Genomic DNA, 144,179 nt, shown 5'->3' with positions numbered 1-144,179 from the left:
TCATAGAGATTTGTACATGAGAAACTAGGCTTTCAAAGCACACCCCAGATTCCATGGAGCATGGTGTTCCTATCTCTACCTGAATTACAGGAACCAGGTCATAGAGAAATCCTATGATTTTGTAACTCCTGTTTTTGGTTTGCATATTTGGATTATGAAGTTGATGGTTCTGTTTTTGGTTGATTATTTTTTTCTTTCTGAGTTTCATAATCTGGAGGTTTTCTGACAGATAAAACTTGAAGAGACAACAATAAAGTAAAGATCATTTGCACAAGATGAAATCTGTATCCTTCTTCTGCGGGGAGAGAACAGAATGGTGACGTGATTGCTTCCAGGCTGGCTCAAGACCAAGAAGCAAGATGCAGAGCCTACTCTCTTGGACCAGCCTGGGCCACTCTCCAGCCAGAAGGCACATCCAGCTCCAAAATTCTCTTCTTCCCACACCTTCCCATTCAATATAGTCTTTTCCAAAGGAAAGAGAGTTCATGGCCCCAAAGATTCTCTGCACTCCATGTATCGATTATTTCCACTTCTCTCCCCTCTGGGAGTGAGTTGAGAAGGGATGTAGGGTGGAGAGGAGGAGAAAGGGGCAAGTGTGTCTTTTCTCCTTCCTGCAGGAGACAGGAGAGTCAGCATGACTACAACACCCTTGTCCTCCTCATTCACGTTTCCTATGGCACTAAATGTAAGTGCACCTTCAAATCACCCCTATTTACAGAAGACAAACTGAGGTTCGATGGTGAGAAATGACTTGTCCAAGGTCACAAAACTAATAAGAGGGACATAATTAAGGATGGACCTAGAGAATATACTAGCAGATGGGCAGAGGGAAGTAGAAGTAAAAATACATGGCTTTTCTCTTGATTTCCTCAATAAAGTAGGAACACAAGAGGAAATAACTGTTGTCATGAGGTTTGGGTTGATGAGGCAGCCAGCTTGTGTAAAATGCCAGACACCCGAGAGTGTCCTTGTCAGGTGTGTGTGCAAGTAATGTAGAGTGCAGGTGCTGAAGCAGACACTTCAGGACATTCAGGGCAATAGAACTTCTGTCCCTAGTTTGAAAGAGACAGGCAGAAGGAAATCATTTAAACCAGTTGTGTGACAAAGCCATCAGTTGATTGTCTGATATTTTTCACTTTTCCAGTGATTCTCTTGGCACTGGTGTAGACAGCCTGAGGTCAGGCCCCCGGGTCTGTAATTACACAGGCCACAAAGTCAGTGCTTTCCTTAATTACACAGGAAATGAAGGATAGGCGGGTTATTTATTTTTTCAACCTGAATTATACAGTGTGAACTGCCCAAATTTGCAAGACAATGGCAGTCCTCTGGACTTGGCAGCCTGGATTTGTGTGTGTGAGTTGCAGCGCCTTGATCACCTCCCGCACTGAGCCTACCTGGGAATTATTGCCTCCCCTTCCCCTGCTAGCCAGTTTGTAATGTGAAATATTTTATTACTTAGATGCTTTTTGAGGGCAAATACATTACTTCCCTGTGTTGAAAATGCAATTGATCTGCTGCTCAACATCAGCCATAACATTTAACTGCCCTGGAATCCTGATTCAAAGAAAGCCTAGTAATTTGCCTTAAAAGGTGATTATGGCATCTCAACTGAGTTTTGCATCCTCTTCCCTCTATACAAATTACATTGCCATTGAGTAGGCATTTAAAGGGAAGTTGAAAATGTCCCTCTATGCAGAAACAATTTCTCATCTTAGGAAGGAAGAGCTATTAGGTAGCCAGATTGTCTCATGGGCCCCAAACACTGAAGGGCCTAAATGTGACAGCCCGTCAGAGCCAACTAGATGAGTTTCTCACCTTGCTGCTGGGCCTTAGCCAATGAGGATCTTAATGACCACCATGGTGATCAAAAGAGTAGAAGTCCTTCCTAAGTTCACTGAATTGAGTAAGCCATGGTGTTCTTTTCAGGTTCATTGGTAGTGAGGCGGATCTCCTAAGAAAATCAACACCAACAAAAATGATGGAGCTCTGTGAAAGGCAGAATAATGGCCCTCAAAGTTATCTATGTCCTAAATCCAAGACCTGTGAATATGTTACCTTACATGACTGAAGGGAATTTGCAAATATGAGTAAGGTTAAAGACCTTGAGATGGGGAGATGATCCTGGACCGGCTTGACTCCAATCGCGAGTCCTTAAAAACAGAGAATCTTTCCTGACTGTAGTCAGCAAGAAATGTCACAATGGGAGAAGGGTCAGAGAGATGCAATATTGTTGACTTTGAAGACTGAGGAAGGGGCCATAAGCCAAGGAGTGCAGACAGTCTCTAGAAGCTAAAAAGAGCAAGGAAACATATGCTCCTCCAGAGCCTCTGGAGAGGAGCACAGCCCTGCTAATACCTCTATCTTAGCTCAGTGAGACCCATGTGAGACTTCTGGCCCCTACAAGTGGAGGATAATAAATTTCTGTTGGTTTAAGCCACTAAGCTTCTGCTAATTTGTTCCAGCAGTCATACAAACCAGTACAAGCTCAGATATTGATCAACAAAGACCTGGTCAGGAAGCTTATTCTCCCTAGTAGAGGACAACAATGATGCCTCAAGGGATATAGTCTGTGCCTTTCTAACCTGTAGAAATGAGTTCTAGAATGAGTAAAGCGGAGTTCAAGCCAACCATCAGGATTTTGTAAAACAGATATATATCCAGTCGGTTGTTTAGACATTGGACCATCTGAGCCTGCACAACTTTCCAAAGTTCACTGGTCCCTTGGCCAGGCAGTTTCTAAGGCAGATACACCCCCAATAACAGGAAAGGAAAACTAATATCAGGAGAGGGAGAGGAGGCAAAAGAAAGAGGTGCTGCCAAATGTTTCTGGCTCAATTCAGGCTATTTGAGCTTGAACCCCCCTTTAAATATACATTTTGAGTTTTAATGGCTTAATCTAAAAGTGTAGTCTCATAATATGCATCTTTTATTCTCCCTGATCATGTTATCTAATACCTGCATTTCAAACTTCCCTAAGTGATTGACATGCATACATATGTACATACACACACACAATCACACACACACACACACACACACACACACACACAATCACTCACATATGCCAATATGCCAAACTGGGTAAAAGCAATCTTGAGCTTCATTCTGTGAAGAACAGAACACGAATGTAAGCAGTCACCCAGAGCATGGGTTTAACGGACACTGTCATTTTCTCCAATTTTGCCCAAATGAGGTTTTCTTTTTTACAAAAATATCATGTTAGAAGCTCTTTCTTAAGATGTTTGTATGTGCGGTTGGATTATTCATTCTCTATTCACAGAGCCATCCTAATCTAATGTGTAACAAGAGTCTAAAAGCTAATCAATAATGGAACACAGCTCTGCCTATGGAAGTACCCGTGGCTCCTCCGAGAGGAAGCTACACCAGAGAGTCAGCCTCCGAGGGCAGTTCCAACTTTATGTTTATTTTATGATGACTCAACTCCATGTGTAATTCTTTGTATTGTCACTTCCAATTATTTTTGGAACAAAAACACCAGGGAAATGAGTTACTCATTTCAAAAAGTGCATTCATATTTGATAAATAGCTTACAGATTAGAGAGAAGATGTTTACTGAAACCAGGATTCAAAGAGCTTTTCCTGGGGATCAGGCTGACTCGCTAGATGAAGGATGACAAAGCTGCATCACCCAGATCATCTGAAGCTATTATCTCAGGACTGTGATGACTTTCTCGTGAAGGCAGTTCCCTGGGAAATAGCATTATGACAACAAGGCGTTCAGGGGGGTTCTAGCCAGAAGCAAGACCCTGGGAGGCCTGCAGCCATCCCCCAACTTCCTGTTCAGTCTCTCTGGTGATAGAGGGGTCAAGGCCTCTTCTGGTTTGAGGAATGAGAGCCAACTTCCACCTTTATTGTCTCATCCTGCAGTGCCTGGCTGTCCCTAGCATCATGTACCTCTGCTCCTGAGTCCTCAGTTCCTCTCCCATTTCCAATTCAAGCCACAGCAGAGATTTGGGAACCAAGGCATTATTTCTTTGTGCCCTATAAAGGTAGAAACGAAAACCCTCTTCTTACTTACACACTTCTATTGGTATATTTAGCTATTGGATTGTCTCAGCCTGTTCAGGCTGCTATAACCAAATACCACAGATTGGGTGCTTTAAAATAGCAGAACGTTATTGCTCAGGGTTCTGGAAACAGGGTGTCCAAGATCAGTGTGCCACACGGTCATGTTCTGGTGAGAGCCTTCTTCTGAGTTACAGACATTGGACCTGCTTTTCCTCATGTGAAGGAAGGGGTGAGGGATCTCTGCTCAGCTTCTTTTATAAGGGCACTAATCTTATTAAAGGGCTCCACCCTCATGATATAATCACTTCCCAAGGGTCCCACCTCTTAATAACATTACCTTAGTGGGTAGGATTTCAACATATGAACTTGGGGAAGACATAAGCATTGGGACCATAGTGTGAATTATTTACTATAAAACTTTGCTGAAAAAAATAGCATGCTTCATTCGTTCATTCACTTGTGCACCTAGCCTACATATACTTTCTCAGTGTTACATCCTATGCTGGGATATAGACCAGATACTGGGGCTCCACCTCATTTACATAACTCATTTCCCCCAAAATAATGCTTCTCCTGTTTTGTTTTGTTTTTTGTTTTTTTTGTTTTTTTTTTGTTTTTTTTTTTTTTTTTTTACCTTAATCTCTGCTGACCTCAGTTCACAAGCAGAGGGCAGTTTGTCTGGACTGGGAAGATGACTTAGCACCATCATCTACATCAGGGTTTTTTTGCTGATTGAGAAACTGAGCAGCTACAGGAACCTCATTCCAGCTGCGATCTAGAGAAGGATTGCTGGAAGACTTGACCTCTTTGAACATCTACTTCATAGGGCTGTTCATGAGCATTAAGTGAGTAAATGCACATGAAGTACTTAGAATTATGCCTGACTTGGACCAAATGCTTTGGGAATGAAAGATGCTATTTAAAATTTTGAAAACTTGGGACTTCCCTGGTGGTCTAGTGGTTAAGACTCCATGCTTCCACTACAGGGGCCCTGGGTTTGATCTCTGGTCAGGGAAATTAAGATTCTACATGCTGAAATAAATAATTAAGACCTGGTCTATTCCAAGTGCAGCCTGGAGTCAAACAGCTGCCCAACTGGTCTGAGGAACCCTAGTAATTCTTTGAGGAGGGACTAAGCTCCAGCAGGTGAGGAAGGCCTTCTGTCTATGGTGGTCTGGCCCCTCAAGGCTGATCTAGAAACACCTGCATTGGCTCTAGGATGGAGACCTTGGCTTTTAGATCTTTCTATTGCTGACACCAAGCCCTGCAGCTTGGCAAATGCTGTGGCAATGTTGAGGAGTCATGTTGGTTGGCTCAGCTCAGTTCAGTCACTTAGTCGTGTCCAACTCTTTCTGACCCCATGGACTACAGCACGTCAGGCTTCCCTGTCCATCACCAACTCCTGGAGCTTGCTCAAACTCATGTCCATCAAGTTGGTGTTGCCATCTAACCATCTCATCCTCTGTCATCCCCTTCTCCTTCTGCCTTCAATCTTTACCAGCATCAGGGTCTGTTTTAATGGGTCAGTTCTTCACATCAGGTGACCAAAGTATTGGAGTTTCAGCATCAGTCCTTCCAATGAATATTCAGGACTGGTTTCCTTCAGGATTGACTGGTTGGATCTCCTTGTAGTCCAAGGGACAGAGGAACCTGGAGGCCTGCAGTCTATGTAATTGCAAAAGAGTTGCAGATGACTGAGCAATTTGAGCACATACACACAAAATATATTAAGGATGTAATGGTACTATGCTAAGTGCTTCACATGTGCAATCCATCAGTCTTCACAAAAACTCTGTGAGCCTGGTCCTCTTATTCATATTTTACTGATAAGGAAATTGAAACTCAGAGGAAAATTATTTTTCTAATAACATGCTACTATTAGGTAGAAAGGGTTGAAATTTCAATCTGGAGTTTTTGGACTCCAGAAGCCATCCCATCACTATCTTTCCCAATGAGACTACATCCTTACTGAGAGCAGGAGCTCAATCAGAGATTTTCCCAAGACCCCCGCCTCACTCAAGTGAGTCCGAGGCGACTGACAGCCTGGTCAGCCAGAAACCTTCCAACACTCCGTTCACCCCCAAGACCTCTTGGCTGGATGCAGGTAGGGATCAAGCTGGAGTCAAGTGCTGGGAGATCCCAGTCTTCACTCCATGGGGTGGTTTTTTGCCTTTTTAATGGCTTTGATTGTTTAACATGCAGCACAGATTGTAGGTACCTCTTTCCAATTTAAATGGGAAGATGATTCGTTCCATGTCTGAGGCCTGTTACAAGACTGGTGATCTTTATCTCATCCAGAATAAATATCATTATGGTTATTGAACCCATCGATCATTAAGGTGTAGCTGAGTCTTCTTGACTGAACAGGTGGCATGTTATGTTGCTAATAACGTGTTAATATGGGGGGGAAAAAAACTTTTGGCTACAAAAGAAGGGCAAAGTGGGAGTCACTTGTGGATTCCAGGTGCATTTGGCTGCCATTTCATGCTAAGCTTAGAAATCAAGGTAGCATCAGTGTGAACACAGGTCCCTTAGCAATCAGCAATACTGTAGACATCACTTCACAGTGGTTTTGTATTCGATCAGAATTGCAGCACAGTTGCCATGGTTTATAGTGTACTTTTAAAAAATTGTAAGAAACACATTAACATAAAATTTACCATCTTAACCATGTGAAAGTAGGCAGTTCAGTAATGTCACATATATTCACATTATCTAAAGCAATCTCCAGAACTTTTGCAAATTGCAAAGCTGAGACTATTCCAGTGCTGTAGTCACTCCGCATTCCCCCCACCCCCAGCCATTGGCAACCACCATGCTTCTGTCTCCATGAATTTGACTACTCCAACTACTTCAAATTAGCAGAATCATACAGTCTTTGTCTGTGACTGCCTTATTTCACTGAGCATAGTGTCCTCAAGTTTCATCCTTTTTGTACCATGTGACAGAATTTTCTGCTTTTTTGAGGCTGAATCATAATATACTGTGCATATACACTGCATTTTGTGTGTCTGTTGGTCCTCTGATGCACACGTGTCACTTCCACCTCTTGTGTATTGTAAATAATTCTCCTATGAACACAGATGTGCAAATATCTTTTTAAGATATTGCTTTCAATCCTTTTGGATATATACCTAGAGGTGGACTTGCTGGATGATAGGGAAATTCTCTGGTTAATTTTTTGAGGAACTGCTGTAGCATTTTCCATAGCATTGACACTACTTTATATTCTCCCCCTTAGGGGTTACATTTTCTCCATATCCGCACTAACACATGTTATTTCCTATTTTTTCATAGTAGCTCTCTTAATGGATATAAGGATATTTATGCATTTTAAATTTCTGTGTTTTTTCTGCAATAATTTCTTAACATATGAAATGTGGCCTACTTTACAGAATTTCATCAAAATACTGAGGGAAAATTTACTCTGTGTGTGTGTCGGCAATGGCTCTGGGAGACTTGGTCTGCTTACTCTGGAGGAAAGCCCCAGTAGTTGTTGTTTTAAGTTATTTTAAGCTTTACATCTGATGCAAAAGTCTCCTTCTCTTTTTTTTTAAAATATTTTTTTATTGGAGTATAGTTGATTTACAATGTTGTGTTAATTTCATGTGTACAGCAAAGTGATTTAGATATATATATATATTCCATTATGGTTTATCACAGGATATTGAATATACTTCCCTTTGCTGTAAAGTAGGATGTTATTGTTTATGCACTTTATATCTAATAGTTTATGTCTTTTAATCCAAAACTCTTCATTTATCCTTTCCCTGTTTCCCCTTTGGTAACCGTAAGCTTGTTTTCTAAGTCAATGAGTCTGTTTCTGTCTTGTAAATAAGTTCATTTGCATCATTTTCTAGATTCCACATATAAGCAATATAATATAATATTTGTCTTTGACTTACTTCACTTAGTATAATAATCTATAGGTCCATCCATGTTGCTGTAAGTGGCATTATTATTTTTTGTGTGTGTGGCTAAGGAATATCCCATTGTATATATAGACTACATCTTTGTCCATTCTTCTATCTATGGGCATAGAAGTCTCCTCTTTGATGCTCTCTGTAAACACTGCAAGGCTCCTGGGCTACGTGGCATCATACTGCTCTTAGTTGCCCACATGTCTGTCTCTCTTCTCTAGCTGCTGAGCAGTGCGAGGTAAGGTGGCTCTTTTTCTAACACCTACTAGATCTGAGCCCTGTGCTCTAATTCACCTCAGGGCCTGCTTAGTTCTGCATTGTTTCTGGGTGTGTGTCCACACAGTGTAGCAGTTATACATGTGGGCTCTGGAGCCAGACCCCCTGGGCTTGAGTCCCAGCTCTATTATGATTTGCTTTGTGACCTTGGACAAGCTACTACCACTCTCTGGGCCTCAATTTTCTCATATGTTAAATGAGGATAATAGTATTAATCCCATAACCTTGTTATGAGAAATACATTAGCTGCCATGTGTAACATGCTTAGAACAATGCCAGGACATCACAGACACTCACATTTGTCAGCTCTTATTGTAACTGTAAGGAGCCATCACTGTTTTCCATTCCAATCCAGGGTCTGAGTCCTGGTAGCTGTGGTCTGAATCCTGGTAGCTGTGGTCTGAGTCCTGGTAGCTGTGTTCTGCCCTGATTCTCTGGGTCTATTCTTAGAAAAGGTGGATTCTTAGATGATAAGTAGGTAGTGACCTTTTGGAGGGCAGCAAAGGGTAAGGGGACATGAGTTCTCTTTAAACTGGCATTTCTGAGTCTCCTGGTTAGAGTTGTCTCTCTGAGCTACTACTTCTGGGTACTTGCCGAGATTGCTTTTGTGGAGATTGTAGGTGGGCTGGGAACTAAGATGGGACAGGGCCAATATACTCTCCAGAGAATAAAACAAAAGTTGCAAGATAAATGTCTAGATTCCTAGCCTAGTTTTGTTAATTTCCCCATTGCTATTCTTAAGTCCTTAATGCTGCTGCTAAGTCTCTTCAGTCGTGTCTGACTCGGTGGGACCCCATAGACGGCAGCCCACCAGGCTCCCCCATCCCTGGGATTCTCCAGGCAAGAATACTGGAGTGGGTTGCCATTTCCTTCTCCAGTGCATGAAAGTGAAAAGTCAAAGTGAAGTCGCTCAGTCGTGTCCAACTCTTAGCAACCCCATGGACTGCAGCCTACCAGGCTCCTCTGTCCATGGGATTTTCCAGGCAAGAGTACTGGAGTGGGGTGCCATTGCCTTCTCCATCCTATAAAGTCTTATGTAAATGCGCCAGCCATGTCTCTGTTGTGGGGAAAGTCCCATGTCTACACTCGAACCAGAATGATGGATAACAGGACAGGCCCACTGCCACCACCATGCCCACTCTCAACCTCCAACAAAGCCAATGTATGAGCCACATCAGGAATCAGTGAGAAGGTCAGATGATTAATGGGGCTTTTGGGTTTCAGTTCAGGGTAAGGTATAGCTTGGAGAGTCAATGTTCTCACTTGAAGGGTCTCCCTCTGGTATGAGGCTTGTCTTAGTCAGTTCAGGCTGCTTTGAGAAAAATATCATACAATGGGTGGGCTCAAACAACCCAATTATATTTTTCATAGTTCTGGAAGCTGGAAATCCAAGATCTGGGTGCCATGATCCAGTGCGGGCCCTCTTCTTGTTTATAGATGGCTGTCTTCTTTTTGTATCTTCACAGGGAAAAGACAGGGGCTGGTTGTCTCCTCAGTGTCTCTCCTTGTAAGGACTCTAATCCCATCCTGAAGGCTCCACCCTCATGACAGTGGTATTGGCCCCACCTCCAATACCATTATGTTGGTGATTAGGGCTTCAGCATATGAATTTGGGAGGAATACAGTCAGCTCATAACAGGGATTACCAGCCTGGAAGGATGTAAATTTTATATTGTTAAAGAAAGTAGCAATTTCCTTAAAGAAGTCAGAACCATCAGTACAAGTTTATGAATATAATTTCATTTATAAATATTTAATCTTATGGTGGCAAGACTGATCTTTAAGACTGGCTGGTCTGCCCCTCATTTGCTAGTCAGAGAAATGAAGGCTCAAAGAACAGAAGCTTTACTCCCAGGCCCAAAGCTAGAGACAGTAGAGCTGGGAGGAGGACCCAGGCTATTACGTACTTTCTACTCTACCTAGATCTGTCCCAGGCTCCCCAAAGAAGTCACAGCAGGAAAGTCAATTGACGTCATCCTGGCCAGGTATTCCTAGCTGGGGACACATGCAGTTCAGGGGCTGAAGCTCGCAGAATTTTTGTGAAGACGCTACTCCTTCTCATGGACATTTATCTTTGAGTGTAGATTAAATAATAAAGACATTTAAAATGTTTAAAATTCTTGTTTTTTAATTAAAGTATCCTTATTTTTTTGCTGACTCTGTTGCCCTGAAGGCATCCTATTTCCCCACATCCAGATTCACTAATTTGAGCAGTGATTTTGGCATTAGGGGAAGAGGCAGAGACGGTCTACATCTGCACAAAACATATCACATTATACCTGGAACAGTATGCTAATAACAGGGAACATTTCTTGAGGCCTTCTGATGTGGCAGGCACATAGGATTTTACCTGGATGAATTCATTTCTCATGACAACTCTCTATGTGGGAAGTGAGTCAGGTTTCCACCTTTTGTAGATGAGGAAACTGAGACACAGAGAACGTAAGTAACTTGCCCTAAATTCACACAAGTGCTGACAGTGCATATCATAAATTCTTAATAACATGCTCTATGATTATTATGATTATTACTGTTGCTGAAAGTTTTGAAGTAAGATGTTGAATCTGAAGGATTGTTTAGATACTGCATCCAGGCCCTCACTTTCCTGATGGAGAAACAGACCAGGAAAGGGAATGGGGTGAGGGCATGGAAGTGGGGCTCATGACTCTAAGATGGCACCATGAGCTTTCCCACCCATGACTGCCTCAGGTCGAAGGACACAATTCAACATGAGGCATTTCAAAGTCACTTTAACTACCTCCTCTCTTGCTCGTCAAGGGCAGCCTCTGAGGACTGAGGTTGGGTGAAAATGTGCTTTTCAAAACTACCCCACAAGACTGCTGGAATGACTGTGTCAGGAAACTCTTGGAAATGAGAGTGGAAAAGATGTTTTTGTTCACTCTTCCATGAGTAAGAGAAACAGTGACCATAACTCAGATCATACCAGGAAGATTTAGTATCACATTCTTTTTTTTCAGAGTCCTTTCATTTTTTAAATCTCTTTAATTTCAAGACCTTTTCCCCACTGGCCCCTGCCCATCAGCTCTGTGATTTGAATGGAGTCCACTCTGAGGCCTGTCACCCTCAGGGAAGAGCAGCTCCTCTTTGCAAATGTGGATCATTGCACAGAATGCAAAGCAGTTGAAGATTAAGAAAATTTAGTGGGAGTCTTGAGAGCTTTCTGAACTTTTGAGGATTTATCCAATGTGAACTTTTACTCTTTTTTCCAGTTCATCCTCAGCTAATAGAAAGAAACCAGTGAGTGAAAGTCTCTCAGTCATGTCTGACTCTTTGCGCCCTTATGGACTATACAATCCATGGAATTCTCCAGGCCAGAATACTGGAGTGGGTAGCCTTTCCCTTCTCCAGGGGATCTTCCCAACCCAGGAATCGAACCCGGGTCTCCTGCATTGCAGGCAGATTCTTTACCAGCTGAGCCACAAGGGAAGCCCATATTCTCTGTAGACAATACCTTTCTGGCAAGCTGACCTTCCTCCCTCGATGCATGCAAACACACTGCATTTTCAGGCTGCAGAAAGTGCTCTCATTTTAGAGATGAGGAAAAAGCAATGTGCTTTGGGGGACAGCATGAAGGTTGGATTCTAAACTCTGGGTCAGCCTTAGACAAAGGATACACCTCACCTTGGGACACACTTCCCTAGGCCAAGGTTGCACCAGGATGGGAAGAGCCCTGTGCTTTCTCCAAACAGTCCATAAGAACAAGATGATGCTGCCCAAGTATGAAGGCCTGGTTTCCCATCTCAGATACATCACTTTCTAGCTGAGTCACTTAACTTCTAAGAGTCCCTGTTTTGTATAAAACAATTTTTACACTACTAATAAGATGACCACTAATAATAAAAGCCCAGTAGTGAATATTAGTTGAGTGCTTATTCTGAGTTGAGGATTTTTATTTTTCTCAAAACTTTTCCTGGGCTGTACCATTGAATATTCCCTGCAATTCAATGAGCAAGGTAATGTTAAGTTGAATCATGCAAAATTACCATTATGTGACCATTTCTGACCTACAAATTACAATTTCATAGAGTTAATCTAATACATCCCATTTTACAGATGAAAAAACTGAGGCATATAAAAGCTAAGTAACTTGGACCCCAAATTCAAGAGTTATAAAGGTAGTAAGAAGTGATATCTACCTCTCAAGCTTGTCTGAAGGATTAGGTGAGATGATGCATGTAAATCACCTAGCACAATGCCTAACCAGGGTAATTGCTCAATAAATAATAGCTACTATTATTGATCAATCTCTGCTGAGGCCAGGGCCAGCTATCTAACTTGCAATACCCACAGCAATTTAAAACTTGAGGCCCCTTGTTCAAAAGTCAGGTTAAGGTGCCATTAAAGTAACAAAAATATAAAACTTACTTCCTTTCTCCCACCATCTCTCTGGACCTACACTGGTGATCTTTATTTATTCTTTAATGTCACATTCACCTGATACTTGTGAGGCAAGTATAGACCCTTGAAGGTGCCGTGAGGGCACACAATGCCCAGCTGCCAGATTCCTTCTCCCACCCAGCTGGCAGATGTCCACACAGGGCCCTGGCTTGAGGGCAGGAAGTCAAGCTTGGCATTTCTCTTTGCCACCCAATCACCACTCCACCCTCATGGCATACAGGAGACTTCCACTCCAGGACAGACTTAATCCCTGGCTCAAGGCAGATACAGGCTCACCTCTGCCTACTTGCTGAATATATGGTGATGCTGCCAGCCTGGAGCAGGGACTGTAGCTGCCACATCCCACCCTGGCACTACATAGTACATGCATGCATAGTTCTGCCCTTCCCCATGCCTACCCCCAGCTCCAGCTGGGGATAAAAGGCAGGAGTGGTTTTTGGGAGGGGCATGGAGGGAGAGGCCAGGTGGTGCTCAGGAGGACCAGGGCCCCAGAAGCAGGGAGGTGAATAAGGGATGGGAGGTGAGGTGAGGCTCCCAGGTTTACTAGCCCACCAGAGTTCAATTACAAAATGTAAAGCCAGAGATGAACTGATTTAGAATTTCAAGACAGTGGCCAGAGAACATTAAGCCAAGCCCAGAGCCCTTCTCAACTCAGAGGCGTGGGCAGCTACCCAGCCTGCATGCCCACGAAGCTGACTCCTAATCAGACTCAGGCTGTGAACAAGCTGCTGGAGAGATCACAGTGGAATCCAAGCCCACCCAGAGCAGAGGAGGCACCCTTGAGCTGTGAGGAGCACTGTGTGGGCCTCAGATGGGAAGGGACCCACTGCAGAAGGGGTGCAGAGAGGCATACCTGTCAGAAGGAGAGTGGGCATTGGGCATTGGTCCCCCTCCCTGGCTGAGTCCCAGGCCATGGGTCTGGATTCCAGGCCAAACTCCCTCCCCCATCACCTCCTCCTGGCTAATCCAGGCTTCTAACATGTCCTCAAGCATAGACCAAAATGATGCTGTGAATTCTGGTGAGATGTAAACTCTTCTTTCTTCTGTCATTCCTGTGACAAATAGTAAAACCCTCTACTTTGCATTTCCAAACCATAGGAAAGAGTGTCACTCCTTTCTCTAAGAATGACTCCTGGGACCCTTCAGAAGGCCTCATTCTAGCTCCCTATTGGAAAGATGAGCAATGCACAGGCTCACAGAAGAGGCACTGTGGAGTTTCGCTGGTTAAAATAGTTGAAGCACTTTGAAGATCTAATGTGCTACGTTAATTCTACATTCCATTATTACTAATAAATGCTCAACATTCGCACATCGGAATATCTGGAAAGGGACATTTGATTCACGATGAGTCAAGAGTGATTTAAAATGTTGACCCTAGCTCTAAGCATAGCCAGAGTTTTATGTGCATCATATAATGCAATAATTGCTATGGTAACTGCTCATTTATATTAATTAGAGGAGTAAATAGAGTTCCGTAATATATATTCCAGACTAATGCCGAGAGCATAAGTAAGATCTCCCCATTGAAAGGTTTAATTGATGCACTTGCCTTGTAGGAAAATTTGCTTTTTTTTTTTCCTTCATAGGTATATTTAGCCCATTTAAAGCAATTTTCTTTTATTCTCCATCTCCCTTCTGCCTTGCACTGCCTCTGGGATTCCAAGGCAATTAGCCATTTATGTGGAGAAAAAGAAGGCTTAATGTGCAGCAATCCTGAGATTTTTTTGCTCTGTGAGCACTGGAGACATTTTATGAGTAAATAACAGGAACTGAGCCTTCTGAAGCCTTGGCCATTGGAGCAAATCTTCTAAGCATGAAGCGCTTAAAAATTTACACCTAAGTCATCAGGTGATCTTAAGCCTGAAATTTGAAAGACGATAGGTGAGGCCTATTCTCTGCTCCAGTTCATTTGATTCTCAAATTTATCAGGAGAAAAATGAGAAACTTGAGCTACAATAGGACATCGCCTGCACACATTTCTCAAGAGGATCTCTGTATGGCTGTGATGCACAGAGCTCCCCAGTCTGAGTAGTGCAATATAACACAGGTCTGGGTTTTGCTCCTACTGTGTGTTCACCAGGGGTCAGCAGAGTTCCTATACTGGTCACAGCCTTTCTGAGGCTCAGGACAATGAAAGTCTTACCTCAGCGTGAGATCTCATCATAACCTCAGCAAGAGGAAGACAATTCAGCAAATTTCACCCAGAAGTGGCAAGTTAACTGGCACTCATATCTCATGGGCCAATAAAGTCACATAACCAAACCTAGCTTCAAAGGAGGGCTTCCCTGGTGGCTCAGCTGGTAAAGAATCTGCCTGCAATGCGAGAGACCTGAGTTTGATCCCTGGGTTGGGAAGATCCCCTGGAGAAGGGAAAGGTTACCCACAGTATTCTGGCTTGGAGAATTCCATGGACTGTATGGTCCATGGGGTCACAAAGAGTAGGATATGACTGAGCTTCAAAAGAGGGTAGGGAAGTGTTGGGGGAGGATAAAAAGAGATCATACTGTATTCAACAACTCTATCCCTTGGGATTCTAGAAAGATAAAGGTAGTTTTTAAATTTTGCTTTTCTTTCATTTTTGAAGAAATATCTTTATTGTTATTATTAAAAACATATCATAATGCTCAAAACTTACGAAAACACATAAAAAGAAAGAAAACAAAAATCACCAATAATCACATGACAAGCACTTGCAGACATTTGAAAATCTCTCTTCACCCTCTTTGTCTTGTTTTGTTTTGCTCTGTTTTTTTTCTTTTCCTGAGTCTAAAACAACATGAAATTCACGGAGCATTCTCATGTCTCTACTTTTTGGTCTTAGTTTTGTTTCTCCTTTGGCCTCTCCATAGGCCTCTCTCACTCAGATCATGTTGATTTCTTCCTGTTTTTCCTCTTGATCGACCTGGAAGGAAAGCCCTCGGTGAAATATCTATAAATAAGCAAAACTTTAGCTGATATTCACCAATGTTTATGGAATAATTCTCTGAGATTTTACATCAAAGGCCTCCAACTCTTTCTTATGACTTCCCAAAGCCCTTCCAGGAAGGAAGTGTGGGAGGGAGAAACTCTGCCATGAGTGTTGGTGGAAGACTCTCTTATTTCTTATATGAAAAAAAGCAGGTTTTTATCTTACCTTTAGACTTGAATGCTATACCAGTTTATCTTGATATGAACTCTTGATATACTGAATGATTTTACTTACTCCCAGGCTATAAACTTTTAAAACATATTAACTTCTCATTGACTTTTAAAAAATTAATTTACTTGAAATATAGTTGCTTTACAATGTTGCATTAGTTTTTGCTGTACTGCAAAATCAATCAGCCATATATAGACATGTATCCCCTCCTTTTTGAACTTTCTTCCCATTCAGGTCACCACAGAGCACTGAGTAGAGTTCCCGGTGCTATACAGTAGGTTATTATTAATTATCTATTTTATACATAGTAGTATATTTATGTAAATTATAGTCTCCTGGTTCCTCCCACCCCCTTTCCCCCTTTGCATCCACACATTTGTTCTCTACATCTGTGTCTCTCTTTTTGCTTTATAAATAAGATCATGTATACCATTTTTCTAGATTCCATATATATGTGTTAATATACGATATTTGTTTTTCTCTTTCTGACTTACTCCACTCCGTATGACACTCCATAGCCCACCAGGCTCCTCTGTCCATGGGATTCTCCAGGCAAGAATACTGGAGTGGGTTGCCATTTCCTACTCCAAAGTATCCTCCTGACCCAGGGATCAAACCCACTCTGTGGCTCCTGCATTGGCAGGTGGATTCTTTTCCACTAGCACCACCTATACTTGGCTTATTCAAATCAGAATCCAAATACATTATAAATTTATACTAATATTTGCAATTCAAACTCAAGATTGTAGGTTTTATACTTTTTTAAAAAAGTATGTTTCTATTACTGCTGTCTTGTACAGAAAATCCCAATTGCTAATGACATTGACATAACTCCTTACATGCTTTATAACCTATTGCTAGATAAATGTACAATAGATTCAGAAGAATAATACCAAATTTTTTTTAAAAATTATTCATTTATTTTTGGCTCCCTTGGGTCTTAGTTGCAGCATGTGGGCTTCTCTCTAGTTGCGATGTGCAACATTTAAGATCTTACTTCCCTGACCAGAGATTGAATCCATGTTCCTTGCATTGCAAGATGGATTTTTTAATATAAATTTATTTTTAATTGGAGGTTAATTACTTTACAATATTGTATTGGTTTTGCTATACATCAGACACAGATGTATAGAACAGTCTTTGGACTCTGTGGGAGAGGGAGAAGGTGGGATGATTTGCAAGGTGGATTTTTAACTACTAGACTACCAAGGAACTCTTCAATGAAATCAATTTGTCAATTACCAATATGATAACTGAAGACAGTACAGAGGTTTTTGTTTGTTTGTTTGTTTGTTTGCTGTTTTGCTGTTCTGGGGGTTTGGGGTTTGGTTGTGTGTTTTTTCGTTGTTCTTGTTTGGTTAGGTCTTTTTTTTTTTTTTTGGTCCTAGAGTATATCCCACTAGGGATGAACAGTGAAATTACTGCCACTTGGAACAATTCCATTCTGTGTGTTTCTGCCACCGACTCAATAACACAGTTCATTTGTTCAAGTTCATTTTCAGTTTCATTTAATTTTGCATTATAATTAAATTTAAATTATAAATTTTCAAAAATGTATATCAATCCAAAGTTCAATATGCAATCTGAATTTATAACTCCAAGAGGTATGACTTTTCTCTCTTTACTCTCATCCTGTGTCCCCTCTTTCCCTATAAGTGGCCATTTGAAAAACGTTATGGTTATTTTTTGGGAGGTATAGTTGATGTACAATGTTATATAAATTATAGGTATACAATATAGTGATTCACAATTTTTGAAAGTTATACATCATTTATAGTTATTATAAAATACTGGCTGTCTTATACAAATACATCCTTGTAGCTTATGTATTTTATACATTTGTTGTTGTTTTTCAGTCGCTCATTCATGTCTGACTTTTTGCGACCCCATGGACTGCATGCAGCATACCAGGCTTCCCTGTCCTTCACTATCTCCTGGAATTTGCTCAAATTCATGTCCATTGAGTCAGTGATGCCATCCAACTGTCTATCTTCTATCATCCCCTTCTCCTCCTGCCTTCAATATTTCCCAGCATCAGGGTCTTTTGCAATGAATCAACTCTTCACATCAGGTGGCCAAACGATTGGAGCTTCAGCTCCAGCATCAGCCCTTCTAATGAATATTTGGTGTTGATTTCCTTTAGGATTGACTGGTTTGATCTCCTTTGCTGTCCAAGGGACTCTCAAGAGTCTTCTCCAACACCACAGTTCAAAAGCATCAATTCTTAAGCACTCAGCCTTCCTTATGGCCCAGCTCTTACATCTGTATATGACTACTGGAAAAACCATAGGTTTGACGATATGGGCCTTTGTTGGCAAAGTGATGTCTCTGCTTTTTAATACCCTGTCTAGTTTTGTCATAGCTTTTCTTTCAAGGAGCAAACATCTTTTAATTTCATGACTGCAGTCACCATCTGCAGTGATTTTGGAGCCCAAGAAAATAAAGTCTGTCACTATTTCCATTTTTCCCCCATTTATTTGCCATGAGGTGATGGGCCAGATGCCATGATCTTAGTACAATTTTATACACAATACATTGTATCTCTTAACCCCTTACCCGTATATTTCCCCTACCTACTTCCCTCTCCCCACTGGTATACACTAGTTTGTTCTCTATATTCATGAGTCTGTTTCTTTCTGTTGTATTCATTAGTTTGTTTTATTTTATAGATTCTACATATAAGTATCATACAATATTTATCTTTCTCTGCCTCACTTATTTCACTTAGCATAATACCCTCCAATTCCATCCATGTTGTTGCAAATGACAAATTTTCATTTTTTTAAAATCTCTGTTTTTCTGTGCTGACTTTTAGACGGGTTCTTCAGTGTTATCCTCCAGTTTACTCATTTGCTGTTTGACTCTTATCTCTTTCCCATCTATTGAGTTTTATTTTAGTTTCCATATAAGTGCCTCTCTGTCTCTGTCTCTTTCTGTCTTTGTATCTGTCTCTCTTTCTATATGTATTTTCTATATATATTCATATATCATTTCTATTTCTAATGTATAATTATTTTATTTATCCATATATCTTTTTCATAATTTATTGTTCATTTTATTAGTTACTCTTCCCTTTCTCTTTTTGTTCTTGTTGTTTAGTCACTAAGTCATGTCCAACTCTTTGCGACCCCATGGTCTGTAGCCCGCCAGGCTCCTCAGTCCTTGGGATTTCCCAGGCCAGAATCCTGGAGTGGGTTACCATCCCTTCCTCCAGGGGATCTTCCTGACCCAGGGATTGAATTCCTATCTCTTGCATTGCAGGCAGATTCTTTACCACTGACCACCAGGGAAGCCTTTTCTCTCTTAGAGGAGTATAAACATACTTATTTGAAAGTCCCCATCTCATGATTTTGCTCTTGCCTCCATCCAGGCTCCCAGGCCCAGAGTCTAGCATAGAGCTCCCCTCTCGTCTGAGATACTGGGACTATTGCATGTCCAACCATAAGACCATGAGAATCCTGGCCCAAGACTTGGATGAATAGTTTGTTCTGCTTCTCTGCCTGGATGTTTGGTGCAGCTTTATATAAGCGGTAGCTGCAGGTACAGTGAATCATTGGTTTCAACCTCTTTTCTCAAGCAGAAAGCCTTAATCCTTTTTCTATATTGTGTGCTGTATTCATGTACTCATGACCCATCAGGTAGTGAACTCCTAGACACTTCTGGTTGCTTTCAAAACAAGTGCCCTGTGGACCCTTCTGGACACTTCATCCCTGCTCACTACTTTTTCTATACCATTTTAAGTCCAGAGATGTTATTTTGTTTTGGAGTGTGGCTATATTTTCTTTCACATTTTCTTTCTATGTCATCTCACATTGGTGTGTGTGGAGAATGGGACAGGAAAGGATGATGTGGCCAGACAAAGCTCAAAGTATGAACTTACAATGGCATCTTGAGTAGAAGTCTCCAAATTTTTCTTGGCAAAAATTCTCTTGCATTATCATTTTTTTGTATAATGGTGAATCAATGCTTTCTTTTTTTATAATCTGCTATATATTGAACATTTCCATGTGCCATTAAATATTCTACAATAGCACACTTCTGTTCATGCTGCTCAAACTGGATTGTCCTTATCTGCCTGTATGTCCCCTGCTAGACTATGATACCTGAGGCTTGGATGAGGCTTTGTTCATCTCTTTCTGTATCCCCAGGGCCTATCACGGAGCAGGCCTCAGGGAATAGGTATTGAATGAATGAATGAGTCAATGAATGTGAACTTTAACTCCTTTAACTCAATGTGTGCACCTCAAGTTAGACTTTTGTGCAATTGCTTACAGGGAGGTTCAAGCATGGATAGCTGAGACTATTCGAGGCCCAGGGGGCTAGCGATATATTTAGAAGATGAAAACTCAGTTGGTGATGAAGATGTTGCTTTTCATGCTGTCTCTCCTTGTCTTGCTCATATAATTCCATCATTTAGCTCTGTGGTGTTTCTTGGACTCTAATAGCTGTTGTTGTTTGGTTGCTGTTCTGTCACTAAGTCGTGTCTGACTCTTTGGGACTCCATGGACTGGAGCACTTCAGGCTTCCCTGTCCTTCACTATCACCTAGAGTTTGCACAAACTCATGTGCATTGAGTCAGTGATGCCATCCAACCATCTTATCCTCTGTTGCCTCCTTCTTCTCTTTCAATCTTTTCCAGCATCTTGGTAATACTTCCTAAAGCCCACTTGAATTCACACTTCAGGATGTCTGGCTCTTGGTAAATGACCACACCATCATGGTTATCTGGATCATTAAGACTTTTTTGGATAGTTATTCTGCGTATTCCTGCCACCTCTTCTTAATATCTTCTGTTTCTGTTAGGTCCTTGCCATTTCTGTCCTTTAATGTGCCCATCTTTGCATAAAATGTTCCCTTGGTGTCTCCAATTTTCTTGAAGAGATCTCTGGTCTTTCCCATTGTATTGTTTTCCTCTATTTCTTTGCATTGTTCATTTAAAGAAGGCTTTAAAAAAATCTCTCCTTGCTATTCTCTGGAACTTTACATTCAGTTGGGTATATCTTTTCCCTTCTCCTTTGCTTTTTGCTTCTCTTCTTTTTTCAGATATCTGTATGGCCTCCTCACACAACACTTTGCCTTCTTTCATTTCTTTTTCTTTGGGATGGTTTGGTCACCACCTCTTGTACAATGTTACGAACCTCTGTTCACAGTTCTTCAGATGTTCTGTCTACTAGATCTAATTCCTTGAATCTATTTGTCACATCTACTGTATAATCATAATGGGTTTGATTTAGGTAATATCGATTGGCATACTAGTGGCATACTACTGGTTTTCACTACTTTCTTCTATTTCAGCCTGAATTTTGCAATAAGGAGCTGATGATATGAGCCACCGGTAGCTCCATGTCTTGCTTTTGCTGACTGTATAGAGTCCGTCTCTGTACAGAGTCCAAGTTCTCCATCTTTGGCTACAAAGAATATAATCAATATGATTTTTATATTGACCATCTTGTGATGTCCATGTGTAGAATTGTCTCTTGTATTGTTGGAAAAGAGTGTTTGTTATGACCAGTGTGTTCTCTTGACAAAACTCTGTTAGCCTTTGCCCTGCTTCATTTTGTACTCCAAGGCCAAACTTGCCTGTTATTCCAGGTATGTTTTGACTTCCTACTTTTGCATTCTAATCTCCTGTGATGAAAAGTACATCTTTTTTGGTGTTAGCTCTAGAAAGCCTTGTAGGTCTTCATAGAATCAGTCAACTTCAACTTCTTCAGCATCAGTGGTTGGACCACAGACTTGGACCACTGTGATGTTGAATGGTTTACCTTGGAAATTAACTGAGATCATTCTGTTATTTTTGAGATTGCACCCAAGTACTGCATTTTGGACTCTTTTGTTGACAATGAAGGTTATGCCATTTCATCTAAGGGATTCTTGTCCATAAGTCCGTTCAGTCGCTCAGTCATGTCAGACTCTTTGTGACCCCATGAACTGCAGCACATCAGGCCTCCCTGTCCATCATCAACTCTCGGAGCTTACTCAAATTCATGTCCATTGAGTCAGTGATGCCATCCAACCATCTCATCCTCTGTCGTTCCCTTCTCCTCCCACTTTCAATCTTTCCCACCATCAGGGTCTTTTCTAGTGAGTTGGTTCTTTGCATCAGATGGCCAAAGTATTGGAGTTTTAGCTTCAACATCAATCCTTTTAATGAATATTCAGGACTGGTATCCTTTAGTATGGACTGGTTGGATTTCCTTGCAGTCCAAGGGATTCTCAAGAGTCTTCTCCAGCACCACAGTTCAAAAGCATCAATTCTTCAGCACTCACCTTTCTTTATAATCCAACTCTCACATCCATACATGACTACTGGAAAAACCTTTGCTTTGACTAGACAGATCTTTGTTGGCAAAGCAACGGCTCTGTGTTTTAATGTGTTATCTAGGTTGATCATAGCTTTCCTTCCAAGGAACAAGCGTCTTTTAATTTCATGGTTGTAGTCACTATCTGCAGTGATTTTGGAACCCCCCCAAAATAAAGTCTCTCACTGTTTCCATTGTTTCCCTATCTATTTGCCATGAAGTGATGGGACTGAATGCCATGATGTTAGTTTTCTGAATATTGAGTTTTAAGCCAACTTTTTCACTCTCCTCTTTCACTTTCATCAAGAGGCTCTTTAGTTCTTCTTCACTTTCTGCCATAAAGGTAGTACCCTTTGCATATCTGAGGTTATTGACATTTCTCCAAGCAATCTTGATTTCAGCTTGTGCTTCATCCAGGCTGGAATTTTGCATGATGTACTCTGCATATACGTTAAATAAACAGGGTGACAATATGCAGCCTTGACATACTTCTTTCCCGATTTGGAACCAGTCTGTTGTTCCATGTCCAGTTCTAACTGTTGCTTCTTGACCTGCATACAGATTTCTCAGGAGGTAGGTCAGGTGGTGTGGTATTCCCATCTCTTTCAGAATTTTCCACAGTTTGTTGTGATCCACAGAGTTTGTTGTGATCCAAGTCAGGCTTCAACAGTACATGAACTGTGAAATTCCAGATGGTCAAGCTGGATTTAGAAAAGGCAGAGGAACCAGCGATCAAACTGCCAACATCTGTTGGACCATCAAAAAAAGCAAGAGAGTTCCAGAAAAATATCTACTTCTCCTTTATTGACTATACCAAAGCCTTTGACTGTGTGGATCACAACAAACTATGGAAAAATTCTTGCCCATAGTAGTAGATATAATGGCCATCTGAATTAAATTCACCTATTCTGGTTCATTTTAGTTCACTGATTCCTAAAATGTCAGTGTTCACTCTTGCCATCTCCTGTTTGACCATGTCCAATTTACCTTGATTCCTGAACTTACCCTTCCAGGTCATGATGCAATATTGCTCTTTACAGCATCAGACTTTACTTTGACCACCAGACATAGCCAGTGTTGTTTCTGCTTTGACCCAGCCTCTTTATTCTTTCTGCAGCTATTAGTAATTGTCCTCTGCTCTTCCACAGTGGCATATTGGACACCTGCAGACCTAAGGGGCTCTTCTTCCAGTATCACATTGTTTTTGTTTGTTTGTTGGTTGGTTTTTTTGCCTTTTCATACTATTCATGGGGTTTTTGATGCAAGAATACTGGAGTGGTTTGCCATTCTCTTCTCCAGTGGACCACATTTTGTCAGAACTCTCCACCATGACCTATCTATCTTGAGTAAGGCATGGCTCATAGTTTCATTAAGTTACACAAGGCTGTGATCTATATGATCATTTCAGTTAGCTTTCTGTGATTGTGGTTTTTGTTCTGGAGGCTGTGGTATCATAGTTCTTGGGTCTTCTGTCTGCCCTCTGATGGGTAAGGATAAGAGGCTTGTGAAAGCTTCCTGATGGGGGGTACTGGCTGTGGGGAAAATGGGTCTTGCTCTAGTGGGCAGGGCCATGCTCAGTAAATCTTTATTCCAATTGTCTGCTGACGGATGGGCCTGTGCTCCCTCCCTGTTGTTTGGCCTGAGATGACCCAGTCCTGGAGTCTACAGATTCTATGGTATGGCTAGTGGTGACCTCCAAGAGAACTTATGCCAACATGTGCTCCCAGGCCTGTTTTTGTCAGTGTTCCTATCCTCACAGCAGGCCACTGCTGACCTCCTCCTCTGCAGGAGACCCTCAAACAGTCATGGGTAGGTCTGGATCAGTCTCTTGTGAGGTCACTCCTCTCACCTGGGTCTTAGTGTGCACAAAGTTGCATCCTCCAAGAGTGTCTGTTTCCCACAGTCCTGTGGAAATTCTGTAATTAAATCCCACTGTCCTTCAAATTCAGATTCCCTGGGGATTCCCAGTCCCTTTGCCAGATCCCCAAGTTGGGAAGTCTGATGTGGGACCCTAGAAGCTTCGCAACAGTGTAATAATTTCTTTGTTATTATTGTCCTCCAGTTTGTGGGTCCCCACTCGGTGGGTATGGGATTTGATTTTAATATGATTGTGGCTTCTCCTTCGTCCTTGGATGAGGGGTATCTTTTTTTGGTGGGTCTTAACGTCCTCTTGTCAATGATTGTTTAACAGCTAGTTGTGATTTTGATGGTTTTGCAGGAGAAGATGAGCACATGTCCTTCTACTCTGCCATCTTAGTAGTCCTCTGATAGCTGGGTAACCACAAAAGTAGTAATAACACATGCTGGAGATACCCAAGGTTGGAGTAAAGCCAGGACATTTCCTTTTGGGATGAGTTCTTGTGTTAAAACAGCTAACAATGAATTGTCCTTTCTTGTTTTCTAAGGCAATCATTCTATGGCTGGAAATCCCATAGTTCATACCTGGGGCCCTCTTGACAGCTACTTTCTGACTAAGACTTTAAAGTTCTTAAAGATTCCCAATTTAATTTTAGATTCTTAATGATCTTCATGGTCTTTTCCCCCATTACAAGCGTGTATCCTTGTAAATCTGGAAGCTGCTCAGCATGGATGCCGTCAACCACTAAAAATGTCAATATGTTTCAAATAAGTATTGTAGCATCTCAGAAAAGTCTGTTCTTCATGAAAATCCCCCATTAAATCAATATTATCCATTATTAAAATCTACCTGCTGTATTTCACAGACAAATGGCAATATGAAGGGCCAAGAAATCATGTAGTCAATCAAAGATTTGCCTAAGAAAATCAGGGAATGCAAATCAACCTCAGTACCTCTCTCCATCTGTTTTTTTGGCCTCAGAGTTAACCGCTCATTGTTCTAGTTCCTCCATTTCTGAAATGGTTCCTGAACTTTGGGGGAATTTTGTGGAGAACTGAGACTCTGCTGTCTGAACATAGAGGAGCAAAGTTAGTTTCACACTGTACAGCTAGAGATGCAAACAAGCTAAAAGACAGACCTACCACTCCTGCTAATCCTTCTTCCCTGATCTGTGACATCCAGGGATTTGGTATCTTCACCTACCTCAGTGCTGTTGCATCTCAAGCTGCAGCAGGCTTAATGAGGTCGCTAGTTATCGCGATGCTAGAAGACACATTTAGAGAACTTTAACACTGTATCATGCCCATTGTAAAGGTAAGTGAGTGAGTGAAGTCGCTCAGTCGTGTCTGACTCTTTGCGACCCCGTGGACTGTAGCCTACCAGGCTTCTCCATCCATGGGATTCTCCAGGCAAGAATACTGGAGTGGGTTACCATTTCCTTCTCCAGGGGATCTTCCCGACCCAGGGATAGAACCCGGGTCTCCCACATTGGAGGCAGAGCTTTAACCTCTGAGCCACCAGGGTAAGCTCATATAAATTTGGGCTGTACGTTTTGGATAACAGTTGGTTCTCTAACAAACAAACCCCTCCAATGTCAACAGTTTAACACAATCAATGTTTCTCATTCCAGTAACAGTGCACCATGCACATTGCTAACTGGCAGCCTTTCCTCCACTTGTGCTCAGTTGCTTCCAGCTCTTTGCAACTGTATAGACTATAGCCCCACCAGGCTCCTCTGTCCATGGAATTTCCCAGGGAAAAATACTGGAGTGGGTTGCCATGCCCTCCTTCAGGGGATCTGCATCTCTTACGTCTCCTGCATTGGCAAGTGGGTTCTTTACAACTAGTGCTACCTGGGAACCCAGAACCTTTCTATCTTGTGGCTATGCTACAGCTAAGACCTCAGACAACTCTCCTTCCAGCTGACAGAATTGGAAATCAAAGCTTCACAAGTCCTACCTGCTCTTTACCTGGCTTGGTCTGGAAACAACTGACTTCCATTCCATTCATTCCATTGATGGGAACTGGTCTTCTAACCCCACCTAGATGTAAGGAGAGCTTTAAATCCAGTCTTGTGTTGTAATCCCTCCCTCAGACATGAATGAGCATGTCATCTGTGCCAGTTTCCATCCTTCAGGAGATCATCTAACTAGGAGCACTTTCTGACACTTTCTAAGATCCCCTTCCTGTGTGCGGGACTAGCCAGGGCCAGCAGTGCCCCCTAAGCATGGTATCCCAGGCATGGGATAGGTCCTTGGTGGTTCTGGTCACTGCAAACGCCTCCCTTCAAATGTCTTAGTCCCCTTCCAGGAACCAGTCAAATGGGCAGTGCCATCTGAGGAAGGCACTGTGATTCTGGACGGAGAGCCAGGCCAGTCCCAGTCCTCATTTCTTATTTCTGTGCACCATTCAATGATTTCACTATAGTACCCTCACTCTGGATTGTGGGGGCAACCAGATGCCCCAAGAAGCTCCTGGACTCATATCTATGGATCGTGTTGTGTGGCATTTCTTTCACAGCATTGTGCAAGATTGGATTGTGATAATTGTGTGACATTCTGGCTTAATGTGACTCTCATTTGTGACTGACACAAGATGAGTCCAGGGCTCTGGGCTCCTGTCCATCCACCACCAACCGTTGGGCTTGAGTTGAATGTGTGAGTCTGTTTATGGGCCCTTGATCATCTCCAGTCTACTGCAGCTGGGTGGGAGGTAGTGGCAGGAGTGCTGTTGTGTCCTCCTGCCACCAGGATACCATCCCTTCTGTGAGTCTGTGACATTTGTGAAGAACTCATATGGAGGTGATGGCTGCCTCATTTCTCCATGGGCCCTTCTGATAAATGTTCTCTTTCACTTTCAATCATTTGATGATGTCACGTTCATTCCTTACATAAATGGGACCACTCTTCTTGCTCTAAAGATAGTATCCTCAGCTGTCCTCTCTTCTGGTGGCAGTATGTGGAATGCGGGGTGTGGTCAATATGCAGAAAGTTCCCATTCTAGGAATGCAGTGATTACATCCTGGGGAGCTCAAGATAGGACATAGTTCGAAGATGTGCTGTTCTCCATTTACACTACAAAATTCAAAGAAAAAATTGACCAGAAAATGACTTATCATTTACACTTTCCTACATAGTCTGGGGAAGGCTTGTGTCTGTGGTCATCATCCACGAATCATAGTCATCATGTCTGAGAGTCAGTTCAGAGCTGGTGTCCACAGGTGGCCCGATGGATTTTGGCAGCATCACCATGAATGGTGTAGCCAGCATTGAGCTGATGACATCAGGGACCTGCAGAGCCATTGCATGTGAGTAACAACAGCAATACTTCCTCTTCTTCTCAATGGGAGATGTTGAATTATCCATGCACCTATGCCCTGGACAATAAGGAACACGAAGAGGTGGTTCCTGGACATGAACAGGAAGACATGAAGCCTGAACCCTACATGGACCCCACACGTACTGACAGGACAACAAACACACAGGGAACTCCCTCCTCTCTCCCCATTGTCCTAAATCTTAAGCACCAATTCACTATACTTTGAACAGTGATTCAAAGGCCCATGAAGTTTGTTGTACATGTTGTTCATCACACTGCTTGTGTAGAGAGGAGTCCAGCATTGGCCAGGCTGGGGAGAAGGTCTCCCACATCAGATATGACCCCCATATTCCCCAACAGCCATATTGGCTGTGCCAGCCTACATGAAGCTCAGAACAGGGGGAAACCTCCTACCAGGTTGCCATGCCTCCTGCCCATGGTTCCTGCTTCTTGTGCGACCTCTGTGATCTCCCTTTGAGACATGGAATTTGTTCTCATGGTGGCTGTCCTGTCTGAGGCTCTCTGGAGAGAGGCTCCTTGTGGATCCTTCCAACCCACCCTTCAGGTGCAGCCTTCTCTGCCTAAGGGGCTTCCCTTGCCTTCTCTTCTGTCACTCAGACCTCATTAGGCCAGCATCACCAGTAAGAGCACATGAAAGGAATGACCTTGGCAAGAAAAAGAGTGGAGTTTTCATTTTCCCAACCAAGTTCCCATTTAGTGAGCGCTTTTAGGACCACTGCTAGCCGCTGAGCGTGAATCAAGCCAATGGCCCTAAAATGTACTAAGAGTGTTTATATTCTTCACTGTGTACTTGCAGTTAGTGAAAAAAAAAAAGCAGTTTCACTTAAGAATGTCCTTGATAAAGTAGAAAAACAATTACTAATCTTATGAAAGCCCAAACGTTGAGTCTGTGTCTGGCAGGAACTCTGTGTAAAGCCATCGTTATGTGGCGTGGTACCATTGTTGACTCAAAGTAAAGTACTTGTGCTATTGAGCTGTGAGCTAAACAGGCTGGTTTTCATTTTTTCATGGAACTCTATTTTTTTTTTTCTTTACAGAATGAGGGACAAACCATTGTTATATAGAGTTGGGCATTTAGTAGATATCTTCCTGAAAATGAACAAAGCGAGCCTGTCACTTTAAGGAAAACAACTTGTACTCTCATTTTTCCAATGATAATATCTGAGATTTCCAGCAAAAATCAGAAGTTTGGAAAACTTGGATTCACCACTGTGAGCTTGATGGTTTCCAGGACTTAGACTCTCCCCATCAGATTGGCAGTGCTATTAACAAAAGTGACATGTAGGTATCGCATGGCGGAAGTGGTCACCATTTGGAAGATGGGTATAAGTCAGGGCACCAGTGTTTTCCAAGTGCCCCATGTGCAACATTACAACATCATGATGGCTCAAAAGACCTATTCAAAGTGAAAGAGAGACCAGTGGATTTTAACATGGCAGAGTGCAATTTTTTTCATCACTGTGGTTTCAGATCTTTATTGTTACTAACTTTTCCAAAACTCTTCCCGTTGTTGACATTTTCATGTTGTAGCAGAGAAGAATATCCATGATTATCTGAAAATCTATTTAAATAGCTCTTACTTTTCCAAATGCATATCTGTGTGTATTTTCCTCTTAGACTTCAACTAAAACAACATATTGTAGCAGATTCAGTGCAGAAGGAGCATATTAAAAGTTTGCAAGACTGTAAAATAATATAACTCTTCTTTTGTCACCAAGTTGTTTTTATTTTGGAAAATAGAGTTATTCTTCTTAAAAAAGATGTCATTTATGTTACCAGGTATGGAGTTTCTTTTATTTTAAAATGAATTAACACATTAATATTTTTTAATCTCAGCTTTAATATTTCTAATATGATAGATGATGCTGGACGTAACACACATAATTCACATACAAAATACAAACTCTTTGGGGGGTCCTCAATAATTTTGAAGAATATGAAAAGGTCTCATGTTAAGAAAAAGCTTGAGATCTACTGTTGGAGAGGAAGGAGTGAGCCGTTAAAACCCACAGATCACTTAGCACAGGTGGTGTGGGAACCTCTTGTCTGCCTCTGCTTGAGGAGGGCAGCCTGTTGCATTCAATTCTGTATCTTCCACATCTGGCATGGTGCCTAGCACATAGAGGGAATCCTGTAACTGTTGAGGTCATGGGGAAATAAGTGGAGAAAACACTGGAGAGCTTCAGAGAAGATGGGGGCTGAGAAGTCTGGCAGATCATGAAGTCAGGCCTGCATAGGACTCACCAATGAGCCTGTACTTGAAGCTCCAGTCCAGCTCCTTGACACGTGTTGCTTATGCCCTTGGCTTCTCTCAGGCTGATTCCACTGGCCAGGCTGAGTCATAGATCCCCTGGGAAGGACTGTCACAGGACGATGAAACCTCATCTGATGTGCTTTGCTTGGCTCTGTAGCAATGACACAATTCAAAGGGAAATGGGCATCGTCTGGCTGCTGCCACCATACTAACCAGGTTCACGCAGGATCTGCGTGGACACGTGCCTCTGAGTGGAACCCACTTGACAACAGACAAGGCTTGACATTGTGCCAGGATGACTTTTTTAATTGCTTCTGGCCTGAATTTACCTGCATCATGCATGTTCTGTAATGACCACTGTCATGTGCAACAGGCCAAATACATTAATCAAGTTCCCACATAGACAAGCTAAGGACTCCAGCCATTTCTGCCACATAGGTGTAGAAAGGCTGTCACCCTGAAAAGGTCTTTCATGGTTTGGCTGGGCCAGAGCCTAGCACCCCAGACAACAGAAATTTTCTAATTAGACACAAATGTCTTGATATATTTTAAAATATTAATGCAGAGCCATAAAAGCTTTGGTGCATTTAGAATTTGGGCAATTGTTTGATGGGGCAGCATCTGAAGTCTGCCCAACCCCCATAGGAACTGGATCATTGAGAAATATGCCCCTAGCTTTCTAGGCCAGAGAGTGGCTGCCAGGTCTGTCCTGTTCCTGCACATTCTTCCAACTGACTGCTTCCAAATTAGCCTATGTGTGTGCTTTTTAATATCCTGCCCACCATGAACTTCCTGCCTTATAATCTTAACATCTTCCCTATGAGGGAGGCCTTCAATTTTTCCACCCCTCACCTTGGACTCACTGGGTGCTAATAAGCTCCCAGAAATTCTCATGGGGATTGGTTTTCTGCCTGGCCCCTCTGTGGTCCCCAAACCCCTCTCTTGGCATGAGCTGGGCCTTTATTGGCTATTGTCTTATTTGTTTGTGGAAGGACCTTGATGGCTTTTGCATGCCCCTCTGTAGTAAACCAGGCTGGAGTGGAAAGGACCAGAGACTTGCGTGTGCTGGTTTTGGCTGTTGGGACTTGTTCGGGAGGGGTAGAGCAACTTTGAGCTTCCTGTGCCTCATACAGAACTTCCTCCCAGGGAGATTTGGGGCCCTGCAAGGCCAGCGGCTTATGATATCATTTGGTATTTAACCGGGACGTGATAGCCTGTTGTGGGTGATCTTTTTGGGAAGCTTAGCTTTCTCTTTCAAAAAATAGGGTAAGAAGTGTGGCTCTGAGAAAGGAGGTATTAACTAGACAGAGGAAACAGTAGGAGATTTTCAGGTAAGAGTCCCTTTCAGAGCATCAACTCTGGGCAAGGCTTTGTGCTAACTGCCAGGAAGGAGATGGGGGATGTAAAAGTGTTGCATTTGCCAGGCAGAAATGGAGGGCTGGGCATTTCGAGTCAGGAGAATAGTGTGGTCAAAGAAGGTATTTTCTTTGGAAAGTGGTTGGGTATGGCTGGAGTGGAGTGCGTGTCTGAGGGGCAGCTGGGGGAGGTGGGTGATGAGAGCTGAGATCGGTGGAAGACTCAGCTGGACTATTTTGTTCTAAGCTGTGTGGACCCACATGCACTGCCTTCCCTTCTGGTACCATGGCTGGACCATCGGTGCTCCCGTCCAGCACACAGCTCCCACTTTTCCGGTCTATCCCCTCTCCTACCATCCTCAATGTCTGCTTTAGCAGCACTGACAACAGCATTCGAGAAGCCAGCTGAGATTGTCCTCTGCCTGTCTTTGTCACCTAAACAGAATCTCCATGACCTTCACTTTGTCATTTTGTTTTGCTTGTTCAACAATGTTGTGTTAGTTTCAGGTGTACAGCAAAGTGATTCAGTCATATATATATATGTATGTGTGTATATATATATACATATATATATATATATACATATATACATATATATATACATATGCATCTGCTCTTTTTCAAATTATTTTCCCATTTAGATTATTATGTAATATTGAGCAGCATTCCTGTACTATATAAGACCTTGTTGATTATCTAAATATAGCGGTGTGTATATGTCAATTGCAAACTCCCAATTTATCCCTGCCCCACTTATCCTCTGGTAGCCATGTTTGTTTTCTATATCCGTGACTCTACTTCTGTTTTATGTATAAATTCATTTGTACCCTTTTAAAATTTTTCTACATATAAACAATATCACTGGATATTTGTCTTTCTGTGTCTGAGTTACTTCACTCAGTATGGCAATCCCTAGGTCTATCCATGTCGCTGCAAATGGCATTATTTTGTTCATTTTCGTGACTGAGTAGTAGTCCATTGTATATAAGTACCACATCTTCTTTATACATTCATCTGTCAATGAACACTTAGGTGGCTTCCATGTCTTGGCTATTGTGAATAGTGCTGCTATGAACATTGGGGTTCATGTGTGTTTTGGATTAAAGCTTTGTCTAGATATATGCCCAAGAGTGGGATTGCTGGGTCATACGGTAGTTCTATTTTTAGTTTTTTTAAGGAACATTCACACTGTTCTCCACAGTCACCGTTCATTTTGTCTTTTTGTTTGCAGTGATCTATTCTCAACACCTAGATAACTCAAAGTGCTAAGAAAGCACTCAACCAATGGTTTCTGAATGAAGTTAATAACTGTTCAACAAAAGCCATTGTCAAACACCTTTGAGAATTTGAGGGTTAACCATAAATCATCCCTTTCCCCTGGTAGCTCAGCTGGTAAAGAATTCACCTGTAATGCAGGAGACCCTGCTTTGATTCCTGGGTTGGGAAGATCCCCTGGAGAAGGGATAGGCTACCCACTCCAGTATTTTGGGGCTTCCCTGGTGACTCAGACAGTAAAGAATTCACCTGCAATATGGGAGACCTGGCTTTAGTCTCTGAGTTGGGAAGATCTCCTGGAGGAGGGCATGGCAACCCACTCCAGTAATCTTGCCTGAATAATCCCAGTGGACAGAGAAGACAGGAGGGCTACAGTCCATAGAGTCACAAAGAGTTGGCCATGACTGAGCGACTAAGCACATCCCTCTTCCAGGGAATTTGAAGAGCCTTTAATATGCTAACATGCAAGTGAGATATGGTGGTGGCTTGAACCAGAGTGGAGGCAGTGGACATGGAGACAGGAAGTGGTATTGGAGGTAGAGTTCATAGGACTTACTGATGAATTAGACATCAATGTTTATGGAAAGAGGAAAATGCAAGATAACGTGTGTGTGCATGTATGCACGTGTATGTGTCTGCATCTGTGAGTTCCTGAGTTGATTGCTGGTCTATTCACGGAAGCTCTAAAGGAGCTGGTAATTGGTTGGACAAAATGGGGGGGAAACAGCTGGAAAGCAAGGCAAGGGCCAGGTTCTCCAGGCTTAGTCAAGTCATGCTGAGGCTTCTGGACTTTATCTTGGGCTGATGGGGAGTCTGTGAAGGATTTGAAGTGGGGAGTGGTGTAATCAGATTTGCATATTAGAAAGATGCCTCTGTTGTAATAGCCTCTGCATTGTGCCATGACCACTCTATTGGGAGAGAAGATGTAACTGTGATACAGTGCTGGTGTGAGCCTGGACCACTGGGGAGCGTGGGTATTGAACTCATGAGGGGTCCAGTCATTCAGGGGGACCGAGGTTCAGTTGTACTAGTGGCTGGGTGGAGGGGTGAGGCTGGCCAAATGTGCACACATCTTCCAGCTGCAGACGTCAGAGCTGGGTAAGCACTTAAGATGCATCCGTTCCAACCCCCTTCATCTGTCGACAGGGAAACTGAAGTTCAGGAACTATGCATAGTTGGACGGTACGACTACACAAGGGGAAGAGGACAGCCCGGCAAGGAGGAAGACGGGAAGGCCACCCAGAGTGTCTGGAGATCTGCTTTAGGCCTCTTGCTGCTCCCAACTCCCTGGACCTCAGTTTCCCTATCTGAGCCATGAGAGGCTTGGGCTGGGATTCAAATGCAGCATGTGGTCCTTGGCTCCTCATCCAGGTTCACCTTCCCCAGTCCCCACCTGTCACCCTGCCCACAGTGATGGGCAAGGGTGAGGTTTCCAGGACAACAGGTTCAGACTGTCTCCTTCAGGATCCCATGGGCCACCAAGAGCATCCAAGAAAAGCAGCCAGATCCAAGCCCTGGGAATGCAATGAGGTGGAAAAAATAAATCCTACCTGTTCCAAAATTTACACCTGAGCAAAAAGAAAATTTTATCCAAACAGCAAAGCTGCCAGGCTGCAAGTTTAATAAGCTATTAAACAGCACCATCTGAAACCTGCAATCAAAGCAAAAACACTGTAAAATAAATCAAGAGAGATAAGAAAAGATTTCACATTGTTAAAAGTTTATGCTATTTCTGACTTCCTGAAATGTTACCATTAACCTGGGAGTTAATCAGAGTTTTTCATTTACCCATTGTTCAGAGTCATAATGATCACTTTAACAGGGTAAATAAAAAGATCTAAAGAAGCAATAAACGTGAGTGTCACAAGTGGCAATCATCTACCTTGCCACGCTCCTGCGGTACAAAGCATTGCACAGCTGGAAACAAATGATTCCTCAGAACACTGTAAATAACCTCCAAGCCCACTCCTAATTAAAGCGAAGCTCCACTTTCTCATGGGCATTGAATCTATGAACCAATTAAGGAAATATCATTTCTTTCCTGAAAGGGCTGTTTCCCTCCTTCCCTTCCTCCCTCCCTCTCTCTTTCTTCAACTCCCCTCTTTATCTCCTCTCTCACTTGCTCTTTCTCTCTCTAAAGACCTTCCACCAAAGAGCTGGCCCCCTGATGTTCCCATACTGCAGTAATGAGACATCCCTGCTTTAAGCAAATTTTGCACCTGTAACCTGCAGAAATATAGCCGTAGCATTTGAAAAATTACCTCCATGCTGCACAGTGCCATGAAAATTTATCTTTGAGATGATTTTATTGCATGGTTACCCTAGGCAATTAAATCAATAAATCTTAACTGTCAGGAAGGTTGGCCCCATGCCAGAAATAAATGAAATGCACGAAATCAGTAAATAAAAGGTTCCTGACAACTCATTCCAGAAATTATTTAGCAGTTGGGGTGGTGGGGGGGGGTGGTGGCTTCTGCCTCACTCCCCAGCCTTTATTGACATGCTTTCTGAGAAATGATTATGCTAACAAACAACAGTGGCTCCACTACAAAGAAGTCAGAGTTTACCGGGCCATAAATTACAGGCCCTGAAAGGTGGGAAGGAAATACAGCCACATGGGCAGAGGTGGTGGGCCAGGCCCCGGGTGGGTTGGGGACAGGTCCAGGGAGCAGCTGGCTTCCTGATGCCCTAGGGAGGCCCTAGCCCTGTCTCCCTGCCTCAGCTGCTACAGCCTCATCCCACTGGCCCTTGCGCTGATGGGAGATGCCCTCTCTGCAGGAGCTCAACTTGCTTGTCCTGACTTATCACCCTGTACCACCTGTGGTCTGCTAGCAATCTATCAATCTAAGCAGGTTTACCCTTGTGGGTAAGGTTTGTCTGCTGGTCCCAGAACCAATCCCAAACCAAACCCCACATGTGAGTGTAGTAGTGGTGCAGGGGGTAGGATGTCTCTGTTAATGATCATATACTTCGGAGAGATTTTTCCTGTGCTATACCCTTTAAATGGGTTCAATACTGGGAGACATCTTTTTGACCACCCCCCTCTTTTCCAGCTGAGAAAACTGAGACTTGGAAAGGTTAAGTGATATGTTCAAGAAGACTTGGCAAGCAGCAGAGGGGTGATTCCGATCCATGTCAACCTCATAACTCTGAATCATGACACCTCTGCTGTGCATAAGAGCAGGTCTCATGGACCCAAGTTACTGAGAATGGAAGCTAGTGTCTGGACACTCCCATTTATGCCTCAGCTTCCAGGCTCTTTTCTCATCTCAATTTCCCTCCCCTGGTGATAGATGCACTCAATGAAAGGTCCTGCAGGGGTGCCCTCACAGAGGAAACAAGTGCTAAATGGCACTGTTGTGTGGGCTGTGAAGCTGACGGGCATGTTTGAGGGCCATCTAAGAGCTTGAGCAGAGCCTGTGGCAAGTCCTACCACCGTCCTACCCAGTCCTCTGTCCCACAGTTGACCACTAGTTCCAATAGTGTGCTAGGGAGGTAGAGGCTGGGCCTTGGGAAGCATTGTTGAGGAAGAGAATGGACTCAGGAGGATTGTGTCAAGCTGGGAATGAGGTGGGCACTTCCCCAAGGGATGAGGGGTAGGCCCATTGAACAGAAAGCCCACAGGACCCACATGGGAGACAGCGTTGCAAGGACACAGCTCCAGAGAGGATGCAGAGCCCAAGGGACAGAAGTGTGCAGGAATTTGAGACGGAGGCTTGGAGGAATAGGGCCTGGCCCCTTGGTGAGTCTATCTGGAGAGCACAGCTCAGCTCTTCTGGGAGGGCCTGGAAAGCAGGGGCCAGGAAGGCAAGTTGCCCCTGACGAGTTCCCAGGCCAAGAAACCTCCAATTATCCTAGGACAGCTGCAGCTGTAGTCAAAAGGAAAGACGGCTTGGGCTGCATGCCTCCCATGGAGACCCTGAGGCCCCTTCAGGAGTTGCAAGGTGCTAGAAGCCAGTCTACCACATCGTCATTATGCAGACCCTGGAAGGGAAGGTGGCATCGGATGTGGATATTTTCCCCCTGCTTTCAGGCCGGTTCTCCTCTTTGAGCTTCAGCTAATGTGAATCTCTTTTTATAATTGCTGGCAAGTTCCCAGGGCAGATCATTCCCCATCAGCACATCATGAGAACCAAGGTGGTTGTTTTCAAATTAATGGTTTGAAGCAAAACAGGGGCATTGTTTTTGAACCGGGGGTTGGGAGATGTCAAAGATACAGTGTCTAATAACTAAGTGCAAACTCTGCAATGACAGCCACAGGATTTCAAAATAATAATAATAATAACTTGCATTTGATAGCACTTTTCTTCCAACTAATTAGCTTAACACAATTAATTCATTAATTTGTTATGCTCCTCTAAGTAGCACAGAAGTAAGGCTTCCTTGAATAGTTTTCTGCTTGGAGAAACTAAGGCAGAGAGAAAAGGCCTACATGGATGGCAGGGTCTGAGTTCCAGGAGCTCCAGGTCCACTTCTCCAAAGGTCGTGGTGAGGGTGAAGAGTTCACTGAGCAGGAGATGTTCTTCTGGGGCCCAAGAGACTTGTGGTGGGTGGGAAGCTAAGACAGCCCTCCCCAGACCCTCACCTACAGTGTACATACCCTTTGTAAGCTCCTTTGAGTGCTCAAGTGAGTGCTAAGTCATTTCAGTCGTGTGATCCCATGGACGTGGCCCAGCAGGCTCCTCTCCCCATGGGCTTCTCCAGGCAAGAATGATCGAACCCACATCTCTTATGTCTCCTGCATTGGCAGGTGGTTTTTTACCACTAGTGCCACCCTTGAAGGTGGGCCAAAATCAAAAATCAGATTCTCTGGGGTGGACCCCAGGAATTGGTAAGCCATCCAACCCAGTCAAGGTTGAGGTGCCTCTGCTCAGAGGACTGAAGATGAGCTAGGCCCTAAGTCCAGAGCCTGTGCAGAGGCCCCCTACCCCACAGGCTGGAGGGTGGTGGCTGGGGAGGCAGCCAGTAGGGTGGGAGCTAGGCCTGCATGATCAGGGGCACCAGGGTTGTCTGGGCCACCCCTGAGGGGAGCTGGCTCTTTCCCAGTGAAAGCTCTGCTTCAGGATGTGTTTGCTGGCTGGCACAGGACTCGGTTCAGTGAGTGGAGGCCAAGACTGGGCAAGTTTAGGGGGTGTCTGGGGTGCTTGGAGGCTGTCAGGAGGGAACCCCACGTGGAGTCTACCACCACTCCCTGTCACTTGATCCTTCAGGACTCTTTCTGCCACCTGGATGTAGTGAGTTCAAGGGACTGGCAGGTGGTGGGGGGCAGGTGGGGATGAGCGCTTGAGGGGTGGGGGGCTGTGAGTGAGGAAGAAGACATGGCCACAAGTTAGCAGTGGCTCACAGCAGGCTTCATCTCGGGGACCCTCTGGCACGTTTTCGTGTGGGGATGAAGTGTCCCTCACAAGATGAGACCTTCCAAAGGTTTCCAGCTTCCACTCAGGAGCGCAAGAAAACAATGGAATTCCCAGGAGGCAGAGTGTGGGTGGAAGCATCTCAGTGATGTGCTCAGTGCCTCGGGGTCTTTAAAGCCCCGGGGTTTTCCTTATCTAGGGCAATCAGATGTTGGGCAGTTTCTGGGTTCTGTAAAGCATGCTCTCCAAAGGGAAAAATGTGCTTCTCTGGGCTCTACCTGAAATGAATGGATGTGTAAAATGTTTGAGCTTTTCATCAGCAGGCTTTTGAGCTAACCAGTTTCAGCCAACAGAACCTCGATGAGGGACACTCTCCTCCTGCTCCCTGGATTATGCTGTGTCCTCAAAGTCAGGAATTCTGAGAAAATCTCAGCTCACCACCCATCAGCCTCTGCCCAGGTCCAGCCCTGCCCAGGACAATGTTTCCAGAGAGGTGCAGCCGCCCCTTCTCGGGGCTAACCTCACATCTCTGGGTCGCTGCAGGGTCTGTCTTATTTGGGAAATGAGAATATGTTCAAGTGAACTGTGGTCGGAACTACCTGGGCAATTCCTGGAGAGTTACAAAAGCGGGAGACATATTCCCTTCCCTGGAGAAGAGGACTCTGAGCTTGGGTTCCTACCGGATGTTTTTGCTAGGGCACTACAGGCACCATCACCTCCTATTCCCTCTTAACTCTCAAAATCTTCTTCCCCCACCCCAAGAAAGTGGGTAGAATGAAGGGTGGAGAGTCACCACTAGAAAGACAGGGCTTGAAAGTCATTTCCTGCCTTCCACTTGCCTCCTGGTCCTATGAGTCTCAATCCCAGTAGACCCCCAGTTCACAAGCCACACAGAATCCATCCTAGGTACCAAGGGCCTGGAGAACACATGTCACTTTCCAAGGTCCATACCTGAAACTTATGGGCAAAATCCCCCTTAAGAAATTACATGGATCCTACTTGTATCACAGCTAAAGATTTTAGATTTTATTTCCTTTACTAAAAAAAGGGGGACAGGGGATAAAATCGCCCACTAAGCCTGAAAGGTGTTTCCTGGAGAAACTCACAAATCTCAACATATTCTTGGACCAAAGCAAGAGTCTCAGTGCTTCATGCCTCCTCCCATTATGCCTGTGTGGAACATTCTGCCACATCTACCCAGTTGTGGCACAGCTCCAGCCAGCAAGGCAACCAGGTGGTTGCCCCATTTACACCCTCAGTGGTGAAATTTGCTGACCTTGATAATGGCAGCATGTTGGGGGAAATTCTTTGGGGCAACACAGTCCTCAGAGTTGCCAGGAGGGGATGTAGGATGAGAAACACCTACATTGATGACAGCTTGCTTATCTCTGGAAAGTGGGGAGAATATTGATATCATCAACTCCATTTTATAGAGGAAAGAAGTGGGGCATAGACAGGTTAAGAGTTTCCTTTGTCAGGCAGCAAGAGCCTGACCTAAAATCCTCTTTCAAAGCCCAGGACACTTGCTCCTCAGGGATGTTCTGCTTCCCTTCTGTGCATACAGGTCACAGGAGTTAAACCACACCAGGTCTGCCTTCCAAGAGGACTGATTTAAAGCTCAGACAGCCAAAGACCTAACCATGAACCCAACCAGAGCGTCCAGCTAGCTGACAAGATGGTGCTCTCTCTTCTATTTGCTACTTCCAAGCATAAGGAGTCCCATCTCACCACCTCTCTCCTGAGTTGCTCTCTCCAGCCAGGTCCTGATCTCAGTCTTCATGCAAGGTGGCATTTCTGGAAGGCTGGCCCAAGGCCTTTCCTTTAGATTCCTCTGGAAGGACAGTAAGAAGCAGTAGACGGTAATGGTTAAGATCAAGGGCTTTGGGGCCACACTGTCCAAATTCTGATTGTGTGACTTTATGCAAGCTGCTCAATCTTGTGCCTCTGTCTTATCATCTATGGAACAGGAATATAATAGTATTGATACTTATCTCATAGGGTCATTAGAGGATTACATAAGTTAATATAAGAAAGTGCTAGAACAGGGCCTAGCACACAGTAACCACCACATAAACTGATCAGTTAGCATAATCCCAGTACTCCAATTTTGAAAAATGTCCCTCTGCCTTTTTCTTCCTGGGTCTTCTCTGCATGTAGGCTCACCTTTACCTAGGCATGATTATAATTTATGACATCTGTTTTTTCGAGTGAAGGCGAAAACAACTTGGTTGCTCAAGAACAAATTTATACTCTGTTTAGCTCTATTTACTCAGATTAAATATTTCTTCATTATCTTCTAAGAACAATGCTCATATTTACCGACACTGTGGGCTTTAAATTATGGAAAGAATTCGGAATGCTTGGTGATAGTATTACAAGCTTCAGTTTCAGCCACAGTTAGCTACAGCAGTGTTCTTACCTGGATTATTTCAGCAGAGTCAGAATATCGGGCCACGCCAAGTGCATTTCACTGGCTCACAGGAAGTTCAACTCAACTGATTGTTAATTTCATGTTCACATACAAGTGCTTTGTGCCATGTGGTGTCTTAGCATTGCAATTGCTCATTTTGCATGCCCAGGGAAGTGATTCTTTATAAATGAAAATTCTAGGTAGCTGAAATCTCCTTGGCACTGCCTGAAAAATGTTAAACATTTTGAAGGTAATAGTTATAAATATTTGGCTCTCCTGCCTTAGTAAAAAGGATATATTTAAAATAATTGAACCTTTTCCTGATGACTTGACATCATTATTGTCACCTAAAATGATTGCTTATGCTGCCCTCCCAGGCCAGTGACTGCACACCTTCACCGGAAATGGCCATAGTCATTGGCTGTGCTTTTAAGTTTTGAGTCTAGCTTTATAATTTAAAAACCATTGCAATTATGACTTTATATTTTGCAAGCCTTTTTGTGCTGTGTACTAAGAACTCAGATAACTAAATACTTGATCATGTTCTCTTCAATGGGCTTTGAGTGCTAGACCAAAGGTCTCTCTTCAAATGAATTGGCTTTGTGAGAGTTATGCTCTTTCTGGCTCTGTTTTAAAGCTGTTGAGGTAATTGGATGAGGGGGTTGACTATGCCTTAGAACACAAAAGGAGTGGTAATTTGGCACTTATGGCTGGAAAGTCTGTAAGCAGAATCATCTACATGTCTGATATGAGATTTTCATAAAAATTTTATTTTGCATTTTTCAATAATTCAATGCATTGGCAGTATAGTTAATGCCTCTATGAGAGAAACCAACGCGCCAGCTTAGCCAATATAATTTTTACAGAGACGTCGTGTTGGAAAACAACAAAACTACATGAAAACGTTTGTACACAGAGTTACTGTACTGAGAACAAAGCACCAACAAGATGCCTGTGCGCCACACATTTGAAATGCAAAGCAACACAGGCAGATACAGTTTCCTTCACGTAAAGCACACGAAACCAGTTTTGAGGAACCAGGTACCATTTCATTCACTGCTTGATGTTTGAACAGTTACCTTAGTCGATACAGAACATCAGAACTGACTGAAATTCTGATGAGGTGAGCATGCTTGTTAAGAACAGTGACAGTCAGTGAATCTGTAATGAGTATGAATATTAGAAATCTGCACCCAAGAAAGAGTGGTTCAAAAGCTGAAATGGATTTTGGTAAAACAAAGGAGGTGCTTTGTGAGTGACCATCAAATTTTCATGGCCACTTGGGGTGCCCCCAGTGTGAAAAGGGTCTTTCACTAGGGGTAGAACTTCTCAGCAACCAGGCCAGGCTATTTCTGATGGTTCTGCTCATCAACTGACACGGAGGGAGCCCAAGCCAGGACACTAGCCTCAGGGACTTGAGCTGCAGCTCAAGGGCAAGTTCACACCAACTTTAAGGGCTCAACTCAGCTCAAATGCCACAGCTTCCATCTTTCTGCCTCCCTGTGTATCTCGGCTTGTGGTTTTCTCTTGGAAACTTAGCTGGATTTGAACAGAGCCTCTTGAGCTTCCCTAGTGATTTGGATGGTAAAGAATCCATCAGCAACGCATAAAACGGGGGAGACGTGGGTTCGATCCCTGGATTGGGAAGATCCCCTGGAGAAGGAAATGGCAACCCACTCCAGCATTCTTGCCTGGGAAATCCCATGGACAAAGGAGCCTGGCAGGCTACAGTCCATGGGGTCTCAAAGAGTCAGACAGGACTGAATGACTTTCACTTTCACTTTTTTCCTCTCACAAAGGCCAATGGAATCCATGCAGTTGAGCCATAACACCGTGATAATAGCTTCCAAGGGAACAGGAGTTCATATTTCAAAGAGCCTTCACATAGCAGTGGAGCCATGGCCTTCCTGGAACTGTAAACATCTTTCAAGAAGAAAAAGCTAAAATCCCATGAAGAACAGCAAGCTAGACATGTTGCACGTGTGTGCCCACACACACACACACACACACACACACACACACGCACACACAGACACAGATGACATGTTCTATGTGGGCAACTCTGGCTAGCCACAATTGTCCAGTGACACAGTGCTGGTGAGCCACCCCCCCCCCACACACAGAGCATATGATAACAATTAAATTCCATTTTGTATCCTGGTTACTCAATAAATATTTCCATGACACTTAAATGTACAACCTTTCTGTTTAAAATATGCATGAAAATGTCTTCTTATTTTCAAGAAGGAGAGAAAGTTTTATAGAGTCACATCTTCATTTACAACATGTGGGGGAATTATCTCTCTGGTTCTTATATACAGGCTAATGTGAATGTGAGGTGATACTTCAAATGAGCACACAAGACAGGAATATGCCTCTAAGATACAAAGCAAACACACACGCTGTAGACCAGGCAGAAGACACCCCTGGTAAGTCTCGGGGGTATTTTTCAAGTCTCAGTCAAATGAGTACTGGAAAAACACGTGGAGTCATTTGTTAAACTGCATTAGGTTTCAAACAATGTCAGAAAAGTGCCCTTTGGTTCTTCAGTGTGGGGCATGGAAGGGCCACAGGGATAGGGAACATTCCTCTTTGAAAACCCATCAATGTCTGCTTAGACTCAGACTTCATTCCTGGCCTCATCTGATGCAGATTTGCAAAAGACTCCAGATTTAAATATTTTAACAAGGAAGGAGAGGGGAGAGAGAAAGAGAGGGAAAGACAGGAGAAATACACATTACGGTCAAAATATTTCTTCAGTCAATAATAACAAACCCCTTCAAAATAAAAAACAAAAAAAGGAAAAGAGAAAGAAAAGAAAGAAAAGATGAACCTAAAATAAAACCACCTTGACTGAAGAGTTCTGGGAAATTTCTGGAACAGAAATTTGTGCTTCACATTTATCATGGTTATAGCAACATCTGAAAATGTTTGCCATCGCCAGGCCTCCAGCTAAAGTTCATTGAAAAATCCTGATGTAAAGTGTCTCATCTGCCTGCAGCCACTGCACTTGCTCCAAAATGGCATCGTCAAGGTCAAAACACTGCTCCACAAAGTTCTACAACCGGACAAATGAATTCAACAGATGAGTATTTATACTGCCATATGATAATGCAGTTGTTATAATATCATGGTTTCAGAATACAGCATGCCTCTCCAGATGTTTGAAATCAGAACACACCTATTTTTATTAATCTGTTACGTCTTAAAAGAAAGAACAAGTTACAGTTCAGAAGCTCACATTGAATTCAGCTATTCATTTGCTTAGAGACAGAAAGAGCCCAAGCAGGAAAGTGAAAGCCAGAGCCAGATAAGCAAGACAGAGAGAGACAAGGAACAGCCACAGCCACCACGGTCACCAGCACAGAACAGAACAGAAACCAGTCTCTTCTTGGAGGAGCCTATGGATATGGCAGTCAGCCCATCAAGTGTGCTTGGGGGAAGAATCTGAGGGATCTTCTGATCCCCAGGGGCATTCTGAGCACAGTAGCTCCACCAGGCTCACTTTTAAAGGGTTTATTTTATCCAAAGACAACACTACATCAAACCATCTTTAGAAGCATTATTTACTCTGAGGAAAATAGGAATAAAAACAGCTATTTGTGGAATTGAACAAATGTGGGGGATTTCATCTCAGATGTTTCCCTTTCTAAAATACCCAGAGAGTAAAATCATCCAGGAAGAAAACTATTTGACAAACTGTCTTGAGGCAGAATCAATCTCATTTGTAATATTTGTGGGTGAATATGATTGATTCATGAGGATGGTTTTGAAATAGAAAATCACCAGATGATGATGAAGACATTTCTAGCTCTCTGTCTCCATGCAAACTGGTCCATGGCCTTGGGGGATGCCAAGTCCCCATGTGAGTGTGATAGCAATTAACCAGACCCAGATGGGACCATACCCAGGCAGGACAAATGTTGCAGGAATACCATGAGGGGCTTGAAGAACCCCGTGCTCAACCATGTTATCATGCTGGTCACAAAAAGAACTGCAGAGGCAAGGGAGATAGAGAGGGGCCAGAAAGAATGCATAAAAGATACGGGTATCCTTCAGGGCTAACACTTGACTGTAGACACAGGCCCAGACAGAACATGGAAATGTTTAAAGAAAAATAGGATTTTACAGCAAGTTCTTCAACCTTTCCAGATACAAACCTCTTATTAACTGTAGAAGATTCATGGGACCAGGAGAACAGGTCATTTGAGACTTTCTGTTCTACTCTCGGTTGATTTATGATGAGGTCTAATTTGAAAAAAAAGATTTTGTGTGTGTGTTTTTGACAAAAACCTCACTGTCTTAGAAAAATACACTGCACTTTATGTCTTCTTGTTAGTGACACTGCTTTCTTTATATTGGGTAGAAAAGGGAATTGTTTTGCTTTGGAAGATAATTTCTAAATATTAATCATGGAACTGATCCAGGAGACATTTTAGTTTGATTTCAGAGCAAGGATAGTAAATAGATACTTTAAAATTAAAACATATGCTAAATAACTTCAATTACTAATAGCAAAAGCAAAAACCTTCTGAAAAACAACAGGGAGATGGGAGAATTACTGAGTTGCCATATAGTAGGAAAACAACACAGTGCATTTTGAATCGTGCTTTCTCCATAGAGGGCCTAATGTTTCCTAACTAGATGAAGGCTGTCATTAGGAGGAGCAATAGTAAATCATTTATCCAAGTGACATTTACAAGTTTGAAGTACTACTTGGGCATTTTAATAATAATAAAATGATAATAATGAAATAATAACAATACTCACCTATCCTTATTTTTAACCAACCATGAGAGTTTTCTAAGCACTTATTTCACTTCCATTTTACCTTGCAGATGTGGAGACGACCCACATACTCCCACCAATGCATCTATGCTTTGGGCTCAAGAGGGCTTCATTCCCTCCAGCTTAAAACCCACACCTCCAGGGTCTCATCATAGACTATCCACATTTCCTAGAAGATTGACCCATATTTGAAAATGATGTAATAGTTTGTCATTAAAGTGTGTGCGTGTGTGTGCACAGAACATAAGTGTGAACTCTGAGCCCCTTTGATTGGCTGCAATCAGTCCTGTGTTGGAGCTGGTTTGCCTGGTCTCCCAACTTTGCATCTATCTCTTTCCAACTCTGTGTTCAGTGACGTGGCTGGAAATAGGCTATGGTGGGAGCAGTTACACCACGGTGATTAGCAAATGCTACAAATCAACCGCTTTCTGTTCTCAGAGAGCTTGTTAAATGTTTAAGCAATGGATCACTGGTAGCGTGTTCAGCAGACCAAAGGAGAAGCTAACTCTGGATCTGGGCAACATGATACCAATTCAGCCTCTTTGGGGGTTTCCTCCCCAAGGCTGCTTCCTGCCCAAGGTCTCCTCTCCCACTGATGTCACAAGTACTGCAGAACCACAGAAGGGCACCAGCATCTGGGGGGGGGCACATTTGGCTGGCCTTGTGCACCCTGCTGGGCCCTAGGCTCTGAGATGTTTCCCCTATTCAGAGATACAGGGGTGATGCAGGCCATAACTGAACAGGTTGCAGTTCTGATTAAGCACCTGATCCGGCAGCTGGCTTCATGCTGCAGAGGCTGGAGAATAATGATACCCTCAGTAGGAGCACACTAGTCCCAGCTACAAGCATCCACAGGGACATTCTTTCTTCATGAGGGTTCCCAGTTGGTCTGCGTGTGGCACCTGACCAGCAAGTGCTGGTGGGCCCTAGGGGTGCTCCTCACAGCATTGAGCCAGGGGCCTGGCAGCAGGCTTCCTGTGTTCCCCCTTCCCTCCTCAAAGTCTGGTACAAATCGAAGAGCCAACAAAATTGAGGTCACTGGCAAAAGAGTTTGAAATTTTGAATGATTTTTATTAAACACCATTAGTCTACACTGCACAGTTAATGAAACAGCAAAGCTCCAATCTCTTAGAAGAATGATGATTGATCATGGATCGGAATAGCAGTTCTGTGTCCCCTAAACCCATGGTGAGCCTGATGGAGTCATTACCATCTCAGGTCAGAAGCAGAAAGGGGCAAGAACTGCAGCCTGGCCTGGAAGGGCTTCCCTATACCCTCTAACCCCCACCCCACCCCCCCAGCCCTCCCCACAATGCTATTTGCTTTGAGTTGATGGATTACAGACGGAAAAATGATGCTCTTGGGAAAGGGGGCTTCTAGGCTTGTGAGGAGGAGAACAGAAAGGGAATTCATACTTTTACTTTCCCCGAAAATATCAGATGGTAGGATCGATGTCTGAGACCAGCCTGTCTGATTAGCCTCCTGCCAGGGTCATTGCTGATTATCAATATACAGATACCAGTTCTGTTGTTGGAGTTTGCGAACACCAAAGAGCAAATGAATCAGAGTTTCATTATGAGAATAAGGCTGTGCGAGTGGAAATGAGAACAACAACAGCAACAACAACAACAACAACGATAACGACGACGAAGAAGAATTTAGTCCGCCAGTCGCACAATAGAGCAAGCGACAACGGGCTCCATATTTTTTCCCCACGGAACTGAATCTGGGGGGCATGGAATCAACCCATCCATTCAATGTTGTGTAGCGCTAGTGTCTCACCACACATTTTCTCAATGGGGAGGGTGATGCTTCTCTAAGCAAGCAGTTCATTGCCTTACTGAGTAGTTCTACCCAGTGATCCAGTTTGGTGTCTCCCACCTGCCAGCTCATGCAGGTGAATTTTATCATGTCTACTGAGAAATATGTGAGGGCTCCACCCCCACATCTACATCGATTCTGCCTTCAGAAATGCTTTCCAACTTCATTTTCCAACTTCAACCTCTGGGATGCAAATTTCAATAAAACAATCCAAATTAGATAACTTTGAGAAAGATATTGAGAGGACAAGTATCTTCCCAATGAAGATCCAGTCCAACACACCTACTAAGGTGCTGTCCAAAGGAAAATTCATCCATTTGGAAACTCAACAAAATACATTTCAGCCAATGGTTTCAAATTGAGCAACTTGGTTATTGACCAGAGATTTGAATCATTTAATGTCATTACATGGAAAAAAGGCATCCCAACCTCAAGTCTTTGAAAAGTTAGCAGCAGCTAATCTGCTTTTCCAATTCTGTCATCCAAATAGAAAACTACTAGCATTTTCCAAATGAGATTATTAAGTAATTAACAGTCTACAGGCTGGCTAACAACATGCTCACGGCTAAATTCTACCCCAAGGAACACACTAGTATACTCTTTTCAAATTAATCCTACCTACTGAACTCAGACAGTAATATGACAAAACCACTAAAAAATCCAAGGTTAATTAAAATACAAAGCCAAGCCAATATCATAACATAAACTTGTCAAACTCTCTGTGGTTGGAGCTTGGGTGACAAGTGAAGGCATAGTGGTGGCCCTGTGTGGGTCCCGTTTGCAGGGCTGAGATCCTTTTGTGAACTTGCTTGCTCGGTGGAGCTGCCCGTTTCTTTGCCCATGACCCTAACTCCATGTGCTTTCTATGAGATGTGTCTCATCAAGCCTCCATCACAGTCTCAAGCAGGATCTCACCACCACCCACATGTCTCATATCTCTCCCACAAACTGGTACACTGAAGAGATTTACTTGACAAAATATTATTTCAGTCCCTCAAAATGCTGCACACCTACGACACACATCACCATTTACAATGTGATGAATAGAGTGCCTAGAAAACAGCAACAATCCTTAATCAGGAAACTGAAAGATGTCTCATCTCCAGGGAGAGGAAGGCAATTCATCCTCCATGTTTAATTGGTTTCTAAGCTGCTTTACAAATGGGTCTGCTAAATAATCAGGTGGTGATCCTGAGCTTGCCTGTCAGATTTGATCATCGTGCTGCTGATCTGGACACACTTTACACTCAGCCACCAGAGGTAACACGTCAGGCAGCAAGCAGGCTGCTCTGCTGTCTCCCTGTTGTGTGTCAGGTAGATAGAACGACTCACTGAAACTAGAGGTACAAGTCTTTCGTTCATGAGGCAATATACTTGTATCCCCAGGAAACTGCCCCTACATTTTAATGTCTAGTTCCTGGAGGTTGAATTTCAAGAAGAATCTACTCATAAATCCATGATGGTCTAGGATCATGGTCTAGGTTGAACATGCAAGTCAGACCAGTGGGCTTCATTATATAGTCATAGTCAGGCACTCCACCTGGTAAGCCATGGGAAACAAACAGAGACCTTGAGTCACTGCAGAGCCATCAGCTTCATCTGTGTAAGTGACACCCACTTTGGGTATCTGGAGTCGTTCATAGGATCATGCTCCTCACTTAAGAGGTTCAGAAAAGATTTCTCTTGGGTTGCATTGGTCAGTATGTATCTGTGTGTGTTAGGCTTGATGCTGAGACTGCCAACATCCAGCTCAACCACACTGGGGGCATGAAAAGTGCTGGGTCAGCTGCTTGGATGCTCCCAGCTGTCATCTTCACAACGTGGCCTCAGCCACTGGAGAACAACGTCCACAGCCCTTATAATACCACAAAGGGCCTTCAGCTCAAAGATGACCAGAGTGGAGCTCAAATCTGGCTCTTTTGCAACTGGGGATAATAGCTAACCTTGACAGTGAGAGTGCAGAGGGGATCCTTTGCCATTTCTATCACTTGCATGACTTGCTTTCAAAAATCATACAAGTTTGCAACTTTTATGGGCATGTATCTATTATTTATCTGGTCATAACTCAGTGAAAAGAATCCAATAACTCAGCTGATGAAAGCTACATGGAATTAGATACCAGCAGGTAATTATAAGGAACTAACTAATGTATGGATAGTTTTTACCATGTGTGTGGGATTCTTCTAGTGGGTTGGAACACCAAAGATGATATTTACATTGTGATGTTTAGGGACACAAAATGAATGCAGAGGATCAAAAGGGGTGGGGATAGTCTCAAGTGACTCTGGAATATCTCCAAATCAACGGAACTGTTCCCCATCTTCAGAGCTCTTTTAAAACCACCCTAGGGTGAAGCACTACCCCAGCTCATTTTTTGTTAAAAGACTAGCTACAACTTAGAGAGTTTGGAATTTTCATTGGGATTTTCATGGAAATGATTCAAGATAATATAGACTTGAATAAAATCAGTGATTGTATTTCAGTCAAAAGCTAATGAGCCAAAATCAAAAGAAACAAAGGAAAAAGGAAGAGAAAGGTAGAAGAAAACAGAAAGAACTCAAAAAAATTCTGTAAAATAGCAAATGTGATAATAATTGGGGAAGTCCATATTTTAAAGCCATTAGGAAGCAAACTGTATATGACTACTTCTAGTAGTGAGAACTTGACTTTGGTTTCCAGAGATTTGAGCAAAACACAGTCAAAAAAAAAAAAAAAAAGTCCTGCCAGTTATGGACCCACCAATCAACTGCAAAAGAGGCAGAGGTGTGCATTCCCTGGACAGTTGCCAGAGCCCTCTCATCTCTCATCTCTAAACTGGATTGTAGCATCTAGGCTACTAGGGCATGCGCCACTGAACTGCCCTTCAAAGGAGAGCTTTACACAAAGAGAATCACGGGTGAGGATTTACGCTTCAAATCATGGAGTTCAAAATGACTTATGCCAGCTGATGCCTTAAAGTTGTTGATATAAATGTTGCCACTTCTTCTCAACCTTGACATTTTTCAAACAGGGAATCAGGAAAGGGATACTAACTAAAAAGTCCTCTGGCTGCATGCCAGAGTACTATTCCAGAGTGGCATTGCTGTGCTCATGAATTTTCTTAACACTCTTGACTTTCTGATGTTGCTAAAATATCTAACCAGTGGGTTTCAACAGTGAAAATTCTCATCTGAAAACTGAGTCTGTGGGAATCACAAAAGTTTAACAATGGATTCTGAAATACGTTCTTATCTGGACAGAACAGCACAGTTTGGGGAATGGCTACTGCTGAAAATTTGAATCTTTGCAGGTTCTCTGTGTCTGCGTTCATACATAGACATATACATGACATATGACATATATATATATATACACACACACATACACACACACACACACATATATATATATGTATATATATATATATATGACATTTTGTTTCACTTCTCAGGAACCTGTTCTCACAATTTCTTTCCATTCTTTCTTTTGGGTAGTGTGGGCCTAAAAAAATACTATAGGGACTGTCATTCCATCAAGCACAAAAGGATGGTGGGATCTGTGAAATGCATAGAAAATACAGAAAAATGACTAAGTGATAAAAGATACACTGCTCTCAAGGTGTAGTGTCCACTTACAATGACTTCTGTTTTTCACAGATATCAAAAGAAGCATCAAAACAAACATAATCAAAGAGAACTTTCCCAAATGAGTGGAGTTCCACCAGTGCCCATCGGCGCTCTGGTAGAGGTAGCGTGGTGGGTGGCAAGGCTGGAGATGGGGGCGCAGCCACTACAACAAGTGGGCGTCGATGCGCAGCCAGCACAGTCCCTGGCGAACGTAGCGGACAAGGTTGGTCATGCTGCTGTGCTGCGTCAGGGGCCCCATCAACGTGTCCAGATCGCCAAAGAATTCTGAAAACAGAGCAGACCTTAGTCAGGCCTTTAAATGACAGTAGGGCCATAAGCAGCACCCCAAGCACGCGGGCATTGGAAGAGTTATTCTTGGTTCATTCATTCATTCATTCATTAGACATCAATTTCCAGAGTACCTACAAGGTGATCCAAACTTCATATGGATATTAAGCACTATAGTTTTAATCTTTTGTTAGCTCCCCAAATTCCATAGCATAAATCATGTCTGTATTACTGTGATTAAGAAAACACAAATTCACTCAAATCTGTTAATTCATAGCAAGTTTTTTTTCAAATTACTATACATTTTCTTAGACTGTGACCTCTAAAAATACATTACAATCCTGTGGAGGTTTGTGAGACACACACACACATATCACAATATGAATATATTACACAAAATATATTTGTCTATATATTTACATATATGTTTATAGAAACATATATAATATTTATAAATTGAAAATCTACACATAAAGTTATGTATCTAAATATATTTTATAAAAATATTGAATTTATATTTTATGTATTATAACTTTATAGTTAGAAAGGTGTCTTTATACAGAAAATGGTATATGATTCCAAGCTGTTTCTCATTCTCTGTGTTATGCAATTGAAAATACTCTCTTTTCCTTTTGTGTAAATGAAATGCCTTCACTGATGTTTCTTGGCTTGATGTAGATATAACCAGTGAGCCTGGACCACCGTTAGCACCATCGGTATCTAAGGCCAAGCCACTGGCTAGGAGGCATCTGACTTGGTTCATCTTATTCCTTTAGGGAAGGAAAATAACCTGTAAGGATCTGTCACACAGCATGTCCCCAGGCCCCCTGGGACATGGATGGTAAGAGTGCCTTGCTGATTCCCCGCCAGCTGACTCAGGCAAGGAACAGCACTGAGCACCCCCTACCACTAAGCAGTGAGACCAGAGTCTCAGACTGTCTGCTTTGGGGTAGGATGGAGGAGTATATCGGAAAAATTCTTTGATGTTCAGAAACCAGCTAGGCTTCCCCTCTGTATGTCTGAATTGATTGGACTGGCACTGTATTGATCTCCATGAGAAGCAGGCTCTTGTCCATGACAAAATGGCTCCTATGCTGGCTGGGCGTGAGGTATCTTTGTGGAGGGAGAGGGAGGAGGTGTTGCAGACTACCCTCAAGTGGTTGTGATGGTCTCCTGCCTTCTTGTAAAGCAATTTCCATGCATGGGTTATGTGTGCTTGATTGCTTAGCAGATGGTGTTTCACTAAACAATGCATTGATTTTTCATGTTATATATAACATATGGGCTCCTTCTCCATGTATCAGGTTCATTTGATTATGTGATACTGTTTAACCTGTACGATGTAATAAAAGTAATTTCTGCTGATAAAGGAATGAATTATTTTGGGCATTGAAAATACTTTCTTCTGTAATACAATATTAAGGGAATGTTAAAGGACCCAGTTGCTGTCGAATGAATGTGAATGAGATGTCCCTTGGATATTCCACCCACAGCCCATGGTGGCGTTCTTAACTAGGTACCCAGGTCACCACTTTAATAAGTGCTTCAAGTAGGCAGCTGGGAAGATAGGGAACTGGGCTTCTAGAACAAAGGCCAGAGGGCAGAATCAGCCCTATTGGCCCATTTTCTGCAATGAGCCATCTGCAGCTATACTGGCACACAGAGAGGGGGGCAGGGGTGGAGACCTTCCACTGGAACAGCCAACCTCAGCAATTTCCACTGCATGACTGCATGGGAAAAGGTGCACATACATGGTGGTCTCTGGGTGGAGGGAAAGTTTCACTCAAAAAAAAAGTGCCTCGGTTTCCCCATATCTATGGGGACAAGACAGGTGTGGGAAGAGTCCCTCACTCTGAGCAGCTCAGAAATGACAAAGTGTGTGAAACTCAAGGCGGCAAAAAGAAGATTCCAAACTAAGTCCTCTGTCCAGGTCCCTGAACAGCCTCTGGACCACGCCAGCAGGGTGCAGTGCATTTCTGCTGGTGGAGTGACAGAATCATGTTGACTCAGTAGTAGGCAGGGACTTGAACAACTCCCTGACACAGGGGCTGAGGACAAGATGAGTACCATCTCACTCAAACATCAGCCCAGCCACTACAGAGCTCCTGGAAAGGTCTGCAGTAAATTTAGAAGGAGTTACTTTACCAGATTTGAAAATGTATGCAGTTATGAAGGAAATCCATAAATACTGAACTGCCCTCCAGTTGCCAGTACAACATAAGACAGAGAAGAGTGGAGGCAGATAAGCTAGGCAAGACTTGAGATGCTTATGCCTTCATGATTAATTCTAGAACTCATGGATTGGCCTGCTTGTCTGGGCCAGTTGTCTTTGGATTTCAAGTTAAGAACTGTCTCTTACTCGGATAACTGAGAACTCACTGAAGGTTTCTGAGGATGCATGATTAATTCTGCCCTCTAGATGGGCAGTGCATCCTGTAGGTTAACAGTTCAGACTCTGAAATCTGACAGTTCTCCACTGAATTTATGCTTTCAATATGATGAGCTGTGATATCATGGGAGAATTTCTGACCCTCATTGGGCCTCAGTTTCTACATCTAGGAAATGGGGATAAATGAGATGACAAATGATAAAACAAAGAGTACAGCGCCTGGCATATAGAAATTGCTGCATGAACACACAGAACCAACACATGCAAATAACCCCAGGACTCAGTGTTAATAGTTGGGTCGAGGGTTGAAGTCCCAAATTATGGAATATGCTTTGATAGCCACAGAATCTGAATTATATGTCATCATATGGGATAAGGAAAGAGAAAGAAATATTTGTAGGATTTCTACCTTGCACCTAATATTTTATGCTAGGTGATTGACAAATCTTGTTTTATTTCACCCATCTCTTATCATTCTTGTGGGCAGTTTCATTGTCATCCTGTCTTCGTTATATCCGTTATAGAAATGGAAGCTAGGGAGTAGCTCACAGATTTCAGTAACTGTCTGAGGTCACCCAGCCAGTAACTGACACGATTCAAGCTAAAATGATTAGGCTTCAAAATCTGCACCCTTTCTAGTTCTGTGGGACTGTTTCCCAGCCTGCTGAGTGATCCCACAGTAGAGATGCAGCCAGGAGAAAGGGCCAGTAACTCATAGGAACTTCCCTCTGCATCTCAGTGGCCTGCAGCCCCAGCCTGATTCCATGAAATCCATGTTACTGGCCTGGACCTAAGCCCACTCCGTGCAGCTTGTACCATGTCATGTCCTGGCAGGAGCCAGCAGCGTGTGTGGGCCATGAATTTTTGTCTGTATCTGGCCAGATGTTTCTGTTGCTCTAAAACTCGGCTCACCTCTTTGCAATCTGATCTGAAAGACCCACATCTGTCTCCACCTTAACTACAGTGGGTCTTTCACTAACTGCTGCTCCAGAATCATCAAAGTCCACTGAATGGCCAGGGCCAAAGTATGATTTCTTTGAACTTCCTATCTTCATTAGGATAGTGAGACTTCAGGGTGAACCTGGGTGGCAGCTAAGGTCACAGATGCAGCATGAGTGGTGGAGGACCACTGACTCACCCTCTGGTGAAGCAGGGTCCTCCCTGCATTTATTTTGCAGCAAACCTCATGTGTTCTCACGAATGGGGCCCTGATCCTTCGTCCCAAGTGTCAGTGGGTGAAAGACACTAGCTGAGCCTTGACCCTGGTATCTGAATGCAAGCCACATTATCAAGTGCCCTGGAACTGATGATTATTATCTTCAATAATTTTTAAAAAATATATTTTGGCTGCACCATGCAGCATATGGGATCTAGTTCCCTGACCAGGGATTGAACCCGGGCCCCCTGCATTGGAAGCTCAGAGTCTCAACCACTGGACCACCAGGGAAATCCCTGGAGCTGATGAATATAATGAAAGTAGAAGGCCGTGGTGCTACCTCACTTGTCTTAAAGAAACAAAAAAAGCCAATAGTATCTTGATCCCAATTAATTTGCAAATCATTCTTTTTTGCTTTGCTCTGTTTCTCTATGTTGATCTTTATCATTGAGTGAAAATCTGGAAAAGACATTTGACAATACATCATAATTCATGTTACTTTAAGTTTTAAAGGAGAACTCAATTCTAGATCTTTTCACTCTCTTCACAAAAACTGGTCACTGAGTCGACCCTGATCTCACCCTCCCTTCCCTCATCTAGCCTTAGAAATTAGACCAACAGAAAGAGAAGGTCATCATGAGAAACTCAAGCCCTTCAAAGCAGGTTGAATCCACCATGGCCTGTGAGCAACCAGTTGAACAGCCCAGCATACTTACCTTTGTTCTCTCTTGTCAGTTTGTCAGCCATGTCCCAGTGTTCATAGCCCCGTAACACGTTGCTTGTGATGTTGACGTGGCTGGCGGCCATGTGGTGAATGCGCTGTGGGATGGTGACTGGGCCGTTGTTACAGTTCCCCATTGCATTGATGGGAGAGACGTTGTTGAGAGACACTGGGGACGGAGTATTCCTGGGGGATGGGAAGAGACAGGGCTTGTTAGGCTGCTAGGGGGGAGTGACAATAGCATTTGAGCCCTGCCTCTTCATACTGGGGCCTCTTGAGGGTGTGATTTGCCACAGTGAGGCTTGGCATGGTGAACACCTATGAAGCTTACTCTCGCGTCCCACCAGCTCTTCTCAGAGGACACCCTACAGCTTTCACCCACACAGTAGTTTTCCCCCTCCCCACTGTTCCTGCCTCATCAGACCAACCCACCCAGGGCTACAGTGCCAGGCTGTAGAAAGAGCCATCCTTCTCCTTTCCTAACTTTAAACACAGAAGTCTGACTGCCTTTGGCAACCACTGATGACTCTGTGCATGTTGCTACTTTGTTTTAAAATACCAAAGAGAGAGCTGGGTGAATCTTTCTCTGGCATTAATTCTACCCACAAATGTAGCTTTTACTTTGAATACATATAACAAGTCTTTTGATGTTCCAGAGAAAGAATTAGCTCAGAGTTACGATGCTTTCTCTACCTGCTGCCAGAATGGATATTGGCACTTAGAAAAACTTGATGTGCTATATTGGTCTGTTATCAAAATGTTTTGTGGAAACCAGGGTGACAGTTTGTTCCAAATACAGTCACCACAATAAGCAAAGTATGATCCTTAAAAGGCCCCCAAGGAGCAGTAGTAGGGAAGCTGGAAATAAGTAAGATTCTGAATATCACTTTAGGATTCTTTAAGACCTGCTACAGGATGGCTGTTAATTGCTGACAGTTCACCTGCAGACTGGCTTATAAAGAAATGTCTTGGAAATTCCTACTTTGGGCAGTATCATTGTTTGGAGGTAGATTTTTGTTTAATTCTTTAATATCAGTAAGAAGAAGTCCCCTGCTGGCTGCACTTCGCATGGAGGGCAAGGACTTAGGTCATGGACAGTCCCAAAGGCTGGGTTGCTGCCTGTGCCTACCAGCCAGGTCAATACACATCTCAGCTCTCCCCATCTTCTTTCAACCAGGCTTTGAATGCCCAGTATAATGCACACTTTATTATGACTGATCATTTGGGGGAGTAACAGAAATGGGAGAAAGCTGTTTCTGGGACTCCTTCTTCCTCCAAACACACTCCTCCCATCATCAGGAACCTTCTCTCACTCTCCCTCCCCTTTACCAGCCACTTGTTGCCAACTACATTCCAGGGTGGCTGTATTCCTCAGAGCCAACCTGCTCCTAGAACACATGTGCACCCTGACAGGCACCCATAGAGGATTTGGGGGAACAGCTATCACCATGTACCAAAATGCTGAAGTGGGGATGACTCAGTCTGGGAGCAATTGAACTGATACGGTCACCTGAGATTCACACAGGCTGTGCCTCATGAGAGCTTTGGTCCACTTCTACAAACAGAGTATATCTTCTGTTATGTTCTAGTATGAGGGTTAAAGTGAATCCCCACAATTGCTCTGCACTTGTGTGATGTAAGACGGTGTGAAGGTTTGCCTGCTCTGTTTATAATCTCTGAGATGTGTGATACTTCTTGATGTAAAGATTTATTTTCAAGGTAGGGATCGTTAAACTCAGGGACCTGGGCACAGAAGGTTAACATAAAAGCAGTGAATGCTGGACTTTTTTTTTTTTCATGGCAGGTTGGAAATGCTATTATCTAGTCTCTCTCCTCAGAGAAGGCAATGGAACCCCACTCCAGTACTCTTGCCTGGAAAATCCCATGGATGGAGGAGCCTGGTAGGCTGCAGTCCATGGGGTCTCTAGGAGTCGGACACGACTGAGTGACTTCACTTTCACTTTTCACTTTCATGCATTGGAGAAGGAAATGGCAACCCACTCCAGTGTTCTTGCCTGGAGAATCCCAGGGACGGGGGAGCCTGGTGGGCTGACATCTATGAGGTCGCACAGAGTCAGACAGGACTGAAGCAACACAGCAGCAGCAGCAGCAGCAGCAGTCTCTCCCCTGTCCCCACCCCAGTGGTGGTCATTAATCCTTAAATGTCAATTTACAGCAAGAAAGGAAACCGTCCTCATTTGTAATCTCTAGAGAAGATTATAAAGGTGTCAGTGTCACAAACATTGAGACAGGGACCATGTGGTGCTTGAAAAGTTCTGGAATCCCAGGGACCGAGACTCCAGCCTGGGGCTCCTGAGCCCCTCCCCTTGCTGAAGCCTTTATGGACTGCAAGAAACGGCTGGATTCAATGATTTCCAACTCTGCCCAGAAATCCCAAGGGGAATCACATCACCTTTGTTTACCTCTTATTTCCTGAAAAGGCCTTTTCAGTTTATAACATTGAGGAGCTAGTGAGGAGCTTTCTTTCCTTTCCACTTGGTGCTTTCTTTTAAATAATCAGTGGTGGAGGCAAGGAGAATGAGGGCATGGTTTGCCTTTGGCCATGACTGACCTGACATGAGGCTCCGTGAGCTATCTGGTGTGGAGAATGCCTGAACTCCCAGAATACCACATCATACACGTGAAATCCACCAATCCAAGCCCGCCTGAGACAGCGCTCCTCTGGCTGGAAGGGCTGCTGCAGTGCTCCTCTTAGTGTGCCTTCAGCTCCACCTTGGCTCTCCCCACAGTTGGGGCTTCATTCTTGAGCTCTCCCTCTGTGGATCTGCTTCAGATTTTATGCTTTTCTTCATGTCCACGGCACATGGCCATAAGTGTGCACACACCAGCACAGGCTTCCACCACCCATAGCATGAGCACTCTAGATTCCCACCATCCTCTCTTGCCTCCCAGCCACACTCGCCCCCTGCTGCCCCTGGTAGTCACTAGCCACGCCCCTATCTAAGAAGGTGGTGGTGTCTGGCTGCTTGGAATGCACTTCCCCCACGGATCTGCATAGCTCATTCTCTCATCATCCTTCCCTAATGTCCCTATTGAGGATCCTCCTCCAAGCAGCCCTGTCTGTTCCCCTTCCTTGTTTTAATTTCCTCTATGACATTTATCATTTAGCATATTCATTCTTTTTCTACTGTCTTTTTCTTCTGAAAGAATGTGAAATAGACAGGAATCCCTGTCTATTTCATCCAGTGCCATTCCCAGCATATAGAACGGTGCCTGGTATACATAACATGTACTAATACCAGTGAGATAAGTGAATGGAGTGCCTTCCAGCTATCCCTCTGTTGTTATATGGTATCCACTACGTATGAGGTGCTCTGGAGAGGGAAGAAAAATAATGTAGAGCAGCACACGGATAGGGGATAAATACTTTGTAAAGTGCCTGGAAGAGTGTTTCATACACAGTAGGCAGGCAATAAATCTTTGATGAATTAAAGAATGAGCAATTCCTTATTGAAAAGAGCAAACAGTCTAATGGGGAGAAGAATCCATTAATTTCTGGGAAACTAGGATAAGTGCCAAAAGTGACGTGTAGACCAAGAGCTGTGGGAGTTCTAGGGGCAAGATCACTTATGTTTTCCAACTTAAAAAGGTAATAATGATAACAAAACATGGCAGTGGCAGCAACCGCTATTTGTTAAAGTTGCTGTGCACCAAGCATGGTGCTCTGGGCCTCACTGATTTTTATCTCTAAGCCTCATGACAACTCTCTGGGTGAGTTTCTGCTGTCACTGTTTCACAGATAACAAGAGGGCTCAGAAAAGATCAGTTCCTTTTTTGAGAGCCACACAGCAGATGGTCAAAGAGCTGGGATTTGAAAGGTCTGTTTTCCTGCAAAGTCCATTTTCCTTCCATTCTGCTAACTTACCTCCAAGTCCTACCTTCCCTCTACTAGGTTTCCCTTGATGTGGGTGTCCACCTCGAGCCTCACCCTTGAGTCCATGTTGGCTTGTTCCTACCACTCTCCTCGGGCTCTTCCCATGTTTGCACAGGCACAGCCTGCCCTAAGCTTGGGGAGAAGTTTTGCTTGATAGAAATGTTCCCTCCAGTGACAACCAAACTCTTTGCAGTCCTTTTATTGGCCAATGTCCCCAACAAGGGGCAATATTTCTTTTCTTCCGACCTTTTCAATATAGCACCCAAGGCCCCCAGTGTACTGAAACAGCTCTTCTAAAGGCCTCAAATGGCCTTGTTCTTTCCTCCTTTCATAGCCTTCTTTTTTATTCTCTCTGGGTGACATCTGAGACTGCTGCCCCTCCCTTTTTTAGCATCTCCACGATGTGGTTACCATGACACTCTATTGGGACTGAAAGCCCTGGTGCACCTCCTGTTTCTGCATGGCCTGTGAACTACAAATGTTTTGAAAAGATGAACATATGCAATCAATTTGATAAATGAGAATACTATATTTGAACCCAAGAACACAAAATTCTATTTTTGCAAAATTCCTTTCTTTTCCTTAACAGACTTGTATTCTAAAACTGCTATTATATCCTGAATTTCATCAGTAAGATTTTTGTGGAAACTTGTTTTCTCTCATATTCTTTTTACATAACAACCTCAGTTTTTTCTGGACTGGCAAAGCCCCAAATGTGTATTATCTGGCCCTCTGCAGCAAAGATTTGCTGACCCCTGCTCTATCTCGAATAGGTTTTTCTTCTCCTTCCAACTTATTCTTTGCACTGTCTTCACAGTCAGGGTCAGGGGAGGCTTCTTCTGGAAGGATTGTGAGAGGTCTGGTGCAGGGCCAATCATCCTCATCCACTGAGGGATGCAGGCTATAGTGTTGCTAGCAGACAAAGAAGCCCTCCTTGGCCACCCAGGGAGGCCCAAGCTCTCTTTCTCTTGGGTGTCCACAGAACTTTGTTCAGATCTGTCCCCTCCTGCCACTGGACCATGTGCTTCTGGAGTACAGGGAGCCTTTGGCATTCAGTGCATCCCCAGCCTCTCATAGGGAAATGCACCCAAAGTATGTGCTGAATGAATGGGCTGTAACCCCTGGGCAACCGTTTTGAGTCGCCTCATTCAAAAGCTCTCTGACCTACCAAAGGGAGTGTGCTTTCTTCAGATAGAAGCTGCTTTAAAAAATCATTTCAGGAGGCTTTTAATGTGACTTCACAAGCTTAGAATGTGTTTGAGTTCTTTCACTGCAGAATTAAAAAACTTTTTCCCAGTGATTCTTGAATGGGTGCTTACCTGAATTTGCCCTTGCTTTACTCCGTGTTCAGAGAAAACAGCTTTCTCTGGGCCTGCGGTCTCGCTTTTGTCCGTTAATATAAGAGAGAGACCTAATTCAACAATTTAAACGGTACTTCCTTTCAATACAGTAATTGAGTTGGCTCATAGTTTTTAATGGATCTGTTCCCTCATTCTGAATGTTTTTTTTATGATCTTAGAGTTCACAGTTTCACTCCTTTAGGAGTGTGCTTTGTAGATATTTATAAAGCAGCAAAGGAGACTATCTCACTGTTCAAGAAAGTGTTTTGATCAGAGACATAAGAATTTTGAAGTGGTGAAAAATGGGGGGAAAAGCAGCTCTTTTCAAAAGAATACATCTACTGGTGGGAAGTGGGCTTGCAGTGGTCAGAGAGGTATTGGACTCAGGAGAAACGAATGCTCAGGTAAGTTTGGGCACATAGCTAGTTCAGGGCTGAGACAGAACTAGGATTCTGAATTGCCCTCTGAAAAGGAACCTCTCTTCAGAGGAGGCTCCAATGTCATTGGGTCTGGCCTTTCATTGCAGAGAGAAGGGGCTCTCTTAACTTTCATCCTGGGAACTGAGGGCAGCCTTGGGCCTGGGTCAACTGGTTTACCGGCTCCCACCCTGCTGCTGGAGGGCTGAGCTGTTCCAAGCAGATACGGCTCTAAGGACAGCTGTGGAGTGGGTGAGTTCATTGAGCCTCAGGCCGGCAGTATAGTAGATGCTTTTATATTTTAGGGCAGAGTATTTTAGTATTAATATAAAAATCATCGTGAAGGCTCAGATAATTGGCTGACGAAGTGCCTTCACATTTTCAGCACTATTATGCCTTTGGTTTTATTAAAGCACTTACCATATATCAATGAATATTTCATTGGTCTTTCATTACTGAGTGAATCATTGAAAAATCACTGCAGTGGAGGTAACTCTACCCTGCCTCCCCGAAATGGCATGGTGCTTGCCATCTCATTAACTGATATTTTTATGGCCGTCATTTGGCTTAAAGATCAAATAGTGAAAGAAATTTGGAATCACATCATGTTAAAATTTTCTGTCCTACCATTAGCAGAAACCTGACTAGAATTTTGTGTGCACCCAAATTACTATAATCTCAGAATTAACCTTTGTGCCTGGCTTGTCAATACCAAATATTTGGGGTCTATTCAATGACTAATTTTCATGAAAAAGCAATTTTCAGAAGATACTTACTTTCCATTGCCTACCCATGGAGATGGTATCTGAGCGACTTTTGAAGCATTTTGCTAAAAGAGAAAAACAGAGAGGGAAATGAGGACATCTATTTTGTGTTTTATTAATTCAGAAACAGATGGAAGTGTGATTTAGAGTACATTAATATTGATTGCAGCATTTTGGGATGCCTCCTGTTTCGTTAGCAGAGCTGGGATGTATGTGCACGTCAGCACACCATGATGCACACTCGATGAAAATAGCTGGTTAGGATAATTAGTGGGCTCCAATCAGGACCATGAAAGTCACTTGATGAAAGATCTTATATACTAAAAGGCCCAGTGAAATCAGACTCAGTTCTCCAAGAAGTGGTTTAATTATCCTCATCTGAAATTTATTCTGCAAAACAAGCTCTTCAGAGTACAGACAAGCTTTTCACCTTTAGCTCCAGTTGCAAACTTTTTCCCTGGGATGCAAGTTGGCTTGTCATTTCTAAAATCCCAGGAACTGGCCAGAACCAAGCAGCCTTTGTGTGTGTGTCTGTGTATCACCTGGATTTGCTATCATCACATGCATATCCTCATGGCTGATGGTTTTCCCTGTTGAGCACTGTAACCGGCCCAGGGCTGTCCACAGTGGAATGCTAAACATTCTTTTCCCTCCGGTTTAAGGAATGGGCCTCCTTGAAAAGGGAACCCTCCTACACTGCTGGTGGAAATGTAAATTGGTGCAGCCACTATGGAGAACAGTATGGAGGTGCCTTAAAAAAACTAAGAATAGAATGGCCATATGATCCAGCAATCCCATTTTGGGGCATATATCAGGAAAAGCATCTAATTTGAAAAGATACATCCATCCCTATATTCACAGCAGCACTGTTTGCAGTAGTCAAGACATGGAAACACACCTAAATGTTCATTGACAGAGGAATGAATAAAGAAGATGTGGTACATATATACAATGAATTATGACTCAGCCACTGGCAGCAACATGGATGGACCTAGGGATCAACATCATACTAAGTGAAGTAAGTCAGAAAGAGAAAAACAAACACCATATCACATCTCTTATATGTGGAATCTAAAATGACAGAAATGAACATATCTAAGGACTAGAAATAGACTCACAGACATAGAGAATAGACTTGTGGTTGTCAAGGGGGAGGGAGTTGGGGAAGAGAAGGAATAGGAGTTTGGAATTAGCAGAGGTAAACTATTATAAATAGGATGGATAAACAACAAGGTCCTACTGTTTAGCACAGGGAACTAACTATATTCAATATCCTCCTATAAACCAGAATGGAAAAAGAACATGAAAAAGCATGTATATATGTGTATAACTGAATCACTTTGCTGTGCAGCAGAAATCAACACAACACTGTATATCAACTACACTTCAACACAATCCATTTTAAGAAAAGAATGGGCCTCCTCTGTTTTCATGACTGTTCACTTGTGGAGCATGGGAAATCCTGACACTCAGCACCGTCTCACTAGTAAAAGATCAGCTCGTTAGAATGACCTCAGCAGGTGGGAGCTTCCCGTTTTGAACCTCAAAGAAGCTCAACGCTCTGCCAGAGAAGTGAGTTACTTAACATCAGTTTGGTATTTTGCAGTGCAGTGAACACGGTGCAGAACAGGCCACAGAGAATGGAGGCCAGGGCTGTGGTTCAGAGTGTCCCCAAAGGATCAGCATCAGCATCGCTCAGGGACTTGTTCAAAATGCCCATTCTTAGGCCCTGTCCCAGACCACCAGCATCAAAACGCCTTAACAGAGCCCAGGTGGAGACTGTAGACACACAGTCAGGGGCAGCTGCTGCATTTGACTGCATTCACAAGCACTAGCTTTATGATGGCCACACCACATGAGAGCTGCTCTTTTCCTAACTGAGTGGGCATTCCCACATAATCGCGCACCCCTACCCACTGGCTTTAAACATCTGAGGTAAGGTCAGGATTTGATTCATTTCAAACAACTGCTTTGATGCAACTGAGCCCTGTCAGCTGACGCACTTGGCAAAAAATAATATGACTAAATAAATAAAATTATCCTTTTCTTTCAAGACCTGCCCAACAGCAACCTTGAGCCCTCAACTCTAACACACGATCAGCATTGACGGGTGGAAAGAGGAAGGTCCACGGAGCCTCAGCCAATGACACCCAGCATGGTTGCCAGGCCCAGCTCCAGGCTTGCCGTTTTTATCTGGGCTTGTTCCCACGTCTTGGCATTGCATCTTGTGGTTCAAATATTTCATTTTTCTTGCAAATCAAAAACACCAGCTCCCTAGAGGATGAATTTGTTTATTTATTGTTGGTTTATTTTGACAGCCAAAGTTATCAGTTGTCTTCAACTGCAACCACTATCTTCAACACTCCCCATGGCCAAAGGGCCCCTGGGGGTGTGGCTGTGCCCTCAGAGCCCAGGGTGGCTGTGGTGACTTCTCTCACTGCTGAGAAATTTCTAGGCTGGCATCTCATGTAACATGAGCCATGTTCTGCAGGCAGTCCACAGTGCAGGCAGAAGGGATCACCATCCTGACTGGACCCAGGAAGGTGCCCAGGCCCATTTGTTCACTCCAGAGCATCATCGGGGGGATTGAACTATGGTACCTTCTCTCCCTGGAACTGGATCAAACCCAAGCTCTCTGCTGAACTCCAAAGGAGAAGTGAGACAGCCATGGACGGCCAGGATGCGGAAAGTTTAGCTTTCGATTGTGACAACTGTGACATTTCATAACATGCCTGCCATGTCTCATTGGTGATTTAATCACCCAGGACCTATAAATTACACAAAATAAGGATTACCTTAAAATATTCCATCAGTGATCTGGAGTACTTCATGGCGTGGTCCTTCTTCAGTTTGAACATCCTTAGGTAGAGAAGTGACAGGCATCGGTAGCTGTGATGATGGGGAAAGGAGCACATTAATGCCAACATTTCCTCAGACCTATTCATTAAAATACAACTCCCATCCGTAGCACCTCTCCTATGGTTACCGAGGAACATAAGTGAAAAAAAGAAAATTTTTTAAAAAGAAGGAATAAGCATAGTACAGGGAACTATATTCAACAGTATGTGATAAACCATGAACCATAATGGAAAAGAATATGAAAGAGAATATATATGTATAACTGAGTCACACAAGCTGGAATCAAGATTGTGGGAGAAATATAAATAACCTCAGATACACAGATGACACCACCCTTAGGGCAGAAAGTGAAGAAGAACTAAAGAGTCTCTTGATGAACGTCAAAGAGGAGAGTGAAACAGTTGGCTTAAAACTCAACATTCAGAAAACTAAGATCATGGCACCAGTCCCATCACTTCATGGCAAATAGATGGGGAAACAGTGAAAACAGTGAGAGACTTTATTCGCTTGGGGTCCAAAATCACTGCAGATGGTTATTGCAGTCATGAAATTAAAGACACTTGCTCCTTGGAAGAAAAGCTAAGACAAACCTAGACAGCATATTAAAAAGCAGGGACATTACTTTGTTGACAAAGGTCCGTTTAGTCAAACTATGTTTTTTTTCCAGTAGTTATATATGGATGTGAGTTGGACTATAAAAAAGTTGAGTGCTGGAGAATTGATGCTTTTGAACTGTGGTGTTGGAGAAGACTCTTGAGAGTCCCTTGGACTGCAAGGAGATCAAACCTGTCAGTCCTAAAGGAAATCAGTCCTGAATATTCATTGCAAGGACTGATGATGAAGTTGAAACTCCAAAACTTTGGCCACCTGATCCAAAGAACTGACCCTGATGCTGGGAAAGATTGAAGGCAGGATGAGAAGGGGACGACAGAGGATGAGATGGTTGGATGGCATCACTGACTCGATGGACATGAGTTTGAACAAGCTCTGGGAGTTGGTGTTGGACAAGGAAACCTGGCATGCTACAGTCCATGGGATCACAAAGTCAGATACAACTGAATTACTGAACTGAACTGTCACTTTGCTGTATGCTAGAAATTAACACACCAGTGTATATCAATGATATTTCAGTAACATTTAAAAAAAAGAAAAAGAGTCCACCAAAGATGGAAAAAGGAGGCAGAAGGTCAAAGTCAGGGAGACATGTTAAGATACATTGCTGACTTCTTGATGGAGGAAGAGGCCCTAAGCCCAGGAATGCAGACCTCCTCTGGAAAAGGCGGAAGTGGATTCTCCCTAGAGCCACTGGGAGGAAAGCAGCCATGTTGATGCCCTGATTTTAGCCTAGCGAAACACACTTCAGACTTCTGACCTTCAGAACTGCAAGAAAATAAATTTATGTGGCTTTATTTTTTTAAAGAAAGGATAAGCATTAAAATTCCATCTTGATAAGAGTGTAAATGTGGAGAGTAGATGTTTAGTCAGCAACTGAAGAAATCCATTAGTTAATTTTTCAGAGTTTAGCAGAAAACAGGAATAATGACTTAAGCAGCTTAAGTTGAGTTTTCAAATCTTTTTGCGACATTTCAGCTATTTCCTGGTCACCTCCATGAGACTTACCATAGTACAGCCAGCTTTTTGTCCCCATCTGAAGCTAGGGGGCTTGCAAAATTCTTCAGCCTCATGGCATACCTTGGAAGAGAAAGGACAAGCTCAAATGGAATCTGTCTGACCCTTCATAAAGCCCCAACACCATTGGTGTTGTCATCACTCGAATGAGCTGGGCCCACATTGGCTCTGGCAGAAGGACTGAGAAAGCCATGTGGGCAAAAGAGTGCTTTCCTGAAAACATTCACAAAACGATGACCACAGTGTGTCACAATAGCACTGGTGTGACCAATGGAAGCTTGCTCTGGAGAAGCCAGTTATATTTAGAGCCCATGCTCTAGAACAGTGCTGTGGAATTACTGTGGGTTTCACCTGTGTATAAGTGCTGAAAAAATAATGTTTCTAAGAATACTCCAGCTAAACAATATTATTAGCTTTCCACAAGAGGTGGACACAAATGTCAGTCTCAGTTGAGTTTTTGACACCTGAGGTAAACAATCACACAATGATGTCTGACACGAGCATGGCGGTGGGGGGGCCTCCAACACAGTTATAAAGGGCTTTTCTAATGGCTCAGGTGTGGAATATATTCCTGTAGGAAGTGGTTTTGTTTTTTTAAGGGTGGTCAATTTCACAGCAGGTGAAGGTCTGAGCACCCCTAATTTATGGTGCTTGCATAGTTTGTTTTTCCATTCTCTTTAATAGTTACCATTCCACACCAGGGCAATCAAAGGTTGAGTAGTTCCCATTTTTGTTCTTTGAGCTGAGCACATTCCATTCTGGGCATTTAGACTCTTGAAAATCAATGCATTGCATAAAATCATTGTCTGAGCTATAATGCAATTTCACAGGAACTCGTGGTAGAATAAGTAGCAAGTTCACTGTTGCAGAAGGAAGCTGAAGATGTTCAGGCAGCCTGGACCAGCTCTTCATCATGACAAGGCATTGGTGAGCCCACACTTTCAGCAGCCTCCCCAGGACACCATGCCCCCTATCACCCTGCTCTCCCTATTACTGCCACAGTTCTGTCCAATGAACATTTTCTGACAAAAGGACTCATGCACTTGCTGTGAGTCCCTCCTGTTGTTGCCACATTAAGCAAAAAGGGTTTTTATGATGTCATAAATCTGTGTTTGACAGCTGGATCACTTAAATGTCAGTCATTGTGATGCCCCACTTGTTTTCACAAGTATATTTCTACTGCAGATTGCCAAGACTGAGAGAAACCAAAATTACTTCACTGAAAAACATAGGGTGCTCTACCATTAACGAGAGTATAATAAAAAGCTCTTCAGCATAAAATTTGCTACTAAAAACTATGTTCTTATTACAGTCACCCTCTAATTGCAGCCATTGTTGAAATGCCTTGAAAGTGGAGTTCCAATTGTTTACATGGGCAAGAAGACTTAGTTGCCTTAGTTCATTTTATTCCCAACTGAAATTTCTCTCCAAAGAAAATTATACACACACATACACTAGGCAGAAAATATATAATTCTATATATAGAGAGGGCACATAAAGGATTGCACATAGAACTGGTGAAATTTTGGGATAAAAGACCTGATGACATCTGAGCAAGGGGGATGGAATGTACCAATGTCTGTGTCCATGATCTTGGACTAGAGCTATGCTGGACAGCACCATGAAGGGAGATGAGGGGAGAGGGACACATGAACTTTCTGTGCCATTTCTTACAACTGCATGTGAGTCTACAATGATCTGAAAAGAGAGTTTCAAAAGACTGCCTTTAAAGTGAATATCTCTAAATTATCCATAGAGTTTTACTAGGTTCCACTGAAAATATACCCTATGGGGGAAGTAAACTATCATATCATGGAAAAAAAAAACTGCTTGGAGAAAAAGAAAAGAAATTGTAAATAATAAAGGGAAAAGAAGTGTTTTCTAAAGGAAATAAGTATTACTCAGTGATTCACATTGTATTTTTACCAAAAATGAAATGTGAGGTTTTGCTTTTCTATTCTGAGTGCATGTGTAAGAAAAATATGTGTGTGTGCATATATATATATATATATAAAATAACTGTAATTGGGGGTGAAGTTAGTTATGATCTTGTTTTCCTTCCAAGTTGGTCCACATGCAGAAACATGCTTTTCATGGTCAGAAATGCAGTGAGTCTATAATCCATATTATAAACATTTTCGTGCAGCTACATGGTCTCCATCTCCCCCCATCTCCCTTCATGGTACTGCTGCATTTCAATGGCTGCAAAATATTCTGTTGAGAGTACTGTGAGGTAATTAATTACCCTTCTGTTATCAATGTTTTGCTTTCCTTCAAATTGGGTGCTATAACATAGGCCAAACTGAACACTCTATGGATAACTCATTCTCCTCTTACAATTCTTTTCTTCAGTACAGTAAGTTCAGATTTCTAGAATTAGTGGCTTCAAAGATATGACTGCTCACTTGTATAGGTTTTCCTACATGATGCCAAATTGCCCTCAATTTACAAGGATCAATTTCCATTCCCACCATCAGCATGGAAGAGGTCCAGTTCACCATAATTTTGTGTGTGTGTTAACATTATGGTTTAGTGGTTAAGTCGTGCCCGACTCTTGTGACCCCATGGACTGTAGCCTGCCAGGCTCCTCTGTCCCTGGGATTCTCCAGGCAAGAATACTGGAGTGGGTTGCCATCCCCTTCTCCATGGGATCTTCCCAACCCAGGAATCGAACCCAGGACTCCTACATTGCATGCAGATTCTTTTACCAACTGAGCTACAAGGGAAGCCTGTGCTAACATTTTTACATTTCCTTCTTAATTTAAAAGTGCCTTAAAATGTGTTTGTGTTAAAATAGAAGGTGAAGCTTTTCTTCTTGTTTATTCATTAAAGTTTCCCTTCCAATTTGATTCCTCATTTTTTGCCAGGATTTTCATCTTGTACATCTTTGAAAACTGCAGGCAGCCTTGGATAGACACTGAGAAATCAATTTCCCCTTAAAAGCTACAAATGGCAGTGGCAGCTTTCACATAAAGTATGTCTGAGAGATACTTTATATGCTTGTCAGAGCAGTGAAAACCAAAGATGGCTGCCTGGCCTGGCAGAGCAAGGCTGGAACTTTCCTCATCCTTTCCCTACTTCAGTGGCTTTAACTAAATCTTACGAGTCTATGTAATCATAGCGGTTTTTTTTTTTTTTTCCTTCTTCTTCTTTATAATGGTTCCCATTCTTTTGATCTTTTCAAGTGCTTTCCTCAAAAAATATGCATGCTTCAGTCTGATGCCTGTCTGAAGGTTTAGGTACAAGTGTCTTCAGATTTGTAATGGTTTATTGCAGATGCAAGAACACAATAAAAAGCAGGCCTGGCATTATCAGCTAATCGAGTCAGAGGTGCCTGGGATATAAGGGCCTATCAGGTGAAGAACTGCTCAGTCAAAAACCATGATGCCGTCCATCCAGCAAATGAGGGTGAGTGCTTATCCACTATTCAGAGGTGGATGAAATTCTTTTCACAAATACCTGAAGATTACAGGAAGGCACTCAAATGCATATCATTTCTTCTCCTTTCCCTTCTTACAGGAATTTTTTGATTAGCCACAAACTCCACTGCACCAAGACCAACAGTCCAGAAAATTTCATTCAAAATGCAAATGAAACCAATAATCTGTGCTGTTAATACACCATTCCCTAGCGTCAGCCTCTTCTAGGCTCCCCTGCTACCAGCTTGACTGTCCCTCAAATTCTAGATGCCTGGAAAGTTTATTTCACCCCTGATGTTGTCCCTCTCTTTTTCATAACAGAGGCAGAAACTCTTAGAAAACATGATTTATAGCAGAAATCCCAACAAGATTGCTTTCTGTGAATTATGAAACTGCTTTGAAAAGACAAGGGCCTGCTCGACACCATGAAATGATGATCCTTTATTTCCACCCACTACCTTTCCATTTTATGAATATCACAAGTTATAACACTCACATTAGAACCTCTGAAGGGGATAACTGATAAAAAGCAGTGTCCATCAGTTATAAGTTTCCCATGACGTGAATCAAATGGCAAGAACTAATTATGATGACTTCTGAGAAGAAGGTGCCTTGAATGAATCATTACTAGGTGGAAAAGATATTTTTCAAAAACATAGTAGCTTCTAATTATGAGTGGAGAGAGCTTAAGAAGAAGGCAGCAGAAAAGCATGAACCTGAGGAGTTCCACAGTTTCGGAGTACATGGTGTATGGAGACTTGGCTTCCAGAGGGTCTCTCTCCATCGCGTTGCCACATTCAGTGAAGGAAAGGGCTGCATCCGCGTAATTCACGGCTTTGCCAAATTTCTCAAACTGGAACAGGAAGAAGACTCATCAACATGACAGCTCCTCTTCTCTCCTTCATCGAAAGCAGTGGTGCACAACCCTGGGAAACTTCACACCCCTCCCCCAGGGAACATTTGGCAATGTCTGGAGACCTCTTTGATTGTCCCCATTCGAGATGGGAGGCATCTAGTGGACAGAGGCTGGAGATGCTGCTAAACATCTGCAATGCCCAGGACAGCTCCCACTGTGGAGAAGTGCTTGGCCCAATAGTGCCAAGGTTGAGATATGGTGGGGGCAATTAGGAATTTGTCCTAACAAGGATGTAACTTATTTCAGGTTCTGTTGTCATGACATGGAGGCTGGATGAGAGGAGAAAACTGTAGCAAGGTATCATGTCTTTGTGGTATTCCTATTTTTGTTATCTTTTTGGTGGAGCAGAATTCAAATCACTGCCTCGACTAGTTTCTATTGACCACATTTACTAGACTGGTCATCATAATGTCCTTAGAACAGGGATCCCCAACCTCCAGGATCTAATGCCTGATGATCTGAGGTGGTGGCGCTGATTTAACAGTAATAGACATAAAGTGCACAATCAATGAAATGTGCTTGAATCATCCTGAAACCATCCCCTCCCCCCGCCGCCCCATTCCAGTCCGTGCGAAAAATTGTCTTCCAGGAAACTGGTCCCTGGTGCCAAAAAGGTTGTGGATCACTGGTCTAGACAAAGTTTGCAGTGAAACTCCACTTTTTACAAGCTTCCTGGACAACTAACGCATCTAGTCTTTGCTTGGAACTCTAGCATAGCATGTCAACCCCATCCTCAGGAGAAGAGTAACAAATGGATGCTATTGTCATGAAAAATGGGAAGCTGCAGTGTGACTGGTGACAATAATCACATCACTTTCACTGTAAATGATGGTCTGAAATAGTGAGTCAGAAAGCTCCCAAATATAGCACTACTAAATATTTTAGTTTAGTAAAATTTTATTGCAAAAGGTTTTAGCCCTGATAATGGTTACGATTAAACTGACTTAGACATACTGATTTCTTTTTTATGTGTAATGAATATTATATATGACAGTTTTATAGTGAGTATTTTATAACAGTATTTAACATTTTCAATTTTTGATAGCTGGATGGAAGAATTTCACTAATATGGAATTTTATGTGAAAGAACCAATAGAATGCAGATTGACCTATTTTAATTTTCTTATGTACTTTTTATCAAAATATTGTCTATGCAACTGTGAAGGTTTCAATTCTCAAAACAGCAGAGTAGCTGTCTCTAGCAAAGGATTAAGTACAACTATAAAATGATGAGTTACAAGTCTTGCAGAATCTCTTGCTGTAAATGACTCTTTTTACAATAAATGTTCTTCCCCTTTTATGTACTGCAGGAATTTGGTGCTTTCCTTTCTGTAAGTTGTTGTGGAAAAACATCAGTTTCAGCCCAATTGAAACTGATTTTATGAAAACCTTTGTGTATATATGTAAGTTATCTCCTTCTTCTCTTGCCTTCCTCAGGAGGCAAGATAGCTTCCTCAGGTCATCCAACTCTGATTGGTTCTCTCCTGTGGAAATTAAGGAAATCTACAGGAAATCTGGAAATCAGGAAATCTACATCCTGATTTTTGAAACTGACTTTTCATTCACAAACCCATAGCTGGAAGGATCCTTAAAAACCACCTGGTCCAAATCTCTCTTTTTCCAAACGGAAAAACTGAAGTCCAGAGAGACAACTATATGGGCCATAGTGCCAATGAGTGGCTGAGTCACACCCTCTTCTGGGCCTTGGTTTCCTTATTTATAGCTGAGGGGCTTGAACTCCGAAGAAGTGTCTAACTCTGGTATAGACATAAGCCTGGCAAAGACATCTTCTAAATGAGTATTGCTCAACCTTCCCCCACCCTATTATCATTCCCTCTTCCCTCCCCTACCACTCAGTGAGTTTTTTTAGACATTTTTTTCACACATCCCATTGAAATTTTAATACTAAAGATATACCAATTATCTCCTTATACTGTGGCCCTTGAGAGGGCAGTGGATGGTAGCCATTCACAAGTGATGGTGCAGGGACCATTGTGGTCCTTCATTATAGCCCTCTCAGAGGCAAGCAGCACGGGTCAGCTAAGTCCTGGCTGGACACAAGGCAATGATGGAGGATATGATTATTTTAAACCCAATGGAGTTGAACTGACATCTCAAATTATGCCAGCTTTAGTCAAAGGTGGGGATTCTGAATTCAGGGTCTTCTCTAGGGCAGTGGTTCTCAACATTGGCTGCACTTGGGAATCACCTGGGAGTTTTGACTCCACATCTGGTCCCAGTCTTGGAAATTCTGATTCCATTTCTCTGGGGTGTGGCCTGAGCATGAGGGCTATTTTAAAGCTCCCAAAGTGACTGTAACATACACGATTGAGACCCTCTGTTAGGTAGCTCAGTCAAATAGCTCTCTGTGCCTGGTTTCTCCTGGTCTAGGTACCCACCACCCTTGGAGGCAGCAGGGCCAAGTGTCCTGGGAAATCCAGAAATCAGAACATACTTTCTCTGTGCAGGGCCCTAGGTTATCTAATGCAGCAAGCAGTCAAGTTTTTTCTACAGACCTGAGTTTCCCAAAGCCAGTGTTTGAGGCACTTAACCAGCTCTCAGCAACTCTCTCCCTGTCTACACCAGTTTGGAGTTCACCAGAAACCATGGGAGCACCCACCTTCTCCAGGGCAGTTTCAAAAGTCACTTCAAATTCAATTGAAAGGTAGCATAAGCCTCGGCACCTCTGAAGTTGGAACAAGGGGAAGAAGAGTGGGAAAACCAAGAATGGCAGGGCAATAGGGCACGAAGAACTTGGGGACTTTGATTCCTTTAATTCCTTGCGGTGCTAAGGAATTAACCAGCTCTATGTCAGAGCAGCAATAAGGAAACCTACCAGTGCATCAGCTTTGTGCTTCAGCTTCTTAGCCTCTTGCATGTAATAATCAGCATTGTGAACCCTAAACAAATGAAATGAGCTCATTCAGAAAGCAATGTTTCATCTTTTCATTAAAAGACTGAATTGTCATACTTTGGGGGGCTATAAATCCATTCTTATACAATGCCTTGAACAGGGCTGATGGATGCTTGTCATGCATATAATAACCAAGCTTGAAATAATCCAGTGAGTGAGATTGGTTCCTAATGGCCCATTGGGATAAATACCTATATCCTCCAACCCCAACCACTCAAGTTGCCCAAACAGATCCAACAGAATCTAGCTGTAATTCTCTTTGTTGGCACACAGTTCTACCTGAGGACACGGGTAAGCAAGGAGGACCAAGCAACCTAGGATTCAGCACCTGCCTTTGGAAACAGTAACAGAGCTCCATGTTTAAAATCAGCCAATGACATTTCTAGGTGGGGATAAGGATGTATGTGAGGAGGAGGAATATACTTTTAAGGCTATAGGAGCTGCATAGCTGCGGCTAAGGTCTTATTTCAGGTGACACATGCATGGTGCTCGAAAAGCCATACTACCCCCACCCCCATTTGCTGCTCCCCAACTGGGTCCAGAGAATCTGGGGACAACATACGAGTCATCAAAAGTGAGCTTGGGTCTCCGGACATTGGTGGTGCTGGTGGACAGAAGGGGCAAGGCCGCCCACGATGTCATCTCCAGGTGACTGCTGTCCATGAGGCCAGTAGTGATGGCAGAGGTGATGGTGGAAATGGTTGTGGTAGTGGTTGTGGTAGTGGCCGTGGCAGTGGCTGTGGCAGTGCTGGTGACAATGGCAGTAGCAGTGGCAGAGGCGATAGAAGTGTTGCTGACAGTGCCAGGGGCTGCCTTTTTTGGAGTGTCTCCCTCCTGGGAAAAAGGAGGACAAAGAGTTTCCATTAGGTTCAGATTTTTAGAGCATCTTTTCATAAATGCTTTGCATGTCAATCACCCTAGGAAACAAGGCGAGAGAAAAGAAAACAATGCACATGGCTTGAGGGTGCACAGGTGATCCTGGTGCATGTCATGCACTCTGGCACTCACCAGCTTTTGTTCTATGATGACACCAAACACCAAGCCTCTTGTTACTCTGCAAAACGCCAGATCTAGTGCAGGAAACCAGTCATCCCTGGGCCATGAACAAATAAACCATGGTTCTTCCCACCATGCTTTCCGTCTGAGCTGCTCTGCTTTAATCATATTTAGATATTGAAGTTCTGTAAATTATTTCAAAACATGATCATGCTCCTGAAACTCTTTTTGAAAACCACTGCTCGATTTCATCTCATATTTCTCCCTCTCCATTACCCTCACACAATCCATTACAAAGTCCTATTCACTCCCTCTCTCCAGTGTCTCTTAAATCTGTCCCTTCCTCCTCTGACACCTCAAAGGGCAGGCTCTCATGGCTTCAGATCTGGCTTCAACCTTCCCAGCTCCCTTCCACGAACCTGTCACCACACTGAACTCATTGTGATTTCTCCACTATCCTGCTTTGGTTCCCTTGAAGCCTTAGGGTAGAAAAAGCCTCCTCCTCGTTACTTTCTTTCACCTTGCTATAGTGTATTGTATTTTTCATTTTTAAAATAGAGGTAAAATACACATAATATCCAATCTACCATCTCAACCATTTTAAAATATCCAGTTCAGTAGTGTTAAGCACATTTATATTGTCCTCCAACCAATCTCCAGGACTCTGAAGTTGCAAAGCTGTAACTTTGTGCCCATTAGACCATAACTCTCCATCCCCATCTCCCCAGCCCCTGGCAATCACCCTTCTAATTTCTGTCTTTGAAAATCTGACTCCTTGAGTTACCATGTGCAAATGGAATCATACACTGTTTGTCTGTGACTGGCTGATTTCATCTAGCATGACATCCTCAAAGTTCAAGGTTGTAGCACATGGCAGAATTTCCTTCCTTTTTAAGACTGGGTAAGATTCCACTGTGAATTTAAACCGCACACTGTTTAACCACTTCCCTTCATTTCTAAACCCTCCTTATCTTTCTTAATACTCTCAGCTCAACCCAGATCAACAAATGCCTTCTCAGGGAAACCGCCTATGTCAATGGCTGGAAGTGCTTTAAACCTTTCTTGTCCCTTTAGAGATGGGTCCTTCTGAAGAAGGAAATGTCAACCCACTCCAGTATTCTTGCCTGGGAAATCCCATGGACACAGGCTCCTGGTGGGCTACAGTTCCTGAGGTCACAAAGAGTCGGACACCACAGTACAGACATGGAGATGGGAGGGGTGTGTCTCAAGCCTCCCCTAAGACGCCAATCAGCAGCTATTTTGTATCTAAGTTCATCGAGCATGTTTCATTGTTCACCTTAGAGTGAGAGCCCTTTCAGCGCTGGAGCCATCTCTGATTTGTGACACACACTCCCCAACACACCCTGTCCCATCACCCCGTCCCATCACCCCACTGCAGTGTGCTCAGTGATTTGCTGACTGCAGGCCTACCTGCCTTAATTAAAAGGGTCACTTTTCAGCTAAAAGTCAAATGTGAACGTTTCTTATATCCATGAAAGTCTCATCTTTTCCACTTTATCCCAAATCTCCAAATTATCAAAAATTCTCACCATGATGAGCTCATTATGATAACTGTGCTGAGAGACTGCACATTTAAAAGTGGTTATGATGGATGTGGAGAAAATTGTTTCAAGTCCATCACAGATTTTATTCAATCCAAACACATAAAAACTCAGAGCTTTCTGAACTCCTAAGCCAGCTCAACGCTTCTATTGCCAATGTGTGACGGCCTAGACCAAACAGCAGGCCAGTCCCAGAGACAGAGCCACATGTGTCTATGACCAAGATAGGCGACAAGAACCTTGAAACACCACGTCTACCACACATATGGCACTGATGTCAGTTCTGGCATATCTGACTAGAAATGACTGCGTTCAGCCAAAGTCATCTAAGTCATATAAATACGTCCTCTGTTGACCCTCACCCATCCACTGAGTCAATAAACAGGACTTCATGGTTACATGAAACAGAGAAGACTCTAAGAGTGCAAAATGGAAAACACTTTGGAACTGGAAGAAGCTGTACAGATCACCTAGTCAAATCTACTCATTTCATGGACTCAGAGAGGTGTCATAATTTGCTCAAGGTCACCGAACAGATCTGTTACAGTGTTAGCACTATGTTTCAAGTAAGTCTCTTAATTTCCACAGTCTCTCAGATTGCAGGCCATGGCCAAAGAAGACGTAAGGAGTATTAAGTCATATCATGGAGAATTCTAGTGATTTCCTTAAGAAAATGATCCATTTCTAGGTTTTCTAGGTGCAAATGCAATCATATTTATCAGATTTTCCCAGTAGTTTTGAGAGCTTTCAGAAATGCCTTTGCAGATCCTTTTATTACCATTGTCATAAGAACATCCATATTAAGCACCTAATTATTTGTGACCATGTACTAGGTGCTATATGAAGAGAATTGCCTAGATAGGTAGGGCATGTGTCCTCCAAAAGCTTGCAATAGAAAAAGCCTCAGTTGAAGTCTATCACATTAATTATATTCAGTATGAAAAATAGAACTGATTTTGTAATTATTGCTTAGAATAGATGGCTTCATTCCTAACACTGTAACTCAGCATCTTTAAATGTGAATGCAAATATAATCTGGGCACACATACAAATTTCATTTGGAAAATGACAACTTTATAATAGAGCCATTTCCTTATATCACCAATAATATTTACCTAGGTATGTATGTCATCTAGTTATCTCAGATGATGGAGGACCATAAATTGTGGTCCTTAAAGCTCAGAGGCCTCATGGCTTTTCATGAAGTGTTAAATGGGTACTTTTGGTTCAGGGGCTGCCGGATTGGTGCTAGACATTTGAAAACTCATTGATTTTCACTCGTTTGCTTTTTATATTACATAAAGGATCTTGAACTGCAAGGAGATCCAACAAGTCCATCCTAAAGGAAATCAGTCCTGAATGTTCATTGGAAGGACTGATGTTGAACCTGAAACTACAATACTTTGGCCACCTGATGTGAAGAGCTGACTCATTTGAAAAGACCCTGATGCTGGGAAAGATTGAAGGCGAGAGGAGAAGGGGACGACAGAGGATGAGATGATTGGATGGCATCACCGACTCAATGGACGTGAGTTTGAGTAAACTCCAGGAGTTGGTGATGGACAGGGAGGCCTGGTGTGGTGCAGTCCATGGGGTCGCAAAGAGTTGGATATGCCTGAGCGACTGAACTGAAGGATCAAGTGCATATGTATTTGCATATACATGCGTTTACACGAAAAGGCAGATAGATTTGCCACTAACATTCACTAGTGACACTATCACTCATGGTTTCCATGGTTCATGTACATATACCTGGGGCAGATAAAAAGACATTGTGTATGGATGTGAAAAGTGATACAAATTCTCAATCATTTATGCTAATCAGGCAGCAGCGCAGAAAATCCGAAGGACAGGATAATCCTTTAGTCGGGCTTCAGTTCAGTTCAGTTCAGTTGCTCAAGAATCGGAGAGTTTGTGTATTTGTGTACACACACACTTATATTAATATTTTCTCTCTGCCCCTTCCTTCCACCCCTCTGCAACATTTCCATGAGGTCAAGTTGACTTAGATAAGCTAGGTCAACTTGTTTCTACCTGACAATGAGAAGATTCCTTCTATGATGCTTACATTTACAGATATCCCTTTGAAAGTAGCGCAGAATTTGCCTTCATTCCTCTTAGGTTTGGTCGAGGTAATCTGTCCAATCATAGGGATGGTTTTGTCTCGACTGAAGGGTCCATTATTGCCGCTGATGTTCCTGCGACGCGGAGGGTCCTCTGGCAGTGGGGAAAGTGGAGGAGGAAACAGCTTTTCTTCTTTTCTTCTATTTGCTCTCCTGGATGAATTATTTCTGTGTAAACAAAAAGTACAGGGTGTCAGAAAACTCTGTCTCTCTTTATTCTGATCTTTTGCATGATGCTGCTACGTTTAGCTAAAGTAATATGTTGGTTGATGGTCATTTACCTGGGATGAAGAGTATATAGAAAATGCGTAGACACATAGATGTCTATAGAGAGGTGGCCCTCCCTAGAGATTGAGCCATAGATAAATGCAAAAATCTAAGAATAAGCACAGGTCTTTGAAACAGAACTCCATGATGAATGGAAATGTCTAATGGTGTGTTGCCCCAGTGTGATATTTGCAACCTTTCAAGATTACTGTTAATTAGATTTTTATGGAAAATCCAATGCAGACTTTAATCCCATTATTTTTTAGGATGGTTCCTACTTATTCTGCCCTAGGATTTAACTGCACAGTCACACAATAAATGGTACAATAAACAATTAGTGGAAGGATATTTTCTTAAGAAATACAGTACTTAGACATTACCCAGAAATAAATAATGCACTAAATACTTCTGGGACATACTGGAAATTGTATATTCCAATTGTTTTACTGGAGGCATAATGAGCCCCTGACCTTGTTGTTATACTGAAGTACTGATGTACTCCGCTTTACAAAACTCCATTTGAAAAATCTTTTGTCGTTTTGCCACAAAACATATGTGGTCCTAGAAGTGCTCCCATGCTTTCAAACTGATTTATCTGCCCATTAAACGGGCATCATCAAGTAAACTGAGACTTCAAATAAAACAGAACAACTAAAACCTTATGCTAGCTGCTTAACATGGTAATTGGGCCATGGATTTTTATTTTAGTTACTGTCTTCAACTAATCAATGAAGATTACTTGAATTTTAATCTTTTCTTAGACAACTAATATTGCCCTGTGCAGCCATTTACTTTTCATGATTATTGACTACAATTTTCAATAGCAAATTAAGTCAACAAGAATTTATGTTTTCCTCTTGGTCAATTTCAGTCAGTGTCTAGAAATATAGATTTACAATATCTCAAAGCAACAAATCAAAGATGAACAAGCACTCAAGTGTTTTGATTCCTGAAATGGTAGACACCAATGCAATCCCCTCATTCCACTTCTGCTGTGTTGCCCAAATTTGCCAGTTGTAATAACATTTGCTATCTTCTCTGTCTTCTGTTTCATAAACACAGTCCTATGTCAATTTCTGTCAGGCAGCCAAATTTTTAGAAAATTCACTGTTTCTGTCATTAATGTCTTTAATGGATTAAAATTAATTACAAAGTATTTGTCAGTGGATTTTTAAAATTGCTTTGACATGGGGAACCGTTTTAACATAATGGTGAAGTCTGATGAAAATAATAGTGAAAATACAGGTTAGGATGCTTGTCCACAAAGATGCTCCAGCAACATCAGACCACACTGAGTATAATCATTACAGAGGAATTGCACTTTGGAGAATTTACATGGAAAGGAGTCAGGTTTTGCTGTGGCATCTATGGGAGTGACTGGTTCCTTACCTATGACCACTTGACCACTCCTGGCCTACTTGAGCTGCTGGAGAAGGGGATGGGGGTTGCAAGGGGAAGAGCTGTTCCCTAGAGGCAGTCAACCTGCCACTGGCCATAGTCACTGGGCTAGGTCTTCCCATCTGCCACTGTACACAGTACATCATACACAGTACAGTACACTTGGTGCAGTGGCCACTGTCACCTGGCCCCCTTTCCTTCTGTATGATAGTGACCTGGAACCATGAGGCCTTTAATAACTTCCTGGGTGAAAGATACCCAGGGGGTATTTTCTAGGGACTACTCTGTCCATTACGATTTCTTACTATAAGGGCATCTTTTGTATAGGCCAGAAGAGGACAGAAGGGAAAAAGAGTATCCCCTTTCATGCCTCAGAGGCCCTTATGATGGTTCAAACTCCAAAGAAGGGAAAAGGAACGCATCAGGGCCCTTCTAGTGGATGATGGGAAACCCCAGTTGTCAGGCTGGTGTAGCATCCTTCGCTAGGTTTAAAACGCTCATTATGAAAAGTGAATTTTGTGTCATGGAAATTTCCAAGGATTTAATCTGAAGGGTCAACAAAGCACCAAGGAGCAGAGAAAACTCAAGGAGAGAGCTCCAAGGAGAAGAGCTCCAAAAGGCCTGTCCTGGTTTCCTTCTCCCTCAACTCTCGAAACTTTCCCATATAAGAACCCAATTCAGGTCCTTCCTGAATGGTAAAGGCTACTAGGTAAACATTGTTCTCCTAGACAGAAAGATCATACGGACCATGAGGTGAAACACCATTTTATGAGAATAAGTTTGAATTAAACATTTGCCTAATACTCGATCATCTCTCTTCTATGAAATGGGGAATGAGAGGGATTACTGGGTCACTGAAGCAGGCTTGCAATGGGGACTGATGGTGTGGCAATATCCCACGGCCCTCTAGCTCTTCCTTGTGCCTTTTGGTGGCCTGGCCCAAAGAGATGAGAGCCTGGGAACTGAGGAGGTACCACCATATTTGTCCTGTGCTGTGATTAGCCACTTAGTCCTGTCCAACTCTTTGCCACCCCATGGGTTATAGCCTGTCTGGCTCCTCCACCCATGGGGATTCTCCAGGCAAGAACACTAGAGTGTGTTGCCATGCCCTCCTCCAGGGGATCTTCTTAACCAGGGATTCTGAACCCAGGTGTCCCTCATTGCTGGTGGATTCTTTACCACTGAGCCACCAGGGAGGCCCCAAAATACTGGAGTGGGTAGCCTATCCCTTCTCCAGGGGGTCTTCCTAACCCAGGAATCAAACAAATAGGGGTTTTCTGCATTGCAGATGGATTCTATACTGTCTGAGCCACCAGGGAAGCCCACTACCATGCCTAGAAGCAGGGAAATAGGCTTCTTTCCCAATGGTTACACACCATCCTTCCAGGGCCTTCCTACTTTCCAAGGAAGAACCTAAAATGGCGTCCTTGTAGTGGTGGTACCTCCTCAATAAGAGGGCTGGCTTGCTCTACTAGAAGAGTGTCTAGTTCTGAGAACTCCAAGTATCTGAAGGGATCAGTTCAGTTCAGTTCAGTCCTCAGTCGTGTCTGACTCTTTGCGACCCCATGAATCGCAGCATGCCAGGCCTCCCTGTCCATCACCAACTCCCGGAGTTCACTCAGACTCACGTCCACCAAGTTGGTGATGCCATCCAGCCATCTCATCCTCTGTCATCCCCTTTTTCTCCTGTCCCCAATCCCTCCCAGCATCAGAGACTTTTCCAATGAGTCAACTCTTCGCATGAGGTGGCCAAAGTACTGGAGTTTCAGCTTTAGCACCATTCCTTCCAGAGAGCACCCAGGGCTGATCTCCTTTAGAATGAACTGGCTGGATCTCCTTGCAGTCTTAGGGACTCTCAGGAGTCTTCTCCAACACCACAGTTCAAAAGCATCAATTCTTTGGGGATATTTCATATCAAGTTATATTGGGGAATACAAATGCATGTCACAAAGAGCTATGGGTCCTCAGGGAGACAGCAGCCCAGGACCAAATCTGGGCTGGCAGATCCTGGCAGCCCATGACCAAATCTCCTTAGTTTATCAAGCAGATCTAGTGGTCATTGATCTTTTCTTACCTTTCATCTCTAAACAACAAGGATCCAAACAAATGTAAACTGATAACTTATTTCCAACGTCTTATCTGTGGCAGACTGATGCCCTGTCACTGATGTTAAACAGTAATCTGTGAAATCCATTGTTAGCAGCAGTTAGCCAGATTGCCTCTCCACTCTGGGCTGCTAATAGGTTCCAAAACTGGTCATTGATGGAAGTTACCTCTAATGCTGAGTGAATTTATGACAATAATTCTCCAAACAGAATAGTTCCAGGAGCTGACATATTTGTTAGGGAGGGCTTCCCTGGTGGTTCAGACAATAAAGAATCCACTTGCAATGTGGGAGACTTGAGTTTGATTCCTGGGTTGGGAAGATCCCCTGGAGAAGGGAATAGCTACCCACTAGATTGTTAGGGAAGTGATGTGTGAAAGACAGAAGAACTCTTGTCACCATGCTTGGTAGGGAAGGCTGGGGTCCTATAAGTGAGCAGGGGACAAGGAAGCCTCCTGCCTGACTCTGGCACCTTCTGCAAAGAGATAGACAGGAGAAGAGCTGCCAGCTGATCGGCATTAATTTGTTCACCCCGAGCTGGCTTTTCCCAGCACAGAACTGCCTGGGGGTGTGGGGCACTCCTAGACAGCTCATGTCCCTGGCCTCCCCAGACATGTCATTCCCTTGGCCTCTGAGGAGTTCAGGACGAAGTTGTTGGTCCTCAAGCTTCATATGAGCACTATGATTTGACAGCAAAGAGGAAGCCACTGCTGTATCATTCTGTTGAGGCCAAGGGAGATGGTTTCATCCCTATCAGAACTGGAAGTTGCCCAGAGGGAGGTGATTTGGCTCAAGAGGCAGGTGTCCTTTAAATTGGTTTACTTCCTTTTACCCTTCACTCAGTGCTAAAAGTCCACTTTGGCCAATTTTGGACATCCATCTGAGTTGGAGTAAAGAAATGTTGCTAAAAAGCTCAAGTGGTCACCCAAACCTTGTAGCCTGAAGCCCACCCTTTTCCCCACCCATGTTAGGCTGGGGGCCAGAGACAGCTGTCAAGACACAACTGAATGACTCCTCTTTCTTACCTAACATTCTTTTGGGATAGGACTCCCTACCCTTAAGGGTTCATTGGAGATTTCTTAGGAGTCCAAACCAGCAAATCATAGAATCAGGGCAAACTCACTCTTTAGTGCTGGGAGGCTTCTGAGGGGGAGCTGGTGAGATGCAAGGTGGCAGCAGGCAGATGGTGGCTGCCTCCTCCAGGCGCTGCTTCTTCTCAGGGATTTTCCCTGCAACTTCTGCCGGCTTTAACAGGAAAAAAAGAATACACAGAGTTTGAAATCCATGGAACAGGTAGACATTTTAAAACAATGAGCAAGGGAGACAGTGTGCTTCTATTTTAAGTCCTAGATTAGGTAGGGGCCTTAAAAGTACACCTTTGATCAGACAGAAAACTGATACATCTTGCCCCGCCTACTTCAGCCAAGAAGCTGGCATCAGAGAGGGTGAAGCTGTGATGTCAGCCTCTGATTGGGTGGCACAGAGATCTCATACCAGAATTAAAGAGAATCTATCATTTTCAGACACTTCCAGCAACAATGCCCTGACAAATGAGTAATTTAGAAACTAACACTGCAGTTCTAACATGGCATAAATCCTGTCCAAGCAACATGGGGGTTGGGGGTAACACACAAAGGTCACTTGTACAACCAACAGTATGCAGGAAATTAACCATGTGCAAGGCACACCTTGTACCTTCCTGTATTGGTTCTGAAGGTATGCTTTCACTCCTAGTTGCACTGCTGTCGTCACTAAGAGCAGGGAAACAGTGATAGGGCAAGGGCCCCAGACTTTGTTGCCTATTTTGGAATACTCTCATTAGTTAAGGTGGCACCACAGCTCAGAAATAAAACCACCTGTGAATCTTTAAAGCCAAACGATGACTTAAATCATCGTTGCAGGAGTCCCCAAGGCAGCTATTCAAACTAATATCACTCAAGAATCACCATGAGATGACGTTATGCTAAAAATCTACTGTGACACCCAGAGATGCATGCCATGAACCTACTGGATACAAACTCAGTTTCCCAGTTAGATGTGCAATGGAAAAGGCCATTCTGGGTTTCACCTTCTGATTACATTGAATCCAACCCGAATGTCCTGCAGGAGAGATTTTCACGAGACAAGCCAACTACACAGGTCAGGGGGCCAAGCAGGCTGAACAGAACGTGTGTCTAGTAGGAGCCAGGGTAATCAAAATGGAACTGAGTGGCAGGGATGTTTGTATGTAGAAATTAACAAGGCTTAGAGGATGCATTTTGACCTTATGAGTCCTGGGTGCCCTGCTGCTGCCGGCAGGAGACTGTAGAATAGTGACCCATGAATTCGGGAAGCAGAATCAGCTTAAATAGCTGACCTGACGGACTGGCTGCCTGGGGAAGGAGACTTCATATTCGTTGTTGCTACACATCATAATCCCTCACGTGCCATACTGGATATTCTTGACATTGGTTATAAAATCTTGATTATCCCTAACACTTCCTCCCTGGTCATGTCAAATACTACATTCCCCAGGGAAAGTATTAATATCCGTGCTTTCACCAAAGACTGCAATCCACTGCCACCAGCCTGCTGGAAAAGGAGACTCAAGATCAAAGTAGCCCAGACAGCCACTGCTCCCGATCACGTGGCTGGCCAGAGTGGATGGACGGCTTACCTTGTGCTTACGCTTGCCCTTGGGGGCGGCTTTCTCTGCAGGCACCGCAGCCGTCTGCCGCTTGGGCTTTGAGGCTGTCTCCTTGTGGTCTAGCTTGGCTGGTGCTGCCTGGAGTGAGTTCTGGCCAGGCACTCGAGACAGTAGGTCAAGGTCAATCTTCACCCAGAGATTTTTCAGATTCTCTTGATCTTGGACAGGAGATAGAACCTCGGTTTGTGTGACAGGGACCGGTGACTGAGTAGGCTCCTCACTCGGGACTGGTGGGTTGTTGCCATTGCCACTGCTGAGAAAGCTGCTGAGGGTCAGGCTGGCCCCTCCGGCTTCCTTGGATTTGGTCGTGTTGCCCCCTGGAGCCATGCATGGAGGCAGGACTTTGATCTGCAGGGGCTCTTCCTGATCCGTGTTGGAATCAGACGTAGATGAATCAGTCTCAATGAATTCCCGGGACTTTGGAACCATCTTGCCAGGCCCTCGGTACTTCTTCTTCTCGGGAGCCAAGGGGATGCTGGCCCTTGGTTCTTTCCTGGGAATTGGCTTGTGGGCAACGGCTTTGTTGCGCCCTCTCGGGAGGTCAGGAAGCTCCCCACTTTCCTTTTCTTTGGGAGTGCTGCTGGTGATATTTGGTTTGGGCCAGGTAAATTCCTCAACGCTGGTGTTCTTCTCGACCCTTTTGGGCTGTTTTTTCCCAATTGTCCTTTGAGAGGCTGTCTCAAGAGTTGTGGACAACTTATGCTTCAGAGCCTTTGTTTCTGGAGTTTTCAGGGTGGGTCGTGGACGGGCTTTCTCCCTGATGAGACCAAGGAGAGGCCTCTCTTTGGGTTCAGGCAGGACCTGGCTGGGGTTTGCCTTCACCTTGACCTGGACTTCCATTGGCTGAATGACTGGAGGAGGCACAGAAATCGTCTCCATGGGTGTTTCATTTTGTCCACAAATAAAAGATTTGTTTTGAGAAGTCACTTTGTTAAGCCATTTGTCCAACTGCCACTTGTTGGTGGAGGGCGGCTCAGGCTGTGGAGTGAGAAACGGTGGCAAGAATGAATGTCACCTTTGGGAAGAAGTCAGGAGGACCCTCAGTGCACTGACTGTTGACTGGTAAAAGCCTTGGCTGTCAAGTGACCATTCACACATTTAGAAACATACATGAAATTCTCATCTATCACATTCCCTAGACAGCCAAATACTTCACAAAGTGGCTCCACTATACTAAGTTCCACTCTTTTTCTGAAACTATCCCTTACTCTGGCCAGCAAGGAAAGAATTTTTCACAGAGTGTTTTTCCAGAGAGTGGGTAGAGAGCTGGGGAGGGAAACCGGTTCCCAAAATCCTTTGGTGGGACTCATTACTCAACCTCTCACCAGGAGGCTGAGAGAATGATCTCTGGTTCTGAAAAGAAATGTGAGTATGCCTCAAGTGTAATTCAAAAGGAAAGTCTTTCTCTGCCAAAGTGTCAGGGCCTCCAATACGATGTTGTAATTTGCTGCAAAAAGAAGAGGCTTTTTGTATTTTTACTGAAGGATGAAAAGATTTGACTTCCCAAAAAACCACTGCATTTTCATTGGTGTATGGGCAATAATCAGTTTATGTGGACATGCTTGCAGACATTAGCATCTGCTGTTAAGCCATGGAAATGATGCGTACAATTCGGGTGCTTGATTCCCAAGTCTGAATTCTGCCTGTTGAACTAAAACAGCCATCATATTTTTTATTAGAACTGCTCTTTTTTTTTTTTTGCAAGCCATCAGCTTAGGCTTATGGCACCAGCCAATAGAGGATGACAGAATTAAAAACGTTTTGAGTAGCCATGATTCCAACCGGCACAGAGCAGTGGCAGGTAAGGGTCGAGGCCATTGGAGCAGCTGCTACTGTTGGCAGCAAAGCTCGAGGTTAAGAGCTCCAGCTCTTGTAGCACACACCCTGGTTTCAGTCCTTCCTGTGAGATCTTGGGAAAGTTCTTTCTTACCCTCTCAGAACCTTATTCTTTCATCTATGAAATGGAATAATGATAGCCAGGACCCCATAGGGTTGTCATGAGCATGAAATGAGAAAATGCAAGTCACGAGCTTCTCATGGAGCCTGGCACATGATCCACATTCACAAAGCGTGGGCTCTTACAAACAGCAGTAATGTCGCTGTGGCATCTTCTTCTGTTATTCTTTTCTGACTATTGACAAACAGTGTGTCCAGAGCCACTGAGGGATCAGCTTGCTGTAGCAGGTGCCGGCTCAGGAGAACTGAGAGGCTGGCAGTCAAAGAAGATGGAGGGGAAAGGCATGGCTTTGATCACAAAATTATAATTTTGGTATTTTGTGGGGCTATGTTAAATGTTTTCATGAATTGCCATCGAGTACATTTGAAAAATATTCTTTGAAATTAAAAACAAAAACAAAAAAAACCTGTGACCTTTCAACCAACCATCACACTTCTTAGATCTCACTTGCCCAGTGACAATTCATCACTTCAACCTAGAGGAAGGGGTGGTGTCCCCAGACCTAGAAGTGGGTCTTGACTTGCTTCGTTGGTTCTCTCGAAAGGGAAGTTTCGAGCTCAGTGATTGCTATTCCAGTATAATAGTAATGGGGAAGCTCAAGGCTCAGAGTAACTGAGTGAGTCACATGGCACATCAGTCACATGGCAAGAAATCTCCGTTAGAAACTTTACAAAGACATGTGTTAGAAGAAAAAAGTGCTATCAAATACCTGAGTGCTTTTCTGGAGTATTTACTGTGCTGTAGTCACGACCGTGCTGGAATATTATTATTATCACATTATTGTGTGTGCATGTCAGGGGTGCTGGGTCGGGGCCCTGGCTCCTCACCCACCTCTGGAGTGGTCACTCGTGGCGCCTCATTGGCTTCGCTGTCAGTGGTGCTGCTTTCAGTGTCTGAGTCAGACTCTGAGCTGCTCTCTGAGTCACTGGAGCTGCCGGATCCCCCACTGGTGGGCGCTGCAGGTGGGGGTTGGGGCGGTGCCAAGAGTGGGCTGAAAGGAAAATGACACCATTCATTGCCTCTTTTACTCCCAAACTGGCTGGAAAAGAATCCAGGTGGGCATGAAGACTGATCATTTGTGAGGGCCAGGCTGAGTGGAGTGTGCTGTTCCATTTCACAGATGGGAACTACAAGGCTCAGGAGGCCCAGGGAGTGACCCACAGTCCCAGGTTGTTTTTTTTCTTTCTTTCTTTTTCTGTTAAGATACATTTTCAGTTGCTGTCTTATTCAGAAATCCCCAGGTTTGTAAAGGGGTTCTCATCTTAGTTATACCTGCAGTGCAGTCCTCTCAGCAAGAAGGGGTGAGTTGAATCCTCACTTTTGTCATAGAAAACTGAGGTTCAGAGGAGGGGGGTTCTTGCCGCAGCCTCACAGCTAGATAGAGGCGTGAAACTGGGACCATAGCCTCCCAGCTCCCTCAAAGGGCAGGGATTAGTAAAGACACTGGCAGCCAGGTGCCCAGTGCCCAGCACCAAGGTGAGCAGGGCTGACTATGTTACCATGGAGATGAGAGGGCGCACTGCACAGCCTCCTCCACCAGAATTTCTATAACCTCTTCAGACAACTCCAACCAGGAAGTATGATCATACAGGACCAACCATCTCTAATGGCTGATTTTAAATCTGTAAAGCTGACCAAGCAAAGCACAAGGAAATTGACACCATTTGCTACTCTGTCTTTATTGATAATCCATGCTCTTCCTTACTAATCGTTTGCCCTCTGTGCCCCATAACAAATCAACCTCAGCTGTCTCTTGGCACTTTGGGGTATGTCACTGCCTTTCTGTCCTTTTGTTCATCATCTTTGGGGGCTAGTTTTCCTGTTTTTGCTCTGACATGGGGCTCTAAAGTCAAGGGAGGGTTCTCATCTGTCCCTGTCTCATCAGCTCAGGCTCCTCTTTGGAGAGAAGTTTAAATCACAGAGAGGGGTGGCCTGGGGGCCAGAGCATCTTTGCTGCAGTGCTGGACTGGTCCTCCTACCTGTCTGGCTGGCCATCTGAACCTCACTGCCTCTCAGACTCCCAGCTCCTTGCCTGGCTTTTCCCAGAAAACCCAGTCCTGGCCCTGGAGGACACCTCGTCTTGTGGCTCCACCTGCAAGTTTTGGCAGAGAGGGACTCCAAGGGCCCTCCAGTGTCTAAGACTCTGGAATCACAGACCATTATTCCTCACCTGCCCCCACTTCATCCTCTCACCAAAGCCTCATTTTCAACATAATAGCTCTTGCCTGGGAAGGCAGAGGATCCCTTTCAAACCAGCATGGGTGCCTCGTCCAACTCAGAGAGCCTTTTCCTTACATGTGCCTCGTGCCCCCAAAGACGGCCCCTTTCATCTCCCAAGTAGCTATTCTCTTTCATATAGCCAAAGCTCCTTTTAAAAGGCTATCTGCTAAGTAAATGCTATCTGCAAATACATTCGTCTGCCAAATACACCAAGTGATTAGGGGAAGCAGAAGAAACATGGGCCTACACCCCCTGGGAAAGTGTGTGTGTATGTGTGTGTGTATGTGTGTTTGAGACAGTGGGGCCAGGGATCTATATATACAACTCAGTGTGCCTCTTCCCCTGTATTCCTTTGCGGTATAATGAATCCATATTTAAGCAAAATACCCTCTAAATCTAATCAATTGTTTTTGTCTTTGATTACTAACCAAAGACTGAGGCAACAGATTTAAGTCAGACTAATCCAGAGGCTTGCTAACTTGGCCTCAATTCCTCCCAAGTAAAGTTTCAGATACAGCATAGAGCATTGGCAATACTGAGACTCCTGGCTGGTGGATTGACAGTTAAGATCTAACGTATACTCCCACATTTATGATTTTCAAATGAAAAGGCTGTTTCCTACTTTTGTTTCCTATCTATGCATTAAATTCTGGCTTGTGCGTGTTTGTATACAAGTGTTCCTTATCCAAAGACTTTTGGAAGCGAGATGAATTTTTATATTTAGATTTTTAAATAAACAAGTCATATGGTAGCTATACCATATCTATAATACCCCCTAGTGGGTTCAGGGTAGTACCCTTTAATAAAACTCATTAATACTGCTGCAGTTAACAGTTACAGTCATAAAGACTTGAAATTAATACCTGCATATCAGTCTAGGTCAGGTTTTGTCATCAAATGGCTCAAAGTCACTGACGACAACAACAGTTCTCCAAATTTTCTGAATTTCAGAATTGTGATTAAGAGATTGTAGGCATGGACAGAAATCACATATGAAAAAATTGACTATTTGTATGAGTAAATATAGATATACAGACGCAGATACAAAATAAAGATGATTTGAAACCTAAGCATAACCTTGACTGAGAACCAGTGAAATGAGGCCTGAAATGATTTTCCCTAAGTCTTCTTACAGGTAAATGTATTGCCGTGTCCTCAGGAAGGATCCTACGGCCAGTCAACGTTAACAGTGACCACGCAGGGGAAACCAGTGTAAAAGAACAGGGAGAGGCGCACGAGTTTTCCATGCTCACACTGATGGGTGTAAATACTTGGGGGTGAGAGGGACGGTGGCCTTGAAATCAGAGAGAACACCATGAGAACTCAAGTGAGGGTTAAGGGCTTCAGCATCTTAATGAGAAAGAATTGCTTTCTCTGGGCAGTTGCACAGTTGGAAACAAAGAAGAGTCAGCATTGGTGGGAGGGAATGGCATTGCTTAAAATGGGAGTAAAACTACCCTCCGTAGTACATTCCTCTGCCTTCACTATCCATCTGCTCTTCCTATGGTTAGTGGACAATCTGGCTGCACCCAGCCTGCTAAGGGACATAGGGCACGCCTCTGAGTCTGACCCTCACTTCCTGTGGGCCCACCTTGCACCTAGCTGGGGCCCCTCCGAGGGCCAAAAAGTGAGTACAAAACCAAAACATTGTCTTCACAAGCAGGACAAACCTCAATATCAGGATTGACCGAGGGCCACATTCTTGTCTAGAATCCACTGTGGAGCTTTCACGTTAGCAAATCATCACTGTATTTCACTTTCAGTTCTTCCCTGAAGCCCGTTAGCTGTTCAGTTAGTTAAATTCCCACTTTTGCTATATTTACTTTCATGTGTCACTAATTGATTTTTCAAATGTATATTAAACTGGCTATGAGCAACACTAGGAAACACAACTCTTGATTCTGCTGAGAAGATGAAGGATGAATGTGCAATTTCCATATTCTTCATTTATCAAACTGCAGTAGAATCATTTCCCATATACCATTTACTATTGTATTTTAATAAACTGCTTTTAAAAGAATGCTAGTGGTTACAGCAAAGATAACAGATGATATAAAAATCATTAGCATTTAATATATTAAACTATCTACTCTATAGTCTGTAAATATTAAAAGTGTATTCTGTGACTTCACCCTGCATGTAATAAAACTGCTCAAAGGACAAATGTGGACAACTTCAAAGTGAACTGTTGAACCTTTTCAAAGATCAGATTTTGCTATTGTGTTCACTGGGGTGAGCAGTCTGTACCAAGTGTAACATAGCCTCATTTTAATCCTAACCCCATTCAGTAGGTCTTCATGGTCATGGGCCAGTTGGCTTAGCAAGTCAATGATCCTAGTAGGGAAAACCAGGGTGAGGGAAGGGGATCAAAGAGCAGGCCACTGGGGGAGAAGTTTGGGAGGCTTTTAAGATGCCTCCTCCAGACAGCATTGACCCTGGTGTGGAAGGCTTGAGAGCACTGGGGGAACAGATGTCAGTCTCTCTAAGCTTACACTGACCAAGCCTCTTCTACAATAAAAGGCTCAATATGTGATACTATAAGATAGTCCAGAAGCCATATGAAGGAACAAGGACTTCTTTGTCTGGAGAAGATTCTGGGGCAGGGAGGAAGGTGGATCATGTGACAACAGTCTTTAAAAACTGGAAGGTCTGTCCGGTAAGGGAGTGGGCTAGCTCTGAAGGCCTTCCAAGGTAAAACTAGGATCAATGAGTTTGAGATCTAGCCAGGAAAGATCTCACCTCAACATCAGAAAAGGCTTAAAAAATCTACAGTTGGCCACAGGAAGAAGCCATTGCTTTGTAGGCCTGTGAGCTTGATACCTTTAGGTGAACAGATAGCTGGCAATTAAGATTCCTATTATTGATCTACAACGGAGTTCAGTGATCTTTAAAGTGTCTTCCAACTCAAAGGTTATGATCCTCATGAAACAAAAATGTGTAGGGGATTTTAGGGGAGACTGTTCGGACCTTAGAGAAAATTGTGAGGAGACCTTTGCCCAGTCTGCTCATTAAGGCAGGTGTGAAATGACTTACTCTTGGCAACACGGCTCTTATATGAACCGCAGAAGATTAAAGCTGCCTTTCTGTAGGGCTATTTCATAAATCAGACTTTTCACTAATTCAGATTAACACCCTACAGAAAACCAAACATCTGCATCAGTGCTATCTGACTTGATTCTTAATTTAACTGTAAATTCCTCTCTCAGGAGATAAACAGGGATGATGAATTGGCCATTCTGCTCAATCAAGCTGTATGGGCATCAGAAAGGAAAGGTTCCAGAAGGGGTAATGACTTTCTAAGAGGAAACATATATGGGAAGGATTCGACAAGCAAGTCCACAGGGTATGGATCTTGGAAGCATATTTTACAAGACCCTGAAATTGCCAAAGAGACACAGCATGAGATGCTTGATGAGGGACTCTTGCATTAAACCCTTGTCTTTAGTTGAGACTTGTAAAAATTTCATCAATATGAGCCTTTTCTGGTTTTATGGAGATCAAATGTCTATCTACCAGATAATTTGAAATGCTTCTTTACTTGATTCCATCATTAAGTTGTAAAGGTTTGGCCCTGGGGCAAAGGAATCAACATTTATACCTGATCTTTCCTCTCTTGATCCTTTTCCTCTGAACTCTGGGTCCAAAAATGGAAACAATTGATCAGATTTACCATAGTAGGCCACTAGGGGTAGACACTCTGAGCCCTGAGCCTGGTCCAGTCAGAGGATGGGAGGAATCTATTTTGGTCTGAGTCAGTAGCTTTGAAATCTACCCCACCCACCCCACCCCAGAAAATCCATTTAGCTCCGTTGTCCAATAGAAACTTTGAAGTGAAGTGAAGTGAAAGTTGCTCAGTTATGTTCAACTCTTTGCTACCCAATGGACTATACAGTCCATGGAATTCTCCAGACCAGAATACTGGAGTGGGTTGCCTATCCCTTCTCCAGGGGATCTTCCCAACCCAGGGATCAAACCTGGGTCTCCTGCATTGCAGGCGGATTCTTTACTAGCTGAGCCACCAGGTGGGGAGCTAGGCAGAAGCATAATACATAAGACAGACAAAACCAGGTTTGTTCTATTTCTCCCAGCACCTTTTCCTCCTCCCTGGATGGCCCCTAAGCACACTTTGAAAATAAAACACTGCATATCCCAATATTCTCACAAGCAACTCAGAATCAAGTATGTTTTGTGTTAATGTAATGATGCTACTGATTAGCAGATTACCATCCACTTGTAATTGAAGCTACACCCTGGCATGGCTCCGAGGAGATAATCTTTGTCCAGTGAGTGTGTACATTGGGAATTTGTCCTTTTGTCTGATTCTGATGTTTGAAATGGAGTCTGCTCAATTTACTTGCAAAACATAAGGTGATGTACACCTATCCACTCACATTCATTTTCATGGGAAAGTTACCCTATGTGATATAGATTAAAGCCCTGATTGACTGAAGAGATCTGTGGTTGGTGAAAATGATGATCAAAGATGTCCACACTCCAATCTCAAACCTGTGAATATGATACCTCATGTGGAAAAAGAGGTTTTGCAGATATGAATACATTCAGGATCTTGAGATGGGGATATGGTCCTGAATCATTTAGATGACCCCAGTGTCATCCCAGGGTCTCTGGGAACCAGAGCTTGGTGTAAGGAAGGCTCTAGTAGATTACTGCCACAGCAATGGGCAATCAAAGTGGTTATAGATTCCCAGGAAGCTGCAAGCTGACCATTTGAAACTTTCATGATAATCAGAAATGAGTAGCTTCTCACATTTTTCAGTCACCAGCAGTTACGTATTTCTCCTAACTTACCTGGCATCTTACTTCCTTTCTGAGACCATAATGCTGAGTGATTTTGGCAATGGCTTTTCAGAGTTACATTTGACTCACAATCTATCATGGCTTTCTTACCCTTTTGATGGACTGACTAGACTCAGCTCTTGTCTTCTTTTCCTGCCTGTGCCCTTTCTCCCATCTTCAGTCACATATGTAAATAGGTACATTTCCCCTATTGGTTTTAAAGAGGTAGCTTTAGTTAAGTTAGAGGAGCATGGGATTGGGAGTCAGATGATCTTTTTTGAATGTCACCTTGGATGCTTTATTTTTGTGTAACCTTAGACTAAGCACTTGCCTGGAAAATCACATGGATGGAGGAGCCTGGTAGGCTGCACTCCATGGAGTCGCGAAGAGTTGGACACAACTGAGTGACTTCACTTTCACTTTTCACATTCATGCATTGGAGAAGGAAATGGCAACCCACTCCAGTGTTCTTGCCTGGAGAATTCTAGGGATGGCAGAGCCTGGTGGGAGGCCATCTGTGGGGTCGCACAGAGTCGGACATGACTGAAGCGACTTAGCAGCAGCAGCAGCAGACTAAGCACTTAACACAAGCATCTCAGTTTCCTCATCTGTAAAATGGGGTAATATATCACATGGACTTCCCTGGTGGCTCAGAGGCTTATAAGAGGACCAAGCTAGGAAATTTAGGTGAGGGAACTCTATTAACAAGTACTTCTCAAACTTTAATGTGCATTAGCATAACCTGGAGATCTGCACATGCAGATTTTAGTTACAGGGCCTGGAATGGGTCCTGAGTTCTGCATTTCTAACACATTCCCAGGTGCTAAAGATGGTCCTGGTCAATGAACCACACTGAGAGGACCAAGGGTACAAGAGGCTATTCAGATATAAACTTCTGGCAAAAAATAAGTTGGTGATCTGGACTGGAAACTAATGGCTAAAACACAGTTTTGAGATCAACTGTGGATTTTTCCCCCATAATTATTCTGCCCTTCTTTAGCAACAAAGAAAGTCGACTGCCTTATATCACTTTGAATCTAACCTGATCAAGTTGAGGCTCTTTGGTCAATTATTCCTGAACAGGTTTTATCAGATTCCTTCTGATAAGCACTGACTTCAGCTTATAATTTTCCTGAGACTACCTGCCTGCACCTGTACTTGACCAAGTGCATAATTCTTTCCTCCAAATGTGTCCCAAGGATCACCAGGGCTTGCCACTGTCCCCGCCAAGTGTCGAGGTGGTATTAGAGTACATCCATGGTCATGGCTGGGGCCCTGAGCATGATTCATAATGGCTAATAGAGATAGAGGTGATGGCATTCCAGCTGAGCTATTAAAAACCCTAAAAGATGATGCTGTGAAAGTGCTGCACTCAATATGCCAACAAACTTGGAAAACTCAGCTGTGGCCACAGGACTGGAAAATGTCAGTTTTCATTCCAATCCCAAAGAAAGGCAATGTCAAAGAATGTTCAGTTGTACTCATCTTACACGCTAGTAAAGTAATGTTTAAAATTTTCCAACCAAGGCTTCAACAGTACATGAACCAAGAATTTCCAGATGTTCAAGATGGATTTAGAAAAGGTAGAGGAACTAGAGATCAAATTGCCAACATCTGTTGGATCACAGAAAAAGCAAGAGAGTTCTAGAAGAAAAAAACAAACAAACAAACAAACATCTATTTCTGCTTTATTGACTACACCAAAGCCTTTGACTCTGTGAATCACAACAAACTGTGGAAAATTCTTCAGGAGATGGTAATACCAGATCACCTTACCTGGCTCCTGAGAAATCTGTATGCAGGCCAAGAAGCAACAATTAGAATTGGGCATGGAACAACAGACTGGTTGCAAATTGGAAAAGGAGTACATCAAGGCTGTATACTGTCACACTGCTTATTTAACTTATATGCAGAGTACATCAAGCAAAATACTGGGCTGGATGAAGCACAAGCCGGAATCAAGATTTCTGGGAGAAATATAAATAACCTCAGATACATAGATGACACCACCCTTATGGCAGAAAGCAAAGAAGAACAAACAGCCTCTTGATGAAAGTCAAAGAGGAGAGTGAAAAAGTTGGCTTACAACTCAACATTCAAAAAATGAAGATCATGGCATCTGGTCCCATCACTTCATGGCAAATAGATGGGGAAACAATGGAAACAGTGACAAAGTTTATTTTCTTGGGCTCCAAAATCACTGCAGATGGTGACTGCAGCCATGAAATTAAGAGACACTTGCTCCTTGGAAGAAAAGCTATGACAAACCTAGGCCACATGATAAAAAGCAGACATTACTTTGCCGACAAAGGTCCATCTAGTCAAAGCTATGGTTTTTCCAGTAGTCATGTATGGATGTGAGAGTTGAACCATAAAGAAAGCTGAGCACTGAAGAAAAGATGCTTTTGAACTATGGTGTTGGAGAAGATTCTTGAGAGTCCCTTGGACTGCAAGGAGATCCAACACGTCAATCCTAAAGGAAATCAGTCCTGAATGTTCGTTGGAAGGTCTGATGCTGAAGCTGAAACTCCAATACTTTGGCCACCTGCTGCAAAGAGCTGACTCATTTGAAAAGGTCCTGATGCTGGGAAAGAATTGAAGGCAGGAGGATAAGGGTACAACAGAGGATGAGATGGTTGGATGGCATCACCGACTCAATGGACATGAGTTTGAGCAAGCTCTGGGAGTTGGTGATGGACAGAGAAGCCTGGCGTGCTGCAGTCCATGGGGTAGCAAAGAGTCACACATGACTGAGTGACTGAACTGAACTGAACTGAATAGAGACGGAGCATGCACGATGCACCAGGAAGCAGGTTCAGTGCCTTTCTTGCATCTTCTCTTTCAATCCTCACAACAGTCCCCCCTGAGTCCGATGCTCTTACTACTTCATCTTATGGCTGAAAATACTGAGACTTGGTACCAACAATATCAAGCTGAAAAATAATTTTAAGGATACTTTCAAAGGAATGGGAAAAGCCAAGGTGTCTGGATCCCACCGCACTGCAGTATGAAATGGTATGGCATTATGGAGGGGGCCAGTGTGTTCCCAGCAAGGCTGGCCAGTGCTGGCTAATAGGCCATTTATGTCTTATTTGTTTGTCTATTCAGTTGCTAAGCCATGTCCAACTCTTCGTGACCCCATGGGCTACAGCACACCAGGCTCCTCTGTCCTTCAGGAGTGATGCCATCCAACCATCTCATCTTCTGTCATCCCCTTCTCCTCTTGCCCTCAGTCTTTCTCAGCATCAGGATCTTTTCCAATGTTTTGAGAACATCACAACTTGCATTAGGGAAAATAAAGCAGTATTCAAATTTTTCTAGAAATAATTAAAAGTCATCCTGACTTCTTTGTTATTGGTCAGAGCTGTTTCAACAAACAGCAAGCAGATGGGGAAAAAATCAATACGGACAAGTATTTTTTGCCTTTAAAGTCTATATTTTAAAATGGGGGCAAGAAAGAGAATGAAGGTAAGCAAGTGGATGGAACTTGGACACCCACGACCCTGTCTCCAGCAAAGCAGAGAATGAAAGATTGGCAGCTCGCCTTCATAAGAAGCCCAGGGATGGTTAGAAGTCAGGAATCCATAACAAAGTCAAAGCCTTCCCATTAGAACCCCCTCAGTCACAAATCCTAGGTGGAGCAGGGAACTATTATGACTGGGGGACTTAAACCAAGAAGCTGCTTCTCTGTAGGAATCTCTCCATTGTGTCTAGAGGAGTGGTCTGGAGATGGAGCCCAACTCCCATCAGAGCCCCAGCTATGGGCAGTCTGAGTCCCTGCTGCTGCTGCTGCTGCTAAGTCACTTCAGTCGTGTCCTACTCTGTGCGACCCCATAGACGGCAGCCCTGGGATTCTCCAGGCAAGAACACTGGAGTGGGTTGCCATTTCCTTCTCCAATGCATGAAAATGAAAAGTCAAAGTGAAGTCACTCAGTCGTGTACAACTCTTAGCGACCCCATGGACTGCAGCCTACCAGGCTCCTCCGCCCATGGGATTTTCCAGGCAAGAGTACTGTCTGAGTTCCTAGAGGAGTACAAAGCAGGCTGCTGAGAGGCTCAGAGCTGCCTTTTCCTTGCTTGAGGTTTTTTTTTTTTTTTTTTTTTTCCTGTTGCCCATAATACTCAGAGCTGCCTCACAACTGGGAAAGCAGGCATCCCTCTTCCAATACCCTTAGACTACATTTCTTCTTTGATGTCTCTCAATGCCAATCACCTTATCAGTATTGTCTGCTCCCCTTCATATCTGATTTGTTACCTGATATATCAGAGACACTTGATTGGAGGGTAAGCTTTTAAGGCCAGAGGCTTCATCAACCACACACAAACTCTGCATGATGTTTAGTATGCCTAAGACCCCCTAGAATATAGCCATAAAGAGGTCTTCTCCATACACCTCTGGGAAAACTGTCCCTGGGTGCACCTACTGCCTATGGTCCCAATAAGCAATCGTCATCATTGGATCAACCAGACCAAATACTTTTTAATTGCAGAGCACTTGATAATATTCCAGTATTTTCACTCTTATGACCTCATTTGATTGCTACAAGAACACTGGACAGGGATGGGGGGGGGAGAGATGGAATAGGTATCCTCCTACTTTACCCATAATGCTCCAGGACCTTTTAGCCAAAGTCATGAGGCTGGGCTCTGAGTGAGGGGGGTGGTGATTTCCTCAAGCTACTGGGACTCTTTCTTAAACTGCCAGTCTAGCTTGAGGAATGGAAAAGAATACAGGAACCAGTACAAAATCCACCCTGTAATCATACAAAAAGGCAACCATAATGCAGAATTAATCCCAAATGCTTTCTTTAAGTGACCTAATAGATGCACTGCAAGAATTCAGTGTTCAAAACACTGAAGGCCATCCACCCTGTAGGCTAAGAAAACCTTGTTGCATTTGACTCCTTCAAATGTCAAAACTCACTGAGGCTAGAGGAAAATGTTCCAGTTTACAGATGATAACTATTTCCACACAGAGTAGTAGTTTGTAAAGATTAAATAGGGGAAATGTAAGTGTCTTTTATGCTTTACATCCTTGTGTTTATTCAAAACTTGTATTTGTTTTTAAATAGGTAATAAACATGGTACTGAATTCAAAAGCTACAGTAAGGGATACAATGGAAAGTACATCTTCTGCCCCTCTACTGTCATGTTATACAATTTCCCAATGTTCTCCACTATTGTCTGTTTCTTATGTTTCTTCCAATAACAAAATGAAGTGAAGTGAAATGTTAGTAGCTCAGTCATATCCAACTCTTTGTGACCCCATGGACTGTAGCCCTCCAGGCACCTCTGTCCACGGGATTCTCCAGGCAAGAATACTGGAGTGGGGTGTCATGCCCTTTTCCAGGGGATCTTCCTGACCCAGGGATTGAACCCTCATTTCCTGCTTGGCAAGTAGATTGTTTACCACTGTGCCATTTGGATAGAGAGTTTCAATGTAATTGGTATCTTGAGCAACAGCTGTCAATGGGGTGCAGAGTACAATGTACATGCATGAACATAAGAAATAAATGATGTGGCTCTTACTGAAAATGAGTGCTATCTATACACAGACTTTCCCACTTTTAATTAAAATGATGATTCCGTTATTCTGATTTGTCTGAAACGTGAGCTACCCTCGTCATATCATTTTGATACATTAACCAGCCTGGTCTACACTGTGCATGATATTAACTCCCTTTCTAGTTGATGGTTTTTCTAGTGGCATAATTAATTTCCTCATGGAAGAAAAAGTGTTCAATCAATTTGGGATTAAATTTGAGGTTGAAGGACTTTCACAAAAGACAGAACTAAATCTCCTAGCCCACATGCATTGCTAATTATGACATACTCACATTAAGAACAAGAAGGTGTTCACTTCCCATGATAAATGGGCCTGAAAATCATCCCCAGCATTTACAATAAATCACAAAGATCATTAATAAACAGGCAGGGAGAAAAAAGATAGTTTCTACAAGAATTCACTCCCATTCTTTGCCTAAGACTATCAATGTCATATTTAAAGCTGACATCTTAAATCTTCTCTACAGAAGGCCTCTAAGTCAAAAAGCCCAGCTATTTTAAACAGAATTTCCTACGCCTGTTATTTTGAATGACAGCAAAGGAAATACTGGATCTTTAATCCTGTAATGCTATCTGCCTGAAAATCTTGCCTTCCAGCTAACAGTCTCCCTTCTCATCAAGGCTAAATTAAAGGAGGTCAAGTGTAAATGAGAGAAGAAGAGGGGCCCACACTTTCTTCATACTCTAGGAACTCCTTTGATCTTAAGCCTAACATGCTTTTGACATCAAGAGGAAAAGTCTGATCATGGCCACCAGAAATAAGATAGCTAAGTATAGGCAGCCTTATTCAACATAGATTCCTGTATGTGGAATGGCAGGGTTTACACTTGAATCTAGATCAATACCAGTAAGAACAGCAATCCTGTATGACAAACGAACCCAGAGCCACTTAAAAGCTGACCTAGAAAGAAATGGAAACAAACGTAGGCATTTCTCCAAGAACTTGCAGGATCCGTAATAATGACAGACTAGTAATAACAAGGTCAGGGTGTTTGGGTTTGTTATTAAGAAGAATTTGTCATGTGGAGGAACTTGTCATGCAGAGGAATTTGGGACATTTAGCCATTCTGAAGAAGGCAGAATCTAGAATAAAAAGGGTTAAACAGACAATTAAAAATACATTCAGAAATTAAGCTACATTTGTGGTCATGTGAAAACCCGGGAATCTGCCTATCCTGAGAGTATGTCAGTAGCAAGTCAGCATTATACAAGGTCGCTACCAGTTAAGCCCAAACCAGTGTACATCTTAGGAATTATAGTGAAGAAAATCATCACAAGGTGGGGTGGGGGCCGGGGTTTTAAATGTCCAAAGCAAGAAAAATATGCTTACTTACAAACCACATGAGATGTGTACTTTTAGTGAGATGTGTTCTCTAGCCTGATGTCAAATTCCCGTGCAGTTTCCACCAACCTGCACTACTTCGGCTTTATAATGACAAGACCTATATATACTACTATGCTGGCTGGAAACTTGGGCAAAAATTTGGTGGGGAAGTATATGCTAAAAATGTTCCCTTTGACTACAATTATATTTCACTATGTATTTCAGACAACTATGCCTAAATTCAAGGTATGTGAATGATAGAGAATGTGTGAATGTGTGTACACGCCTGTGACTGCGTGGATGCATCTATTGGCTAAAATCCAAGATGGCTAATACCAAGACAAGTAAAATAATTTCAGCATGAATTAAGATAGTTGCCTAAGGGATCCTCAGATGGCACTAGTGGTAAAGAACCCGCCTACCAATGCAGGAGACGTGGGTTCCCTGGGTCAAGAAGATCCCCTGGAGAAGGAAACGGCAACCCACTACAGTATTCTTCCCTGGGAAATCCCATGGACAGGGAAGCCTGGTGAGTTACAGTACATAGGGATGCAAAGAGTCAGACATGACTGAAACAACTTCGCATGCACACCTAAAAAACAATATTGAGAGAAATACCATTCTTCAAATGATGTGCACAATGTTGATTTTAAAAATAGTGCTGCTATTAATTGGCTAAGAACAGAAATGTTGACTTCTGCAGCACACACTGGGCATTAAGTCATCGAATAAAGAAGATATTATTGTTGTTCATTGTTTACATTAATATTCATGTGGGTTCTAGCCATGTTTTGATAGCACGTACAAATGTATATTCACATGTATGAAAGTCAAACACTATTAAGGTTCTCATCATATATGCAAAAATTAGTTGTAGAAAGAAGAATGTATAAGGCAAAAAGTCTAAAAGAACTGAAATGGTGGCCATTTTTCTATCTGTCGAATGACTCATTAAATATTCAAGGTAAATGTCAACTCTCTTCCAGTTAGCCATGAAACTCATGAAAAGTGGAATGCCTCCAATATATGGAAACAACTGAAGTGTTCATTGACAGATGAATGTTTAAAGAAAATGTGTTATCTATTTTGTTGTTGTTCAGTCGTTGTGTCTGACTCTTTGCAATCCCATGGACTGTAGAACACCAGGCTCCCCTGTATCTATCAATCAATTAATCTATCTGTCTATCTAACGGATAGGAATATAATTCAGCCTTAAAAAAGTAGGAAGTCCTGCCATTTGCAACAACATGAATAAACCTGGAGGATGTTATGCCAAATGAATAAACCAGACACAAACAAAAATACTACATATTCTCACTTATATATGGAATCTAAAGAAAAAATCCAGTTCATAGTAATGGAGCATAGAATGGTAATTTCCGGGAGCTAGAAGGTAGGTGAAAAATTGGTCAAAAGGTATAAGCCTTCAGTTATATGATGAATATGTTCTGGAGACCTAATGTGCATCATGGTGGCTCTAGTTAACGATACTGCATTGTATACTTGCAACTTGCCAAGAGAGTAGATCTCAAGTGTTTTCACCACAAGAAAAGATTATCAGATGAGGTGACGGATGTGTTTGTTAGCTTGATTGTGCTAATCATTTCACAATGTATGTGTATATGAAAACATCACATTGTGTACCTTAAATACACAATTTTTATTTGTCCATCATAGTTCAGTAAAGCTGGGGGAAAAACTGATAGGCTTCTGATTGGTAATAGGACAATGATAAATTCCTGAGGCTGGAGCTATGGTTTTTGTAGAAGCAACCTACTCTTCCAGGAGTATAAATGATCCAGTACAGATCTAGGATTTGATGACATCTTTGATATTTTCAGTAATTAAACAAATCTTGTCAAGAAAAAATACCAAAGTATAGCATTACTTTTTTCCTTCTTTCTTCTTTCCCCTCCTCCTCCTTCTCTCTTTCTGGCATCTTACTTGTAAAAGTCTCAATATTCATAATACTGTCCATTTTTAATGGTCCTTTATTTCTGAATTATATTACAAAAGGACCTGACAAAGTTCACTTACAGAAATGTTTCCAGGATTTTTTTTAAATTATTTGAGTCACAATGGGAGAATCTTTTCCCCAATTCCTTCTAAATATCTTGTTTGCCTATAGCAGGAGGTGTACTAAGTCACTTCAATCATATCTGACTCTTTACGACTCCATAGACTATAACCTGCCAGGCTCCTCTGTCCATGGGATTCTCCAGGGAAGAATACTGGAGTGGGTTGCCATTTCCTTCTCTGGGGAATCTTCCCGACCCAGGGATCCAACCTGCATCTCTTAAGTCTCCTGCATTGGCAGGCGGGTTCTTTACCACTAGCGCCACCTGGGAAGCCCTATAACAGGAGAATACTATGCAAAAGAACAACTCAAAATTTAAAGGTTTTTTAACATTTCTATTTCAAATAGTTCTTAGTTGACTCCAACCTAGAATGAGCAGGGAGAAAGAACCCAGCCTCCTACAATTTGCATATTATGAATGTCGTTTGAGAAGGGCAAGAAAGGGCATGGCATCAACTGCAACATGAAGAGATGTTAATCACTGCTTCTCTTGCTGTGATTTTGCTTTAGAGGTTACATCTTTGGAAGCCCAGCCTGTGTTAATTGTGTTTCCAAATTGTACACGGATCTGCAAGAGGAGACCAAAGCCACTTTTGCTCCATGATTTTACTTTCCTTTAATATGATGGTTTATACACTGTAGTTTATTCATTTATTGGTCTGATGGTTTTTATGAGTTGTGATTCAACATAGGTTCCTTTCGAGTATGGTGTTTTATAAAGATATGGAGAATGTAATATAAGTCTGATACAATTATGGTTATGTGCCACACAAGACAATACTGTAAATATGAGGAGAGTCTGAAAAGCTGCTTAGCAAAATGATCTTAATATACAAGGCAGTGTGAAAATGTAAGAGGAATCTATAATGACAATGAAGATTAGCCATTTGCTCTCTAACCTTATTTACAGAAGCAATCAGAGGTATTCAGGTCGAGTTAATGACCCTGTCTCCAATTAATTCAATTGTCTACAAACAACACTGGTGCAGTGGCTCTCTTCAAGTCTGCCGCACAGTCTCAGAGGGAATACATAAGACTCCATTAAAAGTGACAATAATAATGCATTTATTACTGAAACGCTATTGTATTATAAATAAATTCCTCATGTTAAATTATGCTCCATGCTTTAACAGAAATTCAATTACTGAAATAATAAAAAGATGGTGTATTTGCCAAGTGCTTGGACTATAATCTGGCTGCTTTAGTTACCAGCGGTTGGCTGTTTTGCAATTTTTCCTTCATAGACTATTTCTTTTGAATAAATGCCAGACTTTTTCATACACATTTTATGAACAAGTTGCAAAATGAAATTTTGAGCTTTTGAATCCAATTATGAAAGACATAACTAAATCTATTATTGAAAAAAAAATCTAGTAAGCCCTTTCTGCCGTTGTTCAGAACTGTCTGGTAATTGAGGTAAGCACAGGTGCTGCTCATTATGGACCATTGTGCACCATCTGAATTCTGGGAACTGTAGAATTCAGATGGTTTCAACTCTGTTTGTGTGAATAACAAACAGGCCTGATTCTGCACTTGTTTGTACAAGCTTGTACACAGCTCATTTGGGACTTCGAAGACACCTGCTTACCCTTTTGAAGCCAAAACAGTATCATTTATGTTCTGGCTATCCTTTCCATGACAATTTTGCAAAAGCAACAGATTTTGCCTGCTCCCTTCCTTCCCACCATCCCCTCCACCATGCAGTAACTTCAACACACCCTTGTCTTCAGTGATAGAAAAATGAGTTGAGTTAAGCTATGGCAATTATCCAATAACAAGAGAAGACACAGAGCTGTATGACATGGGCAGAGGGAAACAAAGACCCAGCTTTTCTCATGAAAGAGCTTTGACAAACCAACTGTCTCAGATGCATGGGGGATACGGTTTATTTATGTTTAGGAAAGGAGATTTTTTTCCTTTCTTTTGCCCTTCCTCTGGGTTCTCACATTTGTCTTTCTAATGTCTTGTGTCTTTGTGTTTTTTTTCAGCTTTATTGAGATATAAATGACATAACATCGTGGAAGTTTGAGGTGTATAACATGGTGAGATGGATGTAACAGAGGTGTGTAACAGAGGATGAGATGGTTGGATGGCCTCACCAACTCAATGCACACAAGTCTGAGCAAACTCTGGGAGATGGTAAAGGACAGGGAATCCTGGTGTGCTGCAGTCCATGGGACTGCAAAGAGTTGGACACAACTGAATGAGTGAACAACAATAACATGGTTATTTGGTATGTGCATATATTGTGAAATGATGACCACACTAGGGTTAGTTAACACCTCCATCACTCCATCAGCTCACAGAATTACAACGTGTGTGTGTGTGTTGAGGACATTTAAGATCTGCTCTATGTGTCATCTTCAGATGGGTCATCTGAAAGCAGAGAACCTTATAACACAGAGACTTGTTTCCTGCTCTCAGAATGCAAAGGGAAAATGACTTTTACCTATGGTCTCTTCTCCTGTACTTCAGGGACGTAGGCCAGCAGGCATCAGTTAAATTGGCTCCCCTGAGGACAATGGAGCCTGCACTGCTACCCTGAGCTTCTGAGTGACTTCACACACCCACCTGAATATTCCAGCCCTGCAATAGCTTCTCGGTGCTATAACTAACTTTAATTATCCAGTGACTTGGCATTGTCTCATTTCACTGAGGTCTTACCTGCTGTAAAGATAACACCCAGAAAATAATGTAGTAACAAAGCAGTAGTTGTGCTGTACAGTAGAAAACAAATCTAGATTATCCTTCTCTCCAACTCACACTCCACCCAAAGTGACTACTCATAAAAGGTGACATTCTAAAATCCCATGTTTGAATGTCACAAATTGGGTGAAAGACATAAACTTAAAAATCTCATAAAACCCCAAATGGGGCTTGCTCATCCAGACTATTGCAGGCCTGAAAGGTGAATGAACAGAAAATTCCAGAATGGTTTCTGTTCCCCCGGGTTCATCAACAGTATCCTGTACATGGTTCCTTTTCCATGGCTGCCTTAGAAAGGGGAGGGAGTGGGGAAGTTGGGGGCGGGGCAGGGGGTGGGGGGTGGCGACCAGCACAGAAGAACAAATCCAACAATCTTAATTCCTTGTAAACTTTCTCATTTATGTTGTAATTCCAGTGTGCTGAACAGTAATAAATACACATCTGTTAAAAAAAAATCTCATGTTTGTCAATCCTTATGCTGGGAGTTTGATTTCATATAAGCATAGGAAATAATTGAAGATGGAGGGAATGAAAAATAAAATCAAGAGAAGAAATTATGGATGCAAGTTTTTAGGCTCAAAAGGTCTACTAGAAGACATACCAATTCACTCACAGTGTTTATAGAATCTGGAATGTAATTCTTCCACTTTAGCAAACATTCACACTCCAAGGTCCTAGAGGAGTCCAGTGGTGAAGCAGAGTAGGCAACCCATGTCCATTGGCAAAAGCATAATGGCATATTATTCAATGTATGGCTACCTTGACTCTTTGTTACACGTTTATTTACCTTGTCCATCGGGCAAAGTTTCAGTCATGATCATGCTTAATAAAGCCAATCAAAGGAGTGATCTGCCAAAGTAAGTTCCTACATGTCAGATATGAAATATGCCTAATGTGGTTTGACAGTGGTCCACAGAAGGTGCCTTGGAACCTTACCTGTTCCCTTATCATTATCACAGAAAGTGCAAGAGAAAGCTCTGCAGGAATATCAATAATTTGGAAACCCTCATAGACAATATTCCACTGCGTATCTCATTTGCACTTTAAAAAAAGCTGCCCTCCAGACCTTATGTACTTTTAAGATTTATCTGAAAGATACATGAAGAAGACTTCCAGCCAAAAAAAAAAAAATGTACATGTTTAATGGAATTAGATCTCTAGGCAAGAAAATGTCAAAAGAAAAGGCAAAATATTAAAGCGAATGTGAGGTACTCCTTTCCACAGCTTTCCTGCTTTGATAAATATCTTCTGGGATGTCATTTACTAGAAAGTCATGATTTTACAAAACAGGGGGAAAAAAAGCTAGAGTATAAAATATACTCTCTTTATTGCTGAAGTAAGTTGCTATATTCACATTTTTCTCTGAAATCTGCTTTTGTCAGCCAGAGGCCTTGATATTTGCCTTTATATCTGCCTTTTTATCATTCATATTGAAAACATGGCAATTATGGTGAAATACTCAAATTGCAGGCAAGCTTCTGATTACATAGCAGGGACATGGACGCTGTGCTTACTCCTTTCCTTTCCTTACGCCTTCCTCTAGGGGGAGTTTAATTCACCTGCAACTGAAGATCAGAGTTAGGGGTGGGGCTCTGCTGAGAGGGCTGCGAGAAAGTCCGGGAGACTTGCTCTGGAGAACAGAGATCACCATAAGCATCATTCCTGAAAATGAGCTACTGAAATAGAGAAGAATGGCAGGAATGTGAAACCTGGGCTAAGAACTGTCTAAAAACACATGGATTCTTAATAACACATATAATTCCAAATGAGAAAAAAAGGTGAAGTGCATTGTTAATCTATTAATAGCCCATAGCTTACAAAAAGAAAGTCTCAAATATAACTTCAGAAGAGGGGAGATTTCTCTCTCTTCTGAGTTTGGTGCCTGAGTGCAAGAGCTATACACGTTGTTAGGATCTGATGCATATACAACTTTTGTCTAACATGCTCTTATTACCAAAATCTTTTATTACTCTTACCACCCAGGTTTTATGTCATAATGATAATACTCCTAGTATTTCATTTTATCCAGTTCTTAATATGTACCATGACTTGTCCAGGATCTCACAGCCAGTAAGTGGCTAGGAGGAAACGATCCCACTTTTTGGTTGTTTTTCTGTTTGTTCGAGCAGAACACAATGTGAAAAATTTTCTTCTATTTTAGCCTATCTCCTATCCATATGTGTACTTTCAGACAGATCTATTGCAGAACAAGCACTGAATTATTTAAATACATGCTTTCATAAACTTATCTGCAGCCTTCTCTAATGACAACTGAAAAGGCATGATGTTTAGGAAGAGCAATGATGAAGATGATGATGGTGGTGGTGGTGGCAGTGATGATGCTGATGGTGATGATGATGGTTGTGGTGGTGGTGGTGATGATGACTATTTATTACGCTCATATTCTGTTCCAGGCCTCATGCCAAGCACTTTTCATGAAATCTCAATCCTCACAACAGCTTTATGGTATATATACTGTTATCTTCATTTTACAGGTGAGAAAACTGAGGCTTAGAGAGAAGCAACTTGCTCCCAGATTTGAATGAGGGTCTTTCTGATTCCAAAGGCTGTGATCTTTTGCAAAACACTCTATTACAAAACACTATACTGAATTGACTTGGGGGTAATTTCAATATGTAATTTCAGTAAAATAACTATCACCATCATTTAGATTTCTGGTTTTGTAAATGCTCAGTTTGAACAGGCAAATGGCCTTCTAATAAAATTTCATAATAACAGCAGAATCATAGTATCATAGAATCATACTGCTATAAAGGATCCTCGGAATTTGTAATCCATCTCTCTCTGAATTCTCAGAAGAGAAACTGAGGCCAATTAGCAGTATGTTAAGTGAACTGAAGGTCATATGGGTGAGTCAATGAACATCCAAATCCCCATCTTGTAAAGACCAGCCATTCCGTTTTGATGGTAGGTAGGAGCTGATGACTACAGACAACCCAGAGAGAAAAAAATACTTTATTTAAAATAAGCAGCTATTTTATTTTGAAAGCTGGTCAGTGATCAGTCACAAACCAGGCACTTGACTGACTCAATCATATAAAAACGTAACAGTGACAACATGATATGTGTAGCTGTATGTGTGGTTATGTGCTTAAAACAGAGAATCTGATTCCACAGGTATGGGGGTGACCTCATATCTAGATTTCTTAACAAGCTTCATAGGTAATTCTGATGCATGTCTTAATTGAAGAGCGACTGGCTTTAGAGAAATGTCCTTATTTCTTTGGAGGCATTTCCCCTTTAGTATCGGTATTAGAAAGATAATAAGCAACTAACATTCTTCCAGTCCATGTATTATAAAAATTATTCACATATTTCTATCTGGTTTATCATGTTGTTAAACTTTTGCAACTGCTCAGACTAAAAACATTGGAATCACAGGCTAAAAATTGTGGGTTAATTCTTGACTTGTATATTTTTTTCATATCTCCATTCAATCAAACTATCGATGAATCTGATGTGTTGTTTCAAAATATATCTCTAAATTCACCCACTCTTTATGACCCTCACCTCCATTACCCTGCTCCAAGCCACCACCATTCTTACCTAGACTATGACAATAGTCTCCTTACAGAATGTTCCCTTTCTTTCCACCCCTGACTCCCATAGTCACTCCTCAATATCCACAGTGTGATCCTGTTATGACATAAATCAGATCGCTCCTAGACTGAAAATCTTCCAGATCGCTTCTAGACTGAAAAGCCTTTCCAATGGCTACCTGCTCTTGTACAATGGCTCCCAGTGAACACTTCGACCTCATTCTCACTCTGCTTCAATGGAACTATCTTCTTTACTGTTTTGAGGCACACCAGATACCCTCCTGTCTCAGGGCCTTTGCATGTGCTATTGCTCTTTTCCCCAAATCTCTGTGGGTTCATTGTCTTGTTTCCTTTAGATCTTTGTTCAGATGCCAGCTCTCTGTGGGGCCTTCCCTGACCACCCCATTTAAACCTGTAACTCGACTCCATCCCTCTCGAGGAAAGCACTCTCCCCTGATTTCTATCAGTAGCACTTATCACCTTCTAACATGTTTTTTATCATGATAGATTGATGTCATATTGTGTCTGTTTATACCCAATAGAATGTCAGCTCAACAAGGACAGAGCTTTGGATTGTTTTTGTTCCCTGCTGTACCTCCAGCTCTTACAACACTGTCTGGCATCTAGGAGGTGTTCCATAAATATTTGATGCTTGAATACATGTGAATCAACATGTGTGTGTGTGTGTGTGTGCGTGCGTGCTAAGTCATTTCAGTCCTGTCTGACTCTTTTGCGACCCCATGGACTATAGCTTCCCAGGCACCTCTGTCCATGGGATTCTCCAGGCAAGAATACTGGAGTGGGGTGTCATGCCCTCTTCCCTGGGGATCTTCTTGACCCAGGGATCGAACGCATATGTCTTATGTCTCCTACATTGGCAGGCAAGTTCTTTACCACTAGCACCACCTGTGAATCAATGTAAGTGTGTGTTTTGTGAATTAGGTAAGGTTGGTGGATTCAATGATTGACACAGGAATGAGTGCCTGCTTAGTGAGCAACTATGCTATGCTAGAGGCTGAGTGCCTGACAGAGTAACTGTAACCCTCACAGCAGTTCTCTGAAGAGAGGGGACCCAGTTGAACCCAACTGGAGGGAGAGGATGTATGAGTTTGATGTTGCAGGGCAGGCAAGGAAGGTTCATCAGAGTGTATGCAGATGTATCCAGCTTCCAAGACACCAAGGCTCAAGTAGCTTGAGTAACCCTGCCTGAGATCACACGGTCAATTATTGGAAGAGCTCCTGTTCAACTCCAGGTTGGCCTGACTCCAGAGCTCTGACTAATATGCAGAAGGGAGAAGTAAGGAGAGTGGAAGGTACCCACATGGCTCATTCTTTCCACACCTAAAAAAGAGTGAGCTTCCCCAAGAAACCAAGAGTACCATGCTAAGTCACTTCAGTCATGTCCAACTCTTCGTGCACCATGGACTGTAGCCCATCAAGCTCCTCTGTCCATGGGATTCTTCAGATAAGTATACTAGAGTGGTTGCCATACCTTTCTCTAGGGGCATCTTCCCGACCCAGGGATCGAACTGGCATCTCATGTATCCTGCATTGGCAGGCAGATCTTTACCAGTAGTGCCATCTTGGGAACAAGAATGATAACAGTACTTGGAGCAGGATAAAACCACTCATTTCACCCTTCTTTTTCTTAACGATCCCAAAGGAAAATAAGATAATTTGTCTTCGTCTTTCTGAGTCATATTAATAAATTTATTTCAACAAAATTAGTTATTATAGATGATAAAAGTGGTGCAGGATGTGGAAATTAGAAGATGCTAGTGTGGTGTGATTTGTTTTTCTAATGACTAAAGCCACCAATTAATTGGAGAAGTACTATTTATAACTGTACCATTCTGATAAATGGATGATAGTTACTATTAAAATTTTCACATTTTCCCCCTTTTTACTCTAAGAAGCAGAGCTATTGTTTAAAATATCAATGCACTGCTGTAGGCATCGACTGTGAAATAATTCAGTATTGACAATGCAAGTCACAACCATGGCTTGTATATGAATTTTCAAATTCTCCTATTAGCACAACCACTTGGGAAATGCATGTAGTCGTCAAGGAAATGAATGAAATCCATTACTCAGAGGCATTTGCAGTTTGCAAAAATTTCACTCATTCTAAGAGTCCCCAATTGAAGTCAGAAAGCCAAAGCTGCCAAAATAGCACTGCCTCAGTGGCCAGGGGACAGGAAGTGCTGGGTTATTTAACCCCCAACATCCATAGGTAAGTTACTCACGAGATGACAGCCATTTTTCCAGTTCCACTAGCCAGGGGCCTTATGTATATGGGTTGGGACCAATAATGGTACAGGGAGGGAGGTGGGAGGGGGGTTCAGGATGGAGAACATGTGTACACCCGTGGCAGATTCATGTTGATGTATGGCAAAACCAATAAATTATTGTAAAGTAAAAAGAAAAAAAATCCACAGGGGTGAATGGGATGGAAGACAGAGAGGGTGACTTGTAGGCGTGGCACTGATTGGCCCTGGCTACTTGAGGATTGATGCTTTTGAACTGTGGTGTTGGAGGAGATTCTTGAGAGTCCATTGGACTGCAAGGAGATCCAACCAGTCCATCCTAAAGAAGATCAGTCCTGAGTGTTCACTGGAAGGACTGATGTTGAAGCTGAAACTCCAATACTTTGGCCACCTGATGTGAAGAGCTGACTCATTTGAAAAGACCCTGATGCTGGGAAAGATTGAGGACAGGAGGAGAAGGGGACAACAGAGGATGAGATGGTTGGATGGCATCACCGACTCAATGGACATGAGTTTGAGTAAACTCTGGGAGTTGGTAATGGACAGGGAGGCCTGGCATGTTGCAGTTCATGGGGTCGCAAAGAGTCGGACACGACTGGACAACTGAACTGAACTGAACTTGAGGCAAACTGGTTTCCATGCTGGGGAAGGAATGCCAGGACATCCGACTCCACACAGGTCACAACAGACTCTCTGCTAGCCCCTGAGTACTTCCTTTCCAGCATAGAGATGGCAAGGGTCCTGCGTGACTCCCATCTCCATCCTTGCTGAGAGCTGCTGGTGTGGTTAAAGGTGAGAAGTTCCCAGATGGTCAAGGGAATCTCCCTAACGTCTCTTGGAGGCTGGGACATGTTGAGGCCCAGTGTGTTATCCATCTCTCCAGTCAACATGAGATGAGAATGAGAATAATCTCATGTTAGTTTATAGCTTCTTAGAGTTTACACATCATTTGGACACAGAACATTCTTTCTTGTTCCTTGAAGTATCCTTGTGAAGGAGTCAGTGCAGAGATTATTACCCCCATTGACTAATGAACAAACTGATGGTCTTGAATGAAACTAGACTAGTTCAAGACCACAGAGCTAGTACAAAGCAGTGTGAGGATGGCCTGGGTCTGTCAGACACTTGGCTTCTTGTGGCAGAGCTCTGACGGAGGCAGTGATGCTGTGTGGCACACCCGGGCAAGGTGTTCTGGCTTCATGCCTTTAAGTGGTCCAGGTAGTGGATGCACACCCACTTCATGCACTTGGGCTTGACCCATTGGGTAGGGCCTGGCAGATGCTGGCTATGAGCTCTGGCTGGAAACTTCCAGAAGGCTTCTGGACTACCTATGAATCTGGGTCTTTTTCCTTCTTTGCTTTGCAGGCAAGGAAAGGGGATAACACCCACTGGACCCCAGATTCTGGACTGGCCTCCAGTCCAGTGCAGACTAGAGAGCCATCTGCAGAGAGCACCCTTTAGTCACAGGATCAGGCTGTGGTTAGATGAAAATAAAGACCTGCATAGACTGGCAAAGCATTAGCTTATAATCGACAGTGAATCATAAAGATTCATGCTGAATGACTTGCAAATGTAATCTAATTAGTTTTCTTTACTGTTTGGAGAGATTAATTTAGATCCAGCATAAAAAATGCAGAATACTACATAACCAGGAGATCTTTTGGCTTCTGTCTCCAGTCTGGGAGAACTTGAAGATTAAATCTCAGTGTGGCAATATCAAGAGTGATCAAAGTAGCAAGATGTGTAAGGTATGTGGCTCTGGCCATCAAGTGGAGGAAAAGACTAGTGTCCTGGTCAGACCCCAAGTGAGTAACCCAAGCAAATTTGGGTTAGACTCTCAACTACTATGAATTAACCTTCTAAACCTCAGTTTTCTCCTATGAAGGAAGAGGACAAACTCTTGAAGAGTTGCTAAGCTAATGACAGATGATGCATATAAATGTGTCATGCCCAGCAGGTGCTCAGCATAGACAGCAGTTTGCCTGCAATGTGGGAGGCCCGGGTTTGATCCCTGGGTCAGGAAGACCCCCTGGAGGAGGGTATGGCAACCCACTCCAGTATTCTTGCCTGGAGAATCCCATGGACAGAGGAGCATGGCAAGTTACAGTCACAAAGAGTTAGACATGATCAAGTGACTACACTTTCACTTTCACAGCTGGGATTACTTTCTGAAGGCGAGCTGTGTCTGCAGAGTCTGACACAATGGACAAGGCCAGCTGTCTGACAGTAGGAAATACCCAGGACAGCCTGCCTCTGCATGCCATCTTACAATCTTGGAGTCTCTACTAGCTCCCAAAAGCAGATCCACACTTTTATATATCCATTACACAACTACTCATCCATCATTTGTAAAACTGTTTTTGAAAGATGTAAATGAAACATCCTGAGATGAAGCCCAAATTTGTTCCCAACAAATGTTCTAGGGTGGCAACTTCCCATTCCGTGGCTAAATGAACCCAAGAAGCACTAATTGCTTTGAAGTTAATAAAGACTTTATTGGCTTCAAATAATTGGTGTTTGTTTGGCTGCTATGATTATAGCTACACACTCTCTCTGTAATGTAAGCTGGCAGAAGTTTCTACCTTTTACAAGTTTTAAATCCCAATACAATTGACAGAAAAGGCTATAACCACAAATTGGTTTGCAATTTTCCTCTTTCTTCCCAGCAAGTCCTGTATGGTTATATTATGAACCTTGCTTCACACAAACTGCTTGTGACTTTTATGGCCCTTGTGTGATCTAAATGGCTATCTCATAAGATATTCCATTGCTGCTTCTTTTTCAATTGCTTTTTACTGTGAAATGCCCTTGTGGAGAGTTCCAGGGACCATTTCACACTCTTATGGTATTGATTTGCTAAATCTGATGATAGGTTTATATTTAAGATACAGTATTGTATATGAACAGAGTGGGAAGCTTATGAAAAACAGAGCCAAAGTTTCCATGGAGGAGATGTTGGATACCATTTCCATGTTCTAGGATACAAGGAAAATCTCTAATCATCTTGGCATTCATCTCATAAACTCAGCACATGGAAATACTGCCCTAAAAATGACAATCTGGCCTACCTAGTCATTCTTTCTCTAATATTGTTACATTCAAATGAGGTGCAATTTAACTGGGAAGACATAAAAACATTGTAACATCATTTGTTCAGTTTACTAAAGTAGGAAGCTTTGCAGGGCTTTTGTTATAAACATTTCTCATGACCCTCCATGAAAGAAGCCAACATCTGGCTGGGATATGGAACACGAGGTTGACTGAATGGCTGTCTGGTGCTCAAAATAATAACCAAATGCAAGAGACTAGTTGGCGGCCTCTCACCTCTAGCCCAGCCTTCTGTTATTTCTGCCTTTGTTCTACAGACAGTGTGATGAGAGCAAGGCTGAGTTTCAGTTCTAGAGGAAGAGGAAAGGAAAGACTCTGAGGAAATGGGTAAGAGTGGGAAGGCAGGCAGAGAGGAAAAAGAAAGAGAAAACATAATACAAGAGAGAAAGGGGAGAGAAGAAAGTAGAAAGGGAAGGATGATTTGTGGTAATAAAGACCTTTATTTAAATAGGAAAATTATGAAGCTTATTGGCCTGGCTGCTGTAAGGTCTCTGCCAAGACATATTTCCTATCTTGAACCCTACCTCAGCTGCATTCTCTCTCTCTAAAGAATTCTCCAGGCATTGCATTAGTAGTTATTAATAAATGTCTGTGTTCAAGGTCCCAATTTCTCTTCCTTCCAGAATCTATTAGCTCTCTGGATAAATTGAAAAGTGTAAGTCGCAAGCCTACCATTAAAAAAACAAACAAACCAGCATTACTCAAAGTGGCCCCAAAAGGTAAACCGATGACTAGAGTTCATAAAAAAAAAAAAAAACCCTCAAACACATCACTAGAGAAAATGAGACCTTAGGGCTCAGGGTTGGAGAATATTAAATTATCAGGGAAGAAACAGAACTGTGAGGAGGGCACCAACTGATTGCTTTGTACAATTTTCAATCAGAGCATCAGAGGAGAACACTTCACTTTACATGTGATATCAAGGTTTTTATTCTTGGTCACCCCAATAGATCCACCAATAAGCTTCCATTTGAGCAACAAAAATCAATGAATATAAGAATTAAAGATTTTAAAATTAAAAAATAAAAATAAAAAATAAAAAAATAAATAAATAAATAAATTCATTTCTAGTTCATCAAAAAAAAAAAATCAATGAATATAGACTGAAGTGGTATGCAAGATTCAGTCACTGGGAAAATGGCAAGGAGGTCATTGCAATTGGGCAAGGCTTTGATGTGGGAATGAGTGGATTGCAGCAAACACCAGCAAGATGGACTCTACCTCATCTCCTCTACAATTATGAGCTATAAATTCCACTCTGTGTTCTCCATATGCTACATCTTCATTTAGAAACCACAGCCACTTCCATCTCAGCTCTTCAATGAAACTGATTTCCTCATAGATCCTCAACAAGAATGACTCATGAACTTGAGAGACTTCCCTTTCTGTTTTGCATAGGAAAGGTGATGTGACTTATGGGGTTGCCTACCTTCTGAATTACACCATCGGTCAGCTGGTGTCCATAGTGGGGAGCTCATGCAACCACTGTGAAGCAGAGTAGGAGAATTTCTACTCACTGTTTTCATCTCAGAAGAGACCAAATAAATAGACTTGTCAGGCTTTGATGTGGTGAGGCTGCTTTTGGCAAAGGACATCAACACATACTTTGTTATTTTCTTTTATGCCATAGCAAGTTTAGAACAAAAATGGAACTTTCAGTCCAGCCTTGATGCTTCTCCAGCCCTGATCTTACTCTTTACATAAAGGCACAGTTCATGGGAAGCAGGAGAGCTGCAAGACAAGGCAAGGAAAATACTAGAAACATCTGACCCATTGAATTGTAGCATCTTTTGTAGCAAGTGCACTAAGAAACTGCATCCAGCAGCTTCAGCAGATGTTTAGCCAGCACTTACCATATATCAGGGATTTTTATCCACATGATAAGGGGCATTATCTTATTTTAGAAATAAGGAAACAAATCTGAGAAAAGTTAAGAAAATCACTCAAGGCCAAGTCTGGAGCTCTTGCCACTGAACCTGAACCAAGGTTTTCCAATAGAGGGATGAACATCACAGCAGATACTTGCATAGCTAACTATTCCAAGAATGCATATCAACTCACTTAATTTCCCTCACAGCCTATGAAGCAGGTCCTACCATTATTCCCAGTTTATAGATGAGGAAAGGGAGGCAAAGAGAGGTGCAGCCATTTGCCCAAAGCTACCCAGTGGGGAGGGCTTCCCCAGTGGCTCAGTGGTAAAAAATTCACCTGTAATGCAGGAGACCTGTTCGATCCCTGGGTCTGGAAGATGCCCTGGAGGAGGGTACAGCAACACACTCCAGTATTCTTGCCTGGAGAATCCCATGGACAGAGGCAGGCTGTCCATCTCAGATGGAAGGCTACAGTCCATAGAGTCGCAAAGAGTTGGACATGACTAAAGAGAGTGAGCATGCATGCACACACCCAGTGGGGAAGGAACAGAATTAAGTTTTGAACCCAGACTCCACACTTCTCTATACTATGCCGTGGGTTCTTTGAAAAGCCTTGCAGAGGGTCTGTACTTCTGAGGCTAGGGCCAGTAGCCAGTAGCCAGATGGTGACCTATTAGCATCCCTTAAGATAATTGTGTTTGTGTGTGTGTGTGTGTATGTGTGTGTGTATCCTAAAGGCTGAGATGAACTTCACTGTTTATTTTATCCATTCATCAAACAAACATTAAATGTCTACCTTGTGCTAGGGATTTACTCTTCATAAATTGGTTCAAAAAAAAAAGGTCAAACTATTTTTCCAATTTTTCTAATTTTCTCTAAAATTTAGAGATGATAACACTGTGTCCTTAGGATGGTATCTTTAAAATTTGAGATGAAACACTAGATATCCTCAAATTTGTCCCTGTGGCTGTCCACTGACAGGAAACTACACATTAGCAGAAAGGATCCATAGATTAGACAGGATGAAAGCTGCCTGGAGCCTTACAGCCCAGCAGGCACTTCTCTCATTGGAGTCAAGAGAAAATGGAGGTTAATCAGACAGCTACTCTTAAAAGCTAATTGCTAAAATAATACCATCTAATAGTATGCAGACTCTATGTGGGCCTACTTTTTATCACTGTCTGTGGAAGGGTTATGTCTGGATGTGTGTGCAAGTGTCTTGTTATATGCATTTACTTATTGAATAAATCTTACTGGGCTCTTTATTGATACTCACCCTATGAAGAACCTTCTGGTAAAATCTGAGAGGGGTGAAGAGCACAGAAATTAGAACTCAACAGAAGCAATGTAACTCCATGTTACCCAAGGGTTGCTGGAACTGGCAGGATTTGTGGGGAGGTTTGGTTTCTTCCTAACATTAAAAAATTATTCTCTATTACACTTGGGTTGACATCTATCCAGAACTGGAAGCTTCTATGTATCTGAGCTCCCCTCCTCCACCCCACAACAGAACTCCACTGGCATCACTTCAGCCTCTGCTTCAGGGTTGAGCAGAGTAGAATCTCAACACATTTCAATTCCAGTTCAAGAATCATGCAGAATGCTTTCCTGGGAGAGGTTCTAATTGTCCAAGTTATCTCCATTTGCAGAATCCCATAAAAATCTAGCATTGCTGATCTGGATAGCATGAGATGCAGGTAAGAACCTGAAGCTAAACAGCTTTGCTTCAGTGACAGAAAATTCATGTTTGCTCAAAGTACGTACACATGCATACACAAACATACACACAATGGATTTTTCCGTAGGTCTCATTGAGGTCTCTTTTCATTAGCTGGAAGGTTTAATCACTATCTTTGATCATTAATTACATCCCTGAAACAAATCAAAGTGCAGACAGTAAAAGGATTTCACATTTTGAGTTCCCATAGTCACCACTCCACTAAAAGGATTCAAGACTCATCCATCTATATAAAGGTGAGATTCAATTCACTTTTTATAGAAAAATATAAAATTTGGTGGTCATTTCTAATGTTATTATCTCTGTCAATAGAACTGAAGTCTTCAATGTAACTAGGCCCCACGTATCTGCTGACAACTGCCAAAGTCTCAGCTGTGGCTCCATTTTGACCTATTCTACCTTTTCACAAAAGAAAAACAGCCCCAGAGAATCACCCGTCACTTTCTTTTCTGTAAGAACTACTACCCATGAACAGTTGTCTTCCTTCTAAGGTCTAGACATTCCCCAGCCTGATAAACACATGCAATCAGATAAGCTTTTGGTTGGATTTAAAATGCAATTTTGGTACACTGTGGATTTCCTGGCAGAAAAGAAAACCCTTCTAAAGCAAAGGGTATATATGTCCTACAAAGCAAACAATCCTGTGTTTTTTTAGGAATTAAAGGATTTTTCGAGTTCCTAGGCTCTCTCTGTGGGACCCTGTTCAACTCTGCTAATGAATGCTGCGATTTTTAACATGCCTATATTTTAACTATCATGCATACTTTGTGTTTACTTACTAGTGATTTAGATATGCTTTGCTTTGTTTCTGTTCCCAAATTTCAGCATGCAGTAGTACAGTTTACTGTTCCTGCACTTACATCTCATATCCTAAAGCTGACCCTAGAGGTAATATTGAAAAATGGCATCTTTAGTGAAATCACCTTGTAACAAGGTACTTTTAGTAGCTCAGAGACAAAACCTCTCATGCCAAGCATATGATGTGCAAAAGTAAATGATTTTAATCCCCCAGTCAACAAAGTCTGATAAAAGCAATCTCTAATTGCATCAAACTATAATTTAGTCTATTACTTGTAGACCATCATAGTATAGATTTGGTTTTGAGGCATTAATTCCCTATAGTTGTTGGTATGTGAATGGTATTACTTGTTTGGTTATCTGAAAAATGTCTCTGTACTTTATAAGGGGCACCTGTGTAACAATGAGCATGGTGAGGGCCAAAGGACATTCATACATGGAGAGTGCCAGCCGATTGCTTGCTCTGGCTTCAAAATCTGCCAGTGAAATCTGGCAGAGCCGTGTGCTTCCCATAATAAACTTGCTCTACCACCCGTGGCTATTGGATTCCCCACAAGCCAATGAGCTCTTTTGAGTTTGAAGCAAGAGAATATACCTTGGCAGAGAGGAAGCATCACAATGAATAATGAATGAAATCTCCCCATTGTTGGTGAGGAGGGAGGGGGGATGGGAGGGGTTCCTCACTTAGGGGCAGGCAGAAAACTGGAGAACAGGGACGATAAGTGGGAAATGACTTAGACTCCAGTGTTGATGTTTTGCTGAGAACACCCTAATCACCAAGGACAGAGCAGGGATATCTGAGTGCTCATTAATAAATAGCACCGAGGTATCTAAACCCCCTAGGCAAAGTCATTCTTGTATCTGAAAAGACAAAGGGAGGGAAAAGAGGGTCCTTAGATATGAACTACAGCTTCCCACATGGCTCAGTGGTAAAGAATCTGCCTGCCAATGCAGGAGATGCAGATTCAATCCCTGGGTCAGGAAGATCCCCCGGAGGCGGGCACGGCAACCCACTCCAGTATCCTTGCCTGGAGAATCCCATGGACAGAGGAGCCTGGTGGGCTACAGTCCACGGGTCACAAAGAGTTGGATACGACTGAGCACACATGCATGTACAGATATGAACTTTTTTTTTCTTGTTTTTCCATAAAATATAAGATAGTAAGATGAAATAGATTCATTGAATTCCCCCAAACTGAAACTATACTCCAAGAGGACCAAATGGTGTGGCATTTGAATTAGTCTTTAGCCACAAATTAGCACCTCTTAAGAGCTTCATGCTTTTGAGCCATTGATTTTTGATAAATCCTGATTAGCAAATGTGAGAACAGATGTAGGTGTGCCAGATGGTTTCCCCAGACTTACTCAGGTCTAACTGCTAGACTTTGGGCCAACTAAAGCTGAGAAAATTAAAGAAATAATTTATTCTCTTTTTCCTGACTCTAGGGATGGTTCTCGCTGTGCCCACTAGTTCAGGTACTGTGTGCGATGCCATCCATTTGGAAGAGAAACACTTATGCAACTTCCAGGCCAAAAGAAATATACCAAGGGAAGGAAAACAGAAAATAATTTCAAAAAATTAAAATATGCTGGAAAACAGGGAAAATACCAATTATCAGCTATCCAAGATTTTATGAGAAAACGTTTGATTCCTTTGAGCCAAACAGTGTTTACAGTTGCAGCAATGAAAATTCTAATTTTGTGCTCTGATGAACACGAAACGATCCACACTCAACCTTGGCAAAACTTATAATGACTGTGTAATTGAAGTGACTTTGTCATATTAAAATATTTCATAAAATTATAGAAAAATGCCAAGAAGTAAGAACATGGATGGGGAAGCCTTGGATATGTGATACAATAGCAATATCCACCCCACCCCTATTTTATAAGTAGAATGAACAGTTTACAGGATTGAAGAATGCATTTCATACTTCACATGTGTTTATCAGCCCATAAAATGTTAGATTCTTCTGAGAAAGATCCACATAATTTTATTATATTTTTAAACATAGCAAGTAATAATTTCTTTTGTTGCAAAGTCTCTCAATGTACTATGAATGCTATTAATTTCTCCTTGCTATATATTTGGAATGTAGGAAAGGGAAGAATTATTTTTTCTCATGGTATTCCCTGGTTAGAGTCAGCTAGTGGTTCTCGTCCACAATGGAGGCTGTGGGGACCTGCAGTTTCCAGCATAGTTGGAAGAGAAATCCAAATCACAGTGATTCATGAGTGTAAACACATAGGCTTGGAGAGGTTCTTGATTACTCCCTAGTTCACAGACAACTGAATAGATATGAGGCCTGATTCCCAATCCCCTTCTCTTAGGGTTCTTGGATTCAGAATTGGACATAACCACTTCTGCACTGCTAAAGCTTCTGTCTTTGTGTCGCATATGCAAAGTCTAAATACCTACTCTTTGGTTTAGCTTTCAAAACTGAAACTGTTTATACAAGTAAAATGACTTTAAACAATGTGTAATTGGGATCCACAATAGCAGGGGGGGGGGGGAACCCTTGAAAAAGAACAAATTGGGAGGAACCACACTTTCCAATTTCCAAACCTACTACGAAGCTATAGTAATCAAGATAGTGTGGTACTGGAATAAGGATAGCTATATAGATCAATGGACCTGAAATAGTACAGAAATAAACCCTCATATTTATGTCTTTTCAACAAATAGGGCTGAGACAATTGTGTTTCTACATACAAAATAATGAATTTGGACCTCTACCTCACACCATATATAAAAATCAAATCAAAATGGATTCAAGACATAAAAATAACACCAAAAACCCAAAAACTCTTAGAAAAAAATCAGAGGTGAAAACCTTCACCACCTTGGGTTAGACAATGGGTTCTCAGATATGAGACCAAAAGCACAGGCAACAAAAGAGAAAAATAGATAAGTTAGATTTCAAAAAAATTAGAAACTTTTGTGCTTCAAAAGACATCATTAAAAAGTTAAAGAACAACATATAGAATAGAAGAAAAAGTGTTGCAAATCATATATGATAAGGGACTGGTATTGAAAGTATTTTTTTAAAAAGAAAACATATAAAGAATTACAACAGTTTGACAACAAAAAGACAGGATCTGAATAGGTATCTTTACAAAGAAAATAAAGACTTGGCCAATAAACACATGAAAAAATGCTTAACATCATTAGCCATCAGGAAAATGCAAATCAAAACCATAGATTTAATTTCACACCCACTCAGATGACAATAAACAAAAGGCAGATAATAAGTGTAGAAAATAGTCTAGCAGGTTCTCAAAAGTTCCTCTGTCCATGGGATTTCCCAGGCAAGAATACTGGAGTGGGTTACCATTTCCTTCTCCAGAGGATCTTCCTGAACCACAGATCGAACCCAGGTCTCCTGCATTGTAGGCAGACGCTTTACTGTCTGAGCCACCAGGGAAGCCTTGATAATAAACAAAAAGCAGATAATAACAAATACTGGTGACAGTGTCAAGATATTACAAGCCTCATACACTGCTAGTAAGAATGTAAATGGTGCAGCCACTGTAGAAAATAGTCTATCAGGTTCTCAAAAGGCTAATCATAGAATTACCACATGATTCAGCATTTCCGCTCCTAGGTATACACCTAAAAGAATGACTACACAAAAACTTGAGCATCAATGTTCATAGCAGCACTATTCACAACAGCCATAAAGGTGACAGCAACCCAAATGTCCCTAAACTGATGGCGGGACAAACATGATGTGGCCTATCGTCTACTGATAAAATGGAATACTAAACAGCTATAAGCAAGGTCCGATGCTGTAAAGAGCAATATTGCCTAGGAACCTGGAATGTTAGGTCCATGAATCAAGGCAAATTGGAAGCGGTCAAACAGGAGATGGCAAGAATGAACGTCGACATTCTAGGAATCAGCGAACTAAGATGGACTGGAATGGGTGAATTTAACTCAGATGACCATTATATCCACTACTGTGGGCAGGAATCCATTAGAAGAAATGGAGTAGCCATCATAGTCAACAAAAGAGTCTGAAATGCAGTACTTGGATGCAATCTCAAAAACGACAGAATGATCTCTGTCCATTTCCAAGGCAAACCATTCAATATCATGGTAACCCAAGTCTATGTCCCAACCAGTAATGCTGAAGAAGCTGAAGTTGAACGGTTCTTGGAAGACCTACAAGACCTAGAACTAACACTCCCAAAAGATGTCCTTTTCATTATAGGGGACTGGAATTCAAAAGTAAGAAGTTAAGAAACACCAGGAATAACAGGCAAATTTGGTCTTGGAGCACAGAATGAAGCAGGACAAAGACTAATAGAATTTTGCCAAGAGAACACACTGGTCATAGCAAACACCCTCTTCCAACAACACAAGAGAAGACTCTACACATGGACATCACCAGATGGTCAACACTGAAATCAGATTGATTATATTCTTTGCAGCCAAAGATGGAGAAGCTCTATACAGTCAGCAAAAACAAGACCAGGAGCTGACTGTGGCTCAGATCATGAACTCCTTATCACCAAATTCTGACTTAAATTGAAGAAAGTGGGGAAAACCACTAGACCATTCAGGTATGACCTATATCAAATCCCTTATGATTATACAGTGGAAGTGAAAAATAGATTTAAGGGACTAGATCTGATAGATGGAGTGACTGATGAACTATGGAATGAGGTTCGTGACACTGTACAGGAGACAGGGATCAAGACCATCCCCATGGAAAAGAAATGCAAAAAAACAAAATGGCTGTCTGAGGTGGCCTTACAAATAGCTGTGAAATGAAGAGAAGTGAAAAACAAAGGAGGAAAGGAAAGATATACCCATTTGAATGCATAGTTCCAAAGAATAGCAAGAAGAGATAAGAAAGCCTTCCTCAGCGATCAGTGCAAAGAAATAGAGGGAAACAATAAAATGGGAAAGACTAGAGATCTCTTCAAGAAAATTAAAGATACCAAGGGAACATTTCATGCAAAGATGGGCTCAATAAAGGACAGAAATGGTATGGACCTAACAGAAGCAGAAGATATTAAGAAGTGGCAAGAATACACAGAAGAACTGTACAAAAAAGATCTTCACAATCCAGATAATCATGATGGTGTGATTACTCAACCTACAGCCAAACATCCTGGAATGTGAAGTCAAGTGGACCTTAGGAAGCATCACTATGAACAAAGCTAGTGGAGGTGATGGAATTCCAGTTGAGCTGTTTCAAATCCTAAACAATGATGCTATGAAACTGCTGCACTCAATATGCCAGCACATTTGGAAAACTCAGCAGTGGCCACAGGACTGGAAAAGGTCAGTTTTCATCCCAATCCCAAAGAAAGGCAATTCTAAAGAATGCTCAAACTACCACACAATTGCACTCATCTCACATGCTAATAAAGTCATGCTCAAAATGCTCCAAGCCAGGCTTCAATGATACGTGAACCATGAATTTCCAGATGTTAAAGCTGGTTTCAAAAAAGTCAGAGGAACAAGAGATCGAATTGCCAACATCTGCTGAACCATTAAAAAAGCAAGAGAATTCCATAAAAACATCCATTTCTGCTTTATTGATTATGCCAAAGTCTTAGACTGTGTGGATCACAATAAACTGTGGAATATTCTGAAAGAGATGGGAATACCAGACCACCTGACCTGCCTCTTGAGAAACCTGTATGCAGGTCAGGAAGCAACAGTAAGAACTGGACATGGAACAACAGACTGGTTCCAAATCAGGGAAGGAGTACATCAAGGCTGTATATTATCACCCTGCTTATTTAACTTATATGCAGAGTACATCATGAGAAATGTCAGGCTGGATGAAACACAAGCTGGAATCAAGATTGCCAAGAGAAATATCAATAAGCTCAGATATGCAGATGACACCACCCTTATGGCAGAAAGTGAAGAACTAAAGAGCCTCTTGATGAAAGTGAAAGAGGAGAGTGAAAAGGTTGGCTTAAAGCACAGCATTCCGAAAACTAAGATCGTGGCATCTGGTCCCATCACTTCATGGGAAATAGATGGGGAAACAGTGGAAACAGTGTCAGACTTTATTTTTGGGGGGGCTCCAAAATCACTGCAGATGGTGACTGCAGCCATGAAATCAAAAGACACTTACTCCTTGGAAGAAAAGTTACGACCAACCTAGAGAGCATATTCAAAAGCAGAGACATTACTTTGCCAACAAAGGTCCTTCTAGTCAAGGCTATGGTTTTTCCAGTAGTCATGTATGGATGTGAGAGTTGGACTATAAACAAAGCTGAGTGCTGAAGAATTGATGCTTTTGAATTGTGGTATTGGAGAAGACTCTTGAGAGTCCCTTGGACTGCATGGAGATCCAACCAGACCATCCTAAAGGAGATCAGTCCTGGGTGTTCATTGGAAGGACTGATGTTGAAGCTGAAACTCCAATACTTTGGCCACCTGATGCGAAGAGTTAACTCATTTGAAAAGACTCTGATGCTGGGAAAGATTGAGGGCAGGAGGAGAAGGGGACGACAGAGGATGAGATGGTTGGATGGCATCACTGACTCGATGGACGTGAGTTTGAGTGAACTCCGGGAGTTGGTGATGGACAGGGAGGCCTGGTGTGTTGTGGTCCATGGGGTCACAAAGAGTTGGACATGACTGAGTGACTGAACTGATACAGCCATAGAATGGAATGAAGTACTGATTCATGCTACAACATGAATGGACCTTGCAAACATGAAGTTAAGTAAAGGAGGCCAAACACAAAAGTTTGCACATTACCTGATTTCATTCACATGAAAAAGGAAAACCCATAGAGACAAAATGTAGGTTAGTGCTAATGGTTGAGTGGAGGGCTAAATGGCAAGTGACTGCCGAATGGACACAGGGTTTCTTTTTAGGATGATGGAGATATTCTACAATTGATTGTAGTGACTGTTGTACAAATCTGTGAATATATTATGTGAATTACATCTCAAAATAGCTATTTTTAAAAAGTGTGTCATCATCTAAATAACACCACTTTATATGTTTAAAATAGAGAAAAAAATTTAAGAGAGCAATAGACATTACAGGAGATGCTGATCTACATAAAATTGGTATTCATATTGATGTAATTCATCATGCCATGACTCCTATTTTCCGATCACTTTACCTTCTTAAAATGGGCTGTGGCTTGAAGACTCTGCTTAGGATTGCTTTTCAGTTGATTCAGACTAGTGGCCCCTTTAGTGACCCCCTTGGTAAGCTAGTGAACCTTCCAGGTTGTGCCCCCAGTGACTCCATATATCAACAGCAGTTTGGCCAAAGACACTTGTTTCTGGCTAAATGAGATATTGTCAAATGAGTATGAATTTGTTTAACTTATTAATAAGTAGACATCACTAATGCAACCTAAGTTTACTGATCCCACCGTGTTTCTAAGTAGATTTTTACATTCTTTAGACAAAAGGCTTCCAGGTCAAATATGCTTGGGAAACACTACAATAACTTATATTCCTCTTCTGAGACATGCACAATGCCCATTAGAATATTAAGGGTTGGGACTTCTTTGGTGGTCAAGAGGTTAAGGCTCAGTACTTCCACTGCAGCGGGGCACAGGTTCCATTCCTGGTTGGGGAACTAAGACCCTGTATTCTGTGCAGCACAGTTAAAAAAAGACTGAAAATTCAACTTAGAAGACAACTTTCAAACCCAGCATTCCCCATATTTATTTGGTCACTCTGCACCAAACACACACACACCCACCCACACATGCACCTGTTTCTTTTGTTTCCTGCATAACACCTATTATCCTTCAAAACAGAATCCATGGACCACTCTTTGGGAAACACTAACTTAGCCCATCAACAATTGGTGAAAGGAAGAGAAAACTATGACCTTGAAGCTTTCAGCATCTGAGTACATTATTTTGTTTTAAAGCATCACATTGTTGCATCACAAAAGCCAACACAGTATTGTAAAGCAATTATCCTCTAATTAAAAAGTCAATGTCAAAAGGGCATTTCTTTAATAAATGGGTCACTACAGTTTTGTTATCCAAGAAAAAAAAATGAGCATGGATGCATAACGCTAAAATACAAACAACAGTGTTTTCTAACATTTTCCACACCTTGGTCCACACAGAAAAGGACTGGAATAGAATGACTTATAGTCAAGAGACCTCAGGGCTCCTGGGTCCTGCCACCCCAAGTGTTACAAGGATCATTAGACCTGCATTTCTGTAATCTATGCCACTAAAAAAAATGTGGGGAAGTTCTGTTTTAAAAAATCCATTGCAAAACCACTCTAATCTGGATATTGGAGAATTTGTGCAGAGACTAGTGTAATGGTTTTCACGTCACTGTGAGATTGACTATAGTTTCATTGAAGTGGTAGGAAGCACGTAAAGGATCAGTTCAGTTCAGTTCAGTCACTCAGTCGTGCCTAACTCTTCATGACCCCATGGACCACAGCATGCCAGGCCTCCCTGTCCATAACCAACTCCCAGTGAAAGTCATCTCCATGAAGTCAGTGATGCCATCCAACCATCTCATCCTCTGTCGTCCCCTTCTCCTCCTGCCCTCAATCTTTCCCAGCATCAGAGTCTTTTCAAATGAGTCAGCTCTTCACATCAGGTGGCCAAAGTATTGGAGTTTCAGCTTCAACATCAGTCCTTCCAATGAACACCCAGGACTGATCTCCTTTAGGATAGACTGGTTGGATCTTCTTGCAGTCCAAGGGACTCTCAAGAGTCTTCTCCAACACCACAGTTCAAAAGCATCAATTCTTCAGTGCTCAGCTTTGTTTATAGTCCAACTCTCACATCCATACATGACTACTGGAAAAACCATAGCCTTGACTAGAAGGACCTTTGTTGGCAAAGTAATGTCTCTGCTTTTTAATATGATGTCTAGTTTGGTCATAACTTTCCTTCAAAGGAGTAAGCATCTTTTAATTTCACAGCTGCAGTCACCATCTGTAGTGATTTTGGAGCCCCCCAAAATAAAGTCTGACACTGTTTCCACTGTTTCCCCATCTATTTCCCATGAAGTGATGGGACCAGATGCCATGATCTTAGTTTTCAGAATGCTGCACTTTAAGCCAACCTTTTCACTCTCCTCTTTCACTTTCATCAAGAGGCTCTTTAATTCTTCACTTTCTGCCATAAGGGTGGTGTCATCTGCATATCTGAGCTTATTGATATTTCTCTTGGCAATCTTGATTCCAGCTTGTGCTTTATCCAGCCCAGCATAGGTTTGATTAAATACCAAATTGTCAAATCCAGGAACACAACTAGGTTTTATGAGAAGTAAGATTCAGCATGGTCGCACCTACATAGCTAGGTGTTTTTTCCCATCTTTAGTGAGATATAGTTAACGTATATCATTGTGAAAGTTTAAGGTGTATAAGGGGCTTCTCTGGTAGCTCAGTTGGTAAACAATCTGCCTGTAATGCAGGAGACCAGGGTTCGATCCTTGGGTTGGGAAGATCCTCTGGAGAAGGAAATGGCAACCCACTCCAATATTCTGCCTGGAAAACCCTGTGGACAGAGGAGCCTGGGGGGCTACAGTCCATGGGGTCTCAAGGGTCAGACATGGCTTAAGGACTAAACCACCACTACCAAGGTGTATGATGTGATGATCTGACATATTATATTGCAAAATACCACAATAAGGTTAGTTAACATATCCATCACCTCAAATAATTACCTTTTCTCTCTTTTTTGGTCTGTGTGGTGATAACTTTTAAGATCTACTCTCTTAGCAACTTTCAAGTATCCAGTATAGCATTGTTAAGTATAGTCACCATGCTGTACATTACATCCCCAGAACTCATTCAGCTTAAAACTGGAAGTCTGTACTCTTTGATCACCTTCACCCATTTCCCCTGCACCTGCCTCCTCTGGTAGCTGCTTATCTATTCTCTGTTTCTATGATTTTTTTTTTTTTTTTAGATTCCACATATAAGTGAGACCATACAGTATTTGACTTTCTCTGTCTTATTTCATTAGCATAATGACCTCAAGGTTCACCCATACTGTCACAAGTGACAGGATTTTTTTTTCTTTTTTATGTGACTGAATAAGATTCCATCAGATATAAAGCTGACCCTTGAACAACATGGGTTTGAACTGCATAGGGCCACTTATATGTGGATTATTTTCCCCACTAAACATGTACTACATGATGCACAGTTGGTTGAATTTGACTGTAGTTATACCTGGATATGATTGCATGGACTGGTGATGGGAGCCCCAAACCCTCTGCTGTTCAGAGTCAACTGTACACACATCACATCTTCTTCATCCATCCATCTGTTGATGGGCACTTAGGTGGCTTCTATGTCTTGGCTATTGTGAATACTGCTGCAATGAACACTGGGGTCCATGTATCTTTTTGAATTATGGTTTTATCTAGGTATATTCTCAGGAGTGGGATTGCAGGATCTAAAAGGTAGTTAATTTTTTTGTTTTTATAAAGGCAGTGTTTTATTTATTTATTTTTATTTCTGTCTGTGCTGGGTCTTCTTTGCTGTGCACAGGCCTTCTCTAGCTGGAATGCTCAGGCTTCTAACCATGGTGGTTTCTGTTGTTTTCGAGCCCAGGGTCTAGGGTGTAAGAGCTTCAGTAGTTGCAGTACATGGGCTCAGTAGCAGGGGCTTAGTTGCTCCGAGGCATGTGGGATCTTCCTGAATCAGGAATCGAACTAGTGTCCTCAGCACTGCAAGGCAGATTCTTAACCACTGGACCACCAGGGAAGCCCTTTATTTTTTTTTTTATTTTAAGGAACCTCCATACTGTTCTCCATCATGGCTGCACTTCCTAGGTGGTTCAGTGGTTAAGAATCCACCAATGCAGGAGATGTGGGAGAAACAGGTTTGATCCCTGGGTTGGGAAGATCCCCGGGAGCAGAAAATGGCAACCCATGCAGTATTCTTGCCTGGAAAATTCCATGGACAGAGGAGCCTGGTGAGCTACAGTCCATGGGATTGCAAAGAGTGGGACACGACTGAGTGACTGAGCATGCATGCGCACGCACACACACACACACACACGCACACACACACACACAAGTAAGTAAGCATCTAGAAATCTGAGCAAGCAGGATCCCATGCAAATGGCACAATGAGAACTGTTCATTGTGATAATCTTGCATGGTCTTCCTAAATCATGGAAGAAGGATTAGATTACGTGTGGCATTGTTTCTGGATCAGGGTATTGACACTCTTCTAACTCCTTGAAAAGCATTCTCTCCATATGTGGTAGTTTCATTAACCGAATTATTTTGATTAACCAGAGCACTTCAGATACAGAAGTTTTGTTTTTTTTTTTTTCAAACACAGACATTTTGTTTTTATTATTTATTTGCTGCTTTTATTCTTGTTTTGGGGAACTTGAGGTATATTGAAGATTTTTGTAGCAGTAAAAATTCTTTCAAGGATCAGATTTCAGAAGCCTTCAAAAATGTGCTTTCATTTGAAAGACAAATCCAATTCGACATGAAGTTTCATTATGAAGAAACTGTTACATGTGATGACACTGGTTATTGAAAATTGAAATGAAGTGAGAAGAAGCTAACACCGACGTGTATGAGATTCTGCTTTCTTTGAATGACACAAAGAACTCAATATATCTAATCATCTCCGTTATGCCCACTGGGGACTGTGCTCTGGAGATATTGCACAGGGCTGCTTCTTGATTGCTGAAAACCCAAGTATTAAGCCATATGTCACCTACGTCAGTAGTTAAAAGAGCTTTCTGTGACTGCTGGATCCTGGGAATTGTTTTACGCCCCCTCTCTTGGTTAAAGTAAATCTTAGTAATAATCTGGGCACAAAATTCATAAAAGAACGGTCCCAACCAGTCATTTTGGCTTTTACACTTAATGTCTGAATTATTTTAAACCGAGTATTGAGCACTGGGCCCATCATCTCTGATCAAGTTTTTTTGTACTCTGATCAGTGGCCCTAAGCAGAGAGACTTTGAACAGCTACACAAGTTGCTTCTTCTTTTTAGTATAGATTTTGCCTAAGAAGTTCAAGGGTTAAGATGCAGTGTATACTTTGAGCACCCACTCTGTTCTGTCTCCTGCTCTTGTTCATATTACTATCCTTTCCGTCTCCCCCCACCAACTCCCCAATATTCAGGAATCAAATAAGCTTCTGAGTACCTTTTCTTCAGTCTGCAGAAGCAATGTCACCCCAAGGTTACCAGAGCCTTCTGATGTGTGGCTTCTCCATCAGTTTCCCCCTTCCTCGCCTCCACCCTGGAGGTTCAATGTATCCTGTCTATACTGTTTTCAGTTTGCCCTTGCTGGAGTTTGGGAGCTGAGCTACATTTCCGAATTGGGGTCTCCTGTTCAGTTGGGCTGCACTGTGCTGTCAAGATAACTCTGGATTCTCTTTATAATTAAAAATGTCAACAAGCAGGAAATGATTGATGGATGAGCCATGCCTACTAAGGTAGTGTGAGAACTTCACTGCTAGTGTCACCATCCCCCTTCCATAATTCTGCCCTGTCATCCATCCCAGATCTTCAACGAGTCCTAGATCTCTGTGCCGAATTGCTTTTACGATCAGCAGATGAAGTAGAAACTACAGGGAGTCCTGCCACGACGAGTCAAATACTTAATGTGTATGTTAAAAGCTAGAATTTGATTACTGACCTGTTAGTCAATAAGTTCCCAAAACAATTCAAAGTAAATTTCCTTAATCTGTCTGGTCCTTTCACCCTGCTTGAAGGATTGCTAATGAATGTGCTGCCTGAATGAACAGAAAGATGAAAGATTGGAAACACACACAGCAGCGGCCTGCGTAACATGCCACAGGCACCAGAAAACAGTTCATCCCATGCAAAGTTTCCTCTGGAGTAGATTCCTCATCCAGCGATGATTTTCCAATAAAATCAGCCTCAATTTTTGCAAGCATAAGAGCAATCCCCGAGGGAGGAGATCAGGCAATTCAATCCTAGGAAATGCTGTATGAGGCAAAATGAACCTTGAAGCAGTGTTATTTCCTGAAAACACGGTCTTGTTTTTTAGTTTCTTTCAGACACATCGATATTCAGTGAGGAATTTGTTTTTTAAACTCCATCCACTGAGATGTGACCAAAGAATTTAATTACTTCCATATTCATGAAAATAATATGAGATGAAAGTAGGCTTGTTTTGTTTCACTGCTCCACAAAGTTATTGTCTAAACCCTTGTGGCTTAAAGCCCAGCTCCCTCAGAGATGCTCACTTTGGAACTATCAGCCAATGGGAACAGTGACCAAAGGCTTCTTCATGCTGTGATGGTGAAGGGTGTCGGGGAGGAGGAATGGAGATCAGAAGTTTCTCAGATTTCCCAGCACTAAGGACAAGGACAAGCATGTGGGTGTCCCAACCTGCTAGTTTCTGAGCATCAAGATGGCCTTTCAAAAAATCAGAACTATCATGTGTTATCAGCTGTTAACTGAATGACCTCTCTGTTTTAATTTAGTCACGTTTGACTCTTTGCAGTCCCATGAACTGTACCTGCCAGGCTCTTCTGCCCATGGAATTCCCCAGGCAAGAATACTGGAGTGGGTTGCCATTCCCTTCTCCAAGGGATCTTCCTGACCCAGGGATCAAACACACATCTCCTGTATTGCAGGCAGATTCTTTACCATTTGAGCCACCACAGAAGTTCCTGCATTTCCCCTACCACGCCTTCCCTTCAAAATCTAAAGCAGGACTATATCCTGAGTAGGAAGGTGGGTAGAGACCAGAAACTTCACCTGAGATGGAAAATTCTAGTTCTGTAAACACAGGACAAGTAACGTTAAAATGCCTCAGAGTTAAGCCTATATGGAATATTGATGCTTTTAAAAGAAAGCTGGTTTCCTTTCTAGGAAAAGTTAGTAACTCACATGAGGACTAACAAGGATTCAGTAATTGTCCAAATGGCAGTATAAAATCAGGCTTCCTGTGAGACTAAACTCATACTCACGAACCACGAGAGTAAAAGTTCAAAATCATATCCTTAGACACCTGCACTCATTGATTCAACAAATACTGAGTTCCTACTGTTTGCCAGCTCACAAAGAGTTGGACATGACTGAGTGAGTAACACTTTCACTGGATGCAGGGACTGCTGAGGTACTAAGTTTCTTTTTGTTTAGTTGCTCAATCCTGCTTGACTCTTTGTGATCCCACGGACTCTAGCCTGTCAGGCTCCTCTACTGGAGTGGGTTGCCATTTCCTGCTCCAGGGGATCTTCCTGACCCAGGGATTGAACCTGAATCTCCTGCATTGCAGGTTGATTCTTTACCACTGAGCCGCCTGGGACGCCCTCATTGTCTTGATTAACCACATTTTCAACACCCATGACTCTAAATCATTGTCCTGGATTAGTTTTCAAAACTTCAACCCCAATTCAAAGGTCTGCCACCCATCACTAAGGACCAGCAGAAGAGCCTCATGTTCATGGTGGAACTCCCCAAGAGGATCTTCCCACTGTCTCTGTGCCACCATGATGTCACTGCAGATGGGCCCAGCAGTGCTTAGCTCTGTGATTGCAGGATAGACCTCATTTGGGTGGATTTAAAAACATGTATCATTTTCTAGTTGCATCACATATGAACACAGATGTTTCTGTACTAGGAAGTAGTAGATTCTTCCTGTATCTTTTAAATGTCCTCCTCTACAATCTTGTTTCAATCACATCAAATTCATCTTCAGAAGTAGGTGGGGCTTAAATTATATATGAATGAATGTATGTGTTTAGAGAGAGTATATACAAATCTACAGAGATCTTCAAAGCAAGTGCCAGCTGGTCTAATTTGCTTAGTAAACCCACTCATCTTGTTTTGAGGGCAGTTTACCTTTCACTTAGCCAGTATGGGTAGTAATACACATCTCCAGCTGGTGGCAGAGAGATGAATAGGGTGTGCTTCTCCAGGGAGATGCTGTTATTAGCAGATTCCTGGACACTCTCATTGTAGGATTTGATAACGCAGAGACCAGTGGGTGTGGAGGAGCTCCCTGATTGCTCAGGGCTTCCCTGTCAGTAACTCACCAGACGGCCATGGAGGTAGACAGCCATTCACTCCCTGAAGCTGCTAACAAAATAAGCAGAATGCCAAGAGTTTTCTGAAATACTTTCCCTGACTACTTGAACCCCACATATGGGAATGTGGGACTAAGAGAAGGAGGAAAGCAGTCAAAATATTAGGGGGTGGTGAGGACAGAGGAATGGACACTGAAAAAAAGATCTGCAGCATCACCAGCAATGATTCTGTCTCGGATTTACTTACCATGGAGCATGAGGGTAGATGGATGTACAGAGTGTATAAATGTATGTGCATGTAAAAATTAGATCATAATGACATGCTATCTACTGCCATGCTGTAAATTCTACAAATGGAAACATTTTCCTGTGGAAGAGTGATTTTACCTTTTTTTTTTTTTTTAAATATTGACTCTCTACATAACTGCTGTTGGTTTAGGCAAGAGCTTTAATAAAGTAGAAACTATGTGTTTCTTATTTCATTCCATAGCCAAAGTAAGTCATTCCTCTGTTCTCAGTCTCCCCAATCTGGTAGTCAACTAAATAATTTATGACCCCTGGATCCTGACTTTGAATGTGTGCTGTGGTAGATGGATGATAGATTTAGTGTCCGGAGCCCTGTGTATGTTACCAAGGGGGCATGTGTCATTTCTCTAGAAACAAAAATAGCCCTACTGTGCAAAGAGTCAGACACGACTGAGTGATTTTCACTTCACCACTTCACCACTGTGCTTATACTTGTAGATTGATAAAAATACATTCAGAAAGAATTTTCATATTTGTAGAAAAAATTCAGAAAATGAAGCTAGAATAATACGGTTATGTGACGTGCCTATCAAAAACACTAAGTTTGATTATAGTCTATATGTTTGAATAATGTGAAAGGCACCGTGTGAAATTTTTTTAAATGTAAAAAACAATCCAGGGTTGGTAAAGACACAAGGGAACAGCTGGAGGCTCAGAGATGCCCTGCAGGAGCTCAGATTTACATAGAAGGATTAGCCTGATGTAATCAGAAAGATTTGATGTCTATTTCTCTGCAAACATTTTTAAAAGGGTGCCTTATAATCCATTCCTAACTAATTCCCACCTTTAACTTTCTAGAACTAAAGAATCCTTTTAGCATTTTCTTAACTGTGTCTACTCTGCTAATATCCTCTTCATGCCCAAAGTGTGGCCCCAGTCTTTGGCAGTGTAATATTTCTGGTAAACTTGGTGTTTCCTGTTCCTATGATATACACCTCCTCTCCTTAACTGCCTTGACCTCCCAGACGCTGCTCAAAACACGCATGTGCTTTTCTGCTGTGATGCGTTTTGCAAGTGTTGTTCTCTTCTGAATGGTTTCACCCCCACTGTTCACTGGGATTCCCGCATCCCAATCTCCGAGGATGCTGCACGTGCTTCAGTTGCAGAGCCTGTGTATTCTATATGGTGACGATTGTCCATTTCCTCCCAGAGTGCGCCGACTTTCCTGGCAGAAACTTTCCTTAACTCCTTTCACTATCAATAGAGCCTGACACAGAGTAGTTGCACAATTCATGTTTGTAAAAGAACACATGACATGATTTGTTGGAATCTTGAGCAGACCAGCCATGAGCTTCTGAGTTTTCAACAGTTTTCTGAAAGATCGCTGAATGGTAATGTTAAAATTCTAGGTGTAACTCTTACATCTCAAAAACTGAGTTGGGGCTTCCCTTCTGGCTGAGTGCTAAAGAATCTGCCTGCCAATGCAGTACACATGGGTTTGATCTCTGATCCGGGAAGGTCATACATGCAGCAGAGCAACTAAGCCCATGCACTACAACTATTGAGCCTGTGCTCTAGAGCCCGGGAGCTGCAACTACTGAGCCCTCATGCTGCAACTACTAAAATTCACGTGCCCTAGAGCTCGTGCTCCGAAACACAAGAAGCCACCACAATGAGTAACCCCTGCTCACTGCAAACTAGAGAAAAGCCCAAGCAGCAATGAAGACCCAGCACAGTCAAAATAAATTAAAAACAAAGACTGAGTTGATTTCTGTGCATAAATTAAACAAACTCATCCATTCTTGTCTAAGCAGCAAATGCTAATAAGCTCAGAGTTGGAAAATAACATGCTACTTTATGAATTATTGGATGGCGACATGTTTTGGGAATGTTGTCCCTTAAAATGTGGCTGAATTACCTTTAAAAATGGTTTGATTGCACCTTGGCTGGCTAGTTTGAGGCCACTGTGCTGCACCAATAAATGGGTGCTTTTATTTCTATGCTTTCTATTTCTGTTATTGTCATGGTTCTTAGTATCAATTCACCACTTAAAGAAAAAAAGGTTCTCACCAAACTCTTAGAAAGATGAGTGCTGATAATGAGACAAAGCAGCAAACCTTTTTGCAGAAACTCTTTCTTATGACAGTTAAAGTGCCTGCAACTGTGCTGAGTCATTCATTTTTGAAGCATTTCTTGCCATATTCTCAGAAACCAAACTGTTACCAAAGTTAGATAGTAAGACTTTTAAAGTCAGCAACAGATTTATAGGCACTGAAAGTGACCATGTGGGTGCCAGCAGGTGGTGAGATCAAGGTGGTGGGTTCAATATGGAGGTTCTGGGCATTCAGCTCTCTGGGTCTCAGCTGTCTCCTCTGAGATTGCCTAGGTGATGCAATTCCAACCACCAAGGAAAAGGTGAGTGTCCAGAAATCTGCTCAAGTTTCATTAGCTGTCAAGATGACTGCTAGAACCTTCTCCCTCCAATTATAGCTATCTGGATGACATAGAGAGCACCATTTATTTTATAGAGCTGTTTAGAAAAAGGTTTCCTTGATAGCTCAGTTGGTAAAGAATTCGCCTGCAATGCAGGAGACCCCAGTTTGATTCCTGGGTCAGGAAGATCAGCTTGAGAAGGGATAGGTTACCCATTCCAGTATTTTTGGGCTTCCCTTGTAGCTCAGTTGGTAAAGAATCTGCCTGCAGTGCGGGAGACCTGGGTTTGATCCCTGGGTTGGGAAGATCCCGTGGAGAAGGGAAAGGCTACCCACTTCAGTATTCTAGCCTGGAGAATTCCATGGACTACAGTTCATTGGGTCACAAAGAGTCAGACACAACTGATCGACTTTCACTTTCACTTCCCTTTAACTACCTTTAAAATGGCAAGAGCTTTTAAAATGGTCAACTATACTTGCGCGATTCATGGGGTCACAAAAAGTTGGACATGACTGAGCAACTGAACTGAACTGGCCTGACACTTTAGTTGACATCATAGAGAGCACAGATGACTGCTGGCTTCAGGGATTTCATTCAGAGGGACCCAACCTTCAATGTCCCTGACCATCATTGAGAACTGCTCCTCAGGACACCTACAAGTGATAAAAATCATTGAGAGTATGACACTTGTAAAAGACACAGGAGGTAGTCTATCATCTCAGACCTGGGGGATTTCTTTCTCTCCTGTGATTGACTTTTTCAATAATCTGCTCATCTTGAATACTCCTGTTAGAGACTGGATACCAATTTTTAAGTCCTAGGTTTCTCAAACTATCTACAGAGGCCAGGCCTCCACGTGGTCCTTTTATTTCACATGGACAAGAGCATCTGATTCTGTGTCCCATGAAACATGGTGCTGGATAAAAGTGCCTTCTGCTCCAACACATTTGGGAAAACTTGGGTAAGGCAAAGATAAGCTGGCCAACTCAGGACCTCTCTGAGCCTGCAGTATTCACAAGGCACTCCAGCAAGGGGATGGTGCAATGTCTGCCAAAGCCCCGTGGTGCTGGAGCCTTTTGTTCCTAAGGAAAACAATCCCACCTGACTCAGCAGAACACAGTACAGAATCCAAGGCTTTACCATCCAGAGAGGGGGATGCTCTGCATGGCTGTGATGTGTGTGTGTCCAAGACGACCAAAGAGATATAGACTCCAATCACAAAACCACCTTTGTTCATAGGGCTCATCTAAGAGGCTCAACCCAACATCCTTGAGGCTATATTAATCTAACATATTCCTTTAAAACTTAAACAATGCGGTTTGTCCCTCATTTCATGAATGCATAAGGCAGAAATTAACAGAAAAAGTATTATGTGTATATGTGCATGTGTGTGTATAAACACATGTATTGTATTATAATGTTTATAACGCATGTGCTTGTATGCATCTCTATGAAACTAACATCAAGTATTTCCTCAAATAAACACCACTGTAAAACACAATTTCAAGCTTTGGCTAATGTTCAAGAGGTGGAAGAACCATATAAATAATGTCGCTGAGGTCTGTAGCAAGGAAGGGACATATCCAATCTCATACTACGAGCTAGTGTTAGGTTCAGGACTAGACCCCAGGTCCAAGAGTGGCTCGTTTATGCTTAATAACTAACTAGTGGACTAATGATGAGTCTCAGTAAAAAGGTAGAGGTCTTCAATGCTATCCAATTCTACCAAGCTCATTCTTTTATCTGGATAAGCTCTGAGGGCCCTAAGCCATCATTTCTTTGGAGCCTCAGTTCCCAGCCAGTCCCTTTACTGTCTGCCACCTCGGCACCAGTTTCTCAAGCCAGCACTCTCTGAAGTCCTGGTGCTAATGTCTCTTCCTCTGCTCCCCTCCCCCAGCTTCTCCAATAGTGATAACTGGAAGCACTTCTGTCTTGAGGGCTTCCCATGTACTTTATCTGTCCCCCACTTAGCAAACCTCTCTCTATCTTGTATTTAGTTCTTTACAAACCGATTTTATCTCTCCTCGTGGACTCTAAACTCCTCGAGGGTAAGACCTGTGTCAGATTTATTTTTAATTCCCTCAGCGTCTATCACAGTTCCCGGAATGCTGGAGATCCTCAATAAATATTCATTGGATGAATAAATGAATAATGTACACACATCATGGTCAGGAAAATCTTCGTGGCCATTTGTCATTTTCAATAATGAAATCACTGTATCTGTAAGATGGATAGGTTCCTAAATAAAGCTGTAGTTTCCTAAGCCGAGTGGATTCAGATCCTGATTTGTGAAAGACAACCATCACGTTGTTTAACTTTGTTAATGTGTAAATGCAAGGAAGAATTTTACGCTTGATAACTGCTTCTCCTTCCACCCCCTTCTCTCTCTCTTTTGGTAACAGATGTCAACCTCGGTTAGATTCAACTCAACTTATTAGTGCATGGCTTTTAGCCAAAAGCAATTCACATTTGCAGAAGTGTACTATCACATATGTCTTAATAACAGAAATGTGTTTTTTAAAAAAATGTATGTGATAAGTCACATATGGTAAAAGAAATCTGTACATCTCTCAGGCCTTATTTCCACAACGAAGCTTGAAGATAATTGCTGCAGAATATTCACATACAAGTGAAAGTCTCTCTGACACATTAAAGAGGCACAGTTTGAACATACTAATCAAGCTTTGATACCGGCATGGTTCCAACTGACTGATAAGTACACCAGTATCTCTTGTCCTGATCACTGATCTTAAAAATGCACAATTTTGATTCTTATCCTCAGAGGTAATACCGAATGCTTCAAGGTAAAGTCATTAGTGTATCCAGGTACATTATGTACTTATATTCACTAAGCATATACTTAATTTCTCCTTTGTATGGAGTGTAATTAACATGTACCCTCTCCCTATGGTGATGAAAGAAGCTTACAACCATGAAGTTATTAAAAAGAAATTAAACAAGTGGTTGAGAAATAGGGAGGGAGGAGATGAACCTTTAGAGAAGAAAATATGCAAACTAAATAATATTGTGAATCATTTACCCTCACTTGAACTGAAAGCTTACTCAGCCTTAGTTAAATCTTGGGAAGTAATAGAATTATAGAAAATACCTTTTACAAGATATCCATCTACACCCAACTTGGAAGACTATCAATATACTGTAGCTATGTGTTTACTAGTTTCTGAGGCATCACTGTCCCATGAATGGATCTCATATCCATGATGATCTTCAAAGATCTTGAATTTGGAGTGGTTTCTATACTCTGAATGAGGATTAGGTGATATATCAGCCCCAGAAAGTCCCGAACACAAGATGAGAGCTCAGTAAATACAGTACCTACTCAATGTTTTTGGAGAAGGAAATAGCAACCCACTCCACTGTTCCTGCCTGGAAAATCCCATGGACAGAGGAGCCTGGTAGGGTGCAGTTCATGGGTCAGACATGACTGAGCCATTGAGCACTCGGTGTTTTAGAGGGCAAAAAGAGAAAGGGTTCATAGTTTAACACTCACTAGCAAAGAAAAGCTGACATGTGCACTTTTGCCTACCTGACTAACCAGAGCAGGGGTCAGCAAACTGCAAAGAGCCAGATAAGAATATTTTTGGTTTGGTGGTTTGCACAGTCTCAATTCTGCCACTGTAACACAAATGGAGCTACAGACGATTTGGGAACAAATGAGTGTAGCTGTGTGCCATAAAACTTCCTTTATGGACACTGAAATTTGAATTTAACATAATTTTTACATGTCATGAAATAGTCTTCTCTTGAATTTTTTCCCCACCACTTGCCAAACTCTGCACCAATCACTCAAAATGGTCATCTGTACCTATCTGTGTTCATCCTGAGTTGTAAACGCCACTAGACCTCCACTTTTCCAATAAGGCTGAACATTCTTTCCAATGTCTGCCCCCAGAAATGATTGTATGTTAATTCTCGTATACAAGATCAAGCCAATAACTGGTCAAAGGCAATGCAGTTAGTATCATCCAGAGCAATGTGGTAATATTTTACATGTGGCATGAGTCAGAAGACTCTTGAGAGTCCCTTGGACAGCAAGGAGATCAAATAAGTCAATCCTAAAGAAAATCAACCCTGAATATTCATTGGAAGGACTGATGGTGAAGCTGAAGCTCCAATACTTTGGCAACTTGATGTGAAGAGCTGACTCACTGGAAAAGACTCTGATGCTGGGAAAGATTGAGGGCAGGAGAAGAAGGGGATGATGGAGGATGAGATGGCTGGATGGCATCATCTACACAATGGACACGAGCTTGAGCAAATTCAGGGAGATGTTGAAGGACAGGGAAGTCTGGCATGCTGCAGTCCATGGGGTCACAGAGTCAGACATGATTTAGCAACTAAACAACATGAGTCAGAAGAGATGGACACCTTGCTCAGTTACAACACAAGAGCCCTTCAGTCCTGATGCTACACTAGGGTCTTATTAACCCTCCAGGCTGGGTTCCTGGAAGGATTGCTTTCTAGGACGCACTCAATTTGTTTACTTGTCTATTAATTCAAAAAACGCATATCAAACCCTAATCCTACTTAGGGTCGCAGTGCATTATGTCTGACTAAGACATATTAGAAACGGAAAGAGGACTGCCATACACAAAACTTTTTAAAGCCTTGTTTCTGCTCTGCCATCAGGCAGTGTAATTGAACCATTCTCTGAGCTGAGATTCTTGTCCCTGAGCTGAGGTCTTGAAGAAGCCTCTCTCTTTAGAGTCCTCAGATGGTTGTGGCTAGGCAACTGAATTAGGTAGCAGGTATTAGGTACCAAACACAACAAGACACTCAAACTCACACTGAGAGTGGTATCTTAATTAGAAGACAATTCTAAACACCTACCAGTTGGTTGTGATTTAGGCTTATTACTAGACAGATTTTCAAATATATTTGAAAATAAAATATTGTTTTAGGTTCCATTAGTAATCCTTTGGCTCTTCTACTTTTCCTGATTTCTCTTTACAACATTCCTTAAAGTGCTAGACATTAGATAGAGTCTGTACTGTGATTTAACCAGAACTCATAAAAAATGTAATTATCTGCAGGGCAGAATTCTCACAAGGAATAGACAGAAAACTGGTCCTACTTCCAGGCCATTAGAGTATGATTAAACGCAGCCCTGTATGTTGCCAATGGGCTGTCTTGTGCATGCAAAGATGGAGCTTGGGATTCACTTCCTATTGGGCAGGCTTGAACTTGGAGATGTTTGTCCCACTGAGGGCCAGATTTACACTCCTCCAGTCCCTGCCCCATCCCTTGTGACCTAGGGTATGCATCTGCCTGTGGGTGGACTGGAGGAAGGGATACAGTCAGACTGTGGGAAAGAAGATCATTAATGGCCCACTGAGGGACTCAAGTTCTGGCCTTGGCCTCATTAGCACCATCTTCTAATCCACAGAGCTTGCCTACCACAGGCTCGCAGTAGAGAAGCCTTCCAGGCATAGACAGAAAAGAAATCAGGCTGCAGAGACGATTTCACCCCCTACCAAACAACCAGACAATAATTGGGCTACTAAAAATGCTCCCATAGACAACTACAGCAAAATACATCTCCAGACCACGGATAGCCCTCCAGAGGCTACAAAAGGCTGATATGGAATATTCTGAGGCCTCAGAAAACAAAATTTAAACATAAAGTACAAAAGAAAATCTTTTGGAGAAATGAATCAGAACTTACATTTAATGGTGTGCTAAACACAACCCTGGTGACTTGGAAAAGTTAATTACTTTTACAAAACACAAGCAGCCCTCTTGTCATTGGCATTAGCTGATCCATTCTCCCAGAAACTATTAAAAATCCAATGCACTCCCAACTATATAACTATATATATCCAACCCTATCAATAGTAACATTAAATGTGAATGGATTTAACAATCTAGCCAAAAGGCAGAGACTGCCAGACTGGGAGAAAAAAACAAGATTTAACTATATGCCATCCACAGGAGACACACTTTATATTAAAAGCTACAAATTAAAAAAAAAATCAATGCATTTCCATTTCTGCATTTGGTATCTACTATAGTGGAAGTTGGCTGACATAAATTAACACATTGTAGTTCCTAGAGATGTAATGTTACTTGACCTGTAGTAACCCAGCAAATAGAGCAGGTCTTCCCTAGCCCACATGCTGGTGGACTGGTATGCATCATAACATGGTAATCAGATGTCATGAAGCCAAATGACAAGACAGACATCTTTAATTGGAAAGTCTCCCTTCTGGAGGAGACAGGATGTACTATATTTAAAAGACTGCTGTGCGGCTTGTTTATAATTTAAGAGTGTCTCATAAAATGCCTTGGAAATAGCTCTCTGTTAGCTAGAAAAACCTTCAGTTAAATATATTTTTATGAGCTTTTCATTAACAGAGTGCCGAGGCCTTGATGCCGAGGTGCCAAAGCTCCCCACGTGGCTGGAAATCACTTGGCACATTTTCAGTCACTTACGTCTCTGTCATAGGTCCAAGGTTTGCAATTAAAAATGTAATCTTTTTAGCATGTGCAAAACCCAAAGGCTTGAAGTACTATGCATTGAATATGATTATAATAGTATTTGGCAGCTATTCATGGATGGCACATATTAATTTATGTAAACCAGGCATAACTTGGAGCACTTCCTCATCAGGACCACAGGAAAAATTGAAAAGCTGGTCCCTGCTCATTGAAGGTTTTTTTTTTTTTTTTCCTTGCTTGTTTTGGTTTTTGTTTTTAAATCGTCACGAATAGAGATGAACTCAAAATCAAGGTCTCTTTTATGACCTTTTTTCACATGCTTGGAGTCCATTCAAATTAACCTTTCCAACTAATAAAAAAAAATAACTTACTTCACAGGATTATTCTTAGGTTTTGCCTTTTCAACAGCCTGTGAACAGAAGAAAAAAATGCAATTAGACGACATTAGCAGACATAATCTTTGCAACTAGTTACCAAAACAATAAGCAATATAAAATGCTCTTCAGAAACATGAGGAGTTAACTGAAGCAGGCTGCTGGAGATAAGCAGAGCGGAGGTGCAGAAAGCAATTTCCCTCTACTGGGGAGCATGGTTACCAGTCCAAGTACAGCTTTCAGACACAGGCAGCATGGCCACAGTTGCCTGGGAAGTTCAGCAGTGCCCATGCGAGTGGGCCCTTAGGCTCATGACTCTATCCTCCTCTTCTCATCTTTTCCTTCCATGTTTTTTAAACCTGAGCCCTCTGCTTCTGGAAAACAGAGATCATGAAGAACTCCCCCACTCTACTCCATCCTTTCATGTTCTGGAAAACAGCTAATTTCAAAAAGGACCACACTGCCATCCACATGCTGAGACTCAGTTCCATCCTTCCTCCTGATTCCCCTAAATTTCCTGGATGGTTTGCCTTTCTGTTTGGTCTGACCATCTGTTGATCACTGTAAAGGGACTGATGACTTACAGAGATCTTGTCTCTTGGGTAAAAGAGGACAGAGACTCTGGTTTACTGTTTCTTTTTTTCTGTTTGTGTGTTTTCAGCTCAAATAAATTGAGATGTATACCCACTAAGGAGAGACCAGGTATTTGAAATGGACCTGTGAACTTTGTTTATGCTTGACTTATGACTGAAATTTTAGAATGGAAAACTATAAGCTCTCTGTATCTGTCTGTATGTTTATATGTCTGTAATTCAGAAAGGTCTTTCCCTCTAATTATGTGAATATGCAATACTTTCCTACCTCTGGATAATACTAACCAATTAGATTTTAAATCCCTTACACTAAAGCAGCTCTATTGTGATTGACTTAGAGATAAGTATTCATATAATTGGCCATTCTCAGTACTTCAGAGGGACTTCCCAGGTGACTCAGTTGGTAAAGAATCTGCCTGCAATGAAGGAGACAGATGCCAGTTTGATCCCTGGGTCGGGAAGAGCCCCTGAAGGAGTAAATGGCAACCCACTCCAGTATTCTTGCCTGGAAAATCCCATGGACAGAGGAGTCTGGCAGGCCACAGTCCATGGAGTCACAAAGAGTCAGACATGACTGAGCGACCCAGCATGCAGGCACACACACCATATTTCAGAAATATCCTCCTCCTCCACAAGCACCTGCTTGGCTTATGACAGGATGGGGAGGGAAGCACAGAGGGAATGGTCATGGGTACATCTGGGGATTTTTAGATCTAGGATGGGAAACTCTATACCTTGTATTGCTCCAGCCACCTGGCTGCACCTGCCTGGTGATAGAAAGGCCAAAGTGCCCATTTTTAAAATCATTTTTATTAGCAGATATCACAAAAAGGCAAGAGCTAACAGACAGCTCAGATCAATTTCCTTCCATGGAACCTTTAAGGAAACACACACCAAATCATCGAAATGAGGAAATCTCTGGGCCTCTCGGCCTGTGTCCCTTAGACATGGAGCCTGGTCCCACTTTATTGCTGAACCCATTGATCTGTGTACAGTCCATTTATCATTCATGAAAAGAGCTAGTGATCTTCACAGTATATTAGAAGAAACAACTCAGATCATCTGTCAACAGCCCTCTTATTTCTGTTTCCCTCTCCACAGGGATTGCATCTCCTTCGATTCTTCTGGAATTAAAATGTTG

At 42.4% G+C, this 144,179-nt stretch overlaps 1 protein-coding gene across 1 annotated transcript; it reads right to left on the bottom strand.

Moving 5' to 3' along the window:
- Nucleotides 1-50,139: 50,139 nt before the first annotated feature.
- On the bottom strand, nt 50,140-142,480 carry AFF2 (AF4/FMR2 family member 2; the record flags this gene model as incomplete). The annotated part of the gene is made up of 13 exons (XM_018044732.1): nt 50,140-50,429; nt 54,694-54,884; nt 61,126-61,178; nt 63,909-64,002; nt 65,593-65,664; nt 69,737-69,873; nt 72,773-72,836; nt 73,413-73,684; nt 77,477-77,699; nt 82,424-82,545; nt 83,957-84,964; nt 86,775-86,934; nt 142,443-142,480. Coding segments are annotated over 13 exons (2,556 nt in total), but the record flags the coding sequence as incomplete, so codon positions are not given.
- Between the last annotated feature and the right edge of the window lie 1,699 nt (nt 142,481-144,179).

This window comes from Capra hircus, unplaced genomic scaffold (assembly GCF_001704415.2).
Source record: "Capra hircus breed San Clemente unplaced genomic scaffold, ASM170441v1, whole genome shotgun sequence".
NCBI lineage: Eukaryota > Metazoa > Chordata > Mammalia > Artiodactyla > Bovidae > Capra > Capra hircus.
This window is presented reverse-complemented; position numbering and strand designations above follow the sequence as displayed.